Below are 144,179 nucleotides of genomic sequence, written 5' to 3' on the forward strand. Positions count from 1 at the left end.
TGGGCTTCTGATTTTCCAACAGTCGTTCTGTCATATAATGTTAAAATACATTATACAACAAGGGCGCACAGATGGACTTTTTTTAATTTTTGTAATTTTTCTAAAAACCTTTATTGAGGAAAGTCAGGTGAGATAAATTACACTGTGCAACACTACATCTCAGATCGACAAAATACAAATCAAGTCAAGCCTTCAGTAACAAGTATACTACCACTGACAGCGAGCAGAGATACATGAAGGTTGAGAACACAGCTCCACAAAACAGCGGTCCCGCAGCTCAAAGGGGATCACACATGCGAAGAGCACATCATTGGGGAGTACCAGGAAGCGGGGGCGCCCACAGGAGGGAAGGATGTGGTCACTGGCCAGCACTGGCGGCCGCCGCGGACCCAGGGCCAGCGGGGAGCGCAAGAGAGGCAGCGCCACTGGGGTGGGAACGGGAATGGAGATAGGTAACCAAAGGGCCCCAAATATCAACAGGACAGGACTTGGCGGGCAGCAAATCCCAAAACTCTGAGTCTGACCCAGAGAGGCGCCCTCCAGCCAGCTATCTACCCTTGGAGTAGGTCTACGACCCCAACACATGGCCACTCTACACCTAGCCAGGACCAGCAGCATCGAAATCAGGCATCGGGAAGCATCAGGACAGAATTTTACGAAACCAATGAGGCACAGGGGAGGGTCAGGATGCACTGTGGCACTAGTAATGTCAGAAATGGTGGAACACACCCCCTGCCAGAACTCAGAGACCTTGGGGCATAACCATGCTAAGTGCGCGAAGTCCGCTGCAGGGGCATCGCAACGATACAAGTGTCCCTAGGAATGAGCCCAAACCTGTGCAGCTGAGCAGGGGTGCGGTACAGTCTGTGCAAGTACTTAAACTGTATCAGACGGAGACGGTAATTCAGTGACAGCTTTTTCGTCTGGTTACAACAGTATAACCAGCCGGCCTACGCAATGTCCATACCAAGATCCGCGCCCCAAGCCTCACGTGCCCGGTCCGAGGAAATCGAGGTGGACATTAGAGTGAGCGCGTATAATTTGGTAACTAATTTGTGTGGCGACATGGACATATATATGTAGTCGAGAGCTGGCATCGTGGGTGGGGGTTGAGGGAATGTAGAGTGTAGTTTCCGGCAAATAGCACGCAGCTGGTAGAATAACAGCGTGTCCAGAGGCCCGAGGAGTCTGGAAGAGAATAGAAGGTGTTCTCTGGGTAAAGATCCGCCACTGTCTGCAAACCCAACCGTGAAACATGCCTGGACATCCCCGAGGGCTGAAGAGGGGGAAAATCTGGGGTGTTCACTATTGGCACGGTATTAGCAGAAAGCAGAGGGACATTAGAGAGCCGGCGTAGGCCAGACCAGGCTCAGCGCAATGTCTCAACCGTGTCGGCCTCCCCCCGGGGGCGCACCGCGGGTGCGAACAAAGCCGTGGACAAATGCCAGGGGGAAGCTAAATCCGTCTCAACAGCAACGTGAGGCTGCAAAGGGGTAGGGTGGATCCAGAAATGCAGGAAGCTGGCCTGGGCACACAAGGCATAGATCCTGAAATCAGGCGCGCCCATACCACCGGCCGACATAGGGAGAGTGAGTATGTCGCATGCGACTCTTGGCTGTTTACCCGCCCAGACGAGCAAAATGATTAGGGAGCGTAGTTTGCGAAAGAAATGAAAAGTAAGAGGGATAAGGATATTTAAAAACAGGTAGAGAAACTTAGGCAGGACCACCATCTTGGCGATTGCGATCCGGCCCGCCAGGGATAACGGAAGTCGGCTCCATGATGGAATCCTAGATTCCAGCCAGTCAACCGCACTCCCAAAGTTAGATCTCCACAGTTCGTCCAGATCCCTACTCAGCCAGTTGTCCAGATATTGCGTGGGAGCTGAAGCCCATACAAACGGAAAGTCCGGTGCGAAAGGCATGGTGGCATCTGTCAGAGGGAATAGAACAGACTTGCTCCAGTTCACTTGTATGCTGGAAAGACCGCCAAAGCGTATGATTTCCCGTACCAGGGGGCTGAGGTTTTCCTGGGGATGACGGACGTATAGGGTAACATCGTTCGAAAACATAGATACAAGTAGGGAGCGGGACAAAAAGCCTATACCTCTGTGAGTATGGTGCTGCTGGAGCTTGGCGGCCAGGGGCTCCATAGTGATGGCAAAAAGCATGGCCAATAGTGGGCACCCCTGACGTGTGCCATGAGCAATACTAATAGAATCGGAGATCTGCCCGTTAATGCGAAGACGTGCCGAGGGATTGGTGTAAAGAAGTTTAACCTTACGCATAAAGGCGTCGCTGAAGCCCATGCGGGGCAAGAGGTAAAATAAAAAGGGAAACTCTAGCATATCGAACGCCTTTGTGGCATCCAGCAGGCCAGCAACGGCCAGGAGGTTAGGATTCATTTGATGCAAAACTGAGAAAATTGTGCTGAGGTTGTGCGAAGTTGCCCTACCAGGAATAAAACTGGACTGGTTGGGGAGGGCAATGAGGGGCATGAGTAATAGAAGACAGGAGGCAATCAGTTTGGCAACATTTTTGTTATCAATGTTGATTAGGGAGAGGGTGCCGTAGGAGTCGCGACGGTCGGCAGGTTTGTCAGGTTTGAGAAGCAGAGTTAACATCACCTCACGTAACGATGATGGGAAGAGGACAGTGTTGAAGGATTCATTACACATAGCCGCCAAGTGCGGTTCTGAGAGATCAGCGTACATTTTGTAAAATGAGGCAGGTAAGCCATCCGGGCCAGGGGCCTTGTCCCTGGGTAAGCTACTAATGGCTGCAAGAAATTTCTCTTGGAGAAAGGTTGGTCAAGAAATTTACGGTGGTAGTCTTCGAGTCAGACTAGCGCAATAGGCTCAAAATATTGATCAAAAGCCTCCTGTCGCAGAGGAGCACCGGCACAATATAGCTGAGAATAAAATTCCACAAAGCGGGACTTAATTTCCTCCGGGGAGATAGTCCTACACGAGCCACCGTAACTAAGGGCCGTTATATAAGAAGCAGCATGCGGAGGGCGGAGAAGATTGGCAAGAGTGCGCCCCGGGCGGTCCCCCTCACCAAAACGATGAGACCGACCCTCCCTGCCCAAGAAGGACAGTTTGTGGTCCACCTCAGAGTATTCAGTATGATTTTGACGTATTAAGGCCAGCGTCTCAGTACAGGGGTGTGCCGCCTGACCGGCATCTAGGTCTTTAATTTCCGCCTCAAGCTTAGCCAAAATAGAGCGGATAGAAATACATTTGCATCGAATGACAGCCTTAAACCCTTCCCATAGTATTGAAGTGGGTCCCTACAGGTATTCCCTTTGTTCAGGTGTCAGTCATGGAAGATTGCAGTTTTGTAAACATTGATCCACATTGTCCAGCTGTCAAAGAGCTCTGGCCAAAGGGGGTGGCATCCTCTCCTGAAAGGGAAGCCAGTGTTGCATATCAAAGGAGGTGGGCTCTTTAAAGCTCCCTGTCTTGGAATGCTAATCTGCAGGACATCCTGTAGGAGGGGGTGTAAACCCACTCTGCATGAGCAGGCTTTGTTTCTGACTTCCTCAGAGCAAAGGTCCTCACTCCTGGGGATCAGAAACTCATCTCTGGTAACAGACAGGCAAAGTCACCAGTCACCTGGCACACCAGTAGTCGGTAGGGTTTCAGGAGGCACCTCTAAGGTGCTCTCTGGGTGCCTGTATTAAAAAATCTAACACTGGAATCAGTGTGGGTTTATTAATACAATATGTTTGATACCAAACACCCCTATTTTCAGTGAAGCCATCATGTACCTGGGGGACTCGTTTTTACCAGTGTCCAGCACATGCACTTAAAATGACTTCCCTGATCACTTGTACTAGCAGCAATCAAACTGACCAGCTCAGGTGCATATCTGCTCCTGCAGGTATGCCCACACATGTACTATAGTGCACCCTGTCTTAGGGCTGTAAGGCCTATTGTAGAGGTTATTTATCTATACTGCATTCAGTGTCTACAGGCATGGCATACAGGGATGCGTGCCATGTTGTGTTTTCACTTTTGTCAGCACCAAGACACGCAGCCTGAAGTTACAGTCTGTGACTGTTTGGTGAGGGGTCCATGAGGGTGGCTTAATACATGCTGCAGCCCTTAGAAACCCTCTTTAGTACCCATGCCCAGTGTACCATAGGCACCATTTACTAGGGACTTACATGGAGTGCTAAAGGTATTGCCAGTTGGTGTACATTTGCACCGTTTTGGGGAAGAGATCTGGCACTGGGGTCCTGATTAGCAAGAACCAAGTGCTCTTCCAGTCAAAATCACATCAAATACCAGGCAAAAAGTGTGGGTAACTGTTGGACCTGCGATGGGCAAGCCCAGCACAAAGGGGGTAGCTTGGCTCAAGTGACAAGGCAAGTGAAGGCTTTCGTGCTAAGCCGGCTCTGACCCAATAATAACTCCATGTACAGTCACCAAAAAGAAGGACACCACACCACTGCTGTAGAAAAATACGATTCCTTTATATAAAAAAAACTCTCTGTTGTGAATAGGGTTCAATTAGGAAAGCACATACACATTTCTTTTAGTCACAATTTTCTGGGTTTCGGTTTTAAAATAAATACACTAAATAAGTTCAGGAATAAATACCATCAATGAATAGAATAAATATCAGGAATAAATATCAACAATAAATAGAATAAATATCAGGAATAAATATCACCAATAAATATCACTTTTGTTTAGCAGAATAAATACTGGTTCATTTAAATATCATTTAAATAAATAAACACATGTTCATTCTGGTATCGCTGCCACCAATTAAATACTTCAGGAACATTACACTTGCCATACGTTTCAGTTTGGAAAGATAAGTCTTACAGTTTGTGATGATTTCACTGATAATGTATACAGGCTGCTCTGGGCACAAAAGGAGTTTTGGGACTCTTTAAGGTTCACTCAGGGAGTACGCGCGTGTATCTAAAAGGCAAGGAAACACAGTGAACACTTCATTTACACTCGGCTGCCACCGGGATGAGATCTCTGCTTGCCGGTGGGGTCTAAGCGCGCCTACCGGCTTTGTCACCGCTAGTACTCAGGCGGCACCAGTTCAAAGTCTTTAAACTGACGAACGGGCTGCCGGAGAGGTCACACAATCTTCGCGCTCAGTCAAATAAATGCCGGTTCACAGTTCCTTTACAACGCCGCTCCCCACCTGAAGAAACGGGCCCACCTCACATCGGCTGCAATCGGGAAGCGATTCAGTCAGGGCACAGCACTTCTCACGCCAGCGTCGGGGTTCTCAGGGGCTCCACGGACCTCCCTCCGACTTCCTCATACAGGGATGGTTCCCGCCCACAGCTACAGCTGCCGATTCACTGGGGAGGGGCAGAGACAGTAGTCCCGCCCAACGAAGGCCGGCCTTTCCCCGCCCCGGCGCACCACCTCACCTTCAGACTGCGCAGGAAGCACTCTACGCCGGTGGGGCTCGGAGACGTCCGAGCTCCTCGCTGGAGGCGCCTGTCGCGAAGGGGCACAGAAGACGATAGCGGTCGCGGCGAACTTGCTCTCGCCTCGCGACCCGCGGAGTCTATCGTGATTCACCACCGGGGGAGGGGGGGCGGGGAGGCACTTGAAATCGGCCACAGTCTCTTGGGGGTAATGAGGCACTCGCTGGGCAGGCGCTGTAAGCGCAAGGTCACCGCACATGCAGCTGACTGGAACGCCAGTCAGGATCAACGCCAATGACCTTTGCTACTCTACTGCCCGCGCTACCAGCCACCTCAGGGGTCAACAGGGCAGGTGTCAATCTGGTGTCAAGTCTGGAATCTCCTTCTTCATCATCAAATCCAATCTAATCTAAAATGGCCACCAGGGACTGGACCTTATATAGCCAGTGCCCTGAGGTGCTGGCTCGTGCCAGTAGGTTCTAGAACCTTCTCTGGCTAGGCCAATGACATGGCACTTTTGAGATGTAGTTGGGACCCTAACAGCCACCATACTGTGAGAATAACTAAGAGGTCTTTTGGTTTCCAGAATTGAGTGGGCGCACTTCCTGAGTATCCACAAAGTACTGTTCAGAATGTTTTAATAAGTCTAGGCAATGAGGCGGGCGGTAGTACCTCTAAACCGCTCAGAACGTTGACCAGGAACTGATCAACTGAAACTATAGAAAAACAGCTATGCCCCTGCACTTAGACATTTATGTGATGACAGGTAGTGATTGTAATAAAAGTATTTCACAATTAACAGATATTGTTTTTAAACAAATCCAAACATGTAGTTCATCTCTGAGAAAAAGTTCATAATCCTGAGTGTGGATAATATCAGTAGAAACCACAGTTCGTTCTTAGTGTGGGTACCTCAGTTTATTGTTCCAATTCATTAGCCAACACGTGTTTCATCGCAGGGAACAAGCTGCGAATCTTGAGGGCTGAATAAGGAAACACTTAGGAGACTAGAAAGAATCCGTACAGATCTCTAGTTATCTGTCTTTTACAAATAGGTGGTTTATTTTGAAGGTACACGGCTCTGTTCTGTGTCCTCGTAGAAAATATTTACGGGATGATCAATCAAAAGGAAACGCCCCGTACGGGCGTTGCTCGAAAACTCAGGTCAAGGTCCAAACCGTTAAATGGGTATCTTGTTCTGCACCGTGAGTTGAGTATACCGGGAGGAGAAAAGCGTTGAAAAGGAGGCGGGTGCACCGTCTCGTCAACGTCGGCAAAAGTTTTTGTCGATGTTAGTCTCCCTCTTTCAAGATTCCCGGTTGCCGTGTTCCAGGTACGAACCTTTTGATTGATCATCCCTTAAATATTTTCTCCGATTACACAGAACAGAGCTGTGTACCTTCAAAATAAACTACATGTTTGGATTTGTTTAAAAACAATATCTGTTAATTGTGAAATACTTTTATTGCAATCACTACCTGTCATCACATAAATGTCTAAGTGCAGGGGCTTAGCTGTTTTTCTATAGCCACCATACTGTGGTTTTAGAGCAGCCATTTTGTGTACCTGAGGGAAATAAAGCAATTCCTGTCAGGAATGCGCGCCAAAACCTTGAAAGGTCAAAGTTCATGGAGGCTCCAAGGGGAGTCACTCACATGAGGAAAAAGGATGGCCACCATTTTAAGGCCATTCATACAGGTTCATATAAACAATGAGATTCTATCAATGTGAAGAGGTGATAATTTTATGGTGTTTTTATTCTTATGGGGTCTGGTGAGATACTAGGCTCTCTCTCAGGTCTAGAAAGACAAGAGCACAGTGTGCTTTTTAAAATACCCCTCACACACTAAAAAGTCCTTTAGTGTCATGCTTCATCATAGGGGTCTTCCCGTCCCTATAACGGGGCGGGGCGTGCTACGACCAAACGAACTATGCGGGAGCACTTAAGTTGTGACAGAGGCTATGTGTCGGTGTAGGGGTGTCAGTGAAGTGTAGGGACCTAACAAGTGAGTGCAAAAAATACAAAAAAGTTAAAAATACCCTGGCTTAGTAGAAAAAATATATTTTATTCACTTCTCTAGCTGGGAACATTAAGAAGGGGATTGTGAGGTAGAGCAATAGCTTGCTACCTAGTCGACATGTTTCGTAAGCAGTCCCCTACTACTTACTCATCAGGACCATATAGTGATCCCTACTACTAATAGCTCAGTTCTACAGTGGTATGCCTACTGTCCTACAAACAATTCAGCAAAAATAGGCTGACTGTTTGGGCTTCAGGGCATGAGCTGGCCCTAGTGAAGCATGGTACTTTGCAATGAATACCAAAAATATTGACCTATTGCGGTCTCTGTAAAGGAAAAGGAGAAAAAGAGAGAGGGAGAAACCAACATAAATGCGTGTTTTACACACCGAATTGAGTGGTGACACAAAATATTTTTGTGGTCATAAGACACATTGGTAGGAAAAACGCCTTGTTCTGCAAAAGCGATTGTTATGCCTTATGTGATAAAAGGCAGATTCAGGACACCTCTCATAACTGGTTAATTTTCACCAGATATATACTGTAGAACCCTCGTGATGCTGGGGTTCATGTTTGTCTCATCACACATACAATTGCGACTCAGTACACTCAAACAAACAATCTAAATGGAAGAAGTACAGGAGACCCTTATTCGCGTTTCAAAACAATGGTTATATCGACTATGACCCTCGAAATAGCATTATACGTACTCTTTTCATTAGTGTTCAATGCCCCATGAGCTTGCAGGCGAAGGGTATTCAGCGCGGTCGAATCACCGGCAAAAGAACGTTTCCTTATTCCTACCCCCGTGCTGCTCCGAGGACTTCCGGTCTCTTGCGTGTTGCATCGTTAAAAAGCCCATTCATTTCCGAATTGTCATCCGCGTGTGTAGACCGCAGCTTGGAAAAACTAGTGCGCTAACCCAAAATGGCTGCCGCTTTTCGGCACAGTTAGGTAGAACATCGGAAGTCTTTCTACACTTGTATTTCAAGGCTAAGCTGGGGTTTCTAGTTATTAAAAATTAGTATATATCGGCCACATGTGTAGGTCTGGCAATTATCAAAAATCAATTTAGGAGATAAGGAAATCATTGATATGGCCATAAAAAATAACGGATGCCATTCTTGTGAGTCGTTTTTTAGGGGGGAAACTATGTGAACTATCAGGGAGAGTATTAATCCACTGCACAGCTGGTTTAGACAAGATTTCAAGGTTGTGTCTTTGGTGACAAATAGGAGGTCCCTACACTTCACTGACACCCCTACACCGACACATAGCCTCTGTCACAACTGAAGTGCTCCCGCGTAGTTCGTTTGGTCGTAGCACGCCCCGCCCCGTTATAGGGACGGGAAGACCCCTATGATGAAGCATGACACTAAAGGACTTTTTAGTGTGTGAGGGGTATTTTAAAAAGCACACTGTGCTCTTGTCTTTCTAGACCTAAGAGAGAGCCTAGTATCTCACCAGACCCCATAAGAATAAAAACACCATAAAATTATCACCTCTTCACATTGATAGAATCTCATTGTTTATATGATACTGCTAGGAGGGTGATTCTATCAGCACCTCTACGCTTCCTTCCTTGTTTTGGAATTACTGGCAGCGCACAGCTGCGGAGGCCCACTGAAATTTTGTAACCTTGCTCTCAACAACTACAAAAGTGATTCTGCACCCTACGGCAACCACTTGGTAGATCGAGGGACCCTTCTACAACCACATCTTTCACAATTGATAATGGCTGATCTAGGCCTAGCATTCACTGAAGACGAGATTTCCAATTTCATGTCAACCCTGGGGACTTTTGAGGGTTTGAACACCACAGGCCCCTCAACAAGAAATAACGATTGGGATGAATTGGAAGAACTAAGGAGAACCCAGATAAAAACTGCAATCCATGGCCTACTCATGTCTGAGTACCTCAAAGTAAACACTGCACATCAGGTCTCGTAGTCCGTAATGAACCTTTTATTTTCTTACATGATAAAACCTTTAAAATCGACTGGTCAAAAATCTCGTGGCGATGTACCCGAGATTGGATTGTGCTCATTATAAAGACTGCAAGCAGATTGGCAAGCGAACTCAAGGTAGAGATACAAACGATAGAAATACGTCTAAAGAGTTATGAATCTCCTGCTGACCTTAAAAAATATCTGGATGAACTGAACAAATCATTGAACGAGTTCGAAACCACTCTGAAAGAGAATAAATATGAGAAACTGAAAAAAGACACCAGTCGGTGGACAAAGGAGAGAATCTACCCCTATATCAAAGATGATTACAAATCAACCAACGAAAATACCACTGATGATGAATCATCTGACTCAGGATCAAATAGCTCGAATTCCAGTCGTAATAAAAGCCCAGGATACCAGGGTATTAGGAGGAACTTCCGCAGACCTAACTACCATGGCACAAGAGGATGGAACAATTTTCAACCCACATGATGTATCCCCAACAACAACAATATGGCCCAGCCCCCTTTCAACATCCACAGGGACCTTTTCCAACTTGGGGATACCAACAGCAAGACTATGGCTACTTCGATCAATCTACGCCTTTTTTAGGGGCACGCCAAGGACGGACCAAGGGGAGAAACCGGAGGGGCACCACGGTACATTGGAATACCGGAGAGGAAGAAACCCCATGGGTATCAACAAGGAGCATGACAGGCGCCACGAGGAACCAGATGTGAGCCTGGTGGTGAACCTCTCAGATACTGAACTAACAGAGCCACAAAAAAGAGTTCTGGAGAAGGGGTTAGGATATGTGCCTACAGCCAGCATGGATAAATTCCACCTCTGCAAAGAGGTACAAGAATTCATGCGACGCCTGAAGTTGCAAGTCTTTTTCAAAGACAAGAAGGATGAAACGGAACATGGAGATACCAACCTGAGACCAAAATCTAGGTTCACTCCTATGGACAACACTCTTCCAATTGAACTCTTAACTTTTGAGAAAGCGGTAATGAGGGAACTTGAAGACATCAACCCTCTAGACAAACGCGCTTTCCAGAATATCACCAACGAAGAACGAAAAGCATTGCGAGATCTGAGCAATAACAAGGGAGTCATAATAAAGCCAGCCATCAAGGGCGGTGCCACTGTTATACAAAATATATAACAGTATGACAAAGAATGCATGAGACTGCTACAGGACCAAAGGAACTATGAAGTCCTTCACATGGACCCCACCGAAAGAATAAAAACCAAGATCAGCACAATGGTAGAGGAGGCATTAGCTCACGACTGGATCACCAAAAAGGAAGGGGAATTTCTCTGTCAAAAGAATCCAAAAATCCCATATATGTACACCCTACCCAAGATTCACAAAAACCTGCAGAATCCTCCAGGACGACCCATTGTCTCTGGAATCGGGTCCATTTTGGAACCGATCTCGAGATTTGCGGACGCCTTCCTCAGACCCATGGTTCAAAAAACATCTACGTATCTTAGGGATACCAAAGATGTATTAAATCTGCTTGAAGAGGTTACCTTCGACCCAAACACTCAGCTGCTAATCAGCTGTGACGTGGAGAGTCTGTACACTAGCCTGCCACACCACGCAACCTTGGAGATCATCGAAGATGTCCTCTTTGAAGACTTTTGGGAATATCAGACACCACGTAATGTGGTTATGGATTGCTGTTCTCTGGCATTAAAAGATAATTTTTTTTAATATAAAGGCACTCTATATTTACAAAAACACGGTACCAGCATGGGGAGCACATTTGCTCCTAGCATAGCTGCTCTCTATGTGCACCATCTAGAGGTGACCAAAATACTGAATCCCAACAACCCCTTCAGAACCAACATCAAGTTGTGGAAATGATACATCGATGATATCCTTATCATCTGGGATGGAGATGAAAGAAACTCTGAACAATTTTTAACTTGGCTGCATCTACAGGATGATTTCTTGAAATTCACGAGCACCACCTCCAACAGCAACCTGGTTTTTCTAGACCTGAACATCTTTCCCAAAGATGGAAGACTAATGATCACAACCCACTTCAAAAGCTCTTCAAAAAATTGCCTCTTGATGTATAACAGCTTCCACCCTAAACATCTACGGGATAACCTCCCATATGGTCAGTTTCTGCGCCTCCGCAGGAACTGCACGGAGATTGGGAACTTTAAACTGCAGTCAAAAGACCTAAAAAAGAAATTAGAAGCCCGGATGTACCCAAAAAGAATTATTGATCACGCATACAAACGAGCCAAGAACAACTGCCGTGAGAGCCTTTTGGAAGAAAAAGTGCCAAAAGAGGAAGAGAAAAGACCTATCTGTGTGACCACGTACAATACCAGTTCAAACCAAGTGACAAAAATCATCAATAGGAATTGGAAAATTTTGAACAGTGGTGGTCTGCAGATACCCAAACCTATCTTTTCACATAAAAAACCACAAAGCATAAGAGATGTTTTGGTCCACACAAGACCCAAATCCAACAACACCAACGGGCAGAAAAATCCGAATTTTGTACAGGGCCACCATCCTTGTGGAGGATGCAAAGTCTGTTGTCTAACTGGAAAGAGTAAAAAACTGACCTTCAACAATGGGACTGTTTGGGAACAGAGAAGCTTCAGCAACTGTAATAGTGCCAATGTCGTGTACCTAATCACCTGTCCCTGCAAACTCGAGTATGTAGGAATGACAAGCAGGGCAGTAAAGATCAGGATAGGCGAACATAAGAGCACTATAAAATGCAAAAAATCAAGCACAAAACTCACGAATCATTTTTTGGAAAAGAATCATAAACCTGAGGAAATTTCATGGACTGTGATAGAACAAGTTAGCAACGAACATTTTCTCCTAGAAAAAGAACAAAGATGGGTGTTTCGCATCCAATCCCACAAAACTGGTCTGAACGATGATATACCCTGGGGGCAGTTATAATAAACTCCTATTTGTCACCAAAGACACAACCTTGAAATCTTGTCTAAACCAGCTGTCCAGTGGATTAATACTCTCCCTGATAGTTCACATAGTTTCCCCCCTAAAAAACGACTCACGAGAATGGCATCCGTTATTTTTTATGGCCATATCAATGATTTCCTTATCTCCTAAATTGATTTTTGATAATTGCCAGACCTACACATGTGGCCGATATATACTAATTTTTAATAACTAGAAACCCCAGCTTAGCCTTGAAATACAAGTGTAGAAAGACTTCCGATTTTCTACCTAACTGTGCCGAAAAGCGGCAGCCATTTTGGGTTAGCGCACTAGTTTTTCCAAGCTGCGGTCTACACACGCGGATGACAATGCGGAAATGAATGGGCTTTTTAACGATGCAACACGCAAGAGACCGGCAGTCCTCGGAGCAGCACGGGGGTAGGAATAAGGAAACGTTCTTTTGCCGGTGATTCGACCGCGCTGAACACCCTTCGCCTGCAAGCTCATGGGCCATTGAACACTAATGAAAAGAGTACGTATAATGCTATTTCGAGGGTCATAGTCGATATAACCATTGTTTTGAAACGCGAATAAGGGTCTCCTGTACTTCTTCCATTTAGATTGTTTGTTTGAGTGTATTGAGTCGCAATTGTATGTGTGATGAGACAAACATGAACCCCAGCATCACGAGGGTTCTACAGTGTATATCTGGTGAAAATTAACCAGTTATGAGAGGTGTACTGAATCTGCCTTTTATCACATAAGGCATAACAATCGCTTTTGCAGAACAAGGCGTTTTTCCTACCAATGTGTCTTATGACCACAAAAATATTTTGTGTCACCACTCAATTCGGTGTGTAAAACACGCATTTATGTTGGTTTCTCCCTCTCTCTTTTTCTCCTTTTCCTTTACAGAGACCGCAATAGGTCAATATTTTTGGTATTCATTGCAAAGTACCATGCTTCACTAGGGCCAGCTCATGCCCTGAAGCCCAAACAGTCAGCCTATTTTTGCTGAATTGTTTGTAGGACAGTAGGCATACCACTGTAGAACTGAGCTATTAGTAGTAGGGATCACTATATGGTCCTGATGAGTAAGCAGTAGGGGACTGCTTACGAAACATGTCGACTAGGTAGCAAGCTATTGCTCTACCTCACAATCCCCTTCTTAATGTTCCCAGCTAGAGAAGTGAATAAAATATATTTTTTCTACTAAGCCAGGGTATTTTTAACTTTTTTGTATTTTTTGCACTCACTTGTTTGGTCCCTACACTTCACTGACACCCCTACACCGACACATAGCCTCTGTCACAACTTAAGTGCTCCCGCATAGTTCGTTTGGTCGTAGCACGCCCCGCCCCGTTATAGGGACGGGAAGACCCCTATGATGAAGCATGACACTAAATGACTTTTTAGTGTGTGAGGGGTATTTTAAAAAGCACACTGTGCTTTTGTCTTTCTAGACCTAAGAGAGAGCCTAGTATCTCACCAGACCCCATAAGAATAAAAACACCATAAAATTATCACCTCTTCACATTGATAGAATCTCTTTGTTTATATGATACTGCTAGGAGGGTGATTCTATCAGCACCTCTACGCTTCCTCCCTTGTTTTGGCATTCATACAGGTTGCCAATCCCAGTCTATAATGCCACAGGTTTTGCCAGGCGCTTTGTAAATAGGTGCCAAAATCCCTGTGAGCGACTGGGCGTCAAGGAACATCTAGCCCCATGAAACAGCACATAAAAAGTCCTGGTAGACAAAGAAAAGCGACAAATTTTGGGAGGTACAGGGGAACAAATGAAATCATAGTGGTGAGGGGACTCTCAGAAGCAGACGGGTCTAACAGTAACCATGTAAAAAATTGCCACTTTCCTACAGATTGTGTATGTAAGTCAGTTAACTTTCTCTCCCTCTTCCTTTTCTCCATAATAAAAACCTCAACTTGTAAACATAACACAAACACCAATATATGTTTCTCTGAGATTTTACTTCCATCCTTGAATCTTCTAAGGGAATAGTGAATTCCCTCCTAGGCCCTCTTGAAGGTCATTCTCTGACCCTAGGCACCCTCATTAATCAACAGTGTTGGAAAAACAAGGTATACATCTGTTCTTCAAGTTCATTTTAAGCATGCTTACCTCACTTCTGTGGTACCTGTTTGTTATTCATTTTACCTTGAGCGTCATTCTCCCACTCATCCCAGATGTTGTACTTATAGGTGTATCAATGTTCTTCTGCAATTCATAAACACCAGTTAGCTCAAGTGGGATACAAACCCTCATTGCCCTTTTTTGACTGGGATGTTCTTTGTTGGTGATCCCATTTTCTTATTTTTCAATTTATTGTTGCCTTCCCTTCTATGGTCTATTATTCGGTTCTTGTATGTTACAGTCTTCCTCTGAAATGTTGTGAGCTTCTTTAACCCATTGACCGTGGCACGAATTCCGCCTCTGTGCGGGTGAAACAACGAGTGGGCGGGGTTCGGACTGTCCCCGGCCATCCTCCGCACATGCCCACTGTGACGTCGGACGGCCGGGGGCCGTCCGACGCATGGAACGGGTTAACCTTCGATGTAGTGCTTACCACTAAGTCCTTTTCTCTTCATCTGAACATTACAATTTCCAAGAATATGCTCCTGTACTGAATCTTTTTTACCAATATGCATCTCGATCACTGGGAGGTATAGTATACATTTGGCTGACATGGAAAAAAGCCAAGTCTTTAAAAATCATCACTGTGCTTTCTCTGCATAGCATACTATTCTGGGCTCTTCTGGCCTTTAAATCTGGCCCTTTGTTAGAAAGGATGAAAGTTTTGCCACGATATCCCTGTGTCTTGCTTTTGTACTCACATTTCTCCTCCCTGCCTGCTCTGTTTATTATCTATGCCTATAGGGAAATCTTCTCCCTTCTGGAGGATTTTCCTTAAGAGGTTGTGTATGTATACTTCTAAGTTATCCCCTTTCTCTTTCTGTCAGGTTTCTGATTCTTATATTATTTTAATAAGTCCAATATTTCAGGTGCTCACATTTATCTGAGTTGCTTTACTTAATTTTCCAGTGATAAAATTGAAGTTGTGTCAACTTAGTTCAATAACTAATTCTGCGGACCAATCATACAATCACTGTCAGACATGGGCTAAGACTGAGCATGTCTCCTTTGATATCTGATATATCTGATTGAAGTTTTTTTGAGGGCTTCTGAATTGGAAAGCTGTTTTTAAGTTAAGAAAGGAGTATAATTTGCTCTGCCTAGAGGTCTTCTCCTGCTTTGACATGTAGGTATCTCTCTCTCTAATCTCTAGTCTCTGTTATTTCCTTCTTATTTCCAATGCAAGTTTTGAAAATGTTCTCATGGAAGAGACAAGTCTAGCTTCCGGCCCAAGTTCAGCTCTGATTTCCCTCTACCTTTTATAACAGCCTTAGGGCATTCAAATGAGGCAATTATACTTGGATAGCTTCACCAAAAGGCCAGTCCAACCAATATGGTTGCTTCTACCTTTCGCCCATTGTGTCAGAAACTTAAAGACAACTACCAATTATTATGATACTTGAAGGGACGTTACTGTGGATCTTAACTTAACATACATTACAAGCAACAGCGCAAGCGCTGACTCAGGCGAGACCAAAAAAGGATCTCCCTTAAAGTGAGCAGTGAAAAGATACAAGCCAGCCAAGCAAAAGTATGGCAAATAAACTATGCTCCAGGGGAGGGATGAACACATGATAGGCAAGATAAGCCATAGAATAAGAAGCATGCAAATAATATTAATAATTAAACCAACCAATGGAAAGCAGTGGGTGGCAAATTCCTGATAAGCCCACAGCAGATGTTTTCACAGCCACATAACTTGTGCTTTCCGGCAGGTGAGACCTAAAAAGGGGTGATTTGTTAAACTGATCTATTACATAGGCAAGACTGGTTTGTTAGACTCCGGATACAGGGTCACTCAAGAAGTGTCGCACATAAAGGCAACAAACCGCAAACCTGTTAATGTTACGCAAAAGCAATTGAAAAACTTGGCGGCTATAGATTCGCTTTTATTGCATGTTTTTTTCTAAGACACATGTCAGTGTTGCATTGGGATCATTAATACGTCCTGGCATCCTAAAAAAAAAAGTGGAGCACATTTTGAGATTGTTGACTTTTCTCAAAACACTGCTTCAGTGTTTTAAGAATAATGAAAGGAGGAGGGCGGTTTCTCTAAAAGAGGCATGTTTTCCTAAATTCACTGAGATTTTTAAAATGCAAATATTGCCAGGACTAATTGAGCACTGATTACTTTACAATGCTTAACCACACCTGAATATAAATAAGTGAGGCCACTTCTGCTCAGGCCTCCCGCCTCAGCTCAATCCACCCTCATTAACGGGCCGGGTCAGCGAGAGACTGGGAATGACACCTCTACCCTGTTGGTAAAAGGAAGGTAATAGAGGCCCCTCTGTGTCAGGATAGGCCGCTCGGGCCCCCCTCTCCCCACTACGCCGCAGGCGGCATATAACCAGCTCAGACACAGCACATATCGGCCGCTGCACGGGCCAAATAATAGCGTCCCACAGCCTCAACTCCGATACCGGCCCATGGCCAGAGTGCCCGCTTTACCAATCCGACCCTGACACACAAGATCTATCTACAAGACTGCCTGTATCACCCACAAAGGTTTGCACTCCTCCTCTCCTCGCTACCTGGCGAATGAACTGAAACCCTCTGGAGGCTCAAGACCATCTCGTAATGCGGAAAATCTACTGCTTGAACCTCCCACCTTCAAGAAGGAAAGATCGATGGCCCAATCCTTTTCAGGCAACGCGGTGAGAATCTGGAACTCACTTCCGCCTCAGCTCTGGACCACCACCTCCTCCCAGGCCTTCAAAACGGACCTCAAAGTTCTCCTCTTTCAAAGACACTTTCAAATTTAATTCACACCTTCTCTATTATCTGAAGGAAGACTTCCATTTTAGAAAATCCTATTGTCCTTAGACTATGAAAGTGCCTTTCCAGTGTGTTCTTGTAGTTTGAGTGTCTGCCATTTATTGCAGTATTATCCTTTTACCTGTGTTTGGTACTCTTTTGTAACATGCACACGTCACTTTTCTCTTGTAACATACTGGTTGCTACCTCTTACATTTTATTTGTTTTAGACACTTGCACAAGTGCCACCATTGCCTAAGTAACGTTTGTTCTTGTGCTTGAGTGTCTGCCATTTTTTGCAGTATTATACCTCTACTTGTACTTTGTACGCTTTTGTAACTTGCACACATGCACGTTTTCCTCCTGTAATGTACCGTTTGCTACCTCTTGTATTTTGTTTGCTCACAATTGTCACTTTTGCCTCATGTAACTTAACGTTTGCTTTTGTGTAATTTGTTCTCATGTAATTCTCTCCTCATGTATATTTACTGTTCCTATTGTGAAGCGCTCTGATACCTTCGGGTAAAGTCCGTGCTATATAAAAACGCATAAAGTAAAATTAAGAAAATAAAAAAATTGACGTTCATTACCTTTTAAGCGTTCTTCGTGAGCTTGGGAGGCTGGGCTTGCTTTGGGCTTCTTTCGGTAGTCCGTGCTGCGCGCTGTGTGCTTCTTTCGGAGAGGGTGGGGCTTATTTTTGGTTTCATTCCTGAGACAGTCAACGGGATGCGGAAGGGAAGTGACTGTAGGACCACAGCGAGCTTATGACCCGCACAGCTGCGCTGGTGAGTACAGCCTGGCAGAGCAGCTTTGGCCTTGGGGGGGGCAACAGCGCCTGTGGCAAGAAACGCCGGGTGTGTTGCGGGGTCACGAGCGTGTCACCTTGTGTTGTCCCCTACTCTGCTTTCAGACCAGAGGTATCACGGGCCCTCCTTCGCCACTGTGTGCCCCTGTTTTTTTACTGCCCCCTCCTTGGGACCGTTCCGGTGGCACCCCCTCCACCCACCCTTTCGCCCTCCCCAGTCCTACTCCCCATCCATCGCAAAGGAAAGGCGGGGAGCTCCCGTATCCTCCACACACATAAGCCTTGAATGATAATGCTTTAAGCTAACCGGACATGGCACAGGTGATACGTGATGCCACCCAGTAGCGTGGCAGCAGTCTAAGCAAGTGTACTTTGGGGACATTCCATTCCAAAAATACAATTCCAAAAATAATCTCTGATGGAATTAGTGTAGTAGTTATTCGTATATCGTAATCATTGCCATGCCGGTGTACAATACATTGTAAAATAATTATCAAAGTACAGTTCAAATTGCTGGAAAGCACAGTTAAGGTATGTAGCTGGAAAACTATTAACATCCATAGTCCGTAAGTGTGACCTAATGAAAATAAATTTATAGAGGCATTTTCTGAAAAAGTTGATGAAATGTACTTAGCTTATTGTAAGGGAGGCGGGAGAAAATAGCACAGACTTCGCACACTCCTAATTTTTACTTTGTGAGTAGGCTGAATTGTTCATATGCTTTCCTTTGTGTGCAGTAGTTGCTGTTGTTTTTTAGTTTCTGCTAGATTGCGGGGTAGCTGCTTGAATTGACAGAAGCTGCCATAATTTGATCGAAATTATTACCATTACTGGTGAACTGAGCTGCAGCGTGACGAGCATCTTTAAGAGATGCAACTCGTTTTTTAGGAATTGCAGAGCGCATATAATTTCCTTTTATGAATTTTAAAGACCAAAGCTTGCACAGCTAGCTTAATAAGGCTTTAGAAAGGCACTGTTTCATATTCTATATCAACCTGAATTGGTTTCTGATACCCTTGTTCATGGATTTAACGTGGTACATAGAGTTGAGTGAACCTGAGGAATTTAACAATAGTGACAAATTTAGGGTCAGTATAGACAGTTAATTAGCTGGACAGTCATTGCAAATCTTGCCGTTTTGTTTAGGGGAGAGGAGAAGTCTCCAGTCTTTGATGCACAGTGAGCAAGGGACATAATCTTAACGTGCCTCATGGGAGGGCACTTGAATAATATTTACAGGCCGATTCACAAAGGTAAATTTGGATGCAAACATAAGTTTAGCACCTTTTTATTTCAAGTTGTAAGCTTGTTTCCTGCTGAGAGCAACATTGTATTGTCCGACAAACTATTTGCATTGGAAGGTAGATGGCCACTCTTAATATAATTGTAAACCTGTGCTTCTTTCCCAGGTAGTTAATGGTGAATAACACTTTGAATAACTGTCTGTGCACTCATTAAAATGTTATCAGGACCAAGGGGTCAATTTGGTATCTTATACAGATGACATCCAACTCCTCCTATTATTTGACATGCCTGTACCTCAAATCCTGAAATCTCGTAATCAATGTTTCTCTGCCATTCCTGCATAGATGAATACAAACATATTGTAGCCTAATGCTACCAAAAGTGAAGTTCTGTTTTGGGGTCACAAATCTTTATGGGCACCTTAGTTATGCCGACTTGCTTGGGTGAAGTCCAAACAACTTTTGACCCAATAAAAAGCTTGGCCTTATTTTTCGAAAACGCTTTCCAAACAGATTAATGCGTTTGCCGCTTTTTACCATCTCTTCACCTTAGAGATCTGGTGGTGAAAGCATCTTTTAAGTCTAGGTTTGATTATGTCAGCACTTGCTACTTGTCGACTTTCTTCATGAGCTTTCTAGATTCAGAACACAGTATTCTGTATAATTCAAAACGTCAGGAAGTTTGACAGGTTATTGAAAGCACGCAGGAGATTACACTGGCTTCCTGTCAGTCAGTGAATACCCTTTAAAGTTATTTGGTTTGCCCATAAAGCCTTTTATTGATCAGGTTTCTTCATTCTCTGAAGAGAACAGATTGGATGTGGTCTGAAATGATCTATGTGGTATGCCTCTGTCTCGTATTTGCGGTTCGTCTAACCTCTTGAGCCCAGTGTGGTGGTCGCTCTTTTTTCCAGCATTACACCTTCTCTTTGGAAAAAAAATATGTTGCATATGTGTTAGAAACCTTCCTATTCTGTTAATTCTTTCTCTGAACCTCATGTGCATTTCACTTCTTAGTTCTATATCATCTCTGGGTGTACGCAGCACTCTATAAATTACAATGCAATGAAAGGTTTTAGTGCTATTTCTTGAGGAACCTTTTATATGACTGTGTATGATGTCTAAATTGCTACATGGGTACTTGTACCCTCAGAAACTACACACAATTTTTCTGCGAACCTCTGATAGGTACTAGAGGGGGTGTGGGTTCTTAGGCGATTTCCGACATATTTGATGCGATTGCACTGTCATCAAACCGTTCTGGATGGAGATCCTGTCCCAAATAAAACTCATCTTAAGATACTCCATTTCCGGCTCTATGGAACAGATCTTGTTGGGGGTTCGGGACCCACTCCTGAAAAGACAGACACAGAGTGACAAATCCGTATTGTGGCACTGCCAAAATGGCAGTTGCTGCGGCTTAGAAGAAACAAGAGGCCCCATCCCTAACCCAGTGGCATGCAAGATTGTTGAGGGCCTTGGCTCTGGAGCGAATGACTGATATTGTTGCGGACTCCAGGAAGGGTTTTGATTACATTTGGTCCCCATTGGCCAGATACCTATCAGAGGGGCTCCCTTTGCCAGCTTGCAATCCAAGGTTTAGGGCCCTCTACTTATTCCTAATCTAATTACCCACCACCGTAGGGAGCTATGGAAACTGCGCTGAACATCGGGGTGGAGACTTTGATTCCCTAACCCTCGCGCTCATTTTGCTTCTCTCTTCATTTGTACCATGATTTATTCATTTTTCCCTTTTTTCTTAGGTATAATTAAGTTTCCTTTTCCTGTTACTCTCTTGGGAGGGTAGATGGTTATTAGTTCACATTATCGGGAATGCAACATGTCCTGTTGAAACTGTCATATATTAAAATTCATTCGCTTGGCAATGTGGGGCAAACTGTAGCTTTTAACCCGTTGCGTGCTGCCGTCGGCCGTCGCGAGCGCTACCTTTGTAGTGCTGCGCACGTCCAACGGCCGACGTGGACCCGCCCGCGCAAGGAAACGCCCGCACTGCGGCGGAATTACCGCCGCGGTTAACGGGTTAAGAACGAACTGTATACCTGGGCAGATGATATTTCCGAGAAATGTTGAATATGTAATGCTTTTGTTGCACTCTCTGAGAACATTTTGAAATAAATTGCTACATGTATCCACAGAGAGTTCTGCATAATTTGCCTTTAATGTTCTCATATTTTTCATGTCTGAGATGGTCAGGAGCAGCTGGGCTGGTCGATGGACAGAGTAGTTTGCCTTAAAAAGTATGGGGTTTGTTTTTGGGGATGCAGCTCAAGGGCTGGGAACAGACCTCAACTGCCACAACAAGCTAAAAAATAGCATTTGCAAAGCTTTTTACTTTTTAAAATGTTAATTACTGTTCAGTGCCAGTATCTATACAGAGCCTTCACTTTAGGGAAAAGAAGTCAGGAGGTTATCAACTCTATTGTTATTTTGTTATTCATTACCCGGTGAATCATGACATATCACTGTGAAAATATTTCAGTTACATTGATGCAGTCCAAAACGTGTTGCCAAACAATCTTTCGGCCCATGTTCATAGAGTTACAGGGTGCCTTATCCTCTTACACAGTGGATTACTTTCAGGCTGTGGGCAGAGTAAATATGCCTGCCCGTGCCACTCCTATGCAACTGGACGTTCTTTCACTTGCACACATTTCGCCTCTCTATGAAGGTGGTTAACCTTGGCTGTGATGCTCTGCCATAATCCAGTCTTATGGTCTGCCAGAACCGCAGCTTTGACAGATGTCATAGGAACAAAACGGGCAGGTTTACATTACAGGCATGACCAAGCCTGTTATAAGGAGTGCAATACACTCAGATAGACATGACAGGGGATTTAATGGTACTGTAGGGCCCCTGGGATGGAGCTGCACGTCCCATGACACCGTGCTGCATGCCTCAAGGGACAGAGCTGCTGAAAAACCTGCAGGATTGGTGGAACTGTTTAAGAGACTCTGCGTTTGGCCCATGGGATGGAGTTGTAGGGCCTTGAACATAACACTTGCAGTTATGATATGGAGTAACAGGGTTGGTGGGATAACACTTAGAGAAAGGAGGTACCTTGTGATGTTGTCAGAAGGCCATTGGGTTTCTGCTTTGTTGCCAGGTTTCTGTATGGATTTTAGCATACTGCTGCAGCCTCTTGCTTTGTTGGGCTAGGCTGTTCCAGTACCATATTGTTGGTCTGGTCACACAGTTTCTTAGGACACATGGCAGTGACTTACCCTTTGTCTCTTGCTTCAAAATAGTGGCACACAACTCTCCAAATGCGGTCATGTTGAAGTCTGGTCTAGCCAATCTGTGGCTCAGTTGATATTAATATCTCCAGAAAGTGAGTTTTTGAACATACCTGCGCACCACATGATGCACAGGACTGTCAAAAAGGTTTGGGGCCTAGAACCTATGAAATTATTTACTGACAGTGGCTTACTAACAAGAAATAAATATTTGGATGGACCTGGACTTAATGACTGGGCCATGACATGAAACTGATTCCCCCCCGCCCCTCACACCATGTCTCTACTTCTTGTCCCTTGATTATAGCACCCACCAAAGAACCTTATAAATCTCTGGCTGGTGCTAAACTCAGTTTAGTCTTAAATGATTTCAGCGTAGTATATTTCCTAAATGTTCGAGGTTTCACCTTGATTACTCCTGGAAAGGTATAAAGAGCTCTCAGATTTGGAGACTAACAGTTTTATATCACTCTCTGCTCTCTTTTTCAGAGTAACCTTTATCCCATTGCAGCAGCTGGAGATCGCAGCATGGACTCGGATCACTGGATTTGAGGGTCCTGCTTGCAGTTAAAGTACACATACACCCTAAGGGTTAACAGATGGATGCAGCGGACACTACGATGGTAGCCCGAGTATCACATAAGAGCCCTCCACATTAAACTTGAGCAAGGTACTTGGAGTGAGTAGACAGACTTAAGAATGAAATAGTAACTCGTGATGTAAAGGAACACCACTGGCACGACTAAAGACACGAAAAAAGCAACAAAGACACGCGAAACATGACTGGTTATGACTAAAGACACAAACGCCACAGATTACAAATAGGGAATTTGAGAAGAATCTGCGAATGGGACCTAGAGCAACCAAATAAATACCACTCGGAGTGCAGAGACACACTTAAGAAAGCTAGTGATTCGTGAAAGTGCCATCAGGAAGGGCCTCTGACTGGGGAGGCTAAACATCAAAAGAAAATCTAAGCGAGAAAGCAGCATAATGACGCGCGACGTGGGGCTCGACGACGAGCTCCCTGACTGGGTTGGAGCCAAAGAATTTTACCAGAAGTATGACCCCAAGGATATTATTGGCAGGTACGGTGATCAGTGTCTCCCACTCTCTCAAATCATTCCCTTCTCCTTTCTTTATATCTTTATTATGTTCCTCTCATGTGATCTTTCTTAGATCATTTTCCTGTCTCTCTTTTACTCCTCTCTATTTTGTATCGTCTGCAATGCTTGTCTTTTTCTTTTCTTCCTCTGTTTTTAATTAAAACATTTTTTTTACCCCTCTCTGCCTCCCTTTTTAGTTGTGGTTTCCACTTTATTTTTTCCTCTCTTTTTTCTGTTACATTTTTTTCTCTTACATTTCTTCTGCCTTACAATTTTTGCCCCTGTCCCTCTGTTTTTTTTCTCCTCCCTTCTACTTAGTGGTCTTTTCTTCCATCCGGTGGCCCTTTCCTTACATTTCTCATCCGCTTTCCCCCTCAGTCTTCCCTTTGGCTTTCCCTTCTATTCCTTTTTTTCTTCTTTCTGTCACCTACTTTTTCTGCTGTTGATTTTTCCTTGTACTTCTTTCCTTGCTCATCTGTTCTCTGCCTCTTTCCATTTTCCTCTCTCTCATTTTGTCTGTTCTTCTAATGCTTTAACATTTAAGACCAATATGCCTTTTCTTTTAGTACTTTTCTGTAAGAACTTCACCCAGTGTTGCTTTCAAACACTTTCCCCAGGGGTGTCAGCAGTACTGTCCGTCGGTGCATCCACAAACAGACAGGCAAGGAGTATGCAGTGAAGATTATTGAGATCACGCCAGAGCGCATGACCTCTCAACAGTTGGAGGAGGTCCGGCAGTCCACGGTGAAGGAAATCGACATCCTCCGCAAGGTGGCTGGACATCCGTATATCAGTAAGAACACCCTCTATAGACCGTGTCTGCTCTCCTGAGCTTTTAAACTCTCATACGCTTCCTTTTTCCTCTTTTTCAGCATTTTATTTTTTTGCTCTTTGCCTTATCTCTTTTGATCTTTGTCCCTGTCTTTTTCTTTGATTTTTTCTTTCACATTCTAATCCTTCTCTTTTCATTTATAATGGTCAAAGATTGGCAAGGAAATATCCATTGCATATCTGTCCCTCCAATCCATGTCTTTCTTTTGACCTAGACTTATACATACCACAAGGCACAAACCAAGTGGGGTCCAACTGTTAGTGAAGATAATTGGCATTTAAAAAACAAAAAAATTCACAACCAATAGGTTGTTGATGACCTATTTAAAATGAGTGTGAAAAAAATCCCCCCATCCCACTTGTCTCCTCAGATACTTAGTGTATGTTCCGAAGCTGTTCCTGTTATTTGCACAAACTATGCTGGTTCAGTATTAAATGGGGAAATTGGTAACAACTTGTTCAATGCCAGGTATTAGCCTGCGAAGAAAGCCTACTGGGCAATAGGTTGGTTTTAATTTTTCAGTAAACTGTTTGGAAAAGTTCATGCGCACAGCTTGTGTAGTTCACTTATTCTTGCCCATGTACAGACCGCCAAACAGCTGACAGATTGGCACCCCAATTTGGCTTACAGCCACTTCCACGATTTTCAGTAGTGTGAACAGCACAATTCATTAGTTGGCTTTCTAATTGTTATACTGCACGTTCCTAAAAACTATAATTCTGGTGTTCAGCGGAGTCAAATTATCTTGGATAATTTTGAGCTTCCACGCTGGCATACATGTCTGTGTCTGTAACTGCCCTCTTGTGTTTAAGTTTTTACCGGTTGAAAGTTTATTGTCTTATGTTTTACTGATACTGTGTCCCTGTACTGTACTAATTAGCAAAGTAAAAGACAACACATGGGATCAGTCTGTACATGTACTTCTACGAATTCAGAGAGATTTTTGTCTGTATAATCCAATCCTGTGCACTTGCCTAGGAGTGTGCTGTCCCCACTTGTCCTTTCCCTGTAATATCAGTAGCATCTTTCCAACCAAAACGGGTCCAGCCAGGCATTCATCTGAAGATGCAGAAGTGCAGAACTATGTTGTGTATATATATTAGGGAAGAGCAGGTCATGTAAAATTGCAGATCTTACACTTTAGAAAGGTCTGTAATGCCTAAAAAGTGTAACATTTTGCTACCAATTTGTGTAAGCTTTTTTTTGGTATGGGAAAGCCCACCACCTCTGTGGAGGGCCAGGCTTAATTGACGCACAATTAAATTTTAGGAATGTACTATGAACATTTCTTTGGAGCATATATATGACTCTTGAGACGATTTAGGTTAAAATTGTACTGTAAACCTCCCTTTTGATTGCACTGACAAAATGTATTTATTCCCTCTAGTTTCTAGATTGTAGACTGGGATGTATCCAAAATTAGGCCTCCAAGATATGCCCTAACTTAAAAAGTATGTTCATGCTAATCCAATTTTGAAAGCGCTCCACTGGCTCTTTTTTGGATGCTACATTCGATGTGCTTCATTGTGCACAAGGCCAATGTCTTCATTGTGCACAAGGCCAATCGCAACAAAGGTCTGACATATTTGCAAATGCTTTCTCCACATTGCATCCAGAGAGCAGTCCCTCAATAGCAGGACTGACATCTGGCTCTACTGAGGACTCCTTGCTGTTTTTATCTCCTGCCGGTATTATCTCCAATCTTGCCTTCTGCTAGTCAGAGGACATTTATCTTTCATCAGTGTGGTCTCTGTGGACTTTAAACAGAGGGTGAGAACGCATTTGGTCCTGGACTCTTTGGATGAGCTTCAAATAACCCGAAATGTGGTTCTCCAGACTTGCATGTGGCTACTAAACAAGTTGGTTGCTTTTGTTACAATCGATGAAGCAATCTTGTTCGGTCATCTCTATGCAGTCATTTTTGTGCATCCAGCTCTTTACTGTTTTTTAGCTTCCTCCTGGCCTTCTATTCTATGGTATTCTGAGTGCCTTAAGGACGAATCATCTCACCCATCCTCTTTAACCTGTGTGGGTCACCGCAGGGTGAGTTGGGCCGCTCATTCATCTTTAAATTATTGTCATATGTTGATGACCCACACTGCTGCAAAGGTTGATCCAGGACTCTGACAATTGCATGAGTCCGCCAGAGCCTTGTATGGTGCCATTCGTGAGTAGATGCCAACTATATATTTTTTAAAGATAACTGGGGGATACAAATGAGGTTCTTTTCATTGGTTGAAGGGCCTCCAGCTGGACCACAGACCCCTTCCACAGTCTTTCATGGCCCACTCCTAGCCACTCTTTGGTGGTAGGATCGTTCTTACTTTTCCAAAAGTACTGTGATAATGCCATTAACCGTGGCCTTCCAGTGCTGCATTGCACATACCACAAAAAATTAAAACTATTGCCATTGGACAAGAATGGCCAATCAGCAATTGACTCGCATCCTTGAGGCAGGACAGTCCTACTGACACAGGTCCTACTACAAACGCAGACTGACCCTTCTTTCTGACCTGCTGGTGGCTATTGCTCCAGTTAGTTTTACGGTTCAGCTCTTGAAACTTACTTCAGATTCCAAACTTTGAAAGAGCTAGATGTGGTGGGAGGGCTTAGCATGTGCTCTGTCTTTAGAATGAGATCTCTGTGGCCTTTCAGCTTACTTATTTCCAGAGTTACTTCGGGAAATACTTGAACGTTCAGGTGTCGACTCAGTTTAGAGTTTCTTGCTCTTTCTTTCTACCCTTGCCTCTTTTGCTTTGTTGAGCTGCATTCTCCCCAGAAAATGGGGGCTATTCTCTGGAAATGCTAGAGTCTAAACTGTGGAGCACCCTGGATACCTAACAAGACTAGAGGAAGATGTTGTCTGATTCAGGAACTCCTTAAAACCAAACATTTCAAGAAATATTTTGCTTGAAGTCTTCTCTGCTTTTTCAGAAATGAAGTTGGATAATGATTTCGCCAAATCTTGTGTGACAATATTAACCTGTTGCTTACTTTCTTGACCGTTCTGCTTTCGCTCTTTTAAAAAAAAAAAATTCTAATGTGTATATATATCCGTTTTTCAATTTTAATTTAAGATTACAATAAATAAAATGCCACATTTTGGCGAGGTTTCTCAGGTTTAGGGGAGGAATTCCTCTGCTCTATGAAAAAGTTGAGTCGCTTGTTTGGTGCTATTTGAATAGGTATTAATACACAAGAGACACCATGTTTTGCTGTTGCTATATCTTCAAAGAGGAATAGTAATTTTATTTGTTGCTAAATCAAAAGAGCTTTTAAAATTATGATATAGAAATAAAATCGGAAGGTGCTAGCACTGTCTGGTGAAATTTACAAACCCAAACATTTATATAGTATTTAAACACTGTGCTAGATTAAAAAAAAAATGATACAAAAGGGGGTGGTGATGGACGGAGAATCTGAATCAATCAAGCACTCGCACCCAGTCAAAAGATCTGGGTTTAATCCATCACCGTTCTTTAGCCCACTCTGCCACCCCAGTTCAGACATGGCTATATGCAAATCAGTCTGACCCTGTGCCTCATGGGAACATTCCAGCCTGAACTGCCAAGCCATGTCTTCCCTGGACCGGAAACAAGCTTCCGAGGACCGGTTTCTGGCATTCCAGCCGTCTTCAGCCCGGCTTGCTTGAATCCAGTGGCAAAAGTGAGCAAGGGACTCACGTCTGAGCATACCCTGCCACACTTATGGCGGCCAAAAGCTGTACAAAAGGGGGTGGTTATGGACGGAGCATCTGAATCAATCAAACACTCACACCCAGTCAAAAGATCTGGGTTTAATCCATCACCGTTCTTTAGCCCACTCTGCCACCCCAGTTCAGACATGGCTATATGCAAATCAGTCTGACCCTGTGCCTCATGGGAACATTCCAGCCTGAACTGCATTGGTCATCTTGCCTATGACCTGCTGCGGGAGTACTTGGAGGACTTATGAAACTCTTTGGTTTTATTAGAGTGTTACGCTAATGAAGTCTAAGTCATTGGACAAGTTGGCAGGCATAAAAAAAGTAGCGTTGTAAATTTGAAGTTTTCTGATGGGATATGTCTGGGAGCCTTTATAAGTGGCCTTAAGTTTGAGTTTTAGATCAGAAAACTCTGATCTAAAGCCCCAGCGGGTGAGGTTTCAGTTTGAAAAGTAGTAACTGCCTGTGTAATAAAAAAACAGCCACCCAAACCGATGTCCACACCAACAAACTTAAAGGTGTAGATTTAGGTTCCAAGCTCGGGGGTACTGGGGCTGTAATTATAGTCTTAGGCTGAGCCATGGAGCATCTCTCGCAAGCCCTTTTTGGTCATGATTCCCACAAATGGAAGACGAGTTGACTATGGAATAATGGTTGTCGCATTACTTAGTTCAAATTCTCCATATTGACAGATTTACCATTGAGAAAAGAGGGAAGACCCTACCAGGGTAAACCGTATTGTCACAGATGAAAGATTCTGGCATTAAAGGCCCACCTGGCACGAAACAGGTCAAAAGCAGACCATACTGCACAAGGAGTTTTTTTATTTTAAACCAGACAAATGACGTAATATGGTAAATTATTTAAGTACAGATCGTTTTTTTGTTCTAGAAGCAAGGGTTTGCCGTTCTCGAGGCAAAACAGTAGTATGGCTGAAGACATTTTCAATTTGCATGAGCTATTTGCATACTGTTTGGTTCATCTTGTGTATTGCTCAATCGGACATAGTTAAAAAAGCGTAAGCTGTAAGAGTTATCTGAAAGGTTAATCACAGGTTGAAACTGAAGCTGAAAATTAAGACCTTTTCACCCGGAGTAGCGGGATGCATACCTTTTTTTTGGTGCAGAATATGTGCGTTTCTCGTGGGAGCATCATGCACACAGACTTTATAAACTAGAGCACTTACAAACCAGAATGAAGGAATAATGTAGCATAATATTACACTTCAAGCTAAATCTTAAACTAAAAGTTCAAGGCTCTGTAGTACATTTTAATGCTACCGATATGTATATGTTTTATGTAAAATTAGGTAAGAATGCAAACGTGAGAAAGCTGATCCTTTTAGATCTTTTTAAAGTGCTGGGAGGTGGTCGCCTTGGAGCTTAGTTCCTTGAGGTAGGCGTGTTGGGAAGGATGAAATACAATTCTGAAACACTAGAAGACATTGCTAAAAAGTAACTCCCAGAACAGTAACTGATTATGAATGCTACCTGCTGAACATGCACCTACTTTGTCCAAGATTTGTGCTGCGCGAACCTCAAGCTTTGTATTTGAAAGTTAGTCTTACAAAACTATCTGTGATGGGGCTTGACCTAATGTTACCTGACAGGACCAACATTGTCGACTCTATTGTAATATAACAACATCCATCACATTAGATGCTCATCTCCTGAAATTTGAAGTACAAGTGACTCAAAGCTGTTCTCATGAGACTATTGTGAGAGTTTGGAGTCTGTCTTCTGAAGACTTAATATGATCGGTTTTGAAGGTTAGAGGAGATCTTCCTAAGTGCCAAGCAGATGTACGTAGTTCAACCAGTAATTATAAGTAAAGAGGCATTATCAACGCTATCAAAATCTGCAGAAGGTTAGAAGAACAACAATGGAGTAGTGAAGTTTGTGATGAGGTGCTTGCTGCATTAAGGAGAACAGTTTCTGTTGAATACAATGCATTTAGAAACCTTTAGGAGGTAGTGTTGAGCCTATTCAGTGCCAGGTGTTCCAGTCTTTTAATAATGGCAGGCTAGGATAGGTCCTAGAGAAACAAGCATTGGAAATGCAATAGGTCTCGCAATAGAAAAGTTGGAGCTATTGGTTTTGTAATTGACAATTTATTTTTTATGTGTAGGTCTTTAAAATTGCAAAAGTAATAGCTTTGTGATTTACAATGCCAATGCTTTAAACTTTTTTAAATGTGACACCTATAGCATTTGTAATGCTAAATGTTTTGTATGTACGTGACTTAGATGTATTCATTTACCAAATACAAATGGTTTTTAATTTTTTTAAATAATTAAGACTGAAATAAAAGTTTTTGTAATTTATAATAGCAATAACTAAAACATCGGTATGGCAACCAGCCTCTGGCATCCCCAGAGAGGGACAGCAGTACACAGTAGGGTGGATATTCGGCGTGTAAGTGGAAATACTTGCAAACTACTAGACGTGGCACTTTTGAAGACACATGTACTTTAAAGAGAGTTTGTGTAGGTGCACATTAATGTACTGTGCTAGCATTTTTAGTGTAAACAGTTTCAACGTGTCATTTTCTCACAAACTTACGTGCCTCACAGAAATAAACATGTTGAAAGTTTCTGTTTGATAAAACAAAGAGAGATGGGGCCATGGCACAGCTTGAGTCACAGCAGGTGATCATACCTACACCAAAGAATTATTAGAGCGTCCTCACACCAAACCAACTACACACCACTAAACCTACATAACAATTTAACATCCCCCTTTGATTCATGTCCTCTGTACTTCTTCCAACAAACCCGGAAGCACTGTTTAAAAATACCATTTTGAAAGCATGTTTGCACGGATACCGTTAGTGGCAAAAAAATTACACAGATTTCACAGCATTCTACCTTTCAAGCTGTCATGATTTGCAGTAAGGGCAAGTGAGACATTTACCTACCTGCCCTACAACATCTCCTTAACTAACACATACTGTACGAGTTTGTGTCTACCTTCTAATTATGTAAAAAAAAAAAAAGACTCCTAGAAGCACTAAAGATGGCACTGAGCAAATGAATGCATTAAATCTACTGCTGGCAAAGTACCGCCGTACTAGGAAATGAAACAGCCCTAAGCATTTCACCTGAGCAAAATCAGTCTTAGCCGTAAATGCGTCTATAAAAATAACAAGGTGCGACGGGCTGAGAGCTTGGGAGATTTTACATGCTGGGAGTGCGGATGGCCCTGAGAAACGGCAATTAGAGCATGCCAGGCTGAGAAAGGGGTAGAGTTTACTGTACAAGTTTGTGTCTATCTTCTAATTATTTTAAAAAAAAACAAGCTGTTTGGTAAGCGCGGTCACCTTTCTGTATTGGCAGTGAAAAGGCTGCGACAACGAGGGAGGGGTAACGGAGGAGAGCCGAGTAGCCTCTCGTTAAGAACTGAAAGCAGACGAATAGCTATACAGATTGCAACCACTCTTCGACACAGCAGCATATGGGTCTTGTTTGGGCATGTGGAAGGCTGTGTGTTTTTTCCTTCTTGTCTATATTTGTAATTTGAAGCATTCTGTTAAAATGACAGCGCTCATAACGGAAAAGAAGCATGAAAGTACTCATTTTAAATAACAGCGATTGACAAAAGAGACACACAGCTATGTATAGGAACATTCATAGGATTCAAATGGGGCAGCAGGTTTGGAACACAAGCAGCAAAGTAAACAACCAAAGGGTGTTAGGGATCACACTCCACAAAACAAGCAGGAAAGTAATCAAACCCAAGATGTGCTGCGATGGGCAAAGAAAACAGTTGGCCGGCAGATACTCTGGAAGTGGATTGTGAAAACGAAGACTGGAGTAAAAGCAACGCACATCCATTTACAAAAGAGACACAAAGCCAATAACTGGTGTCTTTGTGAGATTGGAAAGGAGACAACAGCAAGATGGAGTGCAGGGTTGTTTCAAAATCGTGGAGACAGCAGCAAGATGGAGTGCAGGGTTGTTTCAAAATCGTGGAGACAGCAGCAAGATGGAGTGCAGGGTTGTTTCAAAATCGTGGAGACAGCAGCAAGATGGAGTGCAGGGTTGTTTCAAAATCATGTCGAAATGTCGGAGCGAGAAGGCTTTTAATGTTAAAAGTAAAGCACCACGCTGATAGTCACAATTACAGCTTCCAACTCACAACAAAAGCCAACGTACGATTATAAAGGAGAAAGCAAGCAAATGCAATGCATAGCGGTTTCACAATGCAATCCAAACCGGTCCAGAAATCAGTGCAAAATGCTCTGAAGGAATAAACAAAAACGGCACGCTGATAATTTATTTAAAGATGTCACGGTAATTTGGACTTTAAGAAAGATTCCATTAACAAAAAGAGACAGGTATATGTAGGTGCCTTTGTGCAATTTAAAACCCACCGGCAGCCTAAGTACGTCATCCAAATATCAGGCTGAATAAATAACAGCAGCACGCTGATAAACACCAAATTATAGAGATATTTCTAAATTAAAAAAAGACAATAAAACATTCTATTAACAAGAGACACATAGCCATATATAGGTGCCTTGGTGCAATTTAAAAGCAAGCAGCAGGTTTGCAACATGAGCAGCAAAGTTAACAACAAAGCAATGTTTGAAACACGAGTTAACCAAAAAATGAACAAACCTACAGAGGCTATTTTTAGAAAGTGGTCTTCAGTAAAATAAAGGGAGACACGTGAAACTGCAGGGAGAGAGAGAGGGGAGGTGCTGGGGAGGGGGAGGAGAAATGCGAACCTGGCTGTGTGTGGGGAGAGAGAGGGGAGGTGCTGGCGGCACCAAGCTGGGGAACAGATGGCAAAGACTGGCGATTTGATGCTGTGCACGCGCATTTTAGGTCAACGCGCTTGCGCATTGACCTAAAAGCGCACAGGCACAGCACCGAATCGCCAGTTGGGTAAAGTCTGTTTAAGTCCCTATAGTCTCGCTCCACTCAATGCGCATGCGCATTGAGAGGCGAGACCTAAAAAGAATGGTTGGAATGAGTGTTCCAGATGGCAAAGACTCGTGAAGTGAGGGCCAGATGTTTGATGGTAAGGGGCAAAAGTGGGGCCACCTTTGCACAATGTATGGTGGCAGGTTTGAGTATGGGAATGCCTTTGTGGGAAGGTGGCTACCTGACTATGGTTATCCCAGATTTTTTGCCTTGTGTTTAGCTGGTTTTCGACTTAGTTGGACTGGTTCCCTGCTAATCAGGGCCCCAGGCTATCTGCTCTCTCTGTAAAATGGATTCCATGTACCCTAGGTGCATAACTAGATTGGCTTGGGTCACCTTATCAGCCCCCGTACAGAGCACTATAAGTGCCCAGGGCATAGGCGCATCCAAGGCCTACCAGGGGCTGCAGCATATCTTTTGCCACCCCTGGCTGGCTATCTAAAATTGACACAACTGGCTGATCACTCAGCTGGGGCAAGGTGGTGTAATCACCCCTTGCTTAGGTATAGTATACCTATATCTAAACCTAACTGGACACATATAAACCTATAAGCCACTCCTATGGCAGGCCTTAACAATCCTGGAGGCAGAGTGCGTGGTTTAATGTGAGATGGGACTCTAGCATGAGCTGAGCCTGTCTGCAGCTGTCGGGACCAATTCCCTTAGCTGTTCCGGGATAATGGCAAACCATGTACTCTTAAGTGCATTATAATCCTCGCGGTTATATGTTAACTTTGGTTTGGCTTTATCAAAACATGTCGTGTAAGGTGTCATACGAATTGGAATACTACCCCCTCGCCAGTCCTGGCGACGGGGGTAGCATTCCACCCCTCTAGAGGGGGACGACATGTTACTTTGCTAAAACGCTGTTGGTTTTTAAAAGAGCCTCAGATCCACAAAATGGATGCTTCTGCCACATACACATGTCTGACCTCCTGCAGCTGACCGAAACTCAGCAGAGGAGGCCTGGACAAAGGCTTTCCTGTCGCAGGGAGGTGTCACACCACCCCAGACAGGAGATAGTGGATTTTAGCAGGGAGGTTTGAAAGAAACCAGACACTGCCTAGGGAGCACAAGGCTGCCCCTTGCGTAATCCGGCCAAACCGGTTCTGGGGCACACCAGCCCCAGTCCCAGTCCAGCCTGGATCAAAGGGAAAGGGGTGTATCCACCCCCTTCCTGGGTCCCACCCATAGGAGGGGACGTAGCAGGTAATCCAGCCCCCTAGATTGGTATAAGAATGGGAGCAGTGCCAAAGCACTCAGATTATCCTGACAAAACATTTGAAACGAAACTCTGGACCCTTCGACATCCTACTCAACGTAGAAGACTGAAGAATCTCCCTTGTGGTCAAGGAGTGACCACCCTGTGCAAACAAGGACCACCCAGCACCTCGACCCTTGCTTTGTTGCAGTTCCCGCGGGAACTCGAGCGACCGAGATCAACGAGATCAAGCTTGCCTGCCTTCCCCCAGCCCGATCCACAGTCCCTGCAGAGCTGAGACCCGTGGAGGCGACCGGAAGCGTGGGGCACGCCATCTTGAAAAGGCCACGAGACGCTGACCGTGCAGCCCACGACTGACCCTCGAAGCTGTACACCGGGGTCTGAGAAGCCCCAACCCTGAGCCACTCTTGCATCGAAGCTCACCCCTCTACACTCGACGAGTGCTGCGTGGGGCCCTTCTGCTTACTTTGGCTCGACGCGTTGGCCCGGTCACTTGCCAGCTGGCTTGTGGCCCCTGTGCCGACGAAAACCTAAAACCGACTTGCGATTCTGGTTACTCCAGACTTGCACCAGCTCCTCTGAAAAGGAGCCCCCGCTCTGACCCTCCTGGTCCGAGTGAGAAGCAATCCCCCGGTCCTGCGTGGATTGCTCCTGCCAAGTGTTGTTTGCTCCAATCTTGAAGCCGACTGCGCCGACGGTGAGAGCCTGCGTGGGACAGATCGTGACCTGCTCCTGGATGTCGCAGATGCCCCAGAGCCCACGTGACAGTGGAGAGAAGCTCCTCGACAACCACCTGATTGCGCCCGACATTGCCTGGTTCCGTCCTGGTTCCACCCTGGGCACTGCTGAGTGACCCAGACTCTGTCCCCTCTGCTTTCAGGTACTTTCCTACTCTGATCCACCCTTGGATCCAACCGGACACTTCTCCTTCCCATCGCCTGCAGCATCTTCAGCTCCAAGCACCAAGAGCCTGCGTGTCAAAACTCGACGCCACTTCGACCCTATGCACCCGCTTCCTGTGGGTGAGGTAACATTGCAACGCCGGTGTTCCCACACTGGTACACACCTCTAGGGTCTGTGTCTAAAGTTTGGTTCCTCTAGGTTCAGCGGAAGTGTTCTTAAACCCTATTTGTGTAACTTTTACGCACCATTGACTTTGCATTGGTGCAAGCCGCACTTTAAGTGCTGCACCCGAATCCCGCTGGCTTTTCCCGACTTCAGCATTGCTTGTCCCGACTGCTCCAAGTGATTCCCTTCGCCCTAGGCCTAACCACTGTTCGATTGGTATCTCTTATACCACTTTTTTAATATATGGTTTGAGTGGCCACCCGCCCTCATCCATAATTGTGCAACTTTGTATGTTATACTGTGCTTTTGATTTAACGCTTGTGCCCCTTTGCTCATAAAGAGTACTGGGGATTAATTTAGAAATAAACACATATATTTTTATAATATATACTTGTGTGGTGTCCTTTCATTTGATATTACAGGATTGTATGTGGTAAAACAGCTCGCTTAACACTACCTCTTGAGTTAAGCCTTTAAGGCTGCTTAGTCTATGCTACCCTTAAGATAGCTTGTCTAATAAGGTTGACTTACAACCAGACACCATAAGGGATTGTTTGGACTGATACAAGGTGGTTCCAGAATTGGAAACATCCTATATCAGGCCAACTTCTCACAGCCTTCTGAAGAACTTGTGGATAGGTAAGATGTGATTTCGGCAGAGCAAGTGTAGGTTGTGAACGTTGCTAGAGAATTGTGAAGGAAGGCGAGAGGAGTGGCAGATGTACATTTCTGAAAGTTGAGAGCAGTAGTGAGAGGCCAGACCTTATGCAGCACGGGTTGTTTGAGAAGTGGTTGTGTGGAGAAAAGAAGGCAGGGAGTTGATTGTCCTGGCTAGGCAAAAGGCATGTGAGCACTAATGAGTGCTAAGAAGAGATGAGACTAGGAAGCTAGTTTACTTTAGCAGTGTCAAGTACAGTGGTGCAGATAATGATGCGTGTTAATAGTAATTGAGATGTTCTGCATTCCATGAGTGGAGTGAATGTATGTATATTTGTGTGTGTGTATATGTATATATATATATATATATATATATATATATATATATATATATATATATATATATAGCATACAAGTTGTCCTGTCGCACCACAGGCGTAATTGTATTAAAATAATGAAGGGACTACACAATTTGGCTACCGTGAACACGAACTACGGTTCGAAACGCGTAGGTGTTTTGTCATGTTTTGAATAAAGAAACTGCAACTTAACCGAGGCGAGTGCGGCAAGTTATTTGGTATTTGATATATATATATATATATATATACCACTTCTTCCTGCCTCTCCCAGCTCGGCATGCAGGACACAAGGACCACCACACAGCTTTTTCCAGTTATTAGAGGGTCAGTTTATTATCTCCTCGCATTCTATTTATATATATATATATATATATTGTCAAAGGCAGGCCTTAGAGTGCTATTGTATAGGTAATGTTAGAAATGGTGGTCTCTAGCTGGCAATGGTTTGTATACCTTTTTGAAAGTAGGGACCCTTTCTTCTAGTCAGGGTAAGGGAGTTACACTCCTAAAGTAACCCCTGCTCAACCCCTTGGCAGCATGACACGAGCAGTCAGGCTTATCTTAGTGACAGTGTAGCCAACAGTAACACTGTGAAAGCTCCTCCTTCCTGGGGAGGCCTCTGACTTGGACCTTTAGGTTTTTGCTAATAGCCTTCAATTCTTTAACATTGTAGGATTCCAAACTATCCTCCTCAAAGGCCACTTCCAAAGATTCAGCAGATGATGCTCTTGATTCAGGCATGATGAAGTAGCAAGTTCAAGTTCTCAGATAACACTGGCAAGATCAAATAATAGACCCAAAAAAGAAAGAGAACCAGTATTTGGTACGTGATGGTCTGCGATATGGTAGTAATGAACACCAATCACTGTAAGTCCAGTGCAAACACAAGTCCTATCCTCACCGCTGGCAACCAATGTTGGAAACTGAGGGATGATCCTTGTGGAGTCCCACAAGGATCATCACTCAGTCCCACCCTCTTCAATGTCTACATGAGTCTCCTCGCATCCATCGCGCGACAACACAACCTCAACATCATCTCCTACGCTGACGACACCCAGCTGATCCTTTCCCTCACCAAGGACCCTAACACCGCCAAAACTAATCTTCACGAAGAATGAAAGAAGTAGCCGAATGGATGAAAAACAGCCGCCTAAAACTTCACTCAGACAAAACGGAAGTTCTCTTCCTAGGATCTTCCCCCTCTGCCTGGGACGACTCATGGTGGCCATCGGCCCTGGGCACAGCACTCATACCCACAGACCACGCACGCAACCTGGGCTTCATCCTAGACTCCTCCCTCTCGATGACCAGACAAGTTAACGCAGTCTCATCCTCCTGCTTCAACGTACTCCGTATGCTCAAAAAAATCTTCTGTTGGATCCCCACCGAAACAAGAAAGACTGTCACCCACGCAATGGTCACTAGCCGACTGGACTATGGAAACACCCTCTACGCCGGAACCACAGCCAAACTACAGAAAAAACTCCAACGCATCCAAAATGCATCTGCCAGACTCATATTGGACATCCCTCGCCAAGCTCACATTACCGGCCACCTGAAAGACCTCCACTGGCTTCCCGTCAACAAGAGAATAACATTCCGCCTCCTCACCCACGCCTACAAGGCCCTCTACAAACTAGGACCCGAATGCCTCAACACACGACTGACCTTCTACACACCCTCCCGCCAACTAAGATCCTCCAACCAAGCGCTTGCGGCAGTTCCGCGCATCCACAGATCCTCCATGGGAGGAAGATCCTTCTCCTACCTGGCGGCCAAGACCTGGAACTCTCTCCCCACCCACCTCCGCATCACACAGAAACACATCTCCTTTAGAAAGGAACTTAAAACCTGGCTTTTCGATAAATAATGCACCCCCTCCCACAAGCGCCTTGAGACCCTATGGGTGAGTAGTGCGCTATACAAATACTTGAACTTGAACTTGAAATGGGAGTATCTAGTTGGCAATGGTTTGCACCTTGTCCAAGTAGGGACCCTTCCTTCTAGCCAGGGTAAGGGAGTTACACTCCTAAAATAACCCCTGCTCACCCCCTTGGTAGCTTGGCATGAGCAGTCAGGCTTATCTTAGAGGCAGTGTGTAAAGCATATGCACATAACCAACAGTAACACAGTGAAAGCACTACAAAAGGACACAACACCAGTTTAGAAAAACATCCAATATTTTTATATACTCAAAACAAGACCTAAAACGATAAAGAACCCATAATACAGTACTTTAAAAATAGATACTCTGCAAGATGTCTTCTAAACTGCAGAAATACCTCAAAAACAAAGTTTGTACAAGTCAGTATCGCCGTCCGGGGCTACCGCGATGCTGAAAACAGAGTCTAACAATTCCGGCAGACTGCGTCGATACGGGCCTGCAAAAGCATGAATAGACTCGGTATAACAGTAGCTTTTTCGTTGTGGCTTACACGGAGGTGGGAACCGGTCGTGGCAACCGTCGCAGTTGCATTGCAAAATGGAAGCAGTGCAGGACGCTGTGTCTTCTCAATCCGGTGCAGGCAGCGGCTTTGTGATGATCGTCCAGACTGCATCGGTGAGACCAAGGCTTACGGTGCAGGGCGAGACTGTGCTCGATGTGTTGCTAGCAGGTTGTGGTGCAGGCGACCGAGACAGTTGGCGGGAAATGGGGTCGGTTGACCCAGACGGCTATATGGGATAAGGCGGTGCGTCGTGAAACTTTATGAGCGGTGCCCCCAACCACGATTTGGTCATGGGTGTCGAGTCAGCAGCAGCTACAGCATTTGTGAGACAAGGATGTGGAGACGGTGCAGGCTGCGGTGCCTGCAGGTCAAGGTGCAAGCAGCGACTCTGTGGTGGCGGTCGTCCTCGCCGGTGAGACCAGGGTTGCAGTACGAGATGCGGACGGTGCGGTCTGCGGTGCCGTCAGGACACAGAGCCAGCAACAGAGTCGGTTGCGGATCCCTTCTCTGTGGCAACTGAAACCACGGTTCCAGAAGCGTTACCCAGAGGCTGATAAAGTCTTTGCAGTCCCTGGGACTTCAGAACAGGAGGCCAGCTCGGTTTCAGGCCCTTGAAGATACTCCGCACAAGTAAAGAAAGTTCAGTCCAGTCCTTTCACTGCCCAAGCCTGAAGCAGTAAATGCAGGCCAACCCAACAAAGCAATAACGCAGCAAAGGGTGAGTTCTTCTCCTAGCACCTCTTCTTGGCATGTTCCTTGATTCCTTCGAGTGCTAAAGTTTAGGGGTTTGGGCCCCACTTTTTATAGCCCAAAATCCTTTGTCCTCTCAGGCGGAGAGTGTCTGTGCCCAGCCAGAACCAGTTCTGTCCTCTCTGGTGCAGCTTCCTGGCAGAAAGTGGAGACCGCATTGTCAGGGACAGACCAGGCCCATTCAGGTGAGAGGAAATCTCCCCCCCCCTACTCTAAATGTAGCCCAGGTTTATTCAGCCCTTCCCTGACACATCTAGACTCTCTGGAGCCACTGTTCCTCTCCAGCCCCTGTCATCCAAAACCCATAGAGGCAATCCACAAAACCCAGCAGAGGCCTACTGGATGGCTGAACAAGAAAATACCTACTTCCTAAAAAGTTGTATTTTCAAACAAAGAATGTAAAAATCACCTTCAATAAAAGATGCATCTTTAGATTCTAAGTTCAGGCATACTAAACTTTATCTCTCTACTTTTGTTACCCGGATCAGTTATGTTTATAAGATGTTATAAACAAACTCCACATTCTGTCCTATGGGAACAGGTAGCTTTGCAATAGTGAAAAACTAAATTGGCAGTAATTCATTATCAGGACACTCCACACACACCAGGGCATGTCCTACCTTTTCACATACATGGCACCCTACCCACAGGGGTACCTTGGGCCTACCTTAGGGGTGACTGACCTTTAAGAAAAGGGAGGTTATGGACTGGCATGTGTGTGCACTTGCCAAGTTGCCATGGCAGTCCCAGACTGCGCACAGGCTCTGCTGTGGCAGGCCAGAGTTACATTTACTGGCTGATTGGGTGGGTGGCACAATCCAGTGCTGCAGGCCACTAGCAGCATTTGACTTACAGGCCCTGGCACAATCAGTGCACTTTACCAGGGACTGACAAGTAAATCAAATATGCCAACCATGGAAACACCAATCCATAACACAATTTACAACAAGAGCACTTGCACTTTCACACTGCTCAGCAGTAAGAAAGTTGGCAGAGACACCAAGCCAGCATAAACAGAGTAAAAACCGGAAGGTCAGAAAGTAAAATCTCAGAAGATGCAATCTGCCTGTGTCTTTTCCTTTTGGTTGACTGAACGCAGAGCCTTGTTATTGCCAAACATGCCCTTTCCATGAAAACAGAGGCAGGAGTAAACCAAAAACAGGCAATCTTTGCTCCAAGGGCTTATGGCAGGGAAAGCACCTTGTTTCTATGTGTCACCAACATCTCTTTGGCTGAATACCTAAAGGAAAGGAACAGTATAGTAAACATCTACTCTTTCAATAGAACTGGTTGTCTATAGAGTATACGTTTAGAGAGTTGTGGGGTTATTACAGTCTTACATTTAATGCAGCACTGCAAATAATAGGTGTTATACCCTCAGTGTAGTTGGTACTTGTTTTTATCAACCTTTAAACAGTTTTTGAAACATGTAACATTCATGTTGTAATCTGTCTCAATAACTACATCTACTAGCCCAGACTATCACCTAGTAAGATACTTTAAAGGGGATGAAGGCACAATGTGCTGAGGTGTGTATATCCAGCAGGCCTTGCCATCCAATTTACATAGAAGAGAGTGTTGCACTGAGGGAAATGGCACACTGCTACATGGAGAGGAATATTACCACATCCAAATGCCTATGTTTTTGTTATCAAAAGGGTACAAGTATAACTGGGTCCTGCGGGCATCAGACCTGTGATGAGCAGTGCACACAAACCCCATCATTATAAGCCACAGAGTTTTTCAACTGTAATTTGAATTTGCGACCGGCAGATAACTTGAAGATCCATACAGCAGCCACACACTCCCAACACTCTTGTGGTCCTACAGGGATTTGAAGCTGTCACCAGCAGTGTAAACTGATGCTTGAAATAGGCAAAACAACTTCCTCAGCTGTCCGGTTGGGAAGTCTTGTCCTGCACGTAACACATGTCTCTGCTGTAAGCAGACTAATCCCCTGAGCCATTTTACTGGCATTGGGCCCTGCCACCAGGTGGTGGCACACAAATCTTTGTAGTGGGCTCATACACTTGTTTAGTAATCTTACTGGCATCTGTAAAATGCGTACACGAGGTTGCACTTCAATATCCGCTGCAGTTGCATTAAACCAACATACTGTCTTATTGGCATTACACAGGTTATGCGCATAACCTAGCAGCAGGTGTAATAAACAGAAAGCTGTTTACTCTTTTTGTAGCATGGACCTTTCACACTGTAGCTGACACGGAACCCTCAGAGCTGACCTATTAAGATTTAGCATATAACTTGTAACCTGCAGAGTTTATGGTTCACTGAGTTCTTACAAGCATAGAACGCTCCCTCTACTGGGATAACAGTGCATGGTACAAGTCTATACAGAGGTGCCCCGTAGCAGCCCTCTAAATATCTCTAGATTAGGATGTTTGTGCAAGTGAAGCACTCTCAACGTCTCTTTTCTGGGTATAAGTACAAGGTACAGGTCGGAATGGGGTGCCTCACGGGAATGTTCCATCTGAATCAACAAAGTGATGGATCGAATGCTTGAATAATTTCAGCCACTGGTCATCGCTCAGGCCGCATTCGAGTCCATCAATCATTTTTTTTACCGGCCCTACCGCTCTAGACAAAGGCCCATGTTACTCAAATCCGTACCCCACCCTGCTCCTCATGGGAATAGTCTGTCCTGAACCGTCAGGCATGAACCTTTCCAGATGGGACAATGTTGTATTTGCCTTTTCTTCTGCCTCGTGTCGGAGAATGTAGAATCTGGAGTCATACATTACACCAGTCTGATTCCATATTCTGACTATTCCGACAGGGCGGTTGCTGAGGCAGGAAGACCTGTACTTCTCTCTCCTTTGTCAAGAAATAAACTATTTAACTTCAACTTCCCTCGACTCCTGGAGCATTCCACTTACAATATTTGGTGACGATCCTGGCTTGACGATCCCGTTCGGCCACCACGTTCTTCTCGTACCCCTTTGTGACTTGTTCCGACCTTTTGTTTGCTTCAGCTGTCCTGTTATCGAGAATACCTCTCCTACGTTTTCGTGAGTAGCCATCCACTCACCCTTTTTCACAGGTAACCTCCGCTTTCCCTTTTTGCGATTTTGGCTTTGGTTTTGCTTTGTTTACTTCTGGCGCAAGACGTTGCCTGCACGCGCCGTTCAAAATCCTTTCTTTCACGCGCTGACTTTGAGACGCCCAGCAACGAGACAACCCTATGCGCAAGCAGCGCACGCGTCTACATCGCGTCAACACGCTTGTGATGATCTAGAGAATTGTCTTTGTGTTGGTCTTCAAAGACCAAAAGCTACCTTTGTAGTGAATGGGGTTGCTATAACTTTCTTGGTTGATCCTGGATCTATGTTTTCTAGTATTCCTTTTTGTTTATTTAATCAATACTGGCCCAATTTATCACTCTACAAAAGTGATATTACTCCAAAGGGATATGGAGGCCAGGTTATCAACATCAAAAGCATTATGGATACTTCATTTGAGTTCAAGGGCAGATGCTTCTCTGGGAAAGTCTACATTTCTGATGAGGGTCCAGCTATCCTAGGCTGGATACAACAATATGATCTGCACATTATCCTAGATCCAAGAGCTGCAGAAAGTGCTCTTGTTGTTGATGGTTTTCCCAACATTAATGCCATTCTAGATAAGTACAGTGATGTGTTTCGAACAAACTTAGGCAAATTAGTGGGTTATATGCATGAGATAAAGCTTAAAAAAGATGCTTCTCCTGTTAGACATGCTCTTAGGAGAATTCCTATTGCCATTCGTAATGAGGTGAAAGAAATGTTAGATGATATGCAGGAGCAAGATATAATAGAGCCTGTAGAAGTCTCGGAATGGCTTTCTCCTGTCGTAGTCACTCAAAAAAGGATGGCAAACTTCGTTTTTGTGTGGACCTTAGGTCCCTCAACCAGAATATTATCGTAGATAAGTTCCCTCTCCCTAACATTTCTGAAATGGTTCTTCTGATGGACAAAGCAAAGTTTTTTAGCAAGCTCGATCTTCGTTCAGCCTATCATCAGGTTGTCTTACACCCCAAGTCCAGGGAACTTACTGCTTTTGTTACCGTTGAGGGAGTGTTCCAATTTAAAAGGTTACAGTTTGGACTTGCCTCTGCGGCCAGCGTGTTCCAACGCATGATGCATTCCTTGTTGAAAGACTTGAAACATGTTCATTTTTTTCTGGATGATTTCTTGATTACTGGAATTGATGAATAAGAGCATAATATTAACTTAGCCAAAGTGCTACATGTGTTTTCAAAGGCTAGTCTTACTCTTAGAAAGGATAATGTCAGTTTTTATTAACGGAGATAGACTACTTAGGGTACACCATCTCTCATTCTGGTGTGAAGCCAAAAGAGGATTTATTGAAAGCTATTAGGTGTGCTCCTCTTCCCTCAAATAAGGATCAATTGAAATCTTTTTGGGGTTTGGTGGAGTATTACTCCATGTTTGTTTCTAATTTTGCCCACAAGACTGAAGCTTTAAGACTACTTCTCAGAAAAGGTGTACAATTTGAGTGGGGTTCACAACAATCTGATGCTTTTGAGAAAATTAAACTTGAAATCATCAATGCAGGTATTCTCTCTACATTTGAACCTGGTAGAGACACCTTTGTGACGGTTGACGCCAGTGCTCATGGTATTGGTGCTATCCTATCTCAAACGAAAAATGGCGTAGAGAAAACTGTAGCTTTCGCTTCACGCACTCTTAGTGCCTCTGAACGCAATTATGCGGTGATAGAGCGTGAAGCGTTAGCTGCTGTTTGGGGAGTCTCTCACTTTCGCACGTATGTGTGGGGCACGCATTTTTCTATAAGAACAGATCATAAACCGCTTATTAGGATTCTGTCACCTGGTGGTGCTAATAACGGTTTTCCTCGTTTGATGAGATTTGCTGCAAAATTACAGGAATATGATTTTTCATTGCAACATATCTCTGGCTGGAAAAATGTGCAAGCAGATTGCTTGTCTCGCCTACCTATTGAATCTGAAGAGTGCGTTGACTTTGATGATGAGACTGTTTGTTTGGTTGCTGGTTTTGGTGATGTGTGTTCAAATTGTTTTGATTCTATTTCTAAAGACGAATGGCATCAAGCTGTTGTGGCTGACCCTGACTTTGGTGAATTGATTAGTGCTTTTCGCCTTGGTTGGAAGCAGGAAGGTGACGTGAAGCCTTCTTTACGTAGTTTTGTGAAGTTACAAGAAGAACTTAGTTTGGGTAGTTCTGATGATTTTGTGTTGAGAGGTGAACAATTCATACCTCCACATTCACTTAAAAAAGACTTTTTGTTTTGGCACACGAAGGTCATCTTGGTCAGAGTATGACTGGCAAACGTTTGAAGGCCAATTTCTGGTGGCCTGGTTTGGATGATGATGTTAAGAGATGGGTTGAGAACTGTTCTTTGTGCAAGGAGAGTGAGAAGAGATTGAAGATTGATTCGCGTCCTTTGGGTTCAATTGTCTGTGATGAGGATTTGCCTTGGGGGGAAAGTTTGTTTGGATTTTATTGGTCCAATGGACTACCTGTCTGGTGAATGCCGTTTTGCTATGGTTTTGGTGGATGTGTGTTCACGATGGATGTGTGTCGACTTCATGAAAAATATAAATACTGAAAGTGTAATTGGACAGCTCATATCTATTTTTATGAAAGAAAGTTTTCTTGGTATTTTGTTAACAGACAATGGTACTCAGTTAACTTCTGCTTCTATGCGGATGTTTTTATCTAATCATGGTATCAAGCACATGTGTACTTCGTTATACAATCCGCAAGGTAACGGTATTGTGGAGCGCATGAATAGGTTGGTCAAGGGCATTATTCAATTGGCTGTGCAAAGTCAACGCGATGTTCGTAGTGCTGTGGAAGAGTCTGTGTGGTCTTATAATACCACTGCTCATAGTGTCACCAATGAAGTTCCTTTTGTTCGCATGCGTGGTAGGTTTCCCAAGACTAAGAAGGTCCCTCAGTGGCTGACTGAAGAAAGGTTTCAAGATGTTAACAATTTTAGTACTGGTCCTGGTACTGGTACTGGTCCTGAAAACTCTTGTAGTGGTTCCATGGGTAAGGTTGGTAGAGTTGATGTTGGTGACTATGTCAAGATTAAATTGGGTAGAAAGGAATTTGGTGTAAACAAGTTTTCGGAACCTCCTAAAGTTAAAGAAGTGCATAAGTGGCATGTTGTTTTTGGAGAATGGTCAGAATTGGAACTTCAGAAGGATTGCGTTGTATTCGAAGGGAGGTGGTGGTGCTGCTGCTTCTAAGGAGTTTATGTCGGGTAAAGATGTTTCTACTTCCAAGGTAGTTGTTAATTCCAAGACCCTTCCGAGCAAGTCTGTGCAAGTAAATAGATTTGTACAAGGAGATGTTCACTCTACAAGACAGCGCAATGTGCCCAAGAAGTATGATGATTTTGTCATGTATTAGCTTTCCTCCTCCAGTTTCTACATGATTTAACTGTAGAGCGTTATTTTGATTCTGCTTATTCTTGTGTCATTTTATTCTAAGCTTTTATGTTTAACATGTTTTTTAACTGCCGAGAGTTAATGTGATTTTGCTCTTTTTCTTGTTTTTTATTTTTGCAGTGATTTTCATTCTCCTGTTTAGGATTATTGTGTTTTGTTTCCTCTCCCTGACTGTTTCCTTTTGTTCCCTAAGAAAAGAAGATATGTTGTATTTGCCTTTTCTTCTGCCTCGTGTCGGAGAATGTGGAATCTGGAGTCATGCATTACACCAGTCTGATTCCATATTCTGACTATTCCGACAGGGCGGTTGCTGAGGCAGGAAGACCTGTACTTCTCTCTCCTTTGTCAAGAAATAAACTATTTAACTTCAACTTATCTCAACTCCTGGAGCATTCCACTTACAATAGACAACAACCAACCCCAGACCGGTTTCGACTTCTCTAGTTCTCATCAGTGAGGCATTGCATTAAGTACTATGTCACAGTGAGCATGGAGCCCATGTATGGGCATACCTGTGGCACTTAGTGCATCAGCTGTAACAACAACAAGGTGAATAATTGTATGCTATAATTAAGGAATTCAAGCATCCCACCAATCACTTTTCTGTTTTCTTTACTGCAATGCTTTAAGTGCGACGGTTATGCCCAGATGTGAGCCCCCTGCTCACTTTGCCTGTGGAACCTAGCCGTACCGGTCTGAAAAGCCCCAACTAGTGCAGAACCGGTCTTGGGTTGCTTGTTTTCTGGTTCAGAGAGGACCTGACTTGGCAGTTCGGTCTGGTCTGTTTCTGTTGAAGCAGGATCAAGGCTGATTTGAATATGGACGTGTATATTCTGAGGCAGTACTATGGGCAAAAAAGAAATAGTCTGGGGTGCAACCTAAAGTAATTACCAGTGGCTGAGATTATTTCAAGCATACAACGCATTACTTTTTTGTGTACTTCAGTGTGATTCCCTAAGTGCGATGGGTATGCCGAGACATGTGTCTCAGGCTCACATTGTCACTGGTACCAAGGCACACTTTTTTATTTGCTTCAGTGCACAAATGTTGGACTAGTTAACGTGCTCTGTGAATGCCTGAATACTCGGATAACAGTGCACGGTGGATTTCAAAGAAGGGAATCTTCTGCTTTCAATATAACATGAACTTGAAACACTAGCATATTCAAATTACAGGTCTCAGATTCCTACCCCAGTCCGGGAGAACTGTGAATCTGGTAGCTTTTCTGCTCGCCATTCAGATCATCCCAGTTCCTTTCAATGTTATTTTTCTCCCAGGCTCCTACCACCCTTTTACCTCTCCTTCTTAGCTCATGCCTCCATGCCCTGTTTACTTTTCTCTGATTTTTTGCTTTGACACTATATCTCATTTACCTCACCAGTGCATCACTTAGCCAGAGCTTCACCAGGCCAGACCCAGGTGGCTGGTCCTGCGGGCCACATCACCGCACCAGTTTCAGGTGGCTATTTTCCCAGACTGCCATACCATTTTGGTGCAGCAACCTCCAGCATATGGGTGGGGCAGGAAGGACTATGGCGAAGGACGTTGTTGATGTACCTGGGATCCCCAGGCACCGTTGCTGGGTGTTCTCCTTAAATGCACCTGAGGAGCAGAGACTAAGTATGGCCACCTGGTTAAGAAAGCCTGAAAGGGGTTGCAAGGGCTATGTTTGGTGGTGCATGGACATGTCTGCCTACGCAATTCATCCTTTGTAGAGTCCAAAGCCCCCTGCATAGCTTTGGAAAGCGGAGTCTTACTGCCATGTAATACTTTTCTGGTCTGTCCAGTGGTGTTCATTCAGTGATTTTTACAATTTGAATCACATTCGAGGTGCTCGATGTTTATTTTCATTTTGATGATGCCGAAGATGTGCTCTAACATAAGGGGGGAAGCACCCAAAGTGCACTCTTTTTCTAGCGGTGATGCCGGTGTCCTACTTGCTGCGCACAGATCTTTTTACCTGTTCCTTTGTGGAAGTCCACCTACTGGCACTCCCCTTGGAACAGTTTCACCAAGTCTCTTGTCTTTATCATGTTTGGGACATTTGTGGGGGATTGATATGTGGATGTGTAGTTCACTGGTGAATGATAGAGTCCGTTTAGAAGTTGCACCTCATGAAGGACTTGTGTAGCTGGCAGTGAGTTTTTCTGGTGCTCATTGGGCAGTCAGTGGTTAATGATCAGTATCCCCCATAGGCAATTTTGTTTACCACTGGTGTTTGTGAGCCAGATGAATAGCCAAGATGCTCCCTGAAGGCACTATAGGCGGCAAGGCTGAGCAGTCAAGGTTTACTTGCAGCAGAGGGGATTTGAAAGTCCGATTCAGTGTGGCAGAGTAAATAGCTCACAAAAATACCTACGCCCAGTCTGTTCTCTACTTTAGAAACATAAGGATTTTATTAACAAGTGAGTAAAATAGGTGTTTTGAACAAAGTAACAACAAACAGTCAATAGCCTTTAAAATTCTTACCTTCCTCCAGTTGTGCTCTCAGGAAAGCAGTGATTTTGCAGATGATGGGACAGCTAACCTACTATCTTAGAAGATTTGATGAAAAATGCATTTATCCAAAATAGTATAAACGGCTTATTATTCTAGCTTCAGTCTTCAAGATTTAAATGTCTATCATGTCAGAGAAACCAAACTCATCTTTTTTTTTTTTTAAGGGGAGGAATAAATGTTTATTATTTTCATAAGCACCCCTTCAAAGCTATTCATTTTGTAAATGGATGAATCCTAGATTAAGCTGGGCTAGTGATGAATAGAAAATATCCTAATTTAGAATTCCTTCCATCATCGAATGTAGTTTTCGAAGATCCGATGTTCAAGAAAATAATGGACCACTGCAGAACATGTGTTTTGACCCAAATTGGCTCATCCACGTTTTTGCAAGTTCTGTGGTAAATATGACACAGTTAGATTTTCACAACCACCTGGCAAGCATAGATATGAAACTATAATGATTAAGTTCAAAGCCAGAGGGTCCTAGGGAAGATTTAAAGACCGCACAGGATTTATTCCCAAAAATCCGAGTAAAGAACAAAACGAAATACTGAGTCTAAAAGGAATCCATACTATTATAATAAATAGAGAGCCCAAACCTTTGAGGCGGGTAATCTCAGGAACCACAGCACCAATCACAACACCCAATACAGCGTTGGAAAGGGCAGTTGCAGCAGAAGGACATAGGCTATGCAGACACCCACCATATACATTTAAAAGGTAAAAGAACCGTGCCAGCAAAGTAGTCCCTTGTGGGCGTGTCTGCGTTGTGCTGTGGGCGTGTGCTGGGGGCGTGTGGTACGTTCCGCCCTTCATGCCATGTCTCATATCGTGTGCTAATCCCACCCTGCTCCCTTTAAATACCCCTGCACCCCATAATCGTAACCTACCTTTACTCCTTAAAATACCCCAACACCTTAAACACTAACCCATCTTAACCCTATAAATATACCCTGTACCCCAAAACCCAAACCTATCCATAAACCCTAAAAATACCCCTGTACCCCAAAACCCAAACCTACCCCTGAACCCTATAAATACCCCTGTACCTCAAAACCCAAACCTACCCCATAACCCTAAAAATGCACCTGTACCCCAAAACCCAAACCTAGCCCTGAATACCACTGTACCCCAAAACCCAAACCTACCCCTGAACCCTAAAATACCCCTGTACCCAAAACCCAAACTTAGCCTTGAACCCTAAAAATACCACTGTACCCCAAAACCCAAACCTACCCCTGAACCCTAAAATACCCCTGTACCCCAAAACCCAAACCTAGCCATGAACCCTTAAAATACCCCATGTACCCCAAAACCAAAACCTATCCCTGAACCCTAAAAATAACCCTGTACCCCAAAACCCAAACCTAGCCCTGAACCCTAAAAAGAACCCTGTACCCCAAAACCCTAACCTACCCCTGAACCCTAAAATACCCATGTACCCCAAACCCAAACCTACCCCTGAACCCTAAAAATACCCTTATACCCCAAAACCCAAACGTAGCACTGAACCCTAAAAATACCCCTGTACCCCAAAACCCATACCTATCCCTAAACTCTAAAGGGTTTATGGATAGGTTTGGGTTTTGGGGTACAGGGTATATTTATAGGGTTAAGATGGGTTGGTGTTTAAGGGTGTTGGGGTATTTTAAGGCGTAAGGGTGGGTTATGATTATGGGGTGCAGGGGTATTTAAAGGGAGCAGGGTGGGATTAGCACACAATATGAGACATGGCATGAAGGGCGGAATGTACCACACGCCCCCAGCGTTTGTCACGCCCCCAGCACACGCCCACAGCACAACGCAGACACGCCCACAAGGGACTACTTTGCTGGCACGGTTCTTTTACCTTTTAAATGTATATTGTGGGTGTCTGCATAGCCTTTGTCCTTCTGCTGCAACTGCCCTTTCCAACGCTGTATTGGGTGTTGTGATTGGTGCTGTGGTTCCTGAGATTACCCGCCTCAAAGGTTTGGGCTCTCTCTTTATTATATTAGTATGGATGAAATGCCAAACAAAAACCAGTGACTAGGCCCAACAAAAGTTTCTTTGGGCATTTCCCTTTTGAGGACAAAATCCCTCACTCACCAAAGGTGACATGCTTCATCATAGGGATTCTCCTCCTAGAGAAAAACCTAGTTTCTCTTGGGGCTACAACCCCCTCTCTGAGAGGGAGGAGCTCAGGGATGTTTTGAATGTTATCTAGGATGTACTAAATTCACAAATGAAGAGCTAATAGTGTGAGTGAGAGCGCAGCACAAAATACATTTCGTGAAAAACTATGAAGGATGTGAATTAAAACTAGCTTGAGGGCGTCTAAAAAACCTTTATTATAGGATTAAAAAAGCAGTGCACCAGCTGTCTGGATTCGAAACCGCGATGGTGTAGGAAAAAATTACTTGGTCGACATGTTTCAGCCATAAATTCCTGTATGTAGGCTAGGCTTTCGTCAGGACCTATGATGCTGCTGCAAAAAGTGTAAACAGAAAAGGATACAAAGACACAATTCTTCTTGATGTGTCAATACTGAGGAAAATTTACCCGTGACTACTGGGTAAATCACCACCCCTCTCCCTGGCAACCGCTCTGGGAAAAAGACACCGCTCTATCCGTCGGTACCTCGGCGAAGAAATTAGCCTTCCGCCGGCAGCACAGGAATCCGTAATAGCATGTACACGCCTGGTTGCCAATCTCTGCCTAACACTCAATGAGCAGAAGTCTTCTCTCCGTCCGTCAAGGACATCCAGATTTCTGGGAGCTATTCTAAACACGTCCGTATACAAAGCTTTCCCAACCTTGGAGAGGCAAGAGAAGCTAATGTCCAGTGCTTTACGATTGTTAAAAGGAAGGTCACTTTCAGTTCGCCTCTACAAGTGCCTGATGGGTTCCAAGTCGACGGATGCTTCCACGACAAGATCTCAGTTACCGAGGCCATGAGAGACGCTGCATCATGGTGGATGAACAAAGAAAACATTTCTCAGGGTCTCTCTTTCAGGCTAGCCCCGGCTCCACACATAATCACTACGGACGCCTCTCTCGAAGGCTGGGGAGCGGTGTTACAAGACCCACATGTAAACGGCCGGTGGTGGCCTCGGCATCGTCTGTTGGATATATATCTACTGGAGCTCAGGGCGATTCACCTACCCTTGCAAGCTTCTCTTCCATAAATACAACAGTCTACAGTACTTATACGTACTGACAACACGACGGCCGTGCATTACATAAACAAAGAAGGAGGCTCCAGATCTCGACTGTTGTCGCAAGAAGCCCAGTCAATCTGGGAGTGTGCAATTCAACAAGAGATATCACTCAGAGCGGAGCATCTTCTAGGTGTCCTCAACAAAGCAGCAGACACGCTCAGCAGACTGAAGTGGATCAGCCATGAGTGGGAACTGGCCAACTTCACTCTACAGAAGGTTTTTCACAGATGAGATACACCTTCCATAGATCTCTTTGCCACTCCGGAGAACAAGAAATGCCGGTTCTATGCAGGCAGGATTCACCATCCGGGATCGTTGGGGAATGCGCTTTCGATGGCCTGGTCAGGCACATTTGTTTACGCTTTTCCCCCCATTCCTCTGATCCCCAGACTTCTCTGGAAGCTCAAAGCAGAACCGTGCAGGCTGATCCTGATAGCTCCTGTGTGGCCCAGACAGTTTTGGTTCACATAACTTCACCTTCTCTCCCTGGACCTTCCTCTTCCTTTACAGCCGATTCCTTAGCTGCTGGCGATGTCTCAGGGCTAAGGCTGGCATCCAGATCTTCACTCTCTTCAGCTCTCGGCATGGCTCCTGAGCAGCGAGAATTTCTTGGTCTGAATCTCACAGCAGAATGTAAAGAGGTGCTGTCTCAGGCAAAAGCCCCAAGTAAGAATAAGACTTACAGATTGAAGTGGGAGCGGTTCTGTATTTGGTGCCAGCATAACGGCCTTCATCCTTTTAAATCAGAACCGCATGAAGGTCTTCCATACATTCTATCATTAGCAAAAGCGGAACTGGCTCACTCTTCTATCAAGGTGCATCTGGTGGCAATTTCTCGCTTCAGACGCACCTCATCAGGCCCTTCCCTCTGGTCAGCAAGGATCATTAAACAGTTTCTTAAGAGACTTTTCAGAGTTTTTCCTCCAGTCAAGCCTCCTCCTCCTTGGTATCTGAACTTGGTTCTCGCCCAGCTTATGAAGCCTCCTTTCGAACCTATTCACAAAGCAGAGTTGAAATTCCTCTCCTGGAAGGTAGCCCTTTTCTAGCTCTGACTTCTGCGAGGCGTGTGGGAGAAATGCAAGCTCTCACCATTCAGGAAACCTTTCTACAGTTCAAAAAAGGAACCGTAATTCTACGTATTAACCCAAAATTAATTCCTAAAGTTCCTTCGTACTTTTATTTGAATGAGCCGGTAATTCTTAAGACTTTTTTCCCTCAACGGCTACTCCAGCAGAGAAAGCACTTCACTCTCTAGACATTCAGAGGTGCTTGAAGTTCTATCTTCAACAAACTAAAGACTTCAGAAAGTCTTCTCAAAAGTTTTGTCTTTTAGTAACCCTCGTAAGGGTTTTCCCCTTTCCAAGCAAGGGATTACTCGTTGGATCACCAATGCTATCCAGTATTGTCAGAGAGCATCGGACAAGCCCCTGGAAGGTCAAGTCCGTGCTCATTCAACGAGGGCGATTTCATCTTCTACAGCCCTCTTTGCTGGTGTTCCTATCCGGGAGATCTGCCGTGCAGCGACCTGGAGCAGAACACAAACGTTTACGAAGCATTACTGCCTGGATTCTGTGACGCAGAGTGACACAGCAGTCTGACGAGCAGTACTGAGGAACCTCTTTCAGTAGTGGTGAACTTTCCCTTTCATCCCTCCTTCTATGTTCCTGTTTATCAGCTCTGGCACATTTTTGAACCTCATGTATTTGTTTTCTAAAGTTTCTAAGTATGTTATTGACCATTTCACCGCTAGTTAGGGATCTCCCCACTTTTCTGTTTTTTTTTTCCCGTTATGTTGTGATACAGGTGTGCAATAAAGCGCCGGGACACTCTTTGAGTAGCCGTGCGCTATACAAGACAAAAATAACATAACATAACATAACATTGAAAATGTTTTTATAACCAATATTTGCTATGGCTTTGTTCCTAATTTGATATTCGTCATGGTTCCAAAAAATGTGAGGATAACTGCTAGCTACTCTGATACAAGCTTGGGAATCTATGAAAGTTCCAATACTGGAGTAAGAAAACAAGTTACTTACCTGTAACTTTGGTTCTCCATTAAAGGAAGCTTTCATAGATTCCCATGCGACCCACCCGTCTCCCCTGAGAAAGCTCAGCCTCTTCCATCTTCAGTGGTTTGGTTACACAACGGCTACTCTGATTGGTTGTTAATTTTTAGGTCTCGCCTGCGTGGGCTGCGCACTTGTGCAGTCTCTCTGGCGAGATTTTATGTTTTTGAGGAGCTATGAGTATTGGGCTTAAGCCCCGCCCCTCTTTCCCATTGGCCGGTGTCACTGTTTATGCTAAATGATGGCCAGCCATTGGGAAAGAGTTTTGTCTGGCGTAGACTTTTCTCTTTTTCTGCCGTCCCACTTGGACGGCCTCGCCTGCTTTCCTTCTGAAGTAAAATGTTTCTTATCTTTATGGGGCCAAACACATGGCCCCTTAAAGATTAGAAACCTTTTACTTCAGAAGGAAAGCAGGTGAGGCGGTCCAAGTGGGACATCAGAAAAAGAGAAAAGTCTACTTCATGGCGAGCGCTTGTAAACAAGTTTGCAAGAACCAGAACAGAAGGGGGAACGGCGCTGCCAGATGGTCATTGTATAACCGCTGCGTCCCACAAACCTGTGAAAGGCTGTCATTAAGTGTACGGGGGCAGGCAGACTCTCTGGAGATGAAGGATTACCTTGAAAAGAGTGACTGTCCTTTTCGGTTTTCCCCTTAGCTAGATTTGAACTCCTCAGAATGAAAGTTCAATGACAGATCGGCCCTCAACAGAAACTGCATGTTTGTCTCCTCACAGAGTGGAGATGAAAGGACATTCCATCGCCCCCCAGCCCCCCTTGTGGAGTTAATAACACACACGGTAATGGCTGGGCAACACTCCAGCTCAGCCTCGTCGGCCGCATTAAAGCTCACCTCAGCCCTGCATGACGTGACATCCGCAGGGAGGCCAAATCACTGGGTCCTGGAGGAGGAGGCATCTGTAATTTATATCAGCTGCTCCCACGACGTGGCCATTGTTGCGCGGAGCCGGCTACAGCCACGCTTCTGACGATAGCTTAGGGCAGCTTCGTACTCTGAAAATCTCCACTTAAACTACAATCGGGACCTAGCGGAAAAGGCACAGTGGTGATGCAGAGGGCTGGTGGCCACAAATAATAGGCTCACGAGCAGTGTTCCCTGAAAGCTGCGCGGTCCAGCGCGCTCACGTCTGTGCCGCCAAGCGCGCAGTGTCCAGTGTGACGCGCGCACATCCTCGGAGAGCATTCGCGCTGAAAGCTTTTAAATCGCGAGCGGCGCGAAAAACTGTTATTTTCTGATTGCTTGAAGCCTGTGCACGCTGGGGCTCCTGCACTTGCCGCATTTCTTTATTAATGGAGCACGGCTGGGGGCTGTTTGTGGGCCTTTGTGAAAATATTTGTTAATTGCAGCACCGTCATGCGCTGCAATTAACAAATATTTTCACAATGGCCCGCAATCAGCCCCCAGCCGTGCTCTACTAAGAGAAGAAGTGCAGCAAGTCCAAAAGCACGACGTGTGCTTTACACGTTGTGCTTTTGGACTTGATTGAGTTTGAGTTTTAAAATATTTGTAAAGCGCTCATACACCTGCGCTCATACACCTGCGGTTTCTTGATGCAAGTCTTGTCTTAATGAAACACGACTGCGGCCTGAATGTAGGCCATTGTGAAGATATTTATGTTAATTGCAGCGTATGATGGTGCTGCAACTAGCAAACATTTTCACAAAGGCCCACAATCAGCCCGCAGCCGTGTTCTGTTAGGAAAAGAGATGCAGTAAGTCCAGAAGCACGACGTGTGCTACACGTTGTGCTTTTGGACTTGATACATGTCTTGTCTTAATGAAACACAACTGCGGGCTGATTGTAGACAACTGTGAAGATATTTATGTTAATTGCCACACATGGTGGTGCTGCAATTAACAGCAATACCTTCACAAATGCCCATAATCAAACCACAGCCACTGTCTATGAAGAAAAGGAATGCAGCAAGTCCAAAAGCACGATGTGTCGTGCTTTTGGACTTGATGCATGTCTTTTCCATAGCTGCCAAAGTTTATTTATTAATTTAAGTGTCATTATGAGTGACATTGAATGACTATGAGTGACACTTTCTCTCGAGTAAAATCAAGCAAACTTTTTTTTATTTTGCACAGCTTGCTTTAGAATCAAGGCATTAAATAAAGGGCATGCATAAAATAAATTGCATATATATTATGCAGACGATAATGAAAACATTACTCCTTCAAGAGTTATCTTCTTTTTGCAGGTCGTAGAATATTTAATGGCTATTTGAACATTTGAATATTGTGACCTGCATTGAAGATTACCCAGAGAGATATTGTTTGTCCGTTTTATTTAATATAGAAAATTATTTCCTCAGTCGATGATATTATCTAAGATCATTGTAGAATTTTTACTTTGGGCAATGCCAGTCTCTACTTACCCCTTTATGGTGATACGCTTTCCTTTGAGACTCGGAGAGTGCATTTACTAACCGTGTGGTATAGTCCTCCACTGCAAGGTAGTTAGCCATCAATTAAAATGGTTAGCATTCATTATGATGTAATTAGAATGAATATTTAACTTATGGCTTGTAGATCACACACCTAAATTTAATGTTAAAATTGTGGCAGTACAATAAATCTACTTCCGACTTTCAACTGAATCCTAATTATTAATATTTTCAATTTTTGGCATTCAAACAAACAAACACGAGGCAAGTATACTATTATCTTGTAGAATTAAAACCTCCTTCCTCCTCTATCATGCAGAGCTTCCACATCTCAATTTAGTTGCCTTTCCAACTTTGACAACACCCACCTATATATCTCCATCTAATCCAGAATCATTGACCAAACGCTCATCACATCAAATACACCACTATATCAATGCACACTGGTGCTTCTATATTGTTATCTGCGGTTTTTAGTTATAAGCATACCCATGTGAGGCATACGGACAAGGAATGATGGAGGAAAATAACCCCAACTATGGGTTCTGGTGATTTCCCTCATATTGCAGCTCAACAGAGACTGCTTAGAAGGTCATTTACAGTTTGATGGAACGTAAGCACCACCATAAATTGGCTGAGCTTCAGTGCCACCAAATACCTGGTCCACACACAAAGGTGGTCGAACCACTGCGTTTCCGATTGCAGACTATCTGCTGACTCCACTGTTGAAAGCCCCTAGTCAGCGACCTTCCTGTATGCCAAAGGGCTTCCAGCTGTGTATGCCCCATATTGGGTGGACCTACTGAATTTTTCCTGCTTGAGGTTGCATTGTGATGCCAGGCAGACTACAAGAGAGGTGAAGGGAGAGGAGTTGGCCTATCGCTGGGCGGGCGGTTTCAAATCTGGGGAACTGGGTTTGAGTCTCGGCAATGACGATGAACATCCTGTGATTCTGGGCAAATCACTTAATCTCCCTGTGCCTAACCACAAAATAAATGTGTTCTCATGTAATGCAACCGATGCTATGTAAAGCACACTGATACCCGATTTGGGTCAAGTTTGTGCTATATAAAACTCTGTAAAGAGGAAAAAGATGCAGTGAAGATAAGGGAAAAATAACAATATCAGAAATCACACCCATTTAAGGAACACTCTAAGAAGATTTTAAAGCCGCTATAAGTACGGGAAATTGCATGGCGTGCCATTAGTTGGGATGTGAGTGAAGGAAAATAGGCTCTGTAAGATGACAGCAAAGACACATATGGTGGAAATGCAAGTAGTGCAGGTAGGGGCAGCAAGATCTTTTAAATCTCGCTCCCAGCAGAGGCTACAACCAAAAAACATTGAAAAGAACACATTCTCTCCTAGCTGCCAATTTTTTAGATTGCTTATATGTCATGTTTCCATGGTTTCTGTGTCCTTAACAGTGACACAAGTGCCACTTGTTTGACAGCTAGGGGGAGATATACCAAAAAGTCCCTCAACGTAGTGCAGGCCCCCGCGAGGCTGCACTGCATTGCGCGTCTGGTAGGGAGCAGGAGAACGCCATATCTTCAGAGATATGGCTCTCTACTCCACTGTTACCTGTAAGGTGCAGGCACGCGCACCGCTGTCCTCCTGAGCGCGCAGTGCTGTGTATGAAACGCGCACACACAGCACATCCGAGAGAGCTCCTGCATTTGCTGCCTTTTTTTTTTAACTAGGGCGCAGTTGTGGGGCTGACTGTGGGCCTTTTGAAAGTATTTATGTTAATCACAGCGCCTGTCAAGGGCTTCATTTAACATAAATACTTTGAAAAGGCAAACAATCAGCCCCACAGCCACGCTTTTATTTAGAAAAAAAAGACAGCAATTCTACAAACTCGAGGTGTGTGATTTTAAACTTGATGCCTTTCTTTTCTAAATAGAGCCGGACTGTGGGGCTGATTGTTTGCGTTTTGTAAGTATTTATGTTAAATGCAGCCCTTGACGGGTGCTGTGATTAACATAAATACTTTCAAAAGGCCCACAATCAGCGTGCAGCAGCGCTGTAAGAAAATAAAGGCATCAAGTTTAAAAGCACAACGTGTGCTTTCAGATGATCCTGAAAACACACGTGTTTGTAGACTTGCTGCATTTCTTTTCTTAATGCAGCACAGCTACGGGGCTGATTGTGGGCCTTTTGAAAGAATTGATGTTCATCACAGCGCCCGTCATGGGCTGCATTTAACATACATTTTTTCAAAAGGCAAACCATCAGCCCTGCAGTTAGAAAAGAAATGCAGCAAGTTTTATACAGTGTGACCTCAACCCAAAAATATTGGAGCTCTTAGTCTCTACATGATGTATTTATTTATTTGGTATGCATGGGGAGTTTAATTGTTTTGCCCAGATCACAGGACGTTAGGCTGACCAGAGACTCAAAACCCATCTATTAAGTCGGCAGCTCGAGCCTCAAGCCACAACCTCTACCAAAAGAACGCAAGCATTTTCAATATTATATGCAACTTTATGCAACAAACAACCATTGACAAAGTTGAGAGTCCTGGCTTGTCGTAGGTGTAATGTTACTTGTATTATATATCTGGATGTAATGACAGAAGAAGCAAAATATCAGTCGGGTGGCACACTTTTCTAAGCAAAGGTTTTTGCTTAATTGCTTTTAAGCCATGCCCTTAATTGCATCAGTCACACCCTTTGATAAACCCCGGTAGTTTTTTCATTCAACTTAAAAGCCTGGTCTACATGCGTGGTCGGGTTCCTGGCGCACATAGCCTTGGCTGCAGTGCACAGAAACCTTACTCTGCCGCACATAGAGGAAAACAATTAGAGGAAACATTGCTCACAAGTGTTTTCTGTTGGACAAGGTTAGATACACTAAACGCCCACAGAAGGTTGGTAGCCTGTGTGTCATGGGCTTTTGTGCAAGGAAGACAATGCTGCATCCCCAGCCGGGGTGTTTGAACTGTGAAATGCAGCCATAACCATAGTTTAGTGGGCCCTTTATTCCTCTGTGCACTGGTGCATTGCACCAATGGATGCTACGCCCCTGCCCCTTCTGTCAATGGGCGACCTCTGGGCAGAAGATTAAATAGCCGAAGCTTGTGAACTGGATTAAGGTTTTTGCCTGGAAAGCATGGCAAGATGAGCTGGCTCTGACAAATGGAGTCGGCTTTGTAAAGGTTTAAAGAACTTCTCTCAGTCCAACATCTGTGGTCTTGTATGGTCCAATGCCAACACACCAGACACGACAAGCAATGTCTGGCAGAAGCATCTGAGCATTCTGGATCTTGACCAAGGAGACTCTTTCAGAGCGTTCTCATTCCACAGTCTGGCAGCAGCACTGGGCTGGGTCACTTAAGAGAAGTGTTCAAGGAAATTAAAGATGATTTTTTAAAAAAATGGTTTGAGATTACAGCATTTATTACAGACTTGCCAAGGGGAAATGTTACATCTCATCTTCCAGTCCACCATCTGTCCCTGTACTGACATGTTCACATATTCCCGCCCAGTCTTTCTTCATCGGGTCACTGGTCTCTCAGATGAAGAGTTCATCTTGTGGAGTATGGTATCTGACAAGTGCTCTTTTACCCCTGTATGCCCATCACTCCCCTCCCTGCACTCCCATGCTCTGGGCTAATCCAAGGACAGCTAGGAGAGACTCCAGTGGGGTGAAGATGTGCTCTGTGAAATGATGACTCTATGGTAGGGGACATCATTCCACTCCTGTACTTTGCTGTACTCTGCCCGCATTTAGAGGATTGACTATCGGACTCTGGAGGCTACGAGCAGAGGAGAACCACGCTCCTACCTTCCAATTGCTGACTCTGCCACATCTCGCGTTTCTCGCTTTGCGGGAAACGCTCGCAGCTGGGGGGACCGTGGACCAAGAGGGAGGCAAAAACAACAACGCCCATAATCCACCTGGGCTAGAAGGTACCTCCCCGTCATGCCCTCCACAGGTGGTACAAATCCAAGCACAGCAACGCGCATCGCGGGACAACATTTCACTCCTGTACTTTGCTGTACTCTGCCCGCATTTAGAGGATTGACTATCGGACTCTGGAGGCTATGAGCAGAGGAGAACCACGCTCCTACCTTCCAATTGCTGACTCTGCCACTTCTCACGTTTCCCGCTTTGCGGGAAACGCTCGCAGCTGGGGGATCGCGGACCAAGAGGGAGGCAAAAAAAAGCAACGCCCATAATCCACCTGGGCTAGAAGGTACCTCCCCGTCACGCCCTCCACAGGTGGTACAAATCCAAGCACAGCACCGCGCATCGTGGGACGAGCCGGGCGAAGCCAGGGCCAAGGGCGGGCCCGTCTGAGCCAGTCAGAGACAGACTTGGACTGGGCTACCCCCCTTATTTCCTTAACTCAGTAAGCCTTTATTCATATATGTTTAATAGCTCTTTTAAACTTGTGCAAAATGTTATTATTTTTGTAGCTACTTGACTCTACTCAAATAAACAGGCATTATAAATATGGCATTGAAAAGTAAAACTCCTATTATGGCCGTTGGAGGTGGACTAGCTGGTACCATAGATGCTTTCTTTACTAAGGCAGTCACCGCTCTGGAGAAGGAAATAGCCTTAACTGAACGGCGTTTATCTCTCGACCCTGTTATCATGAGGAAATCTTCTTTGGGGAAAATCGCTACAGCACCATCCCTAGAACAAATACTGACCCAAAATGTCCAAATTCCATGCCAACAGCGTGAGCTTTCGACTATACTTGATATAAGCGGCATTGATCCAAGCCTAGATTCTTACATGGCTTATCCAACAGTGGAGCCGGGTCGGCGGCAAAGCCTTTTGTTAACTACTAGCGTACCGCCATAATACCATATTAATTCTGCTTCATCAAAAGGGAACGCTATTACTTTAAAATGCAAGCGTGGTGGAAAACAGCATAAAGGCTCACGTACTAAGAAAAGTAAAATTTCTCTTCATATGCGTCACGATAAGGGGGTTACGTACAGGAATAAAGAACCACAACAGGCATAAGATACTAGTTTAAATCATACTAGCCCTATTATCGATATAACAGAAAGTCAGCCTACTCATGGTGGCAGTACCTTATGCTCTTTGGATAACATTGAGCACCTAGTTAAGTCCCTAATTCTCCCCTTGATGGAACGCACTAGAAGGATTGGAGAACAGCTAGAAACATTGGAGAAAATTACACAGGAAAATTCAGCAATATTGAATAAATTGGGGGATATAAAATCTATATTGAAGAACCCACTTGTAGCATCTAAAAATATACAAAAGCCATAAGTTAGCTTAAAACTGGGACAACATAGAAAAAATTCCCTGAATCAAGATGGTGGAAAGATTAAAGCTAATTGCCCCGAGCAGGATGAAAAGGCTGGTAAAGAAACTAAACCTGCCAGCTTTGCCATAAGCACTACTAACACACCAAAGAACACAGCACCTGGAATAGATAAAACGGTTGAACCCAGAAGCAAAGGCGATAGGATGAGAGTTGATCTTTCCCCGGAATCTTATCCCTACGTAATTGTGTTGACGGGGGTACCGGAGTGGACGAACAATAGTGATGAGACTCCCCATGAATTGAAAAATAAGGTCATGTACTGGCTAGGGAGAAATAGACCCCTTAGACCTGATTTGTGTGGGGACATCATCAATGTTCGTAGAGTGAATTGGCTGTGTCCCAATGTTAAAGATATTAGTGGTGATTGTATTATCGTAAATTTTCGAGACCCAAGAGTAGTGCAATTTATTAGTGGGTTTCCAAATTATGATAATTCTGGTGGAATCTTCTCACTGGATTTAAGCTATTTTTTTCCTCCAGTCCAATTTTCTGCTATTGGTAGGCAGAGGCTGCAGATTACACGATATGAAAGAAAGTACCCACTGCTGAGCTAGTGGCGGTGTTTAAAATGTTAAACTCTGAAATCAACACTATAATCTGTAATGATCGGAAGGAGTTTGCTGTCATATGGGGGGGGTGATTTTAACTATGCAATCTGCAATAGAGCTGGGAAAGCAAACTGCGGTTTAACCCTGGATAGGGAGACCACCTTGATACACTTCGAACATAATGTAAAGGGCGATGCCTTGAACGAGATTATCTTTACGAACGATTTAGGCTTTGCAAACAAATTATACCAACCAGAGGACTCGTTCTCTGCAACTTTCTGTGGCAGAGGGTTTTCGTCTGTAATCGATTATGTTTTGACCTCCACGTGTTTTAGTGGTAGTGTTGATAACTATAGTGTTTTAGACATATCCCTAAGCGACCACTTCCCCATTAGGGTGCAAATTGTGGAATCTCATGTAATGGTTGATAGTATTCTTAGGCTGCAAGCACAAGATATTATTGTCTCGAGGCAAAACGGATACGCTTTAAAGTGGTCCAAAATTGTACCTGCTGAGTTTCTCTGTAACCTGATTAAGGCCTGTGATACATGTTTTAACATCTTCCTGGCTATGGCATCCCAGGACCTTGAAGTATTTAACAACTTCAAATCAATCATAAAATGTATAAAAGAAAGTTTGTGGATCAGCCAGGGAAAAAATAATAATAGTAAAAGGAAGGGATGGTTTGATCAAGAGTGCTCTAATGCACTCTCCAAACTGAAACAGGCACTGAAGGGGCATAACAAAGACATAATACGGATTAGGGAGCTCCGGAAATCCTATAAATTGGCCATTAAGAACAGGAGGGCTAAAATAAAGAAGGATGCATGGGAGGATTTAGTAGGAGCCTCTGAAGGCAGGGACATGAAGGCATTCTGGAGGGCAGTCAATGCGCCATTCTTTAAGGATGACTCAAAGGCTCGGGTCGAGAGTGCCATTGCCGAGGATGATTGGGTGAGTCATTTTGAGTCCCTCTATAACTCCGTAGACCCCGTGGGGGAACCAGTTAAGCAGGACATACCAAAAGTACCCACAATTATCAAAGGTCTGAACCTCTCCTTTTCTTTGGACGAGGTGACGAAGGGTATTAGCCAGGGGGGCAAGGCTCCGGGTCCAGATGGTGTACCAGTAGACTTTTTTAAAAACAACGTAACATTATGGGCACCATTATTAACAAGATATCTTAATGCAGTTTGCACGGAGGGCCTCCCTAATACTTGGTACGAATCAATTATAGTACCCATTTTTAAAAAGGGCGACAGGGCAAGTTGTAAGTGCTATTGCCCTATATCCCTGCTCGACTCTACTGTGAAAATTGTGGGAAGGGTTATTTTAGACAGGCTGCAGTCCTGGGCAGATGAGTATAATATCATTAGTGACCTGCAATATGGTTTTAGAGAAGGTGTTGGGTCTTAATTTATCTATCTTGCTTGAAAAGTACACTAAGGCTAAGGGCGGGAGGTTCTTTTTAACCTTTGTGGACTTGACTTCCGCCTTTGACTGTGTTAATCACAGTAAGTTATGGACAATTTTAACGCGACTGGGAGTAGAGGATAATATCATATGTTTTTTAAGGGAGTTGTATAATGGGGCTAGGGCTACAATTAGATATGGCTTAAATGGTGAGTGCACCAGAATGTTTGACATTGCAAGGGGTGTAAGGCAAGGTTGTGTCCTTGCCCCGTTTTTATTCTTAATCTACATTAACGAGCTAGAGGACACCTTGCTGAGGGATTGTGTAGACATGCCTACGGCATCGCAACGTCGTATACCGGCACTAATATATGCAGATGATGCCGTGTTGAATGCAAGGACCCCATTAGCTATGCAATCTATGATCACTTCCTTTTCCACCTTCATGGCCAGTCTGGACCTGAAGGTGAATTGTACAAAAACTTATGCTATGAATTGTGGCCCTAAATTAAAACCGAGGAGGAAGACTAGGTTTATAGATTCTAACCCAGTAGATCATATCTCTACTTTTCCCTATTTAGGCATTCTGTTCGACTGTACAGGCCAGTGGAACATTGCAGTTAAGGGGAGAAACATGTTGTTCAACAAGTCTGTAATGGCCCTCAAACTGTTTAGCAAAGAAATGGGCAAGAAACCAGTTGATGAGCTCTTGCGCATCTACAAATCTAGCTGTGTGGCAGTAGCAACTTATGGTGCGGGAATTTGGGGTATATCAAATGTCACTAGTTTACAGTTGACAGAGAACAGCTTTTTAAGATATCTCCTAACCACACCTGAGAGTACCTCGACCCACAACTGTCACGCTGAACTTGGTATGCTATATATTGAGGACATTATTAGGATCCAGCCAGTTCTTCTGTGGCACAGGGTTTGGACCACTAATGAGTGCCACTTGAACCGTCTTATACTGGGGGACTCCCTAAAATTGGAAGGTGCCATCGAATGAAATGGCTGAAATATATTAATAGTTTTTGTGGCCTTATCAAGCATCCTGAATTCTTTGATGACCCTGAGTCTTTGGCGAAGATCCCAAGAAAGGAACTGAAACGGTTATGTATTGAGTCTCTTGTGGCTTTATGGGACCAAACTGAGCTGACTAAAAAAACAGTGATGTCCCATCAACTGACCTTAACCTCGCAGGCTATTCAACCATACTTAACCCTGTGGTTGACAGAACATGAAAGGTTTTTGTTGGTACATTTTAGATTTGGATTTTATTTAGAACTCTGAGTTTTCCTCTTAACAATGACTGGACAGCCGGCATAAGTAAATGCCCTTGTGATGATATTTCCTCTCAGTCAGATATCCATATTTTATTTTTTTGTAAATGTTATACTGTGCCAAGGGAAAGGTGGATTAAGCCAATTTTAAAGTATATGAATTTTAGACCATGTCGTCCCGCCTTTCTAGCAATTCGAAAACTTGAAGATATATTTACGGTAGCATCTGTCTCTGTATTTCTTAGAAATGTTTTTAACTCAAGAAAATCGATAATGTTTTAAAGATAATGAGCCTATGTTTTATCAGTATTTATTTTGTGTAAATAGTGCTTAATTTATGCTCTATGTATTTTTATGAAGTATGGTAGCATCTCCCACTGTATTATTCAGAAATATATGCCCTAAAAGGTACCGAGCCCATGAGCTTAAATAATTATCATATACCTTATTTGTTTGTTTAGATTGTGTCTAAAATGTGTTTTATGTACTTTTATGGTTATCTTTGTTTTTGAACCGAATAAAGTCTTTGAACTGAACTGAACTGACTCTATGGTAAGGGCCGTTGGAATTCTACTACATCTTCACTCACTGACAAGTGAGTGTCTCAAAAGTCCATACTGGTCACTTGTAACAGCGATCAGGGAATTTTCGCAGCCACAGCTTCAAAGAACAAGCATTTGCAATTCAATAGGTCGTGCATTTATGAGAGTTTGAGCTATTATCATCGCAAATAACAATGCCTTTTATTTTTGTTTTCGTTTTTAAAACATAAATAAAAGGCATTGTCATTTACAATGCCAATAACTTAAACTTGTGTAAATGCGAGACCTATTGCATTGCAAATGCTTGTTTTTTTTTGGTCTCTTTTACAAAAAGAGGTGGATAGGTTGCAAAAGAGGAATGGGCCTAAGCCCAGGTTCTGTTTTAGTGATGGTTTCTATTGCTATTTTATGTATCCCGGGGATTCACGTTCCAACGACGGGGAATGATACAAGCATGGGAATCTATGAAAGCTTCCAATACTGGAGAACAAAAGTTACAGGTAAGTAACTTGTTGTTTTTTTTAAAAATACCCATTAAAAATACCCATTAAAACACTAAGTTTTGGTCCCCACCTTAGTTCAAACACCTGCATGCATTCCTTATCCAGCAATATTGGAGTTATTTTGCAGCCAATGCCTTCTCTAAACCATGCAGCCAGACTACCCTTTGCTCGCCCTGCAGTGGAGGGAGAAGCAGAATGATTAAAACGAGTATACCCATCAAAGCAAATATCCTCCAGTGTCCATGTTTCCTGAAAAAAATATGATATCGTAAGCCTTAACAAGGGTAATCCAGTTGAAAATGTATAATTTAGAAGACAAGCTAATGATATTCCAGCTAAGAAACTTAAGATTGTTGTTGTAGTTAGTATTGTCCTTTTAGGCAAGAGGTGATCCCTGACCGCTAAGGCTATCCCTAGCTATAGATTGACGAAGGTCCGAAGCATGATTATGGAACACAAGTTCCTGGGCACATCTGGGTGAGAAGAGACTGGGGATATCAGGACGTATGACAGTGGGTCGATCGGAGCTCCGCCATAGAGAGGAGGTGTTTTAGGCTTGGGTGAAAGATGATGAGTAACCGCATGTGTAAAGTTTTCAATGACAACAGCCGTGCTTGAGACACATATCCTCTCTGTTTGTCAATCAGTATCCTCGAGGTTAGCAAGGGCCACGTATCCCATGCAGAGGTTGATCATGACAGTAGAGTTGGGGTTGACCTCCACTCGACACAGTGGTAGATAAAGCAATATGTCCATAGAGGAAACCCAAGGGGAGAACTGTTATTGCTCAGGGATACGATACACCTGTTCTGGCCTGTAGCAAAATTTCCCCCACAATTGATGGCTTTCAACAGCTTAAAATGATACAATTCCCCTAGAACCGGGGTTGTGGCTCATAGGGGCTCAATCACCCCCCACCCTGCGCACAAAAAGGATGTTATCATGGAGATTGTGGGCAGATCCGATATAATTGTAGATCCAATGTGTTACCTTATTTTTGAGACCTTAGGTGGTCTCTGTAGCTCCAGATGGAAGACTTTGGTGTTTGCTAGTATGACCACATACGGACAAGAGGCATATTAATCACCAGGAGAGGATCCAAGCAAACTTGCGAGCCAGCTACAGCTGAAGGACTCCTGGCCTTCAGCGAGGTCCTAGGTTTCCTTAAGTCTTGACCCGAAGGGGTATCTGAGGAAAAAGTAGTAACGCCAGGCCGTATGACAACGTCACTCACCTACCACTGGGCACAATAGTGAGATCAGTTGTGATGGAGGGCCGGGGATCACTCTTATGAGTACATAGTTGCTTCTTTTTGGGGGGGGGCTTAATGTCCATCTCACTTTTTTAATTTGATTATTACGAGACTTCAGAGGGTCATCAATAGCTGTAAGGGGCTCATGCAAGGGGCAGGGTTTAAGATCTTAGAGATCGCTCAACCGCCCACAAATACTGTCCCAAAGATCCCATGAAGCTGTGTGGTATTTTGGTGAGCTAGGTGCTGAAAGTGACTGCCCTTTCCTCGAGTTTGTAATTTTCGGTTGGAACCCCCCTGGATTTAGAAGGACCTTTCGTGCTCTTAGCCACATGATCAGATTCAGGCAAGTGTGCATCATTGATAGACCTGGTAGAGACTTCTTCCTTATAAATCCCTCCAGTGTTTGCCAGGGGTGCTTGCACCCCTAGGACTTGCGACTTGAGTGCTACTGCCAGTCTGGGAATCGCTGCAAGATTCAGCCGGTAGTAGGGGCATAAAAGAGGGGTGAACACATGGCTCATCAGATGTGAGGGAGAGCCTTTGTTCAGCCAATTAGATCTCTTGTGAAATTACACCCACAGTGCGTACCAAAAAGCTGTCAAAGGTTGTGTGAGTATGCACTTGGGTAGACACAGTTACCTCAGGAGGCGGCTTTCCATTTCCCCATATTAAAAAAATAGTGATCGAGAGTGATGTTCGTAAATGGGGGGAAAAGCAAAAAAAATAACAATTTGTAATGATTCAAGTGACACAGTACCTTAGGTTGCACACAGGCTCCTGGGTGGTACAGCTAGAAACAAAAACTTGATAATGAACCCAAGAGGGGTAGCCCAGCTCGGCCTCCTCCAGGCGATTACATGCGTGGGTGAATGCGCTTTTGAATGCTGCTTTACTGTCTCTGGGCCTTCCTCGGGACAAATACAGACTGGGGAACATAGAACCATCCCGGTGTCCAGGCAGGAAAAGCAGCAGGCAGTGCGAGCAGAAAACTGCTTGAAGAAACTCTTCACTCGAATTTACTTGACATCTGAAAACCTAATAATTGCTTGAATTCCCTGGCTTTATAAAGGAACTTTTGCCCACATGCATCAAGCATTTTTGGAGTCGCAAACGGTGCGATTTCTTAAAATCGGCCGTTTGCGATTCCAAAAATGCTTTTTGAGATGCATCATTTGTTTTTATTGAAAATCGCTAATTTTGCGATTTTCTACAATGCGATTGCATTTAAGGAATCGCAATTTTGCGATTCCTTAAATGCAATGCATCATGCAATGCATCATTCTTAATGCAATGCATCATTCTTAAAAAATTTGCGATTTTGAAGATTGCAAGTGCAAATTACCACGAGGTTGAACCTCGTGGTAATTTGCGAAAAATGTTTAAAATGCTCAAATTAGCATTTTAAACACTGTCATGTTACAGACACACATGTCCTTAGGACATGTGTGTGTGAAACATCCATTTGAAAATACATTTCAGGGGTGCAGGGGGTCCCCCTGCACCCATGGAATGCATCAACATTTTGCGAATTCCAATTTGCGAATTCGCAATTACCATTGATTCCTATGGGCCTTTTGGTCCATAGGAATCAATGGGAATTGCGAAATCGCAAATTGGAATTCGCATAATATTTGCGATTCGGTAAAAATTGCGATTTTTACCGAATCGCAAATATTATGCACTTTCAATAATGCATCCCGTTTTGCGATTCCTTATTTGCGATTCGGTAAAAATCGCAAATTTGGAATCGCAAAACGGGAGTTTGATGCATGTGGGCATTTGTCTTCAGCCTTGTTCCTTTAGATGATCATGGAATTCCTCTGCCATTTGCATTGTACAGCAGGGGGTACTTTATCCCACATATCTGAATCATTTGCAACACATACTTGCTATCTAACTATAGGAATACTATCGCAATCATTGGGTTTTTGCCACACAATATTTCATGCTAATTTCCTTATTTTAAGGAGATTAACAGTTCTTTAACATACCAACAGAACCTGAAACATACACTTTGTAAATGTTATACACTAGTTTATGGGTGTGTACAAGGCACTTACAGAGTAAACAAGGTTGCTTCGGGATATAGAGTTTCCTCCATTTTTAGTGACAGCTCCTTACTTTTGGTAAATTCGGGTATATTGCTCAAAACATTTATGGTGTCATAAATCAAGAGGTGACTTTATTGAGGACCCCAAGTTAGAGGTGTTTCCAGTCATTCTGAAGAAGAAGGTGGAAGGATTTAATCTAGCAGCACCGGTTGTCCGCCCAGCTGAATGCTACATGGTTCTTGAAGAGGAAGTGAATATGGTTGCTTAGTGTTTGAAATGTTTGGTATATTACAACAATAACCTGCAAGACATAATGATGCTTATTTTCTACTGGAATGTCAATGGAGGCTAACAGCTGAGACCTAGTTAAGCTTGTGACTCGTTGCAAAAGGTGCCCTTGCTAAAAGCACACAAAGACAGAGGGATACATAACAGAAGGATTGTGCTTCTGAACATCTGAGTAGGAGTTTGAAAGTTATAACTTGGAGAATGTTGCTTGTGAGTGAGGCTTGTGGAAATAGAATATGATTCAGTGTTTTAAAAGATTGTACTAAGTAATGTTGTATAGAAAGCTAGGCTGACCTGCATTTATGATATGTACTGTTGACCACAACTCAATTGACAGACTGTTCATAGTATGTAAGAAACCCCTCAATTCAACTCTTTCTCTAAGACTTGTGCTGCTCCCCTTGAAGCAAGAACTATTTCATTCTTCAGACATTGTGCTTACTCGGTGTTACCTCACCACCGCCAAACCATAACTGAACTGAATGCAGCATTTAGAATATGTTATACTAGCAGCCCGTCCCGACGTTGTCCGGGTATGAATTGCTGCCGGCCAGTAGTATATTGTTTTGTAGGATTTCGTTTTGATAGCATTTCTTATCTGTGACAGGCTGTGAAACACTCCGATTCACAGTGCACTGCGGATGCACTTGAGTGCGCGTTCAGGTGTGTGTGAACTCGATTTTCCCTACTTTATTTTTCCTTGCAATATTATATAGCACGAACTCGACAACATGACATGAGCACAATTTACATTACTGAAGAACACATTCATTTGTGGTAGGCACGGGGAGGCAAAACAATTTGCCTGGAATCACAGGATGTTGAGCTGATGCCGAGATTCGAACGTAGCTCCCCAGCTCTAAAGTTCGCAATTCTAGAACTTGTGGCGGGAGGTGTGTCTAAAAGTGTATATCTGTGCTGGCCATCAATGAGAGAGACCTGTGCATTTTTTAAATGGGTGGTGAAAAAATATGAGTATGTTGCTGGAGATGTGGGCCGCCGTGCCACCAATGTACTTACCGGTAAACACCCATTATTCCACAACTTTCTTTCGGCATACCATCACTCCGCATACTTTCATTACGAATGTATCATGACTCCGCAATGCAATTATAACGCATGGCATTACATTTTATATGCAATTCGTTGTAAATGCATGAATGGTAAAAGCATGTTTTTTTTAATGTTTGGATAAGGTAGGTATGGGTATAGGGGTATATGTTTTGGGGTACTGAGGTATATCTTTGGGGTGCTTGGGTATTTTAAGGGTTCAGATATAGTTTTGGGTTATGGGGTACAGGGGTAGTTTTAGGGTTTAGGGATAGGTATGGGTTTTGGAGTACAGGGGTATTTTTAGGGTTCAGGGCTAGGTTTGGGTTTTGGGGTACAGGTTTATTTTTAGGGTTCAGGGCTAGGTTTGGGTTTTGGGGTACTAGGTTATTTTTAGGGTTCAGGGGTAGGTTTTGGGGTACAGGGGCATTTTTAGGGTTCATGGCTAGGTTTGGGTTTTGGGGTACAGGGGTATTTTAGGGTTCAGGGGTAGGTTTTGGGGTACAGGGGCATTTTTAGGGTTATGGGGTAGGTTTGGGGTTTGAGGTACAGGGGTATTTATAGGGTTCAGGGCTAGGTTTGGGTTTTGGAGTACAGGGGTATTTTTAGGGTTTATGGATAGGTTTGGGGGTACAGGGTATATTTATAGGGTTAAGATGGGTTAGTGTTTAAGGGTGTTGGGGTATTTTAAGGAGTAAGGGTGGGTATGATTATGGGGTGCAGGGGTATTTAAAGGGAGCAGGGTGGGATTAGCACACGATATGAGACATGGCATGAAGGGCGGAACGTACCACACGCCCCCAGCGTTTGTCACGCCCCCAGCACACGCCCACAGCCCAACGCAGACACGCCCACAAGGGACTACTTTGCTGGCACGGTTCTTTTACCTTTTAAATGTATATTGTGGGTGTCTGCATAGCCTTTTGTCCTTCTGCTGCAACTGCCCTTTCCAACGCTGTATTGGGTGTTGTTATTGGTGCTGTGGTTCCTGAGATTACCCGCCTCAAAGGTTTGGGCGCTCTCTTTATTATATTAGTATGAATTGTGTTAATGTTTATGGCCTAAGTCTTTTGTTCTTTTGTTATATGTTACTAACTCACCTGCTACTAATCGACTTGACCAGTACATCAATCAGTGGTTGACCCCTAGAAATACCATGGCCTTTGCCAGGCATTTGTACTTTTCTAACATTAGCCCTAGCAGTTTGTATTCAAGAACCATGTTGAGGTAATGACAAGTTAAGTTGATCATCATATTGATATAATGGTTTTGTGAACATAGTGGTGCTGCATTTCTGGGTACGCACAAATATAATGGCAAATTATTCGGACAGGGTTTAAAATAATCTGAAATAGTCTGACATTCATTATTGGTGCCTCAGCCAGGGGGTGTGGAATTCCGATAGCCCAATACCCAGGACATATTGTTTGGGGTCAAGGACAAGTTTTCAAGCTTATTTTGTCCTTGGGACAAGTAGGCCCACCCCTGGAGCACAAACCCTTTGGCTGCGAGTATACAATACATTAAGCATCAAGGAAGGGCATTGTCTGCAGTTAACGTAATCATTTTGTCCGTATGTTAATGTTCGAACTTCTATTCATGGTTCATTAATGCAAAGCCTTTATTGTTAGGCTGAGCGCTCTAAAGGAATATTGTAAACTCTGACTAGACTACTGACAGTGATTCAGGGGTATAAAGGTGTACACACGTTTGTAGAGCTTACCAATATGAAGCTACGTTTAATGCTCCCACAATGCTCTCTGATTAGATGCAGATATTTGCAGAAGATTGGAAACAATATTGACGATTCTTCATTTCAAAATAAAATGTTCCCAATAAAATTCCATTAGGGAAAACCTTTTGCTAAACTTATGTGAGTGTTTAGGTACAATTTATTTTAAGAATCGTTTAGTAAGGTTCATGCTAGTATTTCCAAAAATATTCATAACTAGCAGCCCTTCCCGACGTTGTCCGGGTATGAATTGCTGCCTGCCAGTAGTATATTGTTTTGTAGGATTTCGTTTTGATAGCATTTCTTATCTGTGACAGGCCTGTGAAATGCTCCGATTCCCAGTGCACTGCGGATGCACTTAAGAGTGCGCGTTCAGGTGTGTGTGAACTCTGGTTTCCCTACTTTATTTTTCTTTGCAATATTATATAGCACGAACTCGACAACATGGCGTGAGCACAATTTACATTACAGAAGAACACATTCATTTGTGGTAGGCACGGGGAGACAAAGCGATTTGCCTGGAATCACAGGATGTTGAGCTGATGCCGAGATTCGAACGTAGCTTCTCCGCTCTAAAGTTCGCAATTCTAGAACTTGTGGCGGGAGGTGTGTCTAAAAGTGTATGTCTGTGCTGGCCATCAATGAGAGAGACCTGTGCATTTTTTCAAATGGTTGGTGAAAAAATATGAGTATGTTGCTGGAGATGTGGCCCGCCGTGCCACCAATGTACTTACCGGGGGAGGGTAAACACCCATTATTCCGCAACTTTCTTTCGGCATACTATCACTCCGCATACTTTCATTACGAATGTACCATCACTCCGCAGTGCAATTATAACGCATGGCATTACATTTTACATGCTTTTACCAAGCATACATTTAAAACGAAATTCGTTGTAAATGTATGAATGGTAAAAGCATGTGTTTTTTTTAATGTTTGGATAAGGTAGGTATGGGTATAGGGGTATATGTTTTGGGGTACTGAGGTATATGTTTTGGGGTGTTTGGGTATTTTAAGGGTTCAGATATAGTTTTGGGTTATGGGGTACAGGGGTAGTTTTAGGGTTTAGGGATAGGTATGGGTTTTGGGGTACAGGGGTATTTTTAGGGTTCAGGGCTAGGTTTGGGTTTTGGGGTATAGGTGTATTTTTAGGGTTCAGGGGTAGGTTTGGGATTTGGGGTACAGGGGTATTTTAGGGTTCAGGGGTAGGTTTGGGTTTTGGGGTACAGTGGTATTTTTAGGGTTCAGGGCTAGGTTTGGGTTTTGGGGTACAGGGGCATTTTTAGGGTTATGGGGTAGGTTTGGGTTTTGAGGTACAGGGGTATTTATAGGGTTCAGGGCTAGGTTTGGGTTTTGCAGTACAGGGGTATTTTTAGGGTTTATGGATAGGTTTGGGTTTTGGGCTACAGGGTATATTTATAGGGTTAAGATGGGTTAGTGTTTAAGGGTGTTGGGGTATTTTAAGGAGTAAGGGTGGGTTATGATTATGGGGTGCAGGGGTATTTAAAGGGAGCAGCGTGGAATTAGCACACGATATGAGACATGGCATGAAGGGCGGAACGTACCACACGCCCCCAGCGTTTGTCACGCCCCAGCACACGCCCACAGCACAACGCAGACACGCCCACAAGGGACTACTTTGCTGGCACGGTTCTTTTACCTTTTAAATGTATATGGTGGGTGTCTGCATAGCTCATGTCCTTCTGCTGCAACTGCCCTTTCCAACGCTGTATTGGGTGTTGTGATTGGTGCTGTGGTTCCTGAGATTACCCGCCTCAAAGGTTTGGGCTCTCTCTTTATTATATTAGTACTAGCAGCCCGTCCCGACCTTGTCCGGGAGCATTCAGGCTTCTCCTACCCCCGCCTGCCCCGACATTGCTCAGCAGTCCGTGCCCCCACCCACTCCGTTCCCTGCCTGCCCCGACCCCCGCCTGGCCCGACATTGCCTTTCCTCTAGCGATCTTTTTTCCCGCCTGGCCTGAGTCATGGGACAGTACTACCTGCAAAATGTTCCCGCCTGCCCCGACATTGCCTTTCCTTGTTGTAACTCCCCGTCCCCCGCCTGGCCCGACACCCGCCTTCCCCGACATTGTCCCCGGAGCCTTACCTCAGCCGGCGCTCTGCTCCTCACTGCCTGTCCTCCGCCGCTCCTCCCCCGCGCCATGTCCGCCTCTCTGCTGTTCCCACCGCCGCTGGCCTCACGTCACCGCTCCTCCCCCGCGCCATGTCCGCCGCTCCTTGGACGCCTCTCCTCCCCGTGATGACGTGAGCACTCACGTTGCGGCCGGCGCTACTTTGGGGGGGACTCATTTTTAAAAAAATATAAATATTGTAAATAACGGTTAATTTTGACATTTACATAGCCTATAACCATCTACACACCCTGCCGATTTCAACGGTGTATCGGGTGTGTAGATTGCCGCCTCAAAGCCTGAAAGTTTCTACTTTATTATAGTAGTAAAGATGGATGGAAAATCAGTGTACTCAGTTTAAACAATGTTATTGGTAACATGAAAATAAACCAGCATTGGCAAAGCCAATAGGTCGGACATTGTTATTCAGCGTTTTAGTTTTGTCAATGCATGTCTTGTTTTTACATTGTTTTAGTAAAACTTTATTGTTGTGGGACCTGCCAGGCTCTCACAATTATAACCAATATAGGTTAAAATACTTTTTGGTCTCAAAGAGCACACATTGCCGCAGTAGTCCCTGCTAATGAGTGTGGATATGTTCCTTGTGAAAGAGCAGAATGCGGTTACTCGCAGTGAAGCCAACCGATAGAGCGAATTTTTTATAAAAACAAAAGGTCTTGGCTAACGCTAGACTTAATTTTGGGCCCAGTTCCTAAGTAAGTCACAGAAGTACGCCCATGGTATATATGTCCTTGCATTTACAGCTTTCATAAATTTCAGAAATGGTACTCCTAGAAACTACTTGTAAACTACATTTTAGAACGAAAAAATATTTGTGTGAATTTGATCATGTGAAAATTGCAGAGCATTTACCAGATCACTTTTCCTTCATCCCCTTTTTTCCCAACCCCGGAAGAAATTCTACTTCTGCCCAAGTCGGAGTAAATTTCCACCTTTCTCAGTATGCGAAAAGATTAGAGAAAAGCTGGGGAAAACCCCTAATACATGCAAGTTAGTAGGTTTGCACAGAATTAAAAGGGCATTCGAAAGCAAACTATTGCTTAACGCTACTGCCAGCCCCAATATATAGATGTGAGGAAAGATGGCAAAATCAGTGAATTGCTAGTATTCAAAGCCTACTATTGTATGAGCCATGGCATAATCAAAGAGGCTACTATCGGAGCTCTCATATAATGAGATTGCTGCCATAAAGGGACAAGTGGATTTTTTACAGGACAAGTAGATTTATAAAGCAACCTGTCCAATGGACAAGTAGATATTTTATTAAATTCCATACCCCTGTTCAGCTATTCTGAAATTATTTTAAAATCATTCTAAATTCCTATAAATGATTTATTATTTATTCAGGAGATATTCCATCACAAGTTCACTGTAATACCTGATTAATAATCCACATGGATTGATATTGATCATATCTGGTTTATTATTAGTATCTCAGTCTAACCGTCTGTAATGTCAGTTTTTTTTTTTTTTTAAACAAATTTTTATTGATAGATTGCGCACATAGCACAGCACCCCGCACTCCGGGATTAACATTCTATGCATTGTTTTGAGTCCAAAAGTAATATCAAACTTAACAATTCTACACCCCCCCCATCCCTCAACCCCCCCCCCCTCCCGGATCCCCAAACTCCCCCCACCCATATCCCACCCATCCCGGTCGCACGACATCGTCTCACAGTTCCTACAAACCAGTCGTTGTTCTGATAATGTACACACACCTTCCATTTTTACCCTTTTATGCCACCTCCAGAGCAACCTCCTGTTCCACCGGAGGCTCCAGCCACAGGCCCCGATAGTCCGCCCATCGCTTCCATATCCTGTAATGCTTTCGTGGGCATCCTCTGGCCACAAAGATTGGCTGTTCCAGCCCCATACAAAAGTCAAGCCCCTTCTTCCACACCAGAATCGAGGGGGCTCGGGGATCCTTCCATGCTTGGGCTACGTCTCTTTTGGCCAAGGTTAGGCCCAGTACCAGTAAATGCCTCTTATATGTAATGTCAATTTTTAATACTAGTAATATGAGTGTAGAGTAATATTTCAGATAATCCAAACTTTCTTTTCTCTTTTTCAGTTTCCCTAATTGATTCCTATGAGTCCTCGACCTTCATGTTCCTGGTGTTTGATCTGTAAGTATTTTGGATTTGTCAGAAATCTCAGAGCTGTTTGATTTCCCTTCATCCTTACTGATTACTGGCCTCTCTTGAGTCCCCCTCCTTGCCCTATCCTGGAATTGATCATGTTGGAATCGATTCACATCCTTTTCTGGTTCATTTTATCTCTGGAACTCTCATCAGTCTCTCTCAACTTTACCTCTAATGGTGCCACGATACAGCTGCCTCACCTTTGTCTCTTGGGATTTCAACATCCTTCTACTCTCTCCACAGGATGAAACGTGGCGAGCTCTTCGACTATCTGACTGAAAAGGTGACACTAAGTGAGAAAGAAACTAGGTAAGAGATGAGGACCCAGCCTTTCAAAGCTGAGGCATTGCTGAGAATCTAAGAACTACATTATCTTGCATATAGTACTCCTAAACCCCTTTGTCGACAGTCCTGCCCCATATTGCATATCCATAACTCCTGCACCACCCCACTCACTTAGCGCATCTGCATTAATCTCGACAGCCAGTACGTGCGCCATATTATGTTGTTGGTATTTGCATGGAGCAAATTCACCAGTAGGACTGCTCCATTAACCCTCCCCACATTGTATTAGTTGTGTCCTCTTGTCTCTGTTTTGTCTCATTCCTTTGTTCTTCCCCAGATGCATTATGAGGGCCCTTCTACAAGCTGTGTCCTACCTCCATTCAAATCTTATAATCCACCGGGATCTGAAACCGGAGAACATCCTTATGGATGATGAACAGAACATCAAACTTTCAGACTTTGGCTTCTCTTGCCAGCTGCAGCCAGACCAAAAGCTGCGGGGTGAGTGAGGTGCCATCCCTAGTTGATGCCTTTCCATTACCATACTTTGCAAAGTTGAATGATGGGCTTCTTCATTTGTCATTCTCAATGCCATCCATATCAGCTCCTAACAAACTGAGACATGCTGCATAATTTTACCTGCACAAGACGCTCTCCTTTCTTGGCTGGGTACAATTTGAGTCCTCCTATTTAAGATGAACATCCAGTACTAGCAGTGATTAAAATTGTGTTTAACAAAATACTTTATTTACTTGAACGTCCTAGGAAAAGAATGCAAAAGGTGAAACTATACAGTGTTTAAAAGACGTAAACGACTAAAGGCAGTAAATCATACCTAAAATGCTTAGGTTGTGATAGTTTAGAGAACTCTAGATGGGTTACACTCTCTCTCTGGAACAGGCTCTTGGATATTTAACAATTACAATTGTTCCTGAGGATTAAAATATTGCACCATCTAACAAGTTGAAGCTCCTCTGAAAAACTTCAATCGAAGCGCAAATTCATAATATCAGTGGATACATCAGTTAACAAGAAACTGCACTGTTTTAAAAATTGATTGAGTATTTTATTGATTAAATTAAGATTAAAAAAGGAAATGCCAAATGTGACTAGATCTACCACAAGACCTTAATAAGCAAACAAACCTATGATAACGTATGCGCTGCGTTGACTGGGCACTATCAGAATCTCTACTCCTCACCGCTTTCTTAGTAGTTTGATATATAACGGAATTTTCAGGTTGGAATTGAAGGTTTAGTACTAAGTGTGATAAAAACCCTGTTTACCAAACTCTATTTTTGTTTATTTGCTTGCCCACCATAGCAAAATATTACAAATAGGATAATAGTGTTTTAAAAGTAACAACAGAACGATATAGCACACTGAAAACTGTTGATTTAGCATCCGGTTAAAGCAAGGTTCAGTTGCCTTGTTGCTGTTACTTCTGTCGGAGGGTAGCCATGGCTTATAAGTGTGTAGTTTTCAACATCTCCCTCAAATGTTACTGAATTGCTGAGTGTAGGTCTCGATGACCCATTCCTGGCCCAGTGGTTGTCTTACTATTAAGGCCTGGATCCAATCTGGCTAATCCCTGTTTCCTTAGAGGTAGACCCGCTGATGAGCAATTTGTCTGCCTCTGTCTCGTCCATCTTTGGTTATTTTTCTTTAAATAATGTTTAAACAATTGACTATTTAAGGCTTTTTATCCCACCGCAGAGGCCTGCATTTCCTCTTCTGCCTTATGTATGCTTATTTTTCTTGGTGTCCTTTGCTGCAGAGCAGCTCAAGTGGGACAGCAGATCATTAGTTTTTGTTATGTGTTATCCTGTGATCTCCTGTACATGTGTGGGTTCTTGTGTCCCTTGTCTAAGCTTTATATCTTGTTTTTCCCCCACAGAGTTGTGTGGTACCCCAGGGTACTTGGCTCCTGAAATACTAAAGTGTTCCATGGATGAGACCCACCTTGGATACAGCAAAGAGGTTGACCTGTGAGTAAACCACTGCCAGTCTGAGAACCCTAAAGAACATTGGATGACAGGAGTTGTTTTCAGCCAATCGGGGACTCTGAGATTGCATTTGGCTGTAGCTACTGCTAACATGCGCGGAGGGGGTGTGGGGGGGTAGTCATTGCAGCGTTAGTATCCCAGGGAGCTTGGAGAGAAATATAGGGAGAGTCAAAGACTATCAGAGTGTTTCTGGCAGTATAGTGTGCTGTCTGTGCTTCAAGTGATGAGAACAGAACTCAAACTTGCCTACTGGTGATTTATCTCAAAGAAGCTGTGGATAATATTTTGGAACCGGTTACTACAGGACAGAGAGGACAAAATTGCATATTTTCGTAAAAATTTGCTTTTAATTTGTGAGTTGCCGTGGGCAATGAGTGCAAGAGCTTTTAAGGAAATCTTTTACAGTGTTTTTTTTACTATAATGTTACCCATAAAAATCTCCCGACTGCATTTGAAAATAAAAATTGAACTTTTGTGTAGAGAACATAATCTGAGGTATTTACGCTTGAAAATGTCAGTCAAACATATAATTGATTCATGGTGTAATGAGGATATGTACAGGTCCGGATTGTCTTATCCAGGTTCGTGACAGTCTTTTGAAAAGCAGATTGGGTGTTAATCCAGTGTTGTCTGGTATGAAGTTATCCATCGCAACATTTAAATATGGTGGATACTGTACTTGTGATGTGAATATTTCATGTACAAATTTTCATATTTTACTGGATTATTGGTTTTATACTGAGGGAAGGTGTAGATTTTTATGGTTTAACTCTGTTTTATTGTTGTATTCAAGACAAAACAACATGACAAAAAGGCAATATAGGCCAGGGGCGGTGTCCATGAACAATAAGCTTTCTCCGTGGGCTACGCAGAGCCCCTGCTTTAAGACCTATATTCAACAAATATAAAGTAATAGAACTAGACCCCAACCACTCCCCCCTCCCCACCCCTCTTACAGTCACCCCTGCTGTGCTTCAAGTACACAGTCAAACAGCTCACACCAAGCTTAGACCGGAGCTGGTGGTGCCCCATCTTCTGGCAGTCACAGCAAGCATAGGTATTTAAGGCAAGTGAGCTCCCAAAACTCTTGTGTTAATAGAGTTATGAAGGGAAGCCATGCTTCTCGAAAGTCTATACCTTTGCCAGCGAATGTGAGTGTTATTTTTTCCATGCCCAGTATGTGCCAAAGGCGTGTCAACCATCCAGTATGTGTTTGAACCTGTGAAGTCCCCCAGTGCGAGAGGACATTCTGCATGGCTGCGCCCAGCACCAACCCTATCAGTCGGCCCCTCTTAGACTTCAGCGGGTATGCCAGTGGGTCTGGTACTCCTAGTAAAATGTGTGAGGGAAAGCTGAGTAGTTGCGTCTCCAAGTGTTTGTCAACATCGTCCAATACTTGGGACCAGTAACTTTGAACATGGGGGCGGGTTCCAAAGTAAGTGGAGCAGTGTGCCTATTTCCCCACAGTTTCTCCAGTAGAGTGCGCTAGCTGTTGGATTGATCTTGCGAACCCGTTCTGGCGTGTAGTACCAGTACGGGGTATTAATTCATTTGGAGATGTTTTTCATTTGCATTTTACCGTATTTATAGTAGTTTTTGTATTTGGGTATCATAAAATACTGAGATGAGTATCTAATAATGATTAATATGCCCATGTTTTATGATTGGAATAGTTGGATGGCCTTTGGTCCCACTAAATGTACTTTTTGGCTGACTGACTGGCAGCATAGTGTGCAGTACCTCACTCCAGTGTCTAGAGCTTTGAGTTGGATTTAGCAAACCAGAGACCTAGAGAACATTCGGAGCAGTCACTGCCTGTCAAAGCATCACAACGATTATTTTGGCATTCAGACTCAGTTGAGCATTCCCAGAGAGCATCAGTAGTTGCTAATACTACTAAGACTGTTTTGGAGGGTGGGGGGGAGGGGGGATATTCAGTTCTGTCCTGCATTTGGTGAACTATGCACCTACTGCCACAATCTGCAGTATGTCGGAGAGTAGCGATTACCACTGGCTTTGCCTATCTTGTTCCGGGAATGTCTTATGGTTTTGCTGACACCAGTGAGCGTGTCTCAAACCCCAACTGAGGTTGTCTTGCAAGCACTGAAGGGACAGCATGCAGCAAAATAGGGGTTTCTAGCAATCAGTCAAGGAGTCGGACACTAATCGGGTCACCCAGTGTTCACTAAAAGTATTACAATCACTAGCATCTTTTTTTTGGTTTTTCAGAGAGCAAGAAAGAGTTTGCAGAGTTTAGTTTGGGTGCCCTAGCTCTGCACCAGTGGAGCCGAAGGGCAGATGCAGTTATTTATTTGGACGTTTTATATTTCCGTTGAGGTGAAATTTCACTCTCTTAATCACAATGGCTGGATTATTATTTGCTTTTAATTTACACGAATGTGTCCATAATACTTCCCAAACCTTTTTTATTAAACCATTGCTCAGTATACAGCAATTGAATGTATAGTATTTGCAGGGGAAAGACAATCAAGTAACATACCGGAAAGCATTCATAGCATTTGGTACTTCCCAACGTATACAGGATCTCATGCTGCCCCCCACCCTTATGAAAGATATGCAACAACACAAGTCTACCCCCAACTCTGGTTTCTGTGTGTTTACTGGCCTCTGTAAGTACGCCAACCACCTCAGACCATATCCCATTTCTTATTGCAGCCCCTGCTTTGATAGATTGTGTGTTCCGCCCAATACTTTCCAAACTTGACCAAATTATTTTTTCGCTAATCCACTCCATAGACTGTAGGGAAAAAATCTGATCATGTTGAAGCTTTTGTACCAAGGGATTACATTTTACACATGAGGTTATTCCTCCACTGTATTATAGTTGTTAAGGATATATAATGTCAACAAGAGAGGAGTTCTCATGTTTCCAATGGAGTGGGGATCATCAACCAGATTTCTTGATAAGCTGCTGGTGACCCTTTAAGTGTCAGGCTAACTAAATACCAGTAAAGCAATTGCAGGTGCCCACATATATGTACCAAGGCCATCATGGGGAATCAAGGTGGTCATTTATCATATCCTTTCTTTGTTTTAAAGTTTCCTTCCTTCCTTTTGAGACAAGCCTGCCCTGAGACGCTGTGAAATACAGGCGGGTACTATTATGGAAACAGGTTATTGAATAAAAATTGTTCCACACAGCGAAAAATTCCTTGTTCTGCGGACATGATCCCTTGGTTAGAAACCTGTTTTGACCGAATGAATGCCAGTGGCTTGATCTAAGCATGTATTGTTCCAAGCTTTCTTCTCTTCAAAACCCTGCATTTAAGTCTGCATTTCTGCTTGAACTTTTGCCTCTGGCTGGATGGATTTGTCCCACAATTTTGAATAACTTTGAGCTACTAGAGATACTCTTCCTCCAAATATCAATAGCCTCAAAATATGTAAATGGTTGGGCCTGATGTAGGTAGATCAAAATTAGAAATCCCACTGAAAAGTGCGTTGACCTGTTGATTTGAAAACCCCATTTACAACACAACAAAGGCCATTTCCTGAAAGTTTTCTCTCCGTTGTTACAATCTCTGTACTTAATTGTGCTTGTGTAATTGTGCTTGGGAAGGTTATGAATGAGATATGATTGTGATAGTGTGCTGTTGTGTGTAAGGAGAGAATGGTTTTGTGTGGTTGGTTTCTGGGGGTACACATTATGATATGTACCAAACATGTCTCTAAATAATTGCACAGTTTCAAATTTATTTTATTCTACAAAGACAAACATTTGATGCTCTATAATGTGGAAGAATTGTATAATTTGAATTAATGATCAACATGTGGATACACAAAAATGTTTTCAACTTTATATAATAAGAGAAGAAATTCTAATTTGGAAAAATAACAAATAGGATAAAATAAGTATGTTAATGTGTTTGATTTATATGTAATAAGTTCAGTGGTGGTCAGCCATTTTAGCTTTTATAAGCCTACAAAGAAGAAATACAGGTCTTGTAGAAGTTATTTCTGTTTTCAAATGCTTCCCCCCCCCCCCTTGCTCTTGGACCTATAAAGTGTTTTCTAGGCGTTAACTTCTTTATATAGTGTTTCTTTAAAGTACTTCCTCTGTGCCCTTGCTTAACTTAGTGCATTGATGCATAAAACAATGCCCATACATTGGATTGCCCACACGGTAAGCAGTCTGTGGCTGCATTAACAGTAGCATACTGACTGGAAACAAAGTGGTGGGTATGTATGACTGTTTCTATTCTCATACTCTGCAACATCTCATGGTTATGAGCAGCAGTGTTTAAGACTCAATGTTTGAACCACATTGTGTAAATCTTGCACACTACACTCCAATCCACCAGTATTGGCGAATCTACATGTAACTCAAATTCACCAGAATTGCAATCTTGTTCCAAAACTCTTGAAGGCAGGAAGTGTGCTTTCAGTTGTTTTCAAAACAACAATAAAGACAAGATTTACTACTTTGTCATGCTACAATGTGGATCTTTGTTGATACAATGTTTCCCCCACCTATCTTCTACTCTGCTGCATTCCTGCTGCGCTATAGACCACCCTGGTACACAGATGCTTTCATTGGCGCAATTATGGAGACCACCACAAACCTCAACAATTTGTATCCAAAGGCATATGAGCATCAGGTTTGACAGTCCTTATCAGGAAGAATTAAAACATTATCAACAAATTTAGAGGCACCCAACTTTTATCAACTCGGGATTGTGTTTCCACACACAAGAAGACACGCCTTATGTAATCTTCGCACCACTGGGGCAAATTGAATACTCACCCTGAATCTGGAGTGATCATCATATCCTCTCTCCATATCAACCTGCCAATCAGGAAAGCAGCACCAAAAGATCCAGAACATTAGCTATGCCATACACTGGAAGAAAGTGAACCTCTCAGATCTTGGCCCAATTCTCACTAAGCCCTCGTTCAATAAACCGAAATCTACACGCAGACCATCACAGTGGCTTGGACCAATAAATACCAGCTATATGAGACGCACCAAATCTAAAGAAGGGCCCTTTAGTTCAACAAAAAAGATAAACCGAAGACTGGAATATTTGCATTATAACACTAATGGAGAAAGTCACAAAGCCAACAAACCTTATCCTCTTAACTAAAAACCTCCTTCATAATGTAGGATGCTGGCTCTCTGCGCAGTGGACCAAAAAGAGGTATACAGTGTAAACAGTCTATACAAACCCTGATTGGTTTACAGAGGCAAAAATGACAACCCAAATGCTCTTTTTTTGTGGTAGTGTGGGCGAGCAGTTAGACTTATTAGCAGGCGGTGCTAAGCATTTATTGCGCATACACAAAGGAGGTAAGTGAAACGCACACAATAAAGAAATCTGACACCAGTTTATAAAACTAACTCTTATTTTTATATAAATTTAGATACTAAGATCATTGTACAAGTATTTGGGGCTATATATAGACAATCAATTGAACTTTCAATTTCACAAACAATACCTCGACAAGAAAGGAAATAGCTTAATTTATGCATTCTGCACTCCTGCAAAAAATACAATTTAATGGTTCATCTTTTAAAGCAATAATGGCAGTTATAGCCGCCAAACTACTGCCAACAGTGGTGTATACAAATGTTGTTTTAAACAGTAAACATGCAAAATTTCTAGATAACTTTCAAACAAAAACAAACAAAAAGTATCTGGCTTACCACAGAATGCCTCCCCTGCACGAGTCTGACTGGAATTTGGTCTTCTGCAAAAAGACATAGGGAGAAGATCTGCTGCAATTAAAACGTGGTTAAAAATTTGGTTATATCGATCTAATTTATTAGACAATGCCTTGTGGCGGGCCCACGAAAGAAATCCCTATTCTATCTATCGCAGATATCGGAAAACGGCACTGGAGTCAACAAACACAACAGAACTTTGGGCTCAGAACTTTTCTTTCCTTGTTCTTCGCCAGTTGATAAACAAAACGGCCAAAATGCCTACTAGAGGATGAATGTAAACTAGTCAATCGGTCGCTTGCCTGGATGGTTCTTCAATCCTGTACTACTGGGAGGCCGGCTGCATACCTGAACACAACATTTTCTTTACATCTAAAACGAAAGCTCATGGCCACTCGGTTTAGGTTGCTGCCAACCTTGGCCAAACAACCAACTTGGAAATCTAGTGGTCCCATAAATATGCAGCTTATGTGGTGCAGCAGTGCAAGACTTTATTCATTTGAGATGTTTATGTCCCTTTTTAAAATCTACTTGGGTTTTAATGTTGTAAAAAGCTTTTAATGATGGGGGCATTCGTTCTTGTAGATCAGACAGAATCAAGGGTCTTGACCCAACTGACCCTTCTCTCAACTACAAAATGATGACGGGTTTTATGTTTTATGAGAAAGCAATAAGGTCTGAGGAAAAATATAGCTCTCTGTGAAGATCATTGCCTACATAATTTCGCCTGATGATCACAAAGCTAAAATGTACTAAAGTACCATGAATCATTGTCTGGTACTTTTAATATGTTTTACATTGGTACATTGTAGTGGAAGTTTCTATTCCAAATGCAATCTTATTGTTTAGATTTTAATGACACTGAAGCTCTTAAGAGCGACAAGGGCCTTTGTGACCGCTGTAACTGATACTGTAATACACTACTGAGCATTAAAACATTTTTTTAATATGACACCCACGATGGTTATATGTAATTCTAATGGTCTTTCTGGAATATTGTTATGGTTTTTATTAATCTAAACAATAAAGCATTGATTGATCGCTAAGTTCATTCGAGTTATGAATTTTTATACGATTCAAAAGTTAACAGTGCTATTTCGGTAGCGGTAATGTTATCCTATGGGAGAACATCTATTGTATTCGGGCACTTGTCAGCGTCTTACGGGACCCTTCTCCTGGACTTAAGGTGAGCATGGGGCATGGTCCAAGCCAACACCAATAGGTAGCCTCGTGTGGCACCTGGGTGGCCGGGTGCAGGGTATTTCAGCAGGGAACAGTCCAGTTGAAAAGAAGCTGCAGGTTCGGATTGGAGGGCCAGTCCGGGTGAACCCATACAGAGGGTTCAGTCCTTGAGATGCTCGGGCACGTAGGGACACGGCTGGTCCACTCCTTCGGCTGTAGGACTTGGGTGCAGGGATGTCTTTGGGCGGCGGGTCCATGAGGCAAGAGACACTTGCAGTTGAGGGGGGCCTGCACAAAGAAGCTGAGGTGGCGACTGGGAGTCCAGTCTAGACAAACCCAAGGGTAGGTTCAGCCTTTGAAGGTCTCAGGACCCCGTTGGCACATCACTTCTGTTGGTCTGTGGGGCATTGGGTGACAGTGGTCAGAGGTTCACTCTTCCTCTTGGTTTCACAGCAGAGGGGCAAACAGGACAGCTGGGCATCTCTCAACGTGAGTCTCACTGTTCCTGAAGTCCCTCGACTTTAGGTCGGTCTTCCTCTGTGTTGGTCTGGACACAAACTTAGGTTGTTGCAAGGGGTCTAGTACCCCAGGTATTGGTGGTGTGCGTCTTCGGTGGATCCTGGCATCCCTACACTTGGAGGGAGGATGGATCTAACCTGTGGGTGCACAGTGCCCTCTTCCTGGGCGGCTGCTTCTTTGGTAGTCTCTGTGAGTGGCAGGGAGGTGAACTGAACTTTGCTTCTTTGGTGCCTACAACTGCAGGGAGTAGCTCCTCTACTCCAAGGGAGTTTCTTTGGTGATTTGCGAAGCACTGGCAGCCCTCTGGGCTTCTGGCAGTCTGCACTGAGGCAGGACGAGTCGGTGTCCTTACGAAGGTTGAGTGCGCCAGGCAGGCTGGCAGGGTTGGTGCCAAGTCCGTTGTTTCTCCTCTATTCTTGGGTCAACACTGTTCTTTGTCCACTCCTTCTTTGTCTCGGTTGAAATCTGAGGTCCTGGCATCAAGGATGCCACCTAAATACTGTATTTCAGGGTGTTGCAGGTAGTAGCCAATGGGCTACCTACCTTTGGGGTGACTACACTCTACATGACCACTTCCTGTGGGAAGTGAGCATTACCCTGACCCAGAGGACCTAATTCCCCAAAAAAACCTAGACGGGGGAATTTTCCAACTTGTGTGCACATCAGATAGCCCACCTTAGGGGTGGTGCTAGCCTGAGGGTGAACACACCTCCTGACTAGATAATTTCCCCACCTGCACTTGTGCCAGATGGGCCCTGGCCAAGGGGTGGCATTTACCCTGTCTGCGGAAGTTTTTGTTCGAATATCCAAGCCAGCATAGGGCTTTGAAGCCTCCTGCCTTGATATGCTGATTTACTTCCATCCTGTTTGGAGGAAATGTAGACACCGCCTGCCAGAGCAGGCATCTTTTCTGCCCTCTGAGAGCAGGGCGGTCACCTCCTGGGGAGAGGAGTCTGTGGTGGTAGGCTGGTGTTCACCAGTCAGCCAATACACTAGAGGATTTGTAAGGGTCAGGCGGTACCTCTAAGGTACCCTGTGGGTTTATCATTATGAGGTGTGTGATACCAAACACCATAGGTTTCAGCAAAGCCATTATGTAGCTGGTAAACTCATTTTGGCCAGTTCCCAGTACATACCTTAAGATGGCTTCTCTGTTCCCTTGTATTGTAAGTAATTGAACTACCTAGCACGTGGACATATCTGCTCATGCAGTTATGTCCTCACATGTAATATAATGCACCCTGCCATAGGGCTGTAAGGGTGAATTACAGAAATAACATGCAATGTTGGGGGACATGGAGGATAGGGATGTGTTTCAAGTTGTGTTTTCACTCTTTGGAGCACCTTGTCATGCAGTCTGTAGTGGCACTCTGTATGGGTTTGGTGCTGGGTCCCTTAGTCTCGCCCAAGATATGCTGCAGCTCTTTGGAACCCTGATTGGTATTACTAGGAGTACCAGTTACTAGGGACTTAGAGGTGCTAAAGGCCTGTCCAATTGGAGATCAGTTGACCAGTTGCTTGTTTTTGGGGAAGGAACACTGGCACTGGAGACCTGGTTAACAGGAACCCAGTGTACTTCAGTCTGCATTAAGTTGCATCAAATGCCAGGCAAAAAGTGGTGGAACTACTGCAACAAAACCCCAGTTTCCTAGGTAGGAGACCACTTATCCTAAAAAAAGTATTGATCTGTCTAAGCCAACTAGAAACTGATCTCCAATAGCCCACTCTGGGGAAAACTAATTGAAAACTAATTGAAAGGGCCATTTGTTTGCGGAGTAAAGAACCTACTGCCAGATAACAATCTGGGTTCCACCCAGAAATAGGTACGGAATTCGCTTTTTTCTATTTGCGATGATCTGATATTAAAGTGGACATCAATAAAGTCAGAGCTTTTTTTTAACCATTTGGCAGCCTTTGAACTCCTCTACCTCCAGTTTCCACTATAGAGACTGGACTATAGTAGCGAATGAGGAAATATGCTTAACAGAATTACTTCCTATCTCCAGGATAGATAGTCCTGTATTAGTGCCATAGATTAACTCCACCCCCTTTTCTCTCCCCGAGCCCCCCCCCCGCCCCAAAAAAGAAACTCAGCACTGCGGCATAAAGGTTTCCAACTTTTATCCATATCTGTTGAACTTTTACCTGACTCCATTACTAGATCAGGTCAATGCAGCTGTACAGGCAACAAACAGATTGCGGCATATTCTCAAGGACGAGTTATCAGCACTTTATCACAGCCAAAATGGCGATAAATGTATCGCCCAATTCACAAGCTGGTGCTAACAGCCGATATCACCAGTTTCCCGGCGATAGCAGCTGTAAAAAACATCGCCATAGATGACCCTGGCAACTAACGCTAATGATATGCAGAGTAAGTGTTCCTGTCCAAAAACCTGTGACAACAACACTCCGCAACATTCTCAACGACTAGCCAGATCGGAGACAAGATCACAAAACAGGCGATAAGGCGCGTTAGCCGCAGGGATTTAACACCTGCTCTCAACTTGTGTAAAGTCCGACGACAAGCTACAACATAAAAGGGAGCCCAGCCCAAAATCACATCTGAAGACCACCAGATGCCATGGAGCTACTGATCATGCAGCTTGGACATCCAAGAGGGCCACAACCCCCACTGCCTCCACACCCAGGAAACCCCACCCCCTCCCTGGGGTCCCACCCTGGGCAACCCCGGACAAAGATATTTTACATCAACTTTACGAAATCATGAACAAAACAATTCGCCTGATATCGCACAATTACAATACTTAACATTCATGTGTGGTCAGAAAAAGGAGAAACTTTCATTCATCTTTGAATTTCCAATCAAATCGTTTTATTCCGAGTAAACCAAAAACAACTATTTTATAGAGTCATGGCGGGTCTTCTCAGGACAATCTGTAAGTCACAGCCTGCAAGACAAAATTCAAGATAAGGTGTCATGTGCTCATCAAAGGACAGAGGGATAGAGAGAGAGAGAGACAGAGCGAGAAAGAGAGTGGAGAGAGAGCGAGAAAGACAGAGGAAGAGAGAGATGGAGACAGTGAAAGCAAGAGAGGTAGAGGGAGTGCTGACACTGCGGACACAGGCCTCACTGCTTACCTGCTGCCACCGGTGTGTCTCTAACCACGTGCCGGTATATACTGCAGTCCACTGGGTCCTTGTCTAAAACGAAGTCCATACAATTGCACACGCCATCATCGCTTGCCCACCCCTACGCACACAGGCTGCTGCACCCCAGCCCCTCCAGCTACGCAGCGGTGATTGCCCACCCCTGCGCATCCAGGCCTCACTGCTGACCTTCTGCCACCGGCGCGTCTCCAAGAGGGCCCACCACGTGTCAGTGCAAGATCCAAGCCCTGGGCATGCGACCTTGGCAGCCTCAACATCATGCAGCCCCACACCGTGGGCCACCAGGTCACTTACTTGATTCTGGGTCTTGATTTCGCAATTGCAGATATCATATCAGTGCACACGGCATCATCGCAGGCTTCACACCCATTCAGCTCTTTAGGTGCAAGTAACTCTGGACGTAAGGGGTAAGGGGTAATCACTGACCCTACATTCATGCATACTTTCACACTTGAATGATCATAGACGGTGGTGGTGGTGGTAGTCTGTCTCCAGCACTGTGTGGCAGTGACACCTCAAGGGCCGGAGGTGGAATGTCTGTTCCACTGTGTGGGCGGAGATGTGGATGGAGTGATAGCAGCAGCATTCATCCGCGCCAGGCCTTGTGGCAGCAATGCCATGAGGAGGGTCTGCAGGGCACGGAAGAACCAAGCTACCTCTCGCTGGTGTGCAGCCATGGCGGACGCTCTTTCCGCCTGCATCCCCGTCATGTTTTCCATGATCCTCTGCATGTGTCCCAACTCCCAGGTGACATCGCTGGAGCTACTCTGACTAGACAGTTGTTCTTGTATCTGAGTCAGGACTCCAGCCAAGTCAACCACGGATCATTGGAGAGCATGGAGTGGACTGTGGGTGTCGGGGACTGTGAGTGGTCCCTGATGGGAATTAGACACCCATGTATGGCATGTAGTTTGGCTGCCATGCGGTCAAACCCCACCCGCATCTGTTCAGCCAGCTTCTCCTGGCACCCCAACAGAGGGCGTTGGAATGCCATGTGTCCTTCATGGGGGTCTTGGGAGGCAGCCGTGGTGGTGGGTGCTGCCTTCTGCCTGCTGTGTGGTCTGTGCAAGGGGTGGGGTCTCCTAGTTACAGCGGGGCTGCCCTGCTCCTCGAGGTGGGTTGATTTAGCTGTCAATGAGCTGTTGGAGGGCGTCTGTGTCGAAGGTGTGGTGGTCTTCTTCGTTATTCGAGAAGAGAGGTTTGGCCTGCTCTGCAGGAGGTGTTGGTTTTCCCTCTGCAATGTGAAAGTGAGCTGCAGTTTAACATTGTGTTCACATGTATGTTGACACTTTGTACATGTTTACATACAGACTGCATTACAGTGTACATTGTGACTGTTTGGGAGGAGCTGCCTATTTGATGCGGGACAGTGGACATTTCGACAACATCACGGATGTGTGTTTGTACTTGTACATCGTCAACTCACATTTCCCTGCAATGCCAAATGTGATTGGCCAGTTTCTACACACAAGCAGCACCAGTTGTGTCCCCTATTCTGTTGTGGACGTGTTGCGGTTTGTACTACATTGTTGTCAATGTTGACGTGCTCTGCATGTTATGTGTGTGTGCTGCATTTTGGGTGAGTCGCCCCTGCAGCTCTGAATTTGCTGCTCCTTATCCCTTTCATGTGGTGTGCCTTTGACTTTTGGGCTTATACCGTGCTAAGATGTTGCATACTTGGATACATTGGCCTCTTGGTGGGAGTTTGGGCTCTGGGGCATGGTTTGTCCGCAGATGTGCTATACTTAATTGTGCATGTGTGCCATTGTCCCATAGAATCTAAACGTTGTCCTCCCCCTTGAGATGTCTTGGGTAGACTATGCAAATGACCTATATGTAGGAGCTACCTGCTTCTTACTGCAATGTTTTTATTCTTTTACCATTTGCATTGCTAGACTTGTTACCACATTTCCGCCCAAAGGAATACATTATGCCTATGTTTCGTTACCACATTCCCGCCCAAAGGAATACATTATGCCTATGTTTCAAGCATTTCACTGGCTAACATTATCTACATGCTCTGCTTACAAGGTGCGGTGCATCACTTACAGAGCAATCCCAGGAAAAGGTCAGCAGGTACTTTCAAGCTATTCCAGAGATAAGCCCATAACAGAACTTTTTGCAGAAGACTAGCACCTTGTCTAACCATCTCATCCTACAAGAAAAAGCATTGGATGTATAGTGCTTGGGCAAAACTTTAGGACTCCCTGCCGCCTAAGATGCCCATGCCCTGTACAATGCAGTACTACAGAAACCGTAGTTGCTTCTCGTGCTAAACGAGAGAAGGTTGCAGCATTGTGCTTTAAATTTGAGCTGTACCCTGGTGGTCTTTTAAAAGTATTTTTAGGTACATCTGACTGAACCGATAGCCCCATCACCCTCCATCTTCTCGCATCACCCCCGTTTAGCGCTCTGTAGGAGACCCTGTTCAAAGCAGTCCAGATATTGTAATCTGGATCTCATAGGACCTGCCATGTAAGTCTAGGTTTTCACAGTCACTGTGCAAGCACATTCTCAGTCATATACAATCGAAAAAATTAGAAGGGCCCCAGACCTGCTGTAAACAAAAACTGCTAAAGCCTAGCTGGGTGGTTGAGGTTCTTCCCTAACTGTCTGGCTCGTCAAAATGTTTGTTGCTGTCTGCTCCCACCTAATCATGGTGTACAAGGTGCCATAAAGGGAAAGACAATCTCTTTATTTAAAAAACATGTCTAGACCCATCACAGCTGATTAACCAACCTATTGCCACTCCTGTGGTTTGATTACTTGTCTTTACAGCATTTAGGTGCTTAGGAGGAATCGATCACTTCAGCTTAATGCTGACCAGAATCAGTGATATTTACCTCAACTCTCTGAATTCCAGTACTTTCTCAGTGGGTGGTCTTTGCCTATGTGTTGTTTTCATCAAATGTGTTCCTCTAGAATTCAAAATGAAGAACTTGGGTATTTTTATATATGCTGATATGACCTTGACACCACGGTGATCAACACCATTAAAACCGCTTTTGTCACATGCAGCCGGTGAAGAATATGCTTTTTTATCCGTCTCAAAAGACTGCAGCATGAAGAAGTGTTTAGAGGGCGGATCATGTTTCAACAGTTGGTAGGGCTTTTTCCGAGTTAAAGACGAAGGACCAGATAGGACTTGAGAATGACTGCTTAGAATTTGTGTTTTTCGATATATCTGTTCCTGGTCCTTTTAGGAGATTGCAATTCAATAGATCTCCCCCCTCCTCCTCAGGAATATCTCCAGATGGATGGCCAAATGTCCGATCAGAGCCAACAGACTGATGTTCAAAGTTTACTCCTCTTTCATCATAAGCAGTTAAACAACTTACTTTTCTTATTCATTTAGGAAAGCCTCTGAGCTGCTACACAGCTGCAAGTAATGATTTGGATGCTAAGGTGGCATTATCATGGTTTTTTAGATCTCCCGCCTAGCGTTGCAGTGCGCAGCAGTGCTCGCGCAGCGTGAGACCTCATGTAGGGGATTTCAAAACTAACCTAAGAATCACACACGCTCGTGCGTGTGCTTTTTGTTTTGCCCCACGCTATTGGCCTTTGCGGGAGTCTTTTTAACAAATCCAACACGCAATTGGCCAAAGGCGGGCGCATTTCTCCGGCCATGGTCTATTGGTGTCGGTTACCCGCAGGCCCGACATCTGTTTTCAATTACGTGCACAGAGGCGTGCCCGATAATAGGAAACAGATGTCTTGGTGTGGTGTACACGCACCACTCGTTTTTATATTTCCCCAGCTCCAGGTGTACGTGCGCACAAACCACAACTAATCGCTTTAAAAAATATTTAGGCTCACTTTTGTGCACTTCGTCTCGCCGCGTCTCTTCCTCCTTGTTATTTATACTGGATAGGACTCATCCACTAGGCAGCGCTGCTTCAAAGGGGAGCCGCCCAGCGGGACGTCATCGCCGGCGGAAGAAGGAGCTGTGCCGCGATCAGCGGTTGCAGGACGTCGCCTACCAACCACGACGCATCTACGAGGCACTGCTGCTACACCGGTTTCCCCTTCAACCCCGCCCCTGAGAGTCCAGACTTCTTATTGTCATCATTCCACTCATGCACCAGGTTTCAGCCCCCTCATCCCCTCACACTTCAGCCTCCTCACTCCACTTCACACCCTCACACATCAGGGTTCCATTTCGTAGTCCCCCACACCCCCAGAGATCAGGTTTCATTCTCCTCAGATCGACAAACCCCAGACTTCCGCCCCTCTTCTCCCACTCACACGGCTGCTCTTGTCCTCTCACTCCTCTGGTTTCCGCTGGTTTCTTTTACTCTTGATTCTTCAGCCATGTCACTGCCATCTGCTCGCTCCATATCACGCCTCGGGGTACCGTTCCTCACACCTCAGAGCCCAGCCTCCTCATGCGCCCTCACTCCTTCCTGCCACCCCCCCTCTCTCATTTTACCGTTTGCATGTCGGGCAGCCGTCCCTACATTTCACAGCTGACCGCTTGTCTCTCTCGCACACAGCCTGCCGTCAGCTGAGTGAGCTCTCGTATTCATCTCCATCATGGCATCTCACGCCAGGGTGTTTAGTTAATGAATTCAAATAATCCTGGATCGTAGTATTAAAGAGGTTATGATATCCAGGACAACAACGGAGCAGCCTTCCTTCCGTCCCTCTCAACGAACAGCTGCATCAAGGAATGCAGATTGTCGGTAGGAACAACGGAAACTCAGAATGCTCCATTAAACAAAAACAACTAATACAACAGATGTATATCTCGTGCAATTGCACGTGAATACATTCCACTGAAGCACGTGAAAAACAATTACTTAAAGCAATATAAAACAACACATCTTCCTCCTAATACAGAATGAAAAAAAAACATTAATTAGACAATTCATCTCAAACAAAATCCTTTAACCATACTGGTTTGGTGCGAGTACGTACAGGGCGATTACTAAGAATATCGTCATCTTGAGAGATGTTAGAATCCAAAGTGACACCAGTATTAACAACCGTATCAGATGCTACAACTATTTCTGCGTCTGGTGATATTGTGTCGGATGACCTTATTCCTATACTTTCAGATGTTCCAGCACCAACATTCACATCACCCATGTTGCTCTGCTTTGAAAAGAAATCAGCAAAAGAATTTAGATCAGAATTAACATTAGAACATCTTGGTGAAAGTACTCCTGCGTTATCATTTTTAATAAGATCATCATCAATGATGGTGTTGAGACACCTTCCTTGATAATCCTGAATTTTCATCTTTTTATACAAATGTATATCACTTTTGAGAACAGCAATGCGTTTTAAATTCCATACCTTTCCATCACTCAATAACACTGCGTTCCTAAAGATTTTCTCAACCTTCAAAGGCTCAGAAAACTGACTTTCCCCCTTTCTGACCTTCCAATGTTTCTTAACCTTAACACAAGATCCTACACTAATCTCACGAAAGGTGACATTATGTTTCAAATCGTATGCTTCTTTGCTTTTCAAATGTTTGTTCTTCACTCTAGTTCTCAACTCATTCAATAAAATAGTGGACTTTAAATTGTTTGCCATCCAATTTGGATTGCATTTTGTTTGTACAACTCTCCCTTACGTAACTTCAAAAGGTGATGTACCTAACACATCATGAGGTGAAGTTCTTCATATCCAGACAGTCTTGAACAATTATAGTTCCCAATCACAATTGTTACTAACAGCAGATTTAATGGCATTCTTCAAAACTCTAGTGAATCGCTCAAACATGCCATTACCACTTGGGTTATAAAGAGATGTAGTACAGTGTCTTAACCAAACTCTGTCAAAGTAATCCTTAACAACCTTAGATGTGAATTGCACACCATTGTCGCTTATTAGTAAAGCCGGTAACCCTTCACCTAGAAAAACACCCAATCTAAGAATTTGATTACCACTTCAGAAATCACTTTCTCCACATTCTTTAAAACAGGCCACCTAGAAAAAAGATCAATAACGGGTAAAACGTATTTATTTTGAGAACCAATGGGCCCGTGATATCGATTGCAACTGTGTGCCAAGGAGACTTTGGAATAATTGGTTCTGCCATAGGTGGTCTTAAAGTCACAAGAGTTTTATTTGAATTTACGCACCACACACAATTCCTAATGATTCTTTCAATGAATAAGTCCATTCCTGGCCACCAATACCATTGCTTAACCCTTTGTTTAGCTTTAACAATTCCATTATGACCTGCGTGGCACAATTTAACAATGACTTCTCGAAGATTGGTAGGACGAATGACCTTCTCATTACGCATGATGTTACCATTTAATGTAGAAAGTTAATTGCAAACTTCCCATACATGTTTGAATTCCTCTGACAGATTGCACTTGGAAGGCCACCCTTTTGAGATCAAAGAAAATAACTCCCTCAGAACTGCATCTTTTTTTTAAGACCTTTCCCACTCTTTTTTGTCAATACTGGGTAACCCATGATCATGTTCTAAAGCTACCTGGATGTTCTCCCATTCATGATCAGAACTGTCAGACAATTTGATCGGCATGCGTGAAAGAAAATCAGCCACTACATTTTCTTTTCCTGGTACTTATACCCCCTTGTAAATGTAGTCCTGTAATCTCAAGGACATTCTCGCAATCCTTGGGGAAGCATTAACTAAACCCTCCGTACTTAACAACTTCATCAAGGGTTTATGATCAGTCCTAAGAGTACATGGTTTTTCCCCAAACATAAGCTCTAAAATGTTGGAGAGACCAAATGCAAGCTAAGGACTCTTTCTCAATCACTGAAAATCACTCCTCAGTGGGTGATAAAGAGCGTGAAGCATAAGCAATAATGGATTCATTTCCATTTAGATCAATTTGAGAAAGTACAACACCTAACCCTTTGTTGCTGGCATCAACAGTTATATAATTGTCAAGGTCCGGGTCGAATGCACTCAAAGCGGGTGCCTTGGCGATTTCACATTTAATATTCTCAAATTCTCCACTGCATTCTTCTGGCAACAGAAACCTTGATTTGTTCTTTAATAATTGTCAAATGTGAAAAATCTTGCTCGAAAAATTTCTTACAAATTTCGAGTAAAATTCAACCAATCCAACAAATGATCTAACTTCATCTTTGTTTTGTGGGTGTGGTGCATTTAACACTGAATCAACAAGAGAAGGCTTAGTGGAAATTCCCTAACCACTGATAACATGCCCAAGATAAGTGATAGATCTCACGGCACATTTTCATTTGGTGTGTTCAATCGTTAATCATTTCTGTTCCAAGATATTTAAAACTTCTTTTAAAATAGAATCGTGTATTAGTTTGTCTTTTCCAAAAATAAGGATATCATCCTGAAAGCATCTTACATTATCAAATTTCTTGAAAAGCTGGTGCATCAACTTTTGAAAGATTGCAGCCGCAGATGCAAGGCCGAACGGTAAACGTTTGTATTGGAACTAACCTGACGGTGTGATGGAAGCAGTTAAAGGTTTGCTTTCATCAGTTAGGGGAATCTGATGATACGCGGCTGACAAATCTATAGTCTAAAACCAATTCGCATCCTTGATTAAACTCAACATTTCTCACATTTTTGGCAGGGGAAACTTATTAACTATGATAATATTGTTCAGGTGATTCAAATCAATGCACAATCTCAATTTGCCATTGCTGCAGCGTGCCACAACAATTGGAGAAATCCACTGTGAAGATTCGATTGGCTCGATAATATCAGCCTTGACAAGTTTCTCAAGCTCAAAATCCACCTCTTTTCTCAAAACAATAGGAACATTCCTTACCTTATGTATTTTTGGACAAGCATCAGGTTTTAACACAATGTGGTGTTTGAAATCATTCAATTTACCAATTTACCCACTAAAGACCTTGGGATACAACTTCAACATCTCTTTGCAAAAATCTGTGTTATCGTCTATAAGCATCACAGGATCTTCACTATTGGGATTGAGGATTATTCCAAGGTTACCTTGATCCATCCATCCCAATACTGAGGGACCTTTTTTAGAAACGTATAATTTCCCAAATGCTTCTCTCACTTTAAATCTAAATAAGAGAGATCTATAACCTACCATATCAATTTTCTCTCCTGAAAAACCTTCTGGTCGAATATCAGGGGGTAATACCTCACTACCAAGTTTTTTTTACAAATTTATTATTCCAAAAGCCTTCGTTAACAATTGTGTAAAGAGACCCTGATTCCGCATAAATTTGAATATTGACACCACCTAAGGACAATAAACACAAAGGTTTCTTCTTATTGTTCTTTTTGTCAATAATGTTGAGTAAAAGTAACTTCTCACTGTTACCATCATTCGTGATATCATCATCTAAGACAGTGTGAAAATATTTTTTTTTTAACAGAATTATCATCTCCATCTGAGCTAGTTTCATTCTCATCATCCACACACTTCACTTTTACATACTTCTTCCTGTGGCACACTTTAGCAAAATGTCCAACCACATTAAAATTTGTACATTTTTGTTTTAAGGCAGGAAAAAGTTTGTTATTTGCTAAATGGGAAAAGTCCTGTAACGATAACATTTAAGATTCTCATTCTTCTTTGATGAATCATATTTTGAAGATTTAACGTTGGTTCTTTTGTTCTTCTCCACAGACTTGTCTTTTATTTTGCTCACAGTGTTGTCATTCTTTTCATCAATTTTAACATCCTTTTTTAATGCTTTGGCACTGCGACTGGAAAGTTCTGCTTTCCTTACTAGCGCTAAAATGTCTTTCAACTCAGAATCACCATTAATCCATAAACAGTCTTGAATAGATGAATCACTGGCATGCATAACAACTTGATCTCTTATACGTTGATCTTCTAAGTGATCAAACTTGCAATCTTCAGCAATAGGTCTCAAAGCTGAAACATACTCATCAATAGTTTCATTTGTCTCCTGCTTTCTATGAAAACATTTATAACGTGTAATCCCAATACAAACTTTGGGAGCAAAATGGTTGTCAAAGTCTTTTAAAACAGCTAAAAATTCATCAGCATCTCCACTGATAGTACTCTTGCATTTTCTCGTAAGTCTTTAAACCAGCAGGGCCAAAAGAATACAAGAACGTTTTCTTTCTTTCTGCAGGCATTTTTTTTATCTAAATCTATAGCTTTAATAAAGTTTAAAAAATAATTCTTCCATTCCAACCATTTTATGAAAGGTTCAGGACCAGAAGACCAAAATGGTTGTGGAGGCTGAATTGTAAAGTTTTGTTGAGATGCCATGTCACCGTTGAAATGCAGTAAATACAAAGATTCACAGTTTGAAAAAGAAATAATCACATAAAATTTCTCAAAGAAAATCAAACAAACTACCATAGAAAGGAATTTCGGCAGCTGAAGAAAGGCTTGTTAACTATGTAAGCCAAATAAAACTGAGCGGTATGCAAAATAAATGGTTTTGAAGCAAAACAAGGCAAAGTTCAATCTTCTGATCGAAAACCTCACTTCAAAGCTTTCAAAATGGTGGCACGTAAACGTAACCCCTGCGTAACCTCGTAATTTGTGTGCGTGATCCCGGGCGCATGTCAGCTGATACCTCACAGCTAGCGCGCCCGATCACAGAACGCATCAGAAGAATGTCCGCATGAGAGGGCTGAACGCTCATGGCAGATTTCAAAAGATGCAGGTAGGAAGTCTGCACTCTAATGAAAATGTAATTTTCAGAAAGTCTTACCGCACAATATAGGGCACAGCAGAAGGAAGACATGAGGATGAAGAAACAACGAAGGTCTTTCCTTAAAATTTAAATTCCAATTGAAATGGCCATTAAAAAAAAAAAAATCCAAATCCTCTGAAAATTGCTCGTGTGTTCACTCCGTTGATGGGAAGAATCGTCGCCAAATTTGTTACGTTAAAAATGAATTCAAATAATCCTAGATCGTAGTATTAAAGATGTTTATTATGATATCCAGTACACCAACTGAGCAGCCTTCCTTCCGTCCCTCTCACCGAACAGCTGCATCAAGGAATGCAGATTGTCGGTAGGAACAACGGAAACTCAGAATGCTCCATTAAACAAAAACAACTAATACAACAGATATACATCTCGTCCAATTGCACGTGAATACATTCCACTGAAGCACGTGAAAAACAATTACTTAAAGCAACATAACACAACACAGGGCCTGTCCTACAGATGAGAGCGCCCCTGAGTCATGGGCTGTGTGCCGCATCATGGAAGCCTGGCATGAGAGTGCCCACTGGCACCGGGGCGATGAGAGAGACATCCATCCACCCATCATCGGGGAATGTGTCTACAGTGACACCGTCCTTACAACCCCAAGCCGTGGCGCGGGGAGGACCGGAACCACAGAGCCCGGAGTGAAGGCTGCTGAGGTTTGATATTTTGTACCTCCTTGGGGCGAGTCCAGCCCCAGAGTGCAACACCCCTCTCTCTTGTCACCACATACTAACATGGAATACCCTGTCCCCTGCCTTCGGTATCCCAAGGCAGGCAAAACCTCTCACAACTGAGGATCATAGCAGTCATTCTTGTATAGTGAAAGATGAGCCAATACGTCTAGTCTCTTGGATGATGTCACAATCTATCCATCCTGTGAAAGGGGTGACCGTAGGCCTCATCCATATCGCTTATCAAGTGCATGCTGTCACAATAGGGCACGATAGATCTTGTGTTATGAATGGTGTCAGTAGGTCTCAAGGAGTGAATGACGTCACAATAGATCTCGTCCAGTGAATCCTGCTACCCTAATTTTCTCTACTGAGTAATGATGCACCATATCATAACATGAAATGACGCTGCAATATGTTTCATCCAAAGATCGATCCTTAATTAGGTTTCGACTGTTGAATGACGTCATAGCAGGTCTCATTTAGTGAATTGTGCTACAATTTGTTTAATCTGGTGGATGACGTCACAGGAGGACTCACCAGTAAACTGTATTAAAATATATTTCGCCTATTGAATGAGGTCATAGCAGTTCTCATGAAGGGAAAGATTTCACAATAGAAATCGCCCAGGGAATGACGTCTCATGAATTGGATTATCTCACAACACATCTCAAGCCGTGCTAGCTCTCACCAAGTGAGTGATGTCACTGGAGTTTTCAAGAGGTCAGTAATGTTCACAGTATGTCTCACCGACAAACAACGCCACGATAGGCTCATTCAGTGAATTGGTCTCAGCGATTGACTGATGTTAAAATCACCTTTTAAGAAGAGGTGTGGCGCAGCGCCAGGGTTCCTGACTCTAGACTATGGGATTTAATCACGGTTCGATCCCAGGCGCCGGCGTCAGATTAGGTTAAATAGTTTCTCCTACTGCAGGCACGACATGCTTTCCTGCAACATTCATACTTTCTAAGCAGCCCGGGACATTGGCGGCAGCTTCTTTGCATAGGTCTCGCATTTACGATAGTTTGAGCTATTGTCATTGTACATGATATTGCCAATAGCTTAAACACTCATGCGAGACCTATTGCATTGCAAATGCTTGTTTTAATCAGCTGTGACTGACTCTCTGTTCTCTGTCAAAACTCTCCTTCAGACTATGGTGCTCCGGTGTGTGGAGTGTGATGAAGGAGGGAATAGGCACACAATTCTATCTAGCTCTTCTCTGTGGCATATTGACGCACATGGTGCCACGTTATAGTCTCAAAATGTCTTCTCTCGTTGTTAAGGTAGCATGTATGGTGTCCCTGTGGTATCTTCTCTCTACTTTCTCCATGCAGTAAAGACATGCTTATTTACTTGTCACCTTTGTGCTCTTCCCTCAAACACTCTGATATACCATAACAAATTGCACAGACCTTTTTGACTTATTTTTATATATATAATATATACAATTTTATGACTACTCCCCTGCCCCCACCCCCCGGCATGGAATCAGCTTGTGCTTTCTCCACTTACATTCTCTTTTTCGCTCAGGTGGGCATGTGGTGTCATAATGTACACCCTCCTTGCTGGGTCGCCACCATTCTGGCACAGGAAGCAGATGCTAATGCTACGGATGATCATGGAAGGGCGGTACCAGTTTGGCTCTCCTGAGTGGGATGATCGATCAGACACTGTTAAAGATCTGGTAAGTGCCCCATAAAAGCCTGAGGTATGCGATTGGGAGCTGGGTGGTTCGTTTACTATTTTCGATAGCAATGCTATCTTAAAGGTTTTTTTTGTTGGTGGTTTTTCTCAACTCTGGGCTGATGGAGGATTTTTAGTTATTGGAAGGCTGCCTACTTCTAGGAACTACTGTGGATGAAAGGATTCCATTAGCAAGAATGGAGCTTTTTATTAAAGTGTAACTCAAAGTGTAACTCCGTTCTATTCATCTTAACTGGAGCGGAGTTTACCCATATTCAACCATGTTATTTCAGGGCAAAAGCCGCTTTGTCAGCACGTTTAACTATGCCGTTTAGTCTCCTTTATATTCTGTGGTCAGAAGACCATGGTCCTTCCAAGTCTAGCTTACTTCTTTCCTATTTCTGGTTAAACAGAAAAACATTAATTTTTTTGTAAGGGACGCAGGAGTATTTTTTTTCTCTGTTACAAGGATGGTAACATTTTAAGTGAAAATGCGGGATTGAGCCTACTCTTACACAAGGTGTACTATCATTTTTTTTGTCTTCTTTTTACTTTCTTCTCCTTCTATGTACCTGTTGGAAACTAAATTTGCCCTTTCTGCAGGGTCATCCTGGATTTTTCGCCTATTTGCTAAACCGTATTTACCATATTTTTGCTCGCTGTGTGTACTTTACCACCTGCTAACCAGCAGCTTGTGCTCCTCCTTTCAACATGGTAACATTTGTAAACTTCTGATTGAGATATTTAACTTGTCTTTAAGTCCCTAGTACGTTATCCAGTGTACCTAGGGCCTATAAGATAAATGTCACCAGTAGGCTGCAGCACATATTGTGCTCCACTGCAGGTACAATGCAAACTTGACTGCTTGCCTGCCACAAGTATCCTGTCTGTGCAGGTTTAGATTGTAAATTCGACCTCTCAAAATAACCACTTTAGACAGGATGAAAACTGTCCTTTTAAATATGTAGAAGTCCCCCTTAAGTAAGCCTTATTGTTCATATGGCAGATCCATGGTATTTAAAACTAGGACTTGTACAAGTTTAATGTTAAACATGCCTTGACAGTGAAAATGCCCTCAAAGCTATTTACACTGTAGCAGATTTGGCTGTTCCATAGGAAAGCCCTGGGATACAGTATTACATTTAATAATGTTGTCACTCCCTATGAAACCGCTACAAAGTTTTAATTTGGGGCTTTTTAACATATTTATTACACAATCAATTCACTGATCAAGTCAGATTTGAAATACATATTTTGGAATGCTGACTTTTAAAAAGTCAACTTTGCCCCGCCGAAGTCCCTCAAAGCTAAATCGTCCTTCTCCTAGCCAGAAATTAGCATTTTAATGTGCATGAACGAGTTGTGAACTTGGTCCCACCACCGAGATAAAAGGTGTGGCGGAAATGGTGTTGTTCAAAAAGTGAGGCTAGAGGGTCTCTAGTCTCATCCCTTGCCGGCACACATATTGTCGTCTTTCCTAGGTAACAAAAGACTTCCACTCAATGTATTTTAGTTTACGTTTCTTTGTTTCATTGCAGTTTAAACTCCAGTTTTTCAAAATTGAGTCTTATATCATCAAGATCATTATGAAAAGTATTTCTTTCAGGCAATGTCTTTATGGTGTGTCCAATGCATTTCGGGCATTTACATCATGCCCTTCATCAGGGAATCGACACTAAAAACAATAAAGTAAACGGCCATTAGTATGGCTCTTGGCTGCATGAACAGATATGCAAATTGAATAAACATTTAAATAAGTGTGGTCTTCTGAGTTATTGTGAAAAACTGTGATCATGCAGTACAAAAGAATTGTGCAATAATGTGTGGTTCAAAATTATGTCCGGGATGTGTGGGGACTGGTCGGGGTGTTTAAACACTAATGGTGAATATAAGTGAAATCGACGTGTCACTTACATGCCTGCCTGCAAGGGTTGTTTGAAATCTGTGGAGAGATTCGAAAAGTAAGTCAGTGCGTGTTTACTGAGAGCTTCAGTGAAGCGCACAGGGTTTAAGTCTATCGATAGTATGTAACTGACCTGGAGTATGATGGAGGGAGTTCCGATCTGGTGTTCGTCTTCTGAAACGCCGGCATAGGATACTTGCCGCGTTTAGATATTTTGAAATTGGCCGATCACGTGACGCGTCACGTGTTGGGAAAATGGTAAAAAGACTAAAGGGGTCTGGGTCTGATCGGTTAGAAAGGTAGTAAAAGGAATACCATTAATTGGAGGGCTGGCTAACCGGCATGTAAATAATGCGGGCTACGTGATGACTGGAAAGTGACAATGTGATGTGGTTGGAAAGAACCGATATGCATTAAAAAACGGGTGGAAAAAATTACGTGAAAAAGACGGGTCTGGGATCGAACTCATGGTGTATGGGATGGGAGTATGTTGGTGCTATCAATGTGGCCACTGTCGTGTTGGCGGAAAATGAATGAAAACAAGGGAATTGAGGTGTCGGTATCAGTTGATACAACATGAACAAACACAGTAATAACAGGTACAGTCTATTTGAGCAATTCTTTACAGGTAACAGGAAAATTCGATTCTATCGTTCAAACCCATCGGTTTTTGAGTCGACAGTTTCTGTATCCAGTAGTTCTCTCTTCTTAGGAGGTGTTTGTTGTTATCTCTCCCCTCCATTTTGTGGATTGTTTCAAGAACGATAAATTTGATTTGCGAAACGTTGTGTTGTTCTTCAACGAAGTGTAAGGATAATGCTGACTTCTGGTTCTTGAGGCGAATGTTTGATTTATGTTCTGTTAGACGCACCTTAATGCGTCGTTCAGTCTTGCCGATGTACATTTTGCCACAAGGGCATCTTATCCCATAGATCAGATTGCTGGTGTCGCAGGTTGCATTAACCCTTAGTTTGACAGGATTACCTTGCCTAGGATGATGGATGATGTTTCCTCTAATTATGCTGTTGCAGTTTCCGCAATTAAGGCAGGGTTTGGTTCCAGAGTATACTGTGGTCTCGGTGGGTTTGTTCTGTAACATTTCTCCCAGGTTCTTAGCCCTAGTAAAAGCAAATAAGGGTGGTTGGCTAAATGACTGTTTGAAATCAGGTTCAATGTTCAATATTGGCCAATGCTTTAAAATAATTTGTTTGTATTTTTTGCTGGCTGTTGAATATTTAGAAACCACCACGGTCCGTGTTTGGTCAGATCTTACTTTGGGAGTTAGGAGTTTGGTTCTGTCCATGTTATGGATCCTCACTTTGGTGTTTTCAACTAGGGTGTGTGGGTATCCTCTGTTCATGAATTTTTTGGTCATCTCATTGAGTCTTATATTGAGTGTGGTTTCATCAGAGGTAATCCTTTTAACTCTGGCCATTTGTGAGAATGGTAAGTTCCTTATCAAATTCGGTTCATGAAAGCTCGAGTGTAAAAGCATATTGTTTCTGTCTGTGGGTTTGACGTATAGATCCGTTGTGAAGCCTTGTGGGGTTACAGATATTTTCACGTCCCAGAAGTTAACTGAGGTATCTGATATGTCCCAAGTTAGTTGGATTCGTTGGTCTATAGCTTTAAACTTTGTGAGTTCCGTTCTCAGTGTCTCCTCAGTGTTTGTCCAGATGATGAAAAAATCATCTATATATCGAATTATCATTCTTAGGTTGTTGGTCCATGTTGTCTTCGATAGGATATGTTGATTTTCATACCATTGCATAAAAATATTTGCGTACACGGGTGCGGCTGAATTGCCCATGGCCATCCCGGTGAGTTGTTGGTACCAACCTTCTTTGACTTTGAAATAACTGTGGTACAAGGTGAAGTACATTAATTCCATTAGGAACATCTGAAGATCTTGGTCCAGGTCCGTATTCAAAAGTTCTGCTTCCAAGGCTTTAATCCCCATGTCGTGGGGTATGCTCGTGTATATGCTGCATACATCTGCTGTACATAGGATCACTTTCTCACCTGGATTCCATGGTATTTGCTGTAGTCTCAGTAAAAATTGTGAGGTGTCTTTGATGTAAGTTTGCATAGATTGTACTGTCGGTTGTAGGTATCTGTCAATCAGCTGTCCAATCGGTTCATGTAGGCTTCCTCGTGTAGAAACGATTGGCCTCATCGGTGGGTCCCTGATGTTTTTGTGAATTTTCGGTACCATTCTCAATGACGGGCTTCTTGGGTTAGAGGTTATAAGGAAGTTTTTTGTTCTCTCTGTGATGGTACCCTGGTTTTGAGCTCGGTCAATGATGATCCATAGTATTTTCTGATACTCTAGTGTGGGGTTGTAATCTAGTTTGCAATACGTGTTGGTATCATTGATGTGTTCAATCACTTTGGTGTCGTACATGGTGGTGTTCATGATCACAAGTGCTCCGCCCTTGTCCGCTTTGGTGAATGTCGTTCGGTCATTGGCTGCCAATTTGATCAATGTGTCGAGGTCTTTTTGTGTCGTGTTCCTTGATTTGGGTTTGGTGTGTCTAATCTTACTGAGATCTTGTTTGACTATGTTTTCGAATAAATCCAGTGTCTTATGACTTGTTGGTGCTTGGAAGGAGCTCTGGGGACGTAGTCCCAGCAGTTGGTCTTTCTCTTGTTGTGGACGCTCCAATACTACGTTGTCAAAGAAGTGTCTGAGTCGAAGTTTTCGCATGAGCTTAAAAAAGCTCACTTCTAGTTCTAAATGGTCCGTAGAAGTGGTAGGTACAAAAGAGGTTCCTTTTTGGAGTAATCCCAGTTCATAAGTACTGAAGTCTTGGTCACTGATATTAATGACTAGTTGTTCTGTGGTTGGTTCTTTTTGGTTCTTTTCTCCTTTTCCTTGTCCTTGGTTATTGCTGTCGTACTCCTGGTGGTCGGAGGGTCTCTTTCTTTGTCCTTTTCCCTTCCCTCTCCTGGGTCTCCTTTTTGGGCTTGGCCCTGTTCTAAAAAAGAATTGGTGTCTGGTGTTTTGCTGGTAGTGGGTTCTTCAGCTGGTATTTGCTCTTGTGGTGTCCGGGTAGGTTGAGACTTGCGTGGTTTGTTGCTAGGTTCGCTGTCGGTGGATGAAGTATCAGTATTGGAATTGTATGGACGATTCCTACGTTTCTGGGCATAGATGTCAGCCCATGTGTAGACTTCACCTAGTCTGTAATCCAAGGTGTCCCTTTTGAACTTCCGGATTTTGCGATCATTGATTTCTCTTGAATGGCGTTCGATTTGGTTCTTGATATCCTCCAAAGTTGTTTTTAATTCATCTTCTGACATCATTTTAGATAGTTCTGTTGATGTTTCTTCAATTTCAGCTGTGAGTTCATCAAGGATAGAGGATAATTCTTGAATGATTAAAAGGATCAAATCCAGCGAACATTTATTCAGAATCTCGTACCAGCGTTCTTGGAATTTTTTAGAATGCTTACAGAGGGATGGTTTCAGTGCAATTCTTAAGCCACGTGGTATTCGTTGGTTACGGTGGTATTTAATGAGAGTACTGGCGTGAAGTTGTTGGTTGGTTTTCCTTTTTGAGAGATAAAGTAACTGTTTTATGTTTTGCTCCTTAGACCGGCTTGTGGTTTCCTGTGTGAGTTCCTCCCTGATAAGTGAATAGATTTGGTCCACATCTTTGGCTTCGAACGCGAAGGTGGAGGCTCTTGCCTCTGTACTTTTCGATATGTCCTCATAGTTGCTCATGATGTTATTGTTTGTGGAATTTATATGGTGCGTGCTATCTATCCAGGGGACACTTTATGGGATAATGAGACTGAGGTCGGATGGATGCACAGCTCTGAATTTTGGAAGGTGAATACACAGTGTTAAGTAATGTTGATTTTAGTTTCAAGGTGCTCCGCAAGGTGACGTCGAGGGCCCAACGGCATCAAACACAATGCTCAAAAAGTGAGGCTAGAGGGTCTCTAGTCTCATCCCTTGCCGGCACACATATTGTCGTCTTTCCTAGGTAACAAAAGACTTCCACTCAATGTATTTTAGTTTACGTTTCTTTATGTTTCATTGCAGTTTAAACTCCAGTTTTTCAAAATTGAGTCTTATATCATCAAGATCATTATGAAAAGTATTTCTTTCAGGCAATAAACATTTAAATAAGTGTGGTATTTAAATGTTTATTCAATTTGCATATCTGTTCATACAGCCAAGAGCCATACTAATGGCCGTTTACTTTATTGTTTTTAGTGTCGATTCCCTGATGAAGGGCATGATGTAAATGCCCGAAATGCATTGGACACACCATAAAGACATTGCCTGAAAGAAATACTTTTCATAATGATCTTGATGATATAAGACTCAATTTTGAAAAACTGGAGTTTAAACTGCAATGAAACATAAAGAAACGTAAACTAAAATACATTGAGTGGAAGTCTTTTGTTACCTAGGAAAGACGACAATATGTGTGCCGGCAAGGGATGAGACTAGAGACCCTCTAGCCTCACTTTTTGAGCATTGTGTTTGACGCCGTTGGGCCCTCGACATCACCTTGCGGAGCACCTTGAAACTAAAATCAACATTACTTAACACTGTGTATTCACCTTCCAAAATTCAGAGCTGTGCATCCATCCGACCTCAGTCTCATTATCCCATAAAGTGTCCCCTGGATAGATAGCACGCACCATATAAATTCCACAAACAATAACATCATGAGCAACTATGAGGACATATCGAAAAGTACAGAGGCAAGAGCCTCCACCTTCGCGTTCGAAGCCAAAGATGTGGACCAAATCTATTCACTTATCAGGGAGGAACTCACACAGGAAACCACAAGCCGGTCTAAGGAGCAAAACATAAAACAGTTACTTTATCTCTCAAAAAGGAAAACCAACCAACAACTTCACGCCAGTACTCTCATTAAATACCACCGTAACCAACGAATACCACGTGGCTTAAGAATTGCACTGAAACCATCCCTCTGTAAGCATTCTAAAAAATTCCAAGAACGCTGGTACGAGATTCTGAATAAATGTTCGCTGGATTTGATCCTTTTAATCATTCAAGAATTATCCTCTATCCTTGATGAACTCACAGCTGAAATTGAAGAAACATCAACAGAACTATCTAAAATGATGCCAGAAGATGAATTAAAAACAACTTTGGAGGATATCAAGAACCAAATCGAACGCCATTCAAGAGAAATCAATGATCGCTAAATCCGGAAGTTCAAAAGGGACACCTTGGATTACAGACTAGGTGAAGTCTACACATGGGCTGACATCTATGCCCAGAAACGTAGGAATCGTCCATACAATTCCAATACTGATACTTCATCCACCGACAGCGAACCTAGCAACAAACCACGCAAGTCTCAACCTACCCGGACACCACAAGAGCAAATACCAGCTGAAGAACCCACTACCAGCAAAACACCAGACACCAATTCTTTTTTAGAACAGGGCCAAGCCCAAAAAGGAGACCCAGGAGAGGGAAGGGAAAAGGACAAAGAAAGAGACCCTCCGACCACCAGGAGTACGACAGCAATAACCAAGGACAAGGAAAAGGAGAAAAGAACCAAAAAGAACCAACCACAGAACAACTAGTCATTAATATCAGTGACCAAGACTTCAGTACTTATGAACTGGGATTACTCAAAAAAGGAACCTCTTTTGTACCTACCACTTCTAGGGACCATTTAGAACTAGAAGTGAGCTTTTTTAAGCTCATGCGAAAACTTCGACTCGGACACTTCTTTGACAACGTAGTATTGGAGCGTCCACAACAAGAGAAAGACCAACTGCTGGGACTACGTCCCCAGAGCTCCTTCCAAGCACCAACAAGTCATAAGACACTGGATTTATTCGAAAACATAGTCAAACAAGATCTCAGTAAGATTAGACACACCAAACCCAAATCAAGGAACCCGACACAAAAAGACCTCGACACATTGATCAAATTGGCAGCCAATGACCGAACGACATTCACCAAAGCGGACAAGGGCGGAGCACTTGTGATCATGAACACCACCATGTACGACACCAAAGTGATTGAACACATCAATGATACCAACACGTATTGCAAACTAGATTACAACCCCACACTAGAGTATCAGAAAATACTATGGATCATCATTGACCGAGCTCAAAACCAGGGTACCATCACTGAGAGAACAAAAAACTTCCTTATAACCTCTAACCCAAGAAGCCCGTCATTGAGAATGGTACCGAAAATTCACAAAAACATCAGGGACCCACCAATGAGGCCAATCGTTTCTACACGAGGAAGCCTACATGAACCGATTGGACAGCTGATTGACAGATACCTACAACCGACAGTACAATCTATGCAAACTTACATCAAAGACACCTCACAATTTTTACTGAGACTACAGCAAATACCATAGAATCCAGATGAGAAAGTGATCCTATGTACAGCAGATGTATGCAGCTTATACACGAGCATACCCCACGACATGGAGATTGAAGCCTTGGAAGCAGCACTTTTGAATACGGACCTGGACCAAGATCTTCAGATGTTCCTAATGGAATTAATGTACTTCACCTTGTACCACAGTTATTTCAAAGTCAAAGAAGGTTGGTACCAACAACTCACCGGGATGGCCATGGGCAATTCAGCCGCACCCGTGTACGCAAATATTTTTATGCAATGGTATGAAAATCAACATATCCTTTCGAAGACAACATGGACCAACAACCTAAGAATGATAATTCGATATATAGATGATTTTTTCATCATCTGGACAAACACTGAGGAGACACTGAGAACGGAACTCACAAAGTTTAACGCTATAGACCAACGAATCCAACTAACTTGGGACATATCAGATACCTCAGTTAACTTCTTGGACGTGAAAATATCTGTAACCCCACAAGGCTTCACAACGGATCTATACGTCAAACCCACAGACAGAAACAATAAGCTTTTACACTCGAGCTTTCATGAACCGAATTTGATAAGGAACTTACCATTCTCACAAATGGCCAGAGTTAAAAGGATTACCTCTGATGAAACCACACTCAATATAAGACTCAATGAGATGACCAAAAAATTCATGAACAGAGGATACCCACACACCCTAGTTGAAAACACCAAAGTGAGGATCCATAACATGGACAGAACCAAACTCCTAACTCCCAAAGTAAGATCTGACCAAACACGGACCGTGGTGGTTTCTAAATATTCAACAGCCAGCAAAAAATACAAACAAATTATTTTAAAGCATTGGCCAATATTGAACATTGAACCTGATTTCAAACAGTCATTTAGCCAACCACCCTTATTTGCTTTTACTAGGGCTAAGAACCTGGGAGAAATGTTACAGAACAAACCCACCGAGACCACAGTATACTCTGGAACCAAACCCTGCCTTAATTGCGGAAACTGCAACAGCATAATTAGAGGAAACATCATCCATCATCCTAGGCAAGGTAATCCTATTAAACTAAGGGTTAATGCAACCTGCGACACCAGCAATCTGATCTATGGGATAAGATGCCCTTGTGGCAAAATATACGTCGGCAAGACTGAACGACGCATTAAGGTGCGTCTAACAGAACATAAATCAAACATTCGCCTCAAGAACCAGAAGTCAGCATTATCCTTACACTTCGTTGAAGAACAACACAACGTTTCGCAAATCAAATTTATCGTTCTTGAAACCATCCACAAAATGGAGGGGAGAGATAACAACAAACACCTCCTACGAAGAGAGAACTACTGGATACAGAAACTGTCGACTCAAAAACCGATGGGTTTGAACGATAGAATCGAATTTTCCTGTTACCTGTAAAGAATTGCTCAAATAGACTGTACTTGTTATTACTGTGTTTGTTCATGTTGTATCAACTGATACCGACACCTCAATTCACTTGTTTTCATTCATTTTCCGCCAACACGACAGTGGCCACATTGATAGCACCAACATACTCCCATCCCATACACCATGAGTTAGATCCCAGACCCGTCTTTTTCACGTAATTTTTTCCACCCGTTTTTTAATGCATATCGGTTCTTTCCAACCACATCACATTGTCACTTTCCAGTCATTACGTAGCCCGCATTATTTACTTGCCGGTTAGCCAGCCCTCCAATTAATGGTATTCCTTTTACTACCTTTCTAACCGATCAGACCCAGACCCCTTTAGTCTTTTTACCATTTTCCCAACACGTGACGCGTCACGTGATCGGCCAATTTCAAAATATCTAAACGCGGCAAGTATCCTATGCCGGCGTTTCAGAAGACGAACACCAGATCGGAACTCCCTTCATCATACTCCAGGTCAGTTACATACTATCGATAGACTTAAACCCTGTGCCCTTCACTGAAGCTCTCAGTAAACACGCGCTGACTTACTTTTCTAATCTCTCCACAGATTTCAAACAACCCTTGCAGGCAGGCATGTAAGTGACACGTCGATTTCACTTATATTCACCATTAGTGTTTAAACACCCCGACCAGTCCCCACACATCCCGGACATAATTTTGAACCACGCATTATTGCACAATTCTTTTGTACTGCATGATCACAGTTTTTCACAATAACTCAGAAGACCACACTTATTTAAATGTTTATTCAATTTGCATATCTGTTCATACAGCCAAGAGCCATACTAATGGCCGTTTACTTTATTGTTTTTAGTGTCGATTCCCTGATGAAGGGCATGATGTAAATGCCCGAAATGCATTGGACACACCATAAAGACATTGCCTGAAAGAAATACTTTTCATAATGATCTTGATGATATAAGACTCAATCTTGAAAAACTGGAGTTTAAACTGCAATGAAACATAAAGAAACGTAAACTAAAATACATTGAGTGGAAGTCTTTTGTTACCTAGGAAAGACGACAATATGTGTGCCGGCAAGGGATGAGACTAGAGACCCTCTAGCCTCACTTTTTGAGCATTGTGTTTGACGCCGTTGGGCCCTCGACGTCACCTTGCGGAGCACCTTGAAACTAAAATCAACATTACTTAACACTGTGTATTCACCTTCCAAAATTCAGAGCTGTGCATCCATCCGACCTCAGTCTCATTATCCCAGGAAATGGTGTTGTGCCATTGATAGGATGGCTTATGGGTTGGGCCCAAGGACTGGAGTACTTTCAAAGAGGCCTACTTTGTTCGCAAGCAGATGTAGCTGACACCCAGGCTTACATGCATGTTTTGTCCCTCCAGCCAGAGACGCTCCGTCTCAGTGGGCCTATTTTTGACATCACAGTGTTAGTCTTCTGGGGTTGTTCATTTAACATTGGGTGGGTGTACTTCAAAGGAGGGAATCAGTATATCACACTTCAAAGAAGGGAAACAGAATGACTAAACAATTTGTGTGTATCAACTGTCTGATTGCTGAATGTTCAGCTTTGTCCTACCAGAAGTCTGTCTCGGAGTTTGTTAGGGGTACAGGCACTACCTAAAACAGTTTTTTAGGGTTAGATGTGGAAGGTCGCTAGTGTTACCATAGTACACTCCTATCTCACAAACACACACACACCTAGCAAGCCGAGCCCACATTTATGTGGCTGAAGACTTCAACAGGTTGAAAATGCCAAAAGTGGCTAGGGTTAGCCCTGGGATCCTTTACCCCATTAGTTAGGGCATCCCCAGGTGTCATTTCCATCCACAAGCTTGTGCCTGGCATATATCTGGCATCTCTAGGCATTCACTGCCGAACACTCTCGGACCTGAGGAAAATCGGAAAAGGACATCAGCTGCTATCTGAGACCTGAGAAGAGTCTAGAAGACTGGTCCTGTTCCCCCTTTTGTAGCGAAGAAAAGAAAATGAACCCCAGGGGTCAAAAGGCTGACCTATTATAGCTACAATATGCCTTTTCTTGCAACTACTCAGCTGACCAGTAGTTATTGGACCCAGAATAGACCCTGCTGTGGCCTCTGCCAGATATGATTCTCTAAGTGCCTCTCCTGAGGTCTTGGGGGACATTACAAATGTACTCCTGTGGTGGATTGGGACTTAAGGGACTAAAGTTAGAAGGTACCCTCTTTAAACTGGATGAACTTGGTTAGTGAATCTGGCCCTTGCTCCGTCAGTCAGCATGAAGTTGCACCCGAGTCCTGTTCTACCAAAACCGTTTACTATCATTGGCAATTATGCTTCTTGGTGCTGTCTCTACAGAAAACTTAAAAAACTTCATATCTCTGGTTCTCCTTAATAAATGTCATTTTGGTGTCATTTTGTTTATTAAGTGGTACTTTATTTTTCTAATTTGTTTTGAGATTTTTATTGTTTTGCATTTTGACTTTATTACTGGTTTATAGTACAGCTTAAATGCTTTATACCTTGCCTCTTAAGTTAAGTCCCTGTGCCGTAGCTACCAGGGGGTTGAGCTTAGGTTAATTAGTGGCATTGAGGGTTCACCCTGACCAGGGTTGTACTTATTACTTGAGATACATACTTACCCTCCTCAATTAATTGCCCAGTTTCTAACACTACCCTTTTCCTGTACCTCTCTGATTACACAATTTTCCAACTCTTCTACCCTTTCGTCACTTTCGCCCTTATCAATCACTCCTTCTCCATTGCATATCTATGCTCTCTATTCATTACCTGCCCTCCTCTCTGCCTTCTTCCCTTTTCTCTCTTGTCTCCTCTTCTCTCAATCTCTTGTCCCTCTCCTAGATCTCGCGCCTCCTGGTGGTGGACCCTGATGAGCGCCTGACTGCAGACCAGGCTCTACAGCATTCCTTCTTCCAGAGCTATGAGCGGGAAGAGGTGCGGCACTTCAGTCCCTACCGCAAGTTCCGGGTGAGTGTAGAGTTACGGCGCATCCTTGACATCACCTTTATTTGATCACTGTTCACAGCACTACGTTGTTACTTCTGCCTGAGCCTCATAACTGCATCCTGCACTGGCTATAACCTATTCCCACCCTTCCCAACTAGAGTGCCTCTGCATTCCTTGATATAAATGAGTGTTCTTATCCTCCCTCATAAGACCCCCACTCCCATCTAAACAGGAGCAGTCTTTCACTCCACCTTCCAGGGGCTTCCTTGTGCCAAGGCACTCATACTCCTTTTAGCACTGGAGCGCTCTTTCTCTTCCCTCTTCCCCAACCAGGGAGCTCTGCTTCTCACTAACCTACTGCCGAGCCATACTGCTCTATTTACAACCAGAATGCTCTGACCCTTTTTTTTTGGGGGGGGGGGGGGGGGGGGGGGGGGGTGTTTTAATGACTTCTTCAAATCTGCCCCAACCAGTGATCTTTTCCCGTTCACCCAAGATTCCGTTTTCCCATCCCCTACACTCCTCTTTCCCCCTAGCCAGTTTCAACACAATTGCCTCTACCCCACCATGGTATTGTTCCTCCACCCCCATAATTCCCTCTGCTCAATGACCACTGTGTATCCTACCACTGTCTAGTCGCATAACTGCCCAGTGACTGTGCTATCCACTTCTCCCATTCTCTGGTCACTTGACTCAAAGAACTCTTATTCTCTTTTAAAGCAGGCACACAAATGTAAAAGTGTTACAGTGTCTAATAGTTGCTAAGTATTTGCTACAGTGTCAAACAGTTTTTCACCATTAGGTGTTCGGGGCAGTGGGGTCATTGCTATGTCTTTCTAGCCAAGACCAACATTCCTGATTACCACATAAGGGCACCCATTTGGGATGGTGCACAAGAAGTGATGTTAAGCAGTGGCATATTTGGATCAGAAGAAAATCTGTCCGAAAGTACATAGTAGCATGACCCAACCCGGGGCTGGTTGAAGTAACCATGTCTGTTGCTTATGATTATAATTTAATACCTCTATCATCCCATTTTCTCCCTTACTGACCTTTTCTCTTCTGTACCTTAAGATAGATCAGAGAATCGCAGGTGGGTAGTAACTTCCTCAGCTGCGCAGCCTTCATCACAGCTACTTCATGGTTGTTTATTGGAGGAGAGAGGCTTCTAAAGTGGTTTTTAGTTGAAGAGTCCCAAATGCTGAGAGTAGTATGAGAGCTACCAGGATTGTAGGGAGACCGATTGTGTAATCCTCTACAGTATGAGACATTACACTTGTGCTCTGACTGTATCCTCTAGAGAGTGACCTTCCCATCATACATGTGGGTAGCTTACACTATAGGTCCTTTATACGTTAAATATTACTCCTCCTGGTGATTTCTTTTATTTTTAGGCTTGTCGTTGTATAGGAGGGGGAGAGTGTGGTTCCCTCTTGTATTTCCTTGTGTGTGGGGTTGTATTTTACTCCTTAATCAGCCATTGAGGTCCAAGTTATTGTACCAGTTGGATGTCCGTGGTGGTCTATTTGGAATATATTACCTATCTACCAGTTGACTGTTGCTTTGGGGCCTTGTGTGTTACATTCTGATCACTTCAAGCTGCAGACCTCGGAGAGAAGAGTGTTGGGAAACCCAACACAAATGCAACTAATCTTCCCTCTGCTTTTTGGAACGTCTAGAAGTTGTCCTGATGGCTCCAACAGCATCTTCCTTGGATTCATCACTTACAGCTAGGATAAGGACTGTATTCTCTTTTGTCATTTTACAGCAATTTTCAATCTGTCCTTCCTCTTCTTTCTCTGATCTCCTGGATCACATAACTCTGCCTTGTTGTCTCTTCCCTGTTTCACTGCTTTCTCTAGGCTTATATGTTTGATCTCCACCATTGCGGTCTCTCTTCCCACATAACGCCTTTAACCATCTCTGGATGACTCGTTCCAATGGCTCTTTTTCCACATTCCAGGCGTCATTAATTCTCCATTCCTCTCTCTCTGTAGGTTGCTATTTGGACAGTTCTTGCCTCCATCCGCATTTATTCCAACTACCGTAAGGTGCGCCCGCTGACCAAGGAGATCTTGATGAGAGAGCCATATGCCATAAAGGGGGTGCGCAAACTGATTGATGCCTGTGCCTTCCGCATTTATGGCCACTGGGTGAAGAAGGGCGAACAGCAGAACAGAGCTGCGCTGTTCCAGAATGTTCCTCAGGCTATCCTGTTGACACTGGCTGCGGAGGACGACGAGGAGAGAGGGCTTTTTGCCACATTTGAGGACCAGGAGAGATCAGCTGGAGATATAATGGTGTACTAGGAAAGGTTGTGGAACCATTGCCCCACGTGTGACTGATGGCATGCTGGGATGAAAGAGTACTGTATATTATCGTATATCTGCCTGTTTCCTGCTTCTTCCACCCACCATCCCTTCTTCTGGCACACGTTTTTCAACTAACTTAAGCTTTCCCTTTCTGAATTGTGAATCCCTACCTTACCCTTACGTGCTCTCATGTCTGTTCCCGCTCTCCTTTATTTTTATTTCCATTTTCCTGTCGTCCAACTTTCCTCTATTGTGATTGTCTTCCTGTTGACTGCTTTAGCTGCATTAACACACAGTCTGATAAAAGGGCAGAGTCCCCTTTAGGGCCCAAGACATTGTGGATTCAGATATATATTGGTGATTCAGGTGTGAAAGTACCACGATTCATGTGGCTCTAGACAAGCCCAGTTTGTTAAGGAACCTCCACCTAGAAGCCACTACATTTACAACTAACGTCACACAGGGCCTATAACCCAAGGCATCTGCACCAAATTCCTAGAATTTCACATGGCTTGTGGAGATCTAATATTGATTCCTAGAGCATATATGACTCTGTGCCTATTAACCAGTCCCAAGAAATAGATGGGAAGTGGCACTCAGTCTCCTAGGTTTAATAGAGCGCGAACCCATGGCTCGGGAAATCCCAGAGTACCCAAGCTAAAGCATGGAATATTTAAGTCCACGAAATAATGACATATATACCCCCTACACATGTAGGGGAGTCCTAACCCTAAAAGGCAAATTACCCAAGGTAAGTTGAACAGGAGAGATGGATGCAAACGTCTCAGATTGGGAAACGCAGAGGCTGAGAACGAAAAACCAGATGATTCACACTTTCCATGAGATGTAAGGAGGAACACCTGGTCCAAGGATTTTATGTCAAATAATGAGCTGCTTAACATCTGATGGATTCACAGCCCCTCTAGGAGAATCCTGATAGTCCTCAGCACGAACTCTATAAGGAACACGACACTTAAAGGGCCTGGGTCTTTACCCACAATCCCCCAGAAGGTTCATGATTCAAGATGAGCTGAAGGAGTAAAATACAGGGAACACAAGATGTAGCATGCTCATCACAATAAGGATGAGAGATTTCCTCAAGCATCCAAGAACCCCAACCCATACCGCAGCAAAAACCAGGTAACTGAGCTAGAGTTCCAAGAACCATCCAAAAGCCCAGTATTAAACTGAGGAAGCACCTACCTCATCGTAATGGATCTTTCTCAAGACTTGCTGCTGGGGACATCTTTGGTCCTACCAGTTGTCCACAGAGCCACAAATCTCATGCAGCTTTGGGTAAAGGATGCAACCTGGTCATGTTATTTGTGTTTTTGAGTGCACAGTTTCTTTACTCCAGGCTGTCCTTCAGTGGGATTCTTGATTCCAGACGTTAGGGATTTAGGGGTTCACCAGTTTATATTTTTTGTTTACATTGTGTCGTGCACTGATAATAGTGAGAACTGGCATACATTCGAATAAAGGTTTGATTTGCTTGTCTTTTCGTCTTTGGTTCTCCCTGAAGCATGGTGAAATCAAACTGGGGGCAATGCAGAGAAGCTCCCACACATCATAAAACATATTTATTGGGATTTAAACCTCGCAAACTGGTCTAAGAAGCAACAGAGTGTTGTACCAGATAATGACAGTGATTTGTCAAAAAATAACGAGGAAAGAGGTTGGATTTCTTATTGGTGATGCAGAAGTTGCTCACTGAAGAGGTGAGTTTATTCTTCTGGATAGTGTTGGTGTATGTCTGAAGAAAGCTTGCTTCCTGTTTTATTTTTTAATATTTTTTTTATATCTCGTATTTCTTGATTTCCAGTCTGCTGCTTTTTTTTTGTCAACTCTGTTTATTGGCATTTGTGTTTTAAAAAAAATAGAAAACAATACAGCTTTTCGGTAGGTGCGCCATTGCAGATAGTACGGTTCTTCAGCTGTGTCCGGCTTAAAATACATAATCGTCGTGACATAACCATGAGGCATTATAACAGTACACGCAGATAGCATGGACAATGACCTTGGGCGCCTGAGTATGTCCGTAGCATAAAGGAGTCCATGCGCCCTAGTCTTGTGTAAAGAGACACATTATATATGCGTATAACAACTGCAAAAGGTAATTTGCAACAAAACAGAAACAATAAACTGGGGCACTGTCACAGAGGTACATTACTGTCCATCCCCATACCCGACCCCGGAGCCCGCCCCCTCCTCCCTCCCCTACCCAACCCCCTTAGCCTACGTGTCTCAATTGTGCTGCTGTCCCTACGCATTTTCATCTTGTGCACCAGTCTGCGTGTCAGGTGTTTTGTCCGCTTTGTGTCCACCCGTCGCTCGCTGCGTCTGACTAGCCCCCGTTCCCTATTCGCTCGCGGCATTGTCTGCTGTCTGTAAAGCGTTGAGCATGCATTCCCAGTGTTCCGCCATGGGTTCCCTGCGGAGTCCCACTCCCACTATTTCCTCCCTCCGTATGGCAGTCCATTCTGCTCGGGCCCACGACTGTAGGGACAGAACCCATGCCCGCACACTTGGCGTAGTGCTCGCCTTACACCTCCTAGTGAGGAGGCGTGTTGCTGTTACCATCCCCAAATCTAAGAAGCGGGATGATGCCTTGTCTTTAGGCGAGCGCCTAAAGTGATGCAAAAGGTATTCAGGCCAGTCGCAAGGGATGGTGCAGCCTGTGCGCCGTGCAAGTAACACACTAACGTCCCTCCAGTAAGTGCCAAGCCCGAGGCAGTGCCACAAAAGATGAAGAAGATCTGCGTTCACCGCACCACATCTAGGGCAGGACGCGTCCGTCCTGTGAAAGTACTTATTTATTAAGTCGGGGGTGAGATAGGCCCTGTGAACTATATATACCTGTATTTGCCGGAAGCGCATATTTCTGGGGATGCGTACCGGACTTTTAAGAATCTTTTCTCATTCTTTGTCCGCCAGTGCTCGCCCTAGGTCTCGCTCCCACTTTCCGCGGAGCGGGGTCAGGACCAATTCTGTATGCATCCGTAGAGATGCGGTAAACCACTTAATTAGATGGCAGCCTCTGCCCATGACATGCAGGTATTGTACGGTCAGTTGCTGCGCTGGCTCCTCCGAAATGTCGCCCCACCTAGCCACCATGTGAGCCTTGAGCGAGCGATGCATGAGGAACCTCTGTGACCAGGGTCTCATAAAGTACCAGTGCTCCATCTTGATGCAAGTCGCCCAACGTATGGACGCTCACTTCCCGCCACTGTTCCAGCATGCAGCGTGTGAGGACCCCCTCGCCTCCCGGTGAGCCCTCCAGTGGCACCGCTGGTGCATACGGGAGCACCGTTCTCGTGAGCTACAGTGCCCTGCGAAAGCATCGGAATGCCACCGCCAGCAATAGCGGGGTGGGATGCACCGGCGCCGCTAGAGGGTGAAACAGTGCAGTGATCCGCTCCAGAGTGTAGGGCGGTTCGTTTGTGGCGGTGTCTTCTCTGCCCCTGTCCACTAACCATCGGGCGATCCACTGCAGCTGCGCCGCCAGATAGTAATGTTCAAAGCAGGGAGCGGCCAATCCTCTTTTGTCCGTGGGTAGAAATAGCTTCCAGAGCGCCAGTCGATGGCGGGACGCTCCCCAAACAAAATCGCGCAGGATCTTGTTAAGTTTGGCGAAAAAGGACGCGGGCACAAATAAGGGTAGGTTTGCGAAATAGTACAGAAGGCGAGGAAGCATCACCATTTTGGCGAGGGCCACTCTGCCTGTGGGCGTCAGGGGGAGCGTGGACCAGAAGCCAATTTGAGCCCTAAGTGCCGTCACCGCTCTTCCCAGGTTTCCGTCAAGTAGGTCCGCCGGCTGACGGTAGATCTGGATCCCCAGATACTTAAACGTGTCTGCTCTTGACTGGACCCGAGTGCCAAGAAGGCTATACTACGGATCGGCTACGTCGCTGCTAAACGCGTAGAGGCATGACTTTCCTGCATTTACGCGGAGCCCCGATAGGCCGGCAAAGCGATGCAGCAGGTGGGCCAGTCGCTCCGGTACACGGCTCACATCACGAACGAAGACTAGTAGGTCATCTGTGTACAACGACACCTGGTGGACTCCATCGCCCAGTGGAATACCGTTGGCCAAGGTTTGTCTCATGGACGCAGGTAAGGGCTCCATGGCCAGCGCGAAGAGAAGCGGAGACAGAGGACACCCCTGACGGGTGCCACTGCCCACTGCTACCGCCTCCGAAATATAGGGACCCAGCCTGATGCGGACCACTGGATTCCTGTACAAGAGTCCCACCATCTGTAGGAAGTTTGATTCCAGCTCGAACTTCTCCAGTACCAACGATAAGTAACCCCACTCTAGGCAATCAAAGGCCTTTTCTAAGTCCAGCAACAGGCACCCCGCCCTGGGCCAGGCCCTCGTCGCTTCCTCCCCTACCCTGAAATACCTCCTGAGGTTTAGAGATGTGGACCTTGCCGGGACTAACCCGTTCTGATCTGGGTGGACTAAATGTGGGACCACCGGTGCCAGGCGCTCCGCAAGGATTTTGGCTAGCCCCTTATAGTCGGTATTAAGCATTGCCAGTGGGCGGTAGGACCCTAAAGACAAGGAGTCCCTGTCGGGTTTAGGAAGGGACACTAGAAATGCTTCCTGCATGGACGGTGGGAGGTGGCCCGTATCGACCGACGCCCTGTACACCCTGAGGAGGTGAGGCGCTAGGATGTCCCTATTCGCCTTATAGTACTCAGCTGGCAGGCCGTCCGGCCCCGGCGATTTTCCAGTCGCCAGTGCTTGGATCGAATCTCCCACCTCCTCCAATGTGAGTGGGGCACCGAGGTCTGCTTTTTGGCTTTCCGGGGCTGTGGGTAGCTCAACCGACTCCAGGAAGTCAGCCAGCATGTGTGCATGGTCAGTGCCTCTGGCTCTGTAGAGGTCTCTGTAGTAGTCTGTCATCACCTTGTGGATCTCGCGTTGCGTTTATACCATCCTCCCGTCCCCCTCGCGAATGGCACAGATCGGGATATTGCGCTCTGCTTTCCGCACCAGCCAGGTCAGTAGGCGGCCAGCTCTATCTGCCTTGGCATGCGTCTTGGCAGTGTGTGCTGCATAGTTGTGGCAACTCAGGCGTTCGATGAGAACCGAATGCTCTCCACGAAGGTCCCAGAGTATGTTTGCATGTCTGGCAATCCCCTCCCCTTCCCTTTCATATCTTAGGAGCGCAGACTCTATGCGGGTCTAAGAGGCTGACACTTGTGCGCGGATATTCCACGTTGCACCTATGCAATGCCCACGTATAGTCGCCGTATGGGCATCCCACTCCACCATTGGGTCACTTGCCGAGTCCTCATTCTCTTCAAAGTAAGCCAGTATGGCCGTGCCCAGCAAGGATCTAAACTCGGCACCCTCCAACGCTGCCGGCTGCAGCCGCCACGTGGCTACCGGGGGTCGGTCTGCCTCCCAGCTAAGCTGGAACCATAGGGGGTTGTGATCTGAGTGTGTTCTGCCCAGGTATTCCGACTTAGTCAGAAGCGGAAGCAGGGATTGGGAGCCTACTATTCGGTCCAGGCGGACATGGAGGTCGTGCACTGACGAGTGGTATGAGTATGTTTTGTCTGTAGGGTGCTGCGCGCGCCAGAGATCATGTATGTCCCAGTGCGACAACTAGTCCCGCAAAGGACCATGTTGAAGTCGCCGCCCAGTAGTCAAGGGAGGCCAATATACCGCTGAAGGACATGATTTAAGGACACCAGGAAGCCAGGCTAGTCCGTGTTGGGGGCGTAAATGGAACCTAGAGGTATCTCCTGCCCATTGAGCCTCCCCCTTGCAAGGGAGTACCGTCCCTCCGGGTCTACCTGGGTGTCAGTACATATAAATGGGACGCCTGCCCTCACCCAAATCAAGGTGCCACGCGCGTGCGCTGAGTAAGTCGTACCATGCACCTGCCCTCTCCAGTGTCTACGGAGACGATCCAATTCCACTGGGGACATATGGGTCTCCTGCAGGAGCGCTATCCCTACCTTGTGTTGCTGCATGTAGGCAAAGACAGAGTATCGGCACGACGGGGTGTGCATGCCGCGGATGTTCCAGGTCATGATGTTGGTGCACGCCATAGTCTGAGTCGTAGTGTAGTCACCCTGGGGGTCGGGGGGGGGGTGTCATGCTGGGCCAGGGAACGGGCTCTCGGGCAGGGGTTTCTAAATGCTGCTTCGGAAACATGTGAACTAGACCAATGATTTAACTTTATGGGCGAGTTCCCAACGGGGCATGCGTCCAAACTAGGTGGTGGATCTACCTCTTAGTATAACGTGTCCGCAACTCAAATGTTTGCGGTGGAGCGCACAGCCAGCTGTTACATCAGGGTGCTCCCTGACCAAGGGCCCTTAGGGGCTTCTGTGAGATGTTGAAGAATAACTGAGCAGTGTAGCACCCTGAGCTGGTGCGGGCCGCCCGTGAAAGCCTCCCCGCGCGTCAGGCACCCAACCTCCCTCAACCTAGAGCGCGGTGGCGCGTCTGCGTCGCGTCATCAGTGCCTAATACTTGGTACGTGCAAGGCGCTAGAGCCAGCTACAATACTTAACAGCGCGCCGCAGCAGGCACATAAAGGATAGAGCTAACAGTGTGCTGCATACAGAGGATACATCTGTCTATTTCAGGGCTATCAACGGTCACACTATAAAGTCAGCTGTCTGGGGTGTCACCACAGGCAGAGTAGGGTCGTCCGACATCAAGGTGGAAGGTGAGGACGATCCGCTAGCGTCAGTTTCGCTCTGCAGTCTGGAGCCTGGGCCGCCGCTAGCATTCTCCACCCCAAATGTCGCAACCGCCTCTAGTGCTTCCTGTCGTTCTTGTCGTATTTGCTCCGAACTGGGCGCAGCATGTCCTGGGCCCGCGGCCCGCCGGGTCCCCCTCTTACTCCGCCGTCTTCTGGAACGCTGTTTGTGCCAGCTGCCCTCCTCCGGGCCCACTGGCCGTGCCCCTGACCACTGTCCTGTCTCATCCAGCCAGTCCCAGACTTCCGATGGATCCTCGAAAAAGCGAGTGCCCCCTTTGGCGACAACCCGCAGTCGGGAGGGGAACAACAGCGAGTATGGTAGTTCCAGTTCCCGCAGCTGCTTCTTCACTGCCAGGTATGAGCCACGTCTCTTCTGGACTGTTGCTGTGTAGTCCGGGAGAACAATACGTGGCTGTTGCCCACTTTGAGGTCGCTCATCTTCCGGCTCTCACGGAGCACCGTGTCCCGGTCCCGATAGTTGAGGAGTCTGAAAAGGAACGGGCGAGGCCGGGCGCCGGGTCTCTGGGCTTGTGCTGGCACTCTGTGCGCCCTCTCCACCACAAAGTGCGGAGATAGTGTTCCAACCGGCAGGAGCGTCCGCAGCCAGGTCTCCATGTAGCGCTCGGGGTCCTTCCCTTCTTCCCCCTCCGGCAGGCTGACCACCCGGACATTGTTGCGTCGAACGCCCTTCCGCATCCTCTGCTCGGTCCTCTAGTGCATGGACTCTGTCAATCAGGTCTTGTAGAGCTGAGGCATGGCTGTGCACCACAGGCTGCAGTTCCTAGACTGTTTGGCGCTGCGAGTTGACTGACTCCAACAGTTTACTGTGGTTTGATGGAGCAGCGTGAAGTCAGATGTGACTTTATCTATTTGTGCTTCCAGAGAGGTCTTGGTTTGCGCTAGGGTAGTTCCAATGCGTTCCTCTGTCGCCAGAACCGTGTCCATTTTGGCTGCCAGGGTAGCCGTGGGTTCCATGGCCGCTCGCCTCTGCTCCTGAGTGGGGTCAGGGTCGCTCGCTTCCTGCTGTTTTGCTTGCGTTTTGTCCCGAAGCCTGCCCATTGCTAGCTGCTGTGCCGTGGGCATCAATGCGTCTGACTGTGTCTGCCAGTGATTGCAGGGAGGACCTTCTGTCCAGGTAGTCAACGTTATGCGCGGAGCGCGGGGAACAACAGCTGGGTCCGACCTCCTCCTCCAGTTGCCACTAACTAGATGCTCAAGGGCAGTCCGTCACCAAGATCAGCTCCGGGTCGCACCTTCCCGCTTAGACTTGTGAGAATGAACAGCCACTTTATCCCAGGCTCACCCCAGTTCCATCAGCGCGGGGGACCCCTTCTCTCAGCCCTTCCGTAGTGTCAGCAGAGGGGGGAGCGATCCACACAGTCCAGGGGTGATGGCCGCGCGGTGCACGACCATCAAAATGTCGCCTTAAGCAAAATGGCGCCCATGCGTATTGTCGTGTTTGGTGGCACTCTCCTCCTCTCTCAGTCCACAGCTGCCGCTGCCCTCCCGTTACTCTGAGGCTCAGGACCAGTGTCTGGCGCCCTCCGCAGCCCTGAACAGCCCGGTGAGTGGCGGACGTGCAGCTCCTCCCTGTCCAGTGACCCACTCAATGGCGGCGAGCAGCACCAGCAGCGCCGTGCCTCAGCATTCCCTGGCGAGTAAGGTGTTTTCCACCAGAATCGGGGCGTACTCGTGCAACTTGCTTTGGGGTGTCGCATTGCTTCGCGGGGGGTTGCCTGGACGCCACTGCGCCCCCGCTGCTTCTCTGGCCCCGGGCCGCACCGCCGCCAGAAAGGCCTCGCTGCAGTCTGCGTTGCAGCTTCCCTCTCCTCCGTCGTCAGGGGTAGGGGTCCAGCTGGTGTCCGAGTCCTCGCCTCTGCCTCCCTCTGCCCCAGTGATGCAGTCCTGGAGTCGCGTTTGATGGGTGCCCCCTCTTCCCCACTCCTCGCCTCAGCGCGAATCTAGCGCGGCTCTCCTCCGATGTATCCTGGCACCCTGGGACCCGCCGCCATATCGTTAGCCGCACCAGAGCCTTCTCGCTCTCCGTCTCACCGGGCGCCTCCCGGCACCTTCCCGCTCTCGCTGGGTTCGCCGCTGTTATGCTCGACGTACCTCAGCCTTCTAGAGTCAGTCTGGGGAATCAGCGCACTCCGGCCCCTCCTCTTGTCCGGCGCCGGGACATTTCCTGCTCGTTGCAGCCCGGGCTAGCTTCGCGCCTTTTCCGGCTCTCTGCGCCCCTGCAGGCCGATGGCCGCTCCAGTGCCCCCGCTGCCTCGTGGGTCACCGTGAATCGCGTCGGCAGGCCTCCCAGTCATTCCCGCACCAATTCCGCTCGGTGTGGGGAAAGCAGTCTCCCATTCAGGATAAATGGAGGAGAATTTCAGGGCCCTACGGACGGAGCTCTAAAAAGTCGCGTCCGCCATGTTGCCAGGCTGGCCACGCCCCCATCCACTCTGCTGCTTTTCTTTGATTCTTTTGATTTTCTGGGGTTTCTTGAACTGCACCTACAGTCTTGGAGGGCGGCATGTTGTAATTGTTACACAATCAAAAAAAGCTAACTAGACATGAGCGTACATCCAGAACTTTATTTATATTTCTTTTTATTTGAGAAAAACAAGCAAGGCATATACAATACATAGGAAAGTGAAGACTGTACGAGGGTAGAGCATCATATCTTCAAATGGTGCAAATAACGAGATATTGAGCAGGGGAGAGGACACAGAGGAACATCGAAAGTACTCAATAAAATAAGGCGGTTAGGGGGAGAGTGGGACATCAAGGACCGCAGCAACTGGTGGTACACATATATCCCCTCTATATCTATTCCAGGGACCCCAAATCCTGTTCCATTTCCGGGGGCGCCCCCGAGCCAAGTACACTGTTTTTTCTCGGAACATACACCAATCCATATTTTTAACCCACAAGGCAAGAGTAGGGGGTTTCTGTGACCCCCACAACTGTGCAATGTTCCGTTTGGCAATCATGGCCCCTAGAGTCACCCACTGGGTTTGTGCCACATTATGATCAGTAGGCTCCCAGACATTAAGTAAGCAACGCCTAGCTTCTGGTAAGAGGGCCACACCCGTGACCTCCTGCATTACCGCATGTACTCTGTTCCAATAATCAGACACTTCTCGACATTCCCAGATGATATGGAGGAACGTCCCCAGTTGACCACAACCCCTCCGGCACAGACCTATCTCAGATAGCCCCATCCGTACCAAACGGGGACCCGTGACATATACTGTATGTAATATATTAAGCTGCACCAATCTCAATCGCGCTGGAATCACGACTTCCTTAGGAGAGGAGATCGCCGACTGCCAATCCTCGTCATCAAGCTCGAGGCCGTCACTGGTCCATTGATCACGCAACCGCAATAAAAGGTCTGCTCTATGATTAATCAATGTTTTGTACACTAGGGATATGGTGCTATCAGGCAGGTGACCATCCAAGATACGATCCTCTAATGGGGTAGATTCCGGAATCTCTTCCCCTTCCGAGAAAACAGAAGTCAGAGCATGTCTAATCTGGGCATAGCGAAAGTATTCCGCCCCTCCCAATTCATACTCTGTCTGCAAGGTTGCAAATGATTTAACCTGTCCTTTCACCCATATGTCTCCGACCTTGGAGATACCAATAAGATCCCACTTGTCGAACCATTTAGTGTTCCACAGTTTGCCAAACCGATTTGAACCGAAAAGTGGGGCAGCCAGATTTAAGCGGTCCTTTTACCCTAAGGAACTGGTAGCATCACGCCAGACCAGCACCGCAGTTCTATTTGGACCCGTCAAAGTCTTCATTACCGACTTAGAATATAGCGCTCTATAATATTTGCAACCAGGTAATAACCACCTATCCATGGCGAAACCAGGATTCAACACGGGTCCATACATACCGCGGTTGATGGCCGCCAACTGTGACGCCCAATAATATCTCTTGATATCAGGGAGGGCGATGCCCCCATCATACCATGGGAGCGTTAATTTAGCTAGTGCAATACGCGGTCTGCCTTCCCACAATAATTTTCTCTGCAAATCCTCCACCAAACTAAAGTATCTAGCCGGAACAATATCTAGCGTGTTCTGAAGGGCATACAGAAAGCGAGGAAGCGGCATCATTTTGAAAAGAGCCACCCGTCCAAGCATTGACAATGGAAGTTTCCGCCAACCCTCAACGTCTCGCCTTAAGCGAGTCAAGGGAGGGAGAAGGTTCCTCTCGTAACGAATAATAGGGTCAATAGAAATATAGATTCCCAGATACTTGAATCCCTCCTGTGCTATTTGGATAGGACAGTTACGGGGCAAGATCGGTATCTCGCCACTGAGGGCGTAGACATAGGATTTAGCCCAATTAATGACCAAACCAGAGTTTCTCCCAAAGGAGGCCAGAACATCGCAGAGTACCATTAATGATTTCTTGGGGAGGTCAAATACAGAAGAATGTCGTCCGCATATAAGGAAATACGGTCCTCTAAGTGCAGCGACCAATAAATGCCCCTCATCGAGGGTTCCCAGCGGATCCACGCCGCGAGAGGCTCGAGAGCTAACGCAAATAAAAGAGGAGATAATGGGCAACCCTGACGAGTACCTCGCCCGAGACAAAACGGCTCCAATACGCGACCATTAACTACAATCTGGGTAAGAGGGTCTGCATATAGAAGGCGCACCCAACTGATGAAATCGGAACCGAAACCGAATTTAGTTAGCACCGCCCACAAGTACGGCCACTCCACAGTATTGAACGCCATTGTTGCGCCCAACGACGCCAAAATGGCCGGTTCACGTAGCGTCGAGGCCCTTGCAAGGACCCCATGAAGACGCCTAAGATTGAGTGCTGTATTTCTGTGTGGGATAAAGCCAGACTGGTCAGGGTGCACCAAATCGCTAATAACCTTTATCAGCCTATTAGCCAGCAACTTAGCTAAAATCTTAGGCTCAGAATTCAACAGAGAGATCGGTCGATAAGAGGTACATCTATTCTTCGGTTTTCCCTCCTTATGAATTACGACAATCGAAGCCAGTCTCTGATTACGGGGGAGAAGACCACGGTCCTGGGACTCCAGAAACATGTCTCTTAAGTACGGGGCAATCCTATCTGGTCGCAGCTTGTATAACTCAATCGGTAGGCCATTGGGACCCATCGCTTTACCAGAATTCAGGGAGCGCATTGCCAATGCCACTTCGTCAACGGTGATCTTACTATCCAGGAGGTCCCGGTCCTCTACAGACAAACACGGGAGTGCGATGTCTCGCAACAACAAGCATGAATCTTCCTCCGGTCTACCCGACACGGAAGAGTAAACAAAACGAAAATGTTTGGCAAAGCTTGCCACTATTTCTTGTGGATCGGTCACCAGAGTTCCATCTTCCATCTCAATTTCAGGTACCACACGACTAGCTCTATCTTTCCTATCCAACCATGCGATCAATTTATCAGCTTTATCACCAACATCATAAACACGTCCCTGTTGTTCACGACTAAGAGCCTTCGCACCATCCGTTACCAACATTCTATAATCCGACTGCTTTAATTGCAGGACATGCAATCTGGAGGGGGTAACCTCCTGCTCCAATTCCAATTCCAACGCAGCTATCTCCGATTCCATTCTAACCACATCCTCTTCCTTCTGTTTCTTAACACTGACTATTAAAGAGAGAGCCAGACCTCTAATCAGGGTCTTAAAAGACTCCCATAACGATACAGAGGAAGAGACCGAACGCTCATTCTCTCGAAAATAATGGTCCAATGCCTTAATCAGTGAACTGCGAGTCTTGGGATTCCGAAGATACCAGGGGTTGATGGGAGCCACCCTCCCCCCAGATCCGGATGCTAGTTCGAACCGAAATCAAAGTGGGGAATGATCAGAAATACCACGAGCCATATATCTAACCTCAGCAATATAGGACGCCTGTGCAGCTGGCGCTAACACATAGTCTATCCTGGAAAGACCACCATGGGCACCAGAGTGAAAAGTGTATTGTCATTGAGTAGCGTGTAGCAACCTCTACCGGGCCCATCGTGTCAATGAAGTCCGGCAACCAGCCCAGAGGCCCCGTGAGAGCCCAAGGCGGGTGCCTGTCTAATTCTCCAGATAACACTGCATTGAAGTCACCCCCCAGAATCAGAAACCCTCCCGGAAGATCTAATAGAACCCGTCCCAGATCAGCAAAAGTCGTAGATTGCAGGCCAGGAGGAACATAAACAGACACAAGGGAAAGCACACTGCCCTCCCATCTCCCAGAAACCGCAACATAGCGGCCCCTCTCATCGAGGACCGAGGATTTTACTTCAAATGGAAAAGAGTTCTTAAGGAGAATTCCAACCCCCCGGGACCCAGACGAGAACCCCGCATGGGCCACCAGACGGTATCCCTTTCTATTCATGGCGTGACATGTATTACCCACTAAATGAGTTTCTTGAAGCAGAACTACATCCGGAGAGTGTCGCTTCAAAAGTTGCAACACCACTCCACGTTTGATCTTGTGCCCCAGCCCATTCACATTCCAACTCATCAACCTCAACCCCCTACCCCCATCATGAAGCAGAATGAAAACCTATCTCCCCCCCCCCCCCCCCAGTCCTTCACATCCATGAAAATGTCTTGCAATATAGTGCCTTGCTGGAGAACTCCCCCCCCCCCCACCTCCTTTCCCCAAACACCCCGCTACAACACCCCCCACCCTGCACCCCTGCTTATGACCATAAAGCCACCCCAACTCGCAGTGTGCCTGTCGCCCCCACATCTACAAAAAGAAAGCTATGGAGGAGAGAGAGGCTCCAGTAAGCCAAACCCCCCCCCCCATACAGTCAGCACAAAACTACACTCTGGTTCAGAACCATACAATTGAAGAAACCCTAGCAACCCCGGAGACAAGACATTTGATATTTATTCCTGAGCCATTTGTTCGCCTTCAACCCCACCAGATGGTTCCCCCAAATCTTGCTGGGCCGGCAAAGTGTCTAACCAGTCGGCCACCACTTCGGGTTTATCAAAGAAGTAGGTCCTTTCATTATGTTCTATCCTCAGCTTGACTGGAAAAAGCATAGCATATTTGAGGCCCATGTCCCGAAGTCTCCTCTTCACCCCCAGAAAACTGAGTCTTTGTTTTTGAATCGCCTGTGTGAAGTCCGGATAAAAGCTGATAGTTGAGTTCTCGAACTTCAGGGGTCCACTTGCTGGAGATGTCTCTATCTCGAAAATAAAAAATCTGTGCTATAATAGGCCTCGGCAGGGCACCCACTTTCGGTCTTCCACCAGGAACTCTGTGTGCTCTTTCCACAGAGAAGAACTTACTCAGTCCCTTGGGCTTTAGCTGGTTCATGATCAGGTTTTCAATGAAAAGATCGGCCGCCTGCTCCTCCGCCTTTTCCGGAATACCGATTACACAGACATTGTTCCTTCGGGCCCTCCCTTCAAAGTCCTCAAGGCGGCGGAACACAGAGTCGTTCGAGACCCTCAAGTTCCGCATCTCTGTCCGTAATTCGACGACATCATCAATTAGACTCAATGTCTTAATGTCCAACGATTTGACCTTCTCGTTTGTCTTTGCAGGTCCGTGCGGATAAGATTGACATCAATAGCAACCGTATCCAATTTATGCGCCAGGGTCTCCATCTGCTTACAGAGGGACGACCTAATACCATCAATGGCGGCCATAACATCCTGCAGAGTCAACTCAGTCGCCGGAGCCGAGGAATCCTTCGCTTACTCCTGTGACTTGCCAAGTCCACTGGGCGACCCCTTAACCTGGGCATACCGGTCCATGACATTGGACTGGGTATATCTACCCCTTCTGGTGGTTTTTAACTTCTGCTTGTCCCCCTCCAGTTTGTTCGCCATCTCAAAGCACTCACCAGTTGATGTCCAAGCCGGGAGAGCTGGTCTCCGATACAGCAGGCAATAGATAAGGACTTTATGTCCGGCTATGCTCCCAATGTCTCCTATTTGCCCAGTTGTATAAGACCGAGATTGTAAAGTGGCCTCCGAGCGATATACTCAAATCAACCCAAGCAGAGGGGAGGGGAGGAGAGGGGGGGGGGGTTATGGGAATGAAGTGTCCCCAAGGCCGAGGCAAGAAAACGTTGTATATTGTCAAGGATACTCAGACACTGCCCAGGGGTGAGAGCCGCAGCAACGATGAAGCGTCTTCCGAGTATTGAATGTTCCAAGTGCCGAAAGTGAAAGTGCGGCTGGACCGGGCTCCCTTGATGAGCCTTGCCGATGTTGTTCAATTACAACCCGGACAACATGCCAACTCTAGCGCCGGGCCTCCAGGAGATACAGGCCGCAAACTTCACCACATCACAACTCCGGCCTCCGGGTTCCGATCGGGACGCCGTTTTCAGCTTTCAGGTCTCCTGTGGTTCATCTACCCAGAGATGTCGACAGCTGACAGGATTAGTGACAGGATATATGCGGGAGGGTATGAGAGTCTCAGGAGCCCCTTGCGCACGCGGCCATATTGGATGCGCGCGAAGCTCCTCCTCCCGCGTACATCCAGAATTAATGAACGTATACCCTTTATTCTAATTGGTGGATTTCATTAAAATGAAAGGCAAACCCTCACCCACCAACCTAGGTGGCATCCTTCATCTTCCGATTTGTCTCACCCATCTGACATTCTTAGGGGGACAGGTGGTCTTCCTCCCTAGTGTTGTCTAGGGAGTAATTCGGGGTAAGATGTATGTATCTTTATGTTTAGATTGGGATCCAACACGAGGTTACAAATCCCTGTAGATAATCGAAAGGAATAATTAAATTCAGATTTTAGGGTTAATTTGGAAACCAAGTGAACACAGAGGTAAGGGCATCATAAATCCTGCATCCCACCGGTTGACATGCTCCATCTGTTTTAATGGAATATGACTCGTTACAATGTGAGTCGTTACAACGTGAGTCATTACAACACAGTTGTTACATTGACTGCGTTGTTACCATGCAAACCATTACAACGCATGTCATTATATCGACTTGCAGTATTTGGCGCGCTGACATTAGAAATGTATAATTTACTATTCCAACTCCAGCCTACGTAACAGTAGGGAAGATGTTGGAATAGTAAACTATACTATTCATAATGTTAGCACGCCATCTACTGCAAGTCGATGTAATGACTTGCGTAGTAATGGCATTGCGTGGTAACAACACGGTCGTGGTAACGACCGCGTTGTAATGGCATCGCGTTGTGATGCCCGTGTTGTAAAGGTCGTTTCCCGTTTTAATGGCCCCCTGTGGGATCCACAGCGCTCTTCAGGACCTAGGTCTCGGTGTAGAATATAACCTGCTATGTCCAAATGTTCTGGAGCAGTAATATTTAGTACCTACAAATTTATGCACAACATTAATAGTAATGTCAAAAGGTTTAGTCTTCATTGTTTGAAAACTGTTTTAAACATATGTGACACTATGAGCAGGTCTCTAAATGGGCCGATACTGTCCATTACTGCGGACTGGCACTTTTTTTATTTTGAGAGTGAGAACCTGCACTTTTCAAGCAAAATGGCTAATTTTAATTGGAGAGTACCAGCACTTCTCGGAAACAAGCAGGCAGTCGGGTACAGAGTACAGGCACTTCTATTTTCCAATTTCAAGTGCTGACTATGAGACGCATAGAAAGTGTAGTTCAAGTACATGGGGAGTCAGAGTAGTTCACTTGGCGCTATTGTGCCTGAGGTTTTTGTGCTCCATAGACAAACATGAACTGTTACCGCAAAAACATGGTGTACAGAGAATAACATAAATAAACACCTCATTTAGTGATCATCAAGTGAAACATTGTCTCACTCATATTTTTTATTCGTACTACCCTACTCACACTATATATAGGGCCCCAGAGAGGGAGGCACATAGGAAGGCTTCTGTGGTACCACACTTTAAAGGTTGAAGAGGCATACGGGTGGGTTACGGTACAGAGATTAATTTCAGATGGATCTGTGGCTCTGAAAATCTTAGCCAAAGTGAGGATAAAGGTCGAGACGTGCATCGTCAAGAAAGTATCTTACCAGAATATCTATTGGCTGTGGCGCCTCCTGATATTGTTTTTGTGAAGTTACGGTTCTGTGCAGGCCGTGCCCAAAGTTAGGAGTGTCATGTGCATGTGACGTTAGATGGAGAGCATTATGATATCACACGTCCACCATTTGTTAGTAACTAACCATGGAGACCAGATGTGATGGGACTCATGTAAAAGTCCAGGGTAGAGGAATGCGGTGGGGACTGCAGTTCATTCTCAGCAACAGCGCTGTCTCATAGGAATTTTTTACCTCAAATTAGGACGTTGTCAATATTCTGTGTCATTGGATAGCAAGTTATGTCATGTATGTTTAAATGTAGATTCCCTGAGAATAAAGAGAATGTGGTAGACCTAGGGAAACTGGTGTTAGTAATGATCAAAAAGGTGGTTGTGGTGTTTTTGTAACCATAGACATTGTATCCTAGTTACAGGTGGTATGGATGTGGTATGGATCTGGAATGGAATGGAATGGAATTGGAGTGGGGAGCGAAGGTGGCAGTTGGAGAAGGACTATATGAAGGACGCTGTCTTGCTTACTCCAATAAAGGATACTTATAATTACGTACCTGTGTGAAGCGGTTCATTCTTCTATTTGGCAAAAAGCGATGCAAAGGAAATCTATGTGTGAACGCTCTCTAGTTCCTGAAAGTGGAAAAGTGTATTGGAGCAAGCAAAGGGGTATCCTCTGTTGGGGAACGATGGTCTCAGAGCCGTACAGAAGATATGGGACGTGCCAAGTGATGCGGGATGTCTCAAGTGCTGAGCAGGAATGTTACAGTTTAGAAACAAATTAGGGAGCAATTGATTGTGGAGGGGTTGGAGCAATAATAGTATTTTGAATGTGGAGTGTAAGAAAGTTTGGGAAACCAGGGAAGAATTATCTATTGGTGATAATAGGTATGTTTTAAAAGGAGACAGATTGATGTCTCCGATTGATCTCAGATCTAGTATTCTAGAGCTAAGCCATGAGGGACACCTAGGCATCATCAAAGTAAAAAGAGTGAAATCTTTCTATTGGTGGCCCGAAGTGGATCTGGACATGGAAAGATTTGTGAAGAATTGTCAAATTTGTGTAAATTCAGGTAAAGCACAGAGTTTACTTACACCATCCTTAGGCGACTGTAAGAGGTCTGAAGGCCCTTGGGAAGAACTGTGTGTGGACATTTTAGGCCCCATCTTAGATAACTTGAGGGGTTTCCAAATATGTCATGGTCCTTGTAAATAATTCTTCTAAATGGCCTGAATTTGAAGTATCGGAGACAGTTGATGCTAATGGTTTAGTATATTCTGTGTTCATCCTGTCTGAATATTTAACAACGTCTGACCAGGAAAAGAGTAGCTGTACTCTTACCCGAAAGAGCATGTCGTTACATATCGTAAAGTACTGCGGGGTGCTTTTTTATGTGGAACGGAAGGAAGAACTGGTTAAGAATATCATATTAGCTAATGTATAATGGAGTTTGTCCAAAGTCTAAAGTGCAAGATAAATTCATTGGCACAGTAAGATCACACTTACAGACTCTGTGAATGAAGTGTGCTTCGTGTTAAATGTGCATCTGGTTGCTATATGTTAATGTCTCCTACGCTAAGCCGCAGTTCATGACTTATTAGGAGATCAAATCAAAATGGAATTAACAGGATACCTATTTGTCCTTAAGGTATCCGGTCATTTAGCCTGTGGATGTGGGTTTCTCTTTTGATGACCCATCTAAAATCATTCTTGCTATGTTTGAGTTACCAAAAAAAAGGGCAATCATTCTGGTGGTGTTCACTTAAAATTTGATATTACTTGTATGTTCCCTAATATGCATGCAGACTTTTCTGGATGTCATGTGTGTTGTGGAGACCTCATGGGCACGTGATCATGTAAATCACGTTTTTGTTGTAATTCGTATATGCTCTAATAAGCAGTGATCTGATGGTCCCCAGGTCAGAGGTTTTGTGACTGACGTGAAGGGGCATGCGCTACACCTTCCACAGGGATAATGTCTTGTTACAGGCTGGATACCCGATAATGTGGTGGCTGCATTAGTCCGGTTATGTGAATATGGTACAGATATGGACTAGTTGGTCCTTAAAGTTAAGTCCAATTTTTATTGGAAAAAAGGGGGGGCGCTGCCAATTGTTTCCATTGGTATTCAGAATGTTCCAGTGTATCAACTGAATCTTTTTGATCTGATTTGAGGCAGTATCCAGAGTTGTAACACAAATTAGTTTCTAGTTCTTTGGTTTGGGTAAGTCTCAAGTAGGGCTTTACCCCAGTTGGTATGTTCTCCATTTGGGTAGTTCTGGTTGAACAGTTTTCGTAATAATTCAGAAGATTGTTCATTGTACCTAGATGTATTCAAACAGTTACGCCTAATAAGTAAGAATTGTCCTGAAGGCAAATTCCTACAGACGCTGTGGGTGATGACTATTAAATCTCATTACCCCTTTCTGTCTGGGTTTGTAGTAACCCTCTGTTTTGAAACCAAAATTCTTTGTAGTGATTTTTAGGCCTAGCAGCATTAGATCAGTGTGACTAAGAGCATGTGTAAACCTAAGTAAGGGATCTTTCCCGTTGATTCATTTGATGAACTCCAGGGCCTAAGATTCAGTTCCTGTTCAGAAAAATAGTATGTCATCTATGTAATGGTGCCACAGTTTTAAGGTTGTTTTATGAGGATTATTACAGTTGATGAAATTCTTCTTTAACTTGTGTAGGTACAGAAATACTACACTGATGGGAAAGGTGCTCCCCATGGAAGTACCCTGAACCTGATAGTAGATCGTACCCTCCTGTTATTTGTTAAGGCCAGCCTGGCGGATTCCAACACAAAGTGTTTCGAAGTATATGTAATTCCACTTAGTTTCTGTTAAAATAGACTATCACCTGTTGGGTCTGCTTCTGTGGGATACTGGTGTAGAGTGATTCCATATCAAGGCTGATCAGAATATCCATGAAGGTATTTAAGCTTGCATACAGTAGGAGTATGAGGACATCTTTGGTGTCTTTAAGGAATGAAGGCACTATACGGACTATTGAGCCAATCCCCGGCACAATGGGTCTGCCTGGAAGTGGTCTTTGTTTTTTATACATTTTAGATAATGTGTAAAAATACGGAAAGCAGATTTTTGGCAGTGTTGGCTATCCACCTCTAAATTCAGATTACTAAGTAGAGAATCTAAGGATTCCTGTTCACCCTTGTCTTTGAACATTGTGAAAGACTAGTTTTTCTTACATAGGCATAGTTTCAACCTCGGAAATCACTACTTGTTCAAAGGTTAGGATTTCCACAGGATGACAATGTATAGGAGATTTAAAGGTAGAATTGTATTGTTCAGACCAGTATTAACAGGTGTAGTGTCAAGTTCCCGCTTGTTGAAAAAGAGCTTTTAGGCTAAGTTTGCAGAAGAAGTCCTGCCGTTCATATCGGAGACTAAACATATCCAGCAGTGGGGTAGGTACAAAGCCCTATGACTGGATAGGTTTATTCCTTGTTCCCACTTGCTTAATATAGTGCGTAGCAATGGTATTATCCATTTGAATCATGATGTTCCTCAATGTTAATGATCGAATGATTGCATTGAAGGCCTTATGTAGCACTTACAGTTCTAGACAATTTATGTGGTAAGTCTTCTCTTTTTGAGTCCAAACACCTTGAATTGTCAGATAGTTTAAATGGGCTCCCCATCATGATAATGTTGCGTCTGTTACTGCGATTGGTCTTGGAATCTTCTTTTGGAAATTGATGCCTTTCAAGAGATTTTTCCTGTTGCTCCACAAAGTTACTAATTGTGAGACAGGTATTGTTATTTGGAGAGTGTCCTTCCTAACTGCCCCTCTTCTGGGTCCATTGGTCCTCAAGACACTGTTGTAGAGGTTTCATGAATAGACTGGCATTCAGGACTAGGTATATGCATGATTCCATGGATCCTAGGAGTGATGCAGCTTGATGATCCGATGGTTTAGGAATGCTTTTTAGATGTTGGAATTGCTCTAGAATAGATGACTCAGTCTCCTACAGACACACACTTCATTTTTTTTCTGCCCAATTTGGCTAAGTATGACTCACTGGGCGCGCTTTCATATTGATTTGTCTATTTTATTCTGTAAGCCTAGCTTGGCAGATATGTAGTCGTTTGGAAATTCTGTTCTGCTCCTATTTGAGTACTGCCGTTATAAGCCAGTCATGCAGATATGAGTAAACAAATACTCTTTTTCTTAGCTGGGCTGCTACAACTGCCAGACATTTTTAGAAGGTTTGATGAGCTGACTTTAACTTGATCGGTAGGGCAGTGTACTGGTAATAATCTTCACCCACTATGAAGAGGCTTAATGCAATTATATATAACACCACTCATCTTAACTTTTTTTAAAATTTGGTGTAGGGTCGGCAGCCTGAATTTTTCTGAAGATGAATATATTTCTAGAATCTGTCTCAAGTGTTGTCATTGACCCTTCATTAAAGCAAGAAGCATCTTTTGTACACTCCTTTGTTTTGTTGACTTGATGGGCATTTTCTTCTGCTTGCTTTGACAAAAGTATGCATAACACCTTTTGTGATGCTGGCTGTTGACAACTCATTGAAGGCTTTAGTGGATTGGGCAGTTAAATTGCCTTGAAGCGTATTGAATATCCCCCGGATATGATGCTTATGACCCATTTGTCTGTGATGATCTGCATCCACTCTTCCAGGTAAGGCCTCACTGCTCCCTCTGCAGGAGTGTGTAACTGCATTATGGGTGCTAGAGCCTAATTGTCGATCTCAAGAAGAATATCTTACTCTGGAGTGACATTTTTGGCAGGGTGGCTTTGGGTTTTTGTTATATCTTGTGGTACTGCTGTCTTTGACTCTGCTTTTGATGTTGTTGAGACTGGTACGACCATCTCAAGGATTGAATCCTCTGGTGGAAGTATCTCCTCTCTTTGGGGGCGTATTATTGTTTGAATAGCGTTAGTTATTCTGGGCTAACTGCATTTAATGTCTCCGCTTTTATTCCTCATCCATAACAGCTTTTCTTCAGTATGTTGTCCAAAGAGTTGATTCTGAAATGGACAGATAGGCTACTTTCTGTTGCACATCTGGCTTCTGAGATTATAATCAAAGCCATGAAAACCTCCTCTAAGTGATACCATGGCTGTATCCTATTGCAGCTAATTCTGCAGAGTTCACAGGGCACTTAGTCTGTCCAAAATTCCAACTGCGGATTTATAGATCTGCACCTCACGCTAGTTTCATAAGTATCTAGTCCTGCGCACTAACTCTCCAGCACCAGCCGTTGTGTGGTGCCTCTGCAAGTGGGGTGTGCTGGTGAACGAGTATGCTGATATACAGACTCGTTGTAAGGTTATCTCGTATGGGCATGATCTGAAAGAAACACGTTAGTTAGATTCATTACCTTAGAATATCTCCAGGCGTCAGGCTAGATCGGGAAAGATTTTTTGTCAGCAGTACCCCTGCGCGTTGGAAGGCATAGTCTGTGGCTCCGCATCTGGCGTCTGCTTCGTGATTGCCTGGATGACGTCGTTGGAGTACTTGGACGCCGCTCTCGTGCGCTGATGCCAGTTCTTCATTTTTCCGCGCCAGCAAGCGCAGATCCGGGAAGAGCGTACCCTTAGTCATTTTTTGACTAACTGTTTGGACATTTTGTCTATCTTTTTCGAATCGACTTCGACTCCTGGTGCCGGTAGGGCTGCCCGGTTTCAAGCCGTGTGACGCCTGTCACCAACTGATGTCGGTTACCGACCTCCACCATCGGTGTCTCTACTGTTTTGGGGACGACCACGATGACAAGTCGTGCCCCGGGCCTTGACGTCGAAAGCTAGGTGGGAGCGGTCACGCAAGCTACTCGTGATCCAGCAGTCTGCTCCGTGCCGCTCGAGGTCCCGGTCGAGGAGGTAGTCGAAGGACCGGTCGCGGAACCGCAGTCATCACCGCTCATCTGGTTCCAAGTCCTCGCACTCATGTAAGTCGAGGCATGGCAAAAAGAAGTCGAAGAAGCGACATCGCCCTTCTGACTCCCCTCCCGTGACTCGGCCGAGGGTTCTGGCGGCACCACCCGCGCGACTCGGCCGAGGGTTCGGCTCACCTGGCTCCACACCTGGCTCCACACCTGGCTCCACACCTGGCTCCACACCTGGCTCCACACCTGGCTCCACACCTGGCTCCACACCTGGCTCCACACCTGGCTCCACACCTGGCTCCACACCTGGCTCCACACCTGGCTCCACACCCTTCGGTCCCTGGGCTTTTGCAACTCCCGGCGAGATTCAAAACTTCCTCGTGGCCGTGAGGACTCTCTTCCCGCTGTCGAGGCCTGCCGGCATGCCTGCGGGCCCCGCAGGTCCGACTGGGGGTCCTAGCGAGCCGGCGGCTTCGGCCCCGGTGCCGTTGTCGACTTCGGTCCCGACGATGCAGGCCCCGTGGGATCCAGGCCTGGATCCCGGTCGATGCCAGTTGACCTCACGACTCCTCCGCTGGTGCTGCTCCCGGCGCCGTCCTCGAAAGCCGCCGTTTCTGGTTTCAGCCCCAGTCCTGGTCCGGCGTCAGAGTGGCGCCGCCCGACCCCGTCTCCGGTGTCGCTGGATGAGCCTTTTGCCTATGACCCGGCTGATTTCTGCAGGATATGGATGAAGGGGAGGACTGGGAGGGGTCTGAGGACCCTCTGGCACAGTAGTGCCAGTTAAGTCAGCACTGGGCAGATGAGCTGGGGGAGGCCAGTGGTCTAGACACTTCGCCTGACACTGGTTTCAACTCTCCTTCCGTGGCTACGGAGGAGGGTGCTACTTATGCTGTGGTGCTGCGTAAGGCGGCCAAGGCCTTGCGCTTGGAGCTCCCTGCAGTAGCCGTGAGGATTAACCTCCTCACTGAGGTGCTTCAACCGCCAGTAAGCTCTTCGGAGCCTCTACTGCAGTTTAATGAGGCCCTCACAGATGTTCTGATGGGCACTTGGTCCAAGCCCTCCACAGTCTCTCCTGTGGATTGGAACGTGGCCCGGCGCCACCACCAAGCTCCGGGTGACCCCTGCTTTCTGTCTGTACACCCCACTCCTGAGAGTATGGTTATCCAGGCCTCCACGTCCCAAACCGCCTTCCCGTCCGCACCTCCGGACTGGGAATCCAAAAGGATGGAACAGTTTGGCAAGAAACTATTTTCCTCACTCAGTCTTGGGTTGCGGTCCATTAATACCGCCTGCCTTTTGGACAGCTACACCCACTCTCTGTGGGATACGGTGGCGGACGTGCTGCCCCAGTGTGCTGAGGAGGCCAGGACACGACTCGCCCAGGCTCCTGCTGAGGGGCGAGATGCAGCAAGGTATTCCATTTGATGTGGACTTGACATCACGGATTCCCTGGGCAGAGCGATTGCAACAACAGTGGCGATTCGTCGTCACGCCTGGCTGAGGTCCACAAACTTTTCAGGGGCTGTCCAGAGCACTCTCATGGACATGCCCTTTGATGGCCGTCGCCTGTTTGGCGACAAAGCATATGGCGCGCTGGAGCACTTTAAGGACTCCAGGGCTACGGCCAAGTCCTTGGGCCTATCAGCCCAGCGCCAGCAAACTTCTGCTTTTTGCCCCTTTCATGGCCAAGGAAGGGGCGCCCCGCACGTTCGTCCAGCCACAGGCCGCAGAACCAGCCTTAAAGGCGGTCGCGGATGTGGATTCTACCGTGGCGGAGCAGGGGACAGAGAGCTGGTCAGTCCACATCCACTCCCGCAGCATCTGCCTCAAAGCCTTCCTAGTCTAAGCTTTCAGGCCCATTTCCACGCCAGTGGGAGGCAGAGTTCGCCATCACCTGCTCCACTGGCGTTCCATCACTTTGGACAGGTGGGTGCTGCAAATTGTCCAAAGGGGCTACTCCCATCCCTTTGAGGCGATCCCTCCAGCCATGCCATCGCAGTACCACCGCATGTCGGGGGATCACTTGCAACTTCTGCAGGAAGAAGTTACGACCCTCTTGGCCAAGGGGGCCATCGAGCGTGTTCCTGGCTCAGAAGTAGGACGGTGTTGTTACTCCCACTACTTTCTGGTTTCCAAGAAGGGCAAAGGGGGCCTATGTCCTATCTTGGACCTCAGGAGTGTCAACGTCTTCCTCTAGGAGAAATTCAAGATGGTGACATTAGCTCAGGTTCTGGATGCCCTAGACCCTGGAGACTGGAAGGTAGCGTTGGCCTTGCAGGACGCTTATTTCCACATCCCCGTCCTGCCGGCCCACCGGCGTTGCCTGCAGTTCACGGTAGGCCACGTTCACTTTCAGTTTACCGTGCTCCCCTTCGGCCTCTCCAGTGCCCCTCGGGTGTTCTGAAAAGTGTTGGCTGTGGTCACAGCTCATCTGCGTGGATTAGGGGTTCCAGTCTTCCCCTATCTCGATGACTGGTTGTTGAAGGCGGGCTCGCCCCAAACAGTTGTCTCCCACTTCCAGACTACGGCCGACCTCCTGCATTCGCAGGGGTTCTCCATCAAAGTGCCGAAGTCACATCTGAGTACCTCTCAAAAGCTCCTCTTCATCGGAGCGGTTCTGGACTCTGTTTCGGGTCTATCCTACCGAACAGCGGGATCGGGATATTCAGGCTCTGATTCTGATCTTTCAGCCTTTATCCCGAGTTTCGGGCAGGATGGCCCTACGGCTCCTGGGTCTGATGGCCTCCTGGAACCAGATGGTACATCAGGCCAAGTGGTGGATGCGGGCTCTGCAGTGGGACCTGAAGTTCCAGTGGGCTCAACATCAGGGCAACCTGTCCGACTATGTCCTGATCTCGGAGGGCACTGCAAGACAGTTGCAGTGGTGGCTCACGGACCGCGATTGGGTCAGTGGCAGATCCCTCTCCCTACCCCAACCGGAGCAGGTAGTGGTGGCGGATGCATCCCTCCTGGGATGGGGGCCACATGGGAGAGGCGGAGATCAGAGGCCTCTGGTCTCCGGCGGAGCCCTGGCTCCATATTAACCTTCTGGAGCTGCGGGTGATCCGACTTGCACTGAAGGCATTCCTTACCTCTGTCCAGGGAAGTGTAGTGCAGGTGTTCAAGGATAACACCGCCGCCATGTGGTATTGCAACAAACAGAGCAAGGTGGGGTTGTGGACCCTTTGTCAGGAGGCTCTGTGCCTCTGGACATGGCTGGAACATCAGGGCATCACCCTGGTGGTTCAACACCTGGCGGGTTCTCTGAATGCCAGGGCGGACACACTCAGCCATCGGTGCATGATGGATCACGAGTGGCGTCTGAACTCGGACGTGGCACAAGGTCTCTTTCAGCAGTGGGGAGAGCCTTGGTTAGAACTATTCCCCACCGAAGAGAACGCTCAATATCATCAGTTCTGCGCGTTGGAATTTCCAAGGCGGCACTCGCTCGGAGACGCTTTTCGTCGCAAGTGGAGTTGCGGTTTGTTATATTCCTTTGCACCTATACCACTTCTGCCCAGACTGCTGAAGATCAGGCGCGACCAGGCCCAAGTCATCCTTGTGGCTCCAGGTTGGGCACGAAGATACTGGTATCCCGAGCTATCAGTCTGTCAATCGATCCCCCGATTCGACTGCCTCTTCAGGAGGGCCTTCTGTCTCAGTAGCAGGGGACGGTCCTCCACCCAAACCTGTCCAGCCTCTGTGATGTCATTCTGGCGGCCAGGTGGCCCTCCACAAAAACGGTATACGCCTGCAGGTGGAACACATTTGTGGCATGGTGCACAGCAAAGACTGTGGATCCCCTTTCCGCCCCTCTTCCTGAGGTTTTCCTCTTTCTTCTTTTCCTGGTCCAGCATGGCTCTTCTCTGGGCACCATCAAGGGATATCTTTCAGCTGTCTCAGCCTTCTTGAGGCTTTCTAATCAGTTTTCTCTTTTCAAGTCCCCTGCTGTGAATAGATTCTTGAAAAGGCATTACTCAAATGTTTCCTCCTGTTCCCTTTGTAATGCCTCAGTGGGACTTGAATCTGGCGTTAACCTATCTGATGTGTGCTCCCTTTGAGCCACTTCATAACTGTCCTCTTTGTCTTCTAACTCTCGAGACTGCTTTCCTGGTTGCCATCACCTCTGCCAGGAGAGAGTGAGCTCCAGGCTCTTTCTTCTAAGCCTCCTTTCCACTCTGTCCACCCAGACAAGGTTGTTCTGAGGACTCGTCCTTCTTTTCTTCCTAAGGTGGTTACTGCTTTTCACATCTGGCAGTCCATTACCTTGCCTACCTTCTTTCTGCCTCTGCATCCCTCGAAAGAGGAAGAGCGGCTCCACCGTCTGGACCCAAAACGTGCGCTCTCCTTTTATCTGGATCGCTCAAAACAGTTCCGGGTGGACAACCTACTCCTCGTTGGCTACGTGGGCGCTAAGAAGGGGCAGGCAGTTCACAAGCGAACCATCTCTCAGTGGGTCGTGTTGGGCATTAAGGTCTGTTATTCCTTGGCTAAAAAGGATCCTCCTGTGAGGCTGCGAGCCCATACCACTCTGGCCACGGCGGCTACCTAGGGATGGGGAGTCCCTTTGCAGGACATTTGTCAGGCAGCTACATAGGCCTCGCTGCACACGTTTGCCAAGCATTACTGCCTGGACAGCCAAGTCTGGAGAGACGGCTTCTTTGGTCGTTCCGTTCTCCAGGACTTCCTGGTGTGATCTTGGTTCGCAGACCCACCACCGGGGTTGGAATTGCTGGGGTTTCTATTCTAAGGTAAGGAATCTAACTAACGTGATTCTTTCGGATGCACAAGTTACTTACGTTCGGTAACGATATATCTGCAAGAAACATTAGTTAGGTAGATTCCTTACCGCCCCACCCATCCTCCCCGTTCTGCAAACCGATATCTAGGATTACGGTCATCCCTTTCAGGGCCCTAGTTTCATGGCACTAGTGTCTGTTTCTTGCATGGCTCTGCATTCCTGGCGCGGAAAGCTATGTACAGAACTGACATCCGCGCGCGAGGGCGGCGTCTAAGTACTCAAACGTCATCCTGGCAATCACAACGACGCCGATGACAGACGCGGAGCCGCAGACGACGCCGACCGACGCGCAGGGGTACTGCCGACCAAAATCTTTACGGATCCAGCCTGACGCCTGGGGATATTCTAATGTAAGGAATCTAATGAACTAATGTTTCTTACAGATATATCGTTACTGAAGGTAAGTAACTTGTGCATTATGCCCTAAGAATTCCCATTGCATCCGGCGCAATAAACTGGAGTCACTAC

The 144,179-nt window shown here is 44.9% G+C and overlaps 1 protein-coding gene across 1 annotated transcript; it reads left to right on the forward strand.

The window, feature by feature from the left end:
* Positions 1–17,902: 17,902 nt before the first annotated feature.
* Positions 17,903–117,777, forward strand: PHKG2 (phosphorylase kinase catalytic subunit gamma 2). Its single transcript, XM_086931677.1, has 10 exons — positions 17,903–18,016; positions 23,024–23,622; positions 24,258–24,433; positions 76,442–76,496; positions 76,755–76,820; positions 77,134–77,297; positions 78,694–78,784; positions 101,177–101,330; positions 113,864–113,989; positions 115,966–117,777. Exons 2-10 carry the CDS (start codon positions 23,528–23,530, stop codon positions 116,275–116,277), a joined length of 1,239 nt encoding a protein of 412 aa, XP_086787803.1. The 5' UTR covers positions 17,903–18,016; positions 23,024–23,527; the 3' UTR covers positions 116,278–117,777.
* Positions 117,778–144,179: the final 26,402 nt, after the last annotated feature.

This window comes from Lissotriton vulgaris, chromosome 7, assembly GCF_964263255.1.
Source record: "Lissotriton vulgaris chromosome 7, aLisVul1.2, whole genome shotgun sequence".
Classification (NCBI taxonomy): domain Eukaryota; kingdom Metazoa; phylum Chordata; class Amphibia; order Caudata; family Salamandridae; genus Lissotriton; species Lissotriton vulgaris.

Excerpts from the sequence above, each read along its gene's own strand:
- PHKG2 (XM_086931677.1), top strand. The coding sequence starts at position 23,528 with ATGACGCGCGACGTGGGGCTCGACGACGAGCTCCCTGACTGGGTTGGA. Across the intron at positions 24,434-76,441 it reads GGCTGGACATCCGTATATCA|TTTCCCTAATTGATTCCTAT; the intron begins GTAAGAACACCC and ends TCTCTTTTTCAG. Across the intron at positions 113,990-115,965 it reads GTCCCTACCGCAAGTTCCGG|GTTGCTATTTGGACAGTTCT; the intron begins GTGAGTGTAGAG and ends CTCTCTCTGTAG.